This window comes from Pinus tabuliformis, chromosome 4_1 (genome assembly GCF_031772625.1).
Source record: "Pinus tabuliformis cultivar Carrire ecotype Pingquan chromosome 4_1, CPIR1, whole genome shotgun sequence".
Classification (NCBI taxonomy): Eukaryota; Viridiplantae; Streptophyta; class Pinopsida; order Pinales; family Pinaceae; genus Pinus; species Pinus tabuliformis.
Genome location: NC_142303.1, coordinates 568,968,321 through 569,112,499, shown reverse-complemented (window position 1 = coordinate 569,112,499; position 144,179 = coordinate 568,968,321). Strand labels below are relative to the sequence as shown.

At 36.8% G+C, this 144,179-nt stretch overlaps 3 pseudogenes; 1 reads left to right on the top strand and 2 right to left on the bottom strand.

The window, feature by feature from the left end:
• Positions 1–81,470: 81,470 nt before the first annotated feature.
• LOC149177167 (ATP-dependent 6-phosphofructokinase 2 pseudogene) lies at positions 81,471–128,484 on the top strand (annotated as a pseudogene).
• A 2,111-nt stretch (positions 128,485–130,595) lies between these two features.
• On the bottom strand, positions 130,596–131,875 carry LOC149177166 (ATP-dependent 6-phosphofructokinase 2 pseudogene; annotated as a pseudogene).
• An 8,691-nt stretch (positions 131,876–140,566) lies between these two features.
• On the bottom strand, positions 140,567–141,443 carry LOC149177165 (organic cation/carnitine transporter 4 pseudogene; annotated as a pseudogene).
• Positions 141,444–144,179: the final 2,736 nt, after the last annotated feature.

Sequence of the window (144,179 nt, the reverse complement as noted above, 5' to 3'; positions counted from 1 at the left end):
TAATTGGAACACACCCTTTCCTTGGCAACATTGGCCATCTCAACCCCAAAAACAATCTTGGCAACAAGGTTGGGAAGGAATTTGTGGGAGCCATCCACAATATCCTTAGTATTTTCCTCAATATCCTCCATACCAAACTCCATGTTATCCTTACCATTCACCTCCACCACAACCACAACCCCATCCACATCCATCTCAAATATACACTCCCACTCAACTACCTGTACCACCATTTCCAAACCCACACATTGAAGTAGCTCAACCCACTTACAATGCTGAGCTACAACACTTCCAAACATTTCCTCTTGAGCTCAATGGTATTCACCATAACTCAGGAAGAGTATTGCAAAAAAAGGGATTCTCTTGATATTATTGAAGGACCACATCCAGAAGAAGAATATTCAAATGAGAATATGTTATGAAACCAACTCAAGAAAAGATAGAAAAGATAGATCAATGCCTTAGAATTCAGCCTCTTCGAGGGGGCAACCTCCTTTACATTACATAAATGAACAATTCTTGGATGATACAAATGACAAAACCTCCTTTCTATATATAGGAGTCTAAGGAGTCACAATATAATCCAGCCGACCTAACAATAATAATATAAAGCCACAAAAATAACAATAGAGGGATTCTATGGGGCACAGAAATAATGATATGGGGGTAATAAGGGCACAACAATATAAATAAGGGGTATAACTACAATAGTAATGGGGTAATCACTAGTATTATAGGGACCCAACATGCCCCTCTCCTTCAAAAAAGTGTTTTCCTCAACGCTTGAGTAGTTCTGGATACTTCTGCATAAAATTCTCATCCTCCCATGTGGAATCTTCAGCGGATAAGTTCTTCCACTTGATAAGATACTCTGAAATTGATCGATTTCGTAGCTGTCGAGTTCTTGTTTCTGTGACTGCTTCCGGTTCCAATATAATTTTTCCTTCCTCGTCAAGTTCTGGCAATATTGTTTGAATTGGGAGCTTGTCACCTATAACCTTCTTTAAACATGAAACATGGAAAACTGGGTGCAATCGAGAAGCTGCAGGAAGCTCCAATTTGTATGCCATAGTACCAATCTTTTGCAACACCTTGTATGGACCATAATACTTTGGTGATAATTTATTATCCTTCTTAGCTTGCTTTAGGGACATTTGCTTATATGGTTGTAGCCGTAGGAATACCCAATCACCTACATCAAAACTTCTTTCACTGCGATGTTGATCTGCTTGTTGTTTCATTCTATTTTGTGCCAACACGAGGTTATCCTTTAAGAGTTGGAGGACTTGTTGTTGATGTTCGATGTGATGTTCCACTGCCTGAACCTTAGAATTTTCTCTTAAATATGATGTGATGGATGGTGGTTGATACCCATAAAGTGCCATAAATGGGGTCATTTTTGTTGCTGTATGGAAGGAAGTGTTATACCACCATTCAGCCAGAGGCAACCATTTGACCCATTGTGTCTGTTTATCAGATACAAAGCAACGAAGATATCCTTCCAAACATTTGTTTACTATCTCAGTTTTCCCATCAGATTGAGGATGATAAGATGAGCTATGAGCTAACTGAGTACCAAGACAAGAAAATAATTCTGTCCAAAAATTTCCAGTGAAAATGGGATCTCTGTCACTTACAATAATCTTTGGGTTTCCATGTAGCTTTTGAACTGTTTCCATAAATGCAGTAGAAACTGTACTGGCTTTAAATGGATGTGATAATGCACAAAAGTGTGCATACTTGGTAAGTCTGTCAACTACCACCATGATGACACTCTTTCCCTCAGACTTGGGTAAACCTGTGATAAAATCCATTGAAACCTCCTCCCAACGTTGGCTTGGAATGGATAAAGGTTGTAATAGACCTGGTGTCTTAATTGTTTCAACTTTATTTTGTTGGCAAACCAAACATTCCGCCACAAACTTTTGAATATCTGATTTAAGGCCATCCCAAAAAAATTCCTTCTTAACCCTGTGGTAAGTTTTTAAAAATCCTGAGTGCCCTCCTAAGGGAGAAGTGTGCAATTCCATAAGAATCTTTTGTTTTAGCTGGGAATTCTTACAGAGGTATAAGCGATCTTTGTACCATAACGAATCATTTTGCCAGCTAAATGTATCAGAAGTACTGGAATCTTGTTGTAGCTTTCGAATAAGTGCCCACACTTCTTCGTCATTCTTCCATTCCTCCCTTGCTTCGTTTATCCAATCTGGTTGGATAATAGAAATGGCACACAACAATGCTTCCACATCCTCATCCTTTCTTGAGAGTGCATCTGCCACCACATTTTGCTTCCCTTTTTTGTAGATGATTTCAAAGTCATAACCCAACATCTTTGTGACCCACTTTTGTTGCTCTTCAGAGGATAATCTTTGTTCTAAAAAGTATTTAAGGCTATCATGATCCGTTTTTACCTTGAAGTGTCTTCCCATTAGGTAGGGTCGCCATTTCTTAAGTGCATGGAGTATTGCCAACATTTCCTTCTCATAAATAGCTTTGCTTAAAAACTTTCCCTTGATTGGACGACTTTCAAAAGCAATGGGTCTTTCATCTTGCATTAGAACAACACCAATTCCATTTCCTGAAGCATCACATTCCACAATAAAGGTTTTTGTGAAGTCCGGTGTAGCTAAGACCGGTGCTTGGCACATTGCCTCTTTAAGATGTTCAAAGGCCTTTGTTGCTTCCGGAGTCCATGAAAATGAATCTTTCTTCAATAATGTTGTTAGAGGTGCTGCTATTCTCCCATAATTCTTAACAAACTTGCGATAATACCCTGTCAACCCAAGAAATCCTCGCAGATGCTTTATGGATGTGGGGATTTTCCATTCCTTAATGGCTTTAATTTTGCTAGGGTCTACCTTAACTCCTTCATGAGATACAATATGACCCAAATATTCCACCTCCTGGACTCCAAAGAAACATTTGGATCTTTTTGCATATAATTGTTTCTCCTCCAATAGTTGTAGCACCCTGTCAACATGTTCAACATGATCCTTCCAAGACTTGCTGTAGATTAGTATATCATCAAAAAATACTAACACAAATTTTCTAAGGAATGGTTTGAAAATTGAATTCATCAAACCTTGAAATGTTGAAGGTGCATTGGTAAGGCCAAAAGGCATGACCAAAAATTCATAATGACCCTCATGAGTTCTAAATGCCGTTTTCAGAATGTCTTCAATCTTCATTCTGATTTGATGATATCCCGAACGAAGATCCAACTTGGTGAAGTAAATTGATCCATGCAATTCATCCAGTAATTCATCAATAACAGGAATGGGGAACTTATCTTTAATAGTGAGCTTGTTGAGCTCCCTATAATCTGGACACATGCGCCATGATCCATCCTTCTTGTGCACCAATACTACTGGAGCTGAGAAAGAACTTTGACTTGGTTGAATTATACCAGCCTCTAGCATTTCTGCAACCATACGTTCAATTTCACTTTTTTGGACATAGGGATATCTGTATGGCCTGATGTTTGGAGGAACACTTCCTGGAATCAGATGAATAGCATGATCATGATCACGCATAGGTGGGAGACCTTTGGGAGTCTCAAATACCTTGGAATGATTGTCCAGGACTTTTTGGAGATCTGGAGAAATAGATGATTCCAATGTGGAAACATCTAGCGAGCATAATTGTGCAATTACACCTCTTTGCTCCTTTTTTAGAAGCTTTGTCATACCATTAGAGCTGATTATCTTTCCTGGTTTCCCTGCAATACCCCTTAATTCAACTTCCTTTCCTTCCGTAGAAAATTTTATGAAAAGTTCTTGAAAATTAAAAGCTATTGTACCCAAGGATTGTAGCCATTGGACTCCTAGTACAACATCAGCACCTCCCATTGGAATGGAAAGCATTGGGCTAGTCAATACATATTCTCCCATGGATAGCTTGATATTATGGCACTTTCCAGAGCAATTTATTGTTCCTCCATTTGCAATCATCACTTGACACTCTGGTGCTGGATATAGGAAGCAATTCAATTCTTTTGCTACCCTACAATGAATAAAATTGTGGGTGCTTCCTGAATCAATCAACACTATTACCTTTTTCTTCTTGATTTGTCCTTCTATCTTGATGGTTTGAGGAGTGGTAATTCCCACCAATGCATTACAAGATATGGTCAGATTTATTTGTTCTTCATCTAGGCTTTGTTCCTGGAGTATATCTTCTTCTTTTGACCTTTCTTGCTCCTTTTCTTCTTCCTCTTCACAATCTATGTAGAATAATTTCTTCTCAGCACACTTATGACCTTTAGTGTATTTGCTATCACAACTGTAACAAAGCCCTTTTGCTCTTTTTTCTTCCAATTGTTGTGGTGTCAACCTTATAGGTTGTGGAAGACTAGGGGCAACAACACTTCAGTCTTTATAGTTGTGAGTGGTATGCTTCCTGGTTGCCATAATTTTGCTTTCCATTTTTCTTGCTAACCTGAATGCCTTCTCTAATGAATCAGGTTCCCAAAGGCGAACATCATGTTGGATATTATCCTTTAAAGACCCTATGAACACATCAATCCTATGCTCCTCTGGAATATCTTTTACCCTTATGTTCAATTTTTGGAACTCCTCAATGTGCTCCATTACTGAACCCTTTTGTTTGAGACTTATCAATTGGCTAAAAAAAGTGTTGCTTTTTGTATCTTCATAATGTGCTATCAATTCTTCCGTAAAAATTGCCCAAGTGATAAATTGTTTACGAGAGCAAAGCCATTGATACCATACAAACTGATTTGGTTCCAAATATACAGTTGCCATACGTACCTTTTGTGCGTTTTGCACATTATTGAGATCGAAGAATTGCTCCATCTGTAATATCCATGTAGCGGGATCCTTGCCATCAAACTTCCTCATATCGATTTTTGGAATATGGTGATTCTTCAATCCAACATTAGCGTCTATGGAATCATGATTAACATTTCTTTTGTTCTCATCATGAGTTTCCTTTACTACCTTTTCACCATTAGTGACCCTTTCTTGTAGCAACTTCTTCAATTCTTCCATGTCTGTCTTCAAATCTATCTTCAAATCATCCATCTTAGCTTCCATGCCCTTTATCTTAGATTGCACGCCACTTATCTTAGATTCCATGCCACTTATCTTAGCTTCTGTTAGCTTTTGTGAGCGTGACACTTGTTGCACTTGTTCTTGTAATTTTGATATATCATGTAGCATTTCTTCCTCTTCTTCATGATTCATGCTAGAGCTTTCAGGTTCCTTACTAGGTGTTTGCATTTTCTTTCCTCGGGGCATCAGTTACCGATAATAATGCTTTACTATGCTCTTTGAATTCCGTTCAACCAAGCTTACACAAAAATTTAAAAAAAAACTACACACCTTTTTTCACTTTATAGAAGCCTGATATTGAATCTGATGTATCTCTATAATTTCAGATCATCCAGTTCTGAAATTGATATTTGTAGTAGCCTTCTGTGTCCTCTTTCCAATGCCACAAGTCTGAGCCAAATTGGATTCTCCAAGGAAGAGTTATGTGAAATCTCCCACAGTGACTTTCTTTTAGGCTGGTTCAGTAGAGCGAACTTGTACGACGTGCCACGAGTCACTGTTTCAACCTTTGAATCTGAAACACACACACAAGAAACTACAGTCCGTCTTCTTTCTGTACCTTCTTACGAAATTTCAATCCGATCCCCAGAGAGAAAGTTATGACGATTTTCCCCCGGTCACCTGTTTTGAATGTAATTCAGGAGTCTGCAAAAAGACCAACTTCCTCAGATCATATCTCCGCAAATATCGCAAAAATATCTGAAATTCGGACCCACAGTTCAGCGCGATTTCTTCTCAAATGGGTTTTTTTTGTGACTTTTGAAACGTCACAGAAAAAAAGTTATAGCGAAAATGCCACGATGACCTGTTTGAAGCAGCGAAACCCTAGAATCCAAAGCTCTGATACCAAATGTTATGAAACCAACTCAAGAAAAGATAGATCAATGCCTTAGAATTCAGCCTCTTTGAGGGGGAAACCTCCTTTACATTACATAAATGAACAATTTTTGGATGATACAAATGACAAAACCTCCTTTCTATATATAGGAGTCTAAGGAGTCACAATATAATCCAGCCGACCTAACAATAATAATATAAAGCCACAAAAATAACAATAGAGGGATTCTATGGGGCACAAAAATAACAATATGGCGGTAATAGGGGCACAACAATATAAATAAGGGGTATAACTACAATAGTAATGGGGTAATCACTAGTATTATAGGGACCCAACAGAATACGAAAGAATCATGGGTTGCACTTGATGAAGAACAGACAACAAAATCAGAGATTGAGAAAGCTCCCTCACTGTTACTATCAATTCCTCCATGTATTCAAGAGAATAATCAACAAAAGGAGGAAAATTTGAACGTCATGGTAGAAGAAGACATGAAGAATGATACAGATTACCAAGTGGACTAGAAGCATCACAACTATATTGAAATATGGTTCCAGATAGTCACTAAGTTGCGACAATACTTTTTTCTTCAATTGTGCTTGATAACATCAAAGTCAAGACATTTGATCTTTGAAATCCAAGTACATGTCAAAGCATACATTTCAAATCTACATATCAGTTTTTTTGTCATCTTGATGTGCACATGGCTCCATTGGAAGTATTTTTATATTTGAAAATGATTTTGTTTTTCAAGTAGGGTAGGGTAGAAAAAAAAATGAAAAATAAGAGAAAAAAAAAAATCTCAGGTGAAAACCTCCTTTGAGGCACCTCAGATTGGCTTATTAATTGAAAGCCTCCATGAGGCGGTCAATGGGTTGGAATAAAATGAAAAAGGAGAAAAAAGAAAAGATCCTAGGTGAAAACCTCCTTTGAGGTGCCTAGGCAGACCTACTAGTTGAAAACCTCCTTGAGGCGGATAGTAGGCCTAAAAGAAAAAAAATAAAAAAATCTTTCCTTCATGTATCTCTTTGATGAATGCATGTACTCTCCAACATTTGCAAGCAACAAGAACAAGTTGGTACCAAAAGAAAAATTGGTCAAGCCTCGTCAAAAGAAGTCAAATTTTGACTTTCTCCTCCTTTTCTCAAGTACTCCAACAAGGCCAAGGCCATGCCAATCCATCACCCTCATCTATTCTGACCATCCACCCAGCATTATCGAGCTTCTACCATTTAGTTTGCTTGTTGTCATAAAAAACTACAAGACGCTATGTTTTACTACAGGATACAAAAATACATAGAGCAGAAATTTGTTTTTGCCATAACTTGAAAACCATGCATCCATTTTCCAAGTTGTTTCAGGGGGAGATGCATATGGATGATGGTGACATGATCAAGCAATTTCAACAAATTCTAGTGCACAGTTTTTGAGAAATCGACCTCCATCACCTACAACCATTTTTGTATTTTCTCGATATCTGTGCATCCATTTAAAAAATTGTTTCATGGGGAGATGCATATGGATGATGGTAGCATTCCCAAGCAAGTTCTACAAATTCCAATTCATGATTTCCAAGAAATCGGCCTCCATCACCTTAAGCCATTTTTAGTTTTTCTCAAGATTTCTGCATCCAGTGACAAAAAAAAATTATGGGGAGGTTCATAATGATGGTGACAACATGATCAGAAAGATTCAAGTCAATCCATTCTACCGTTTGGGAGATATGAATAAAACAAGTCATTGTCCTAAAAACCTACAGGATTCCCTAAGATCCTACAAGATACAAAACAACACCTACAGGATTGGCAGTGAGCAGTTTTAAAAGGGAAAAACAGAGGTTGGCTTCATCAAGCAATGTTAAGGAGGTAGGCTCTACATTTCCCCACATTTTTCCAAGTGAAAGGAACATAAAAACCCTTTTAGTTTGTTGAAAGTGATTGCAGCATAAGGGAATTGTATACACATAATTTTTAAATTTGGTATTAGACATATACAAATATTCACCCATCAAAGAAAAATGACAGGGGGAACCCATCAACACAGTGAGGAATCATCATCACCCTCTTGTACTGGAGATATTCACAAGGCACAATTGGATGGGTTTCTTTGAAAAATTGAGGGGATATGATGATGAAGTAGCCAGATATTTGCAGTCAGCTTCAACATCGAGATCTAGAGGTCAAAGAAGCTCCTCTAAAGCTTAGAAACAACATCAAGATCATCAACATCACCATCCAACACCTGCACATCAACATCAACTCAGCAACAACATGCATGTCTCTCCAACAACCATCAGGTAGGTACAGGTATGCAATATTCTTGACCTCTTCTCTTGAGCATATTATAGTTGGAAATTTGTTGTCAATGCATGAGAGATGAGGTTTATAAGCTAAATATGGGTCAACAGTCTTAGTCGCCTTCAACTAGTTAATTGTAAATCACTCCTTCACTCATACAATGTTGAAAAGTCAAATATGAAGGGTGATGATTTCAAGGAATGTGGACAACAGTTAAAAGAAGAAAATTTTGCGAAGACCAAGTCACCACAACACTCCAAGCCCTCCATCTACTTTATATTCATTATCCATTCATCATTCATCCATTCCATTTCATTCTTGAAAAAAAGACAAACAGAGCATCCTCTCCATTTTCACAAACCTACACTACTCCATTTGAGCCCTAGCATCATCATCCAATCCCTCTTCATCATTTCTCATCACTCCCATACTGTTAGAAGACCATGAAAGAGGAGGAATGACTACTACAGGAAGGCAGAATGTTGCTACAAGAAGGAAGAAATGAACAAATTATGCTAAACCCCAAGATGGTAGAGCTTAAGAGAGACCTAACGAAAAAAGAGAACTCCAAGGTCATTAGGCAGTCATCTAGGCCACAAGAGAGAAGAAGAAGGCAACAAAAGGAAATGAGGCATTCACCATCAAAACAAAACATAAACAGTAGTGATGAAAATAATTTTTCCAAGACATATCCAATCTCTTTCTAGCTTTTGTCCATGGCCTAAAAATGGGAAAAAGGCATGGGAGTCAAGTTGAGGGCCTGCACTAACCTCAGACTATCATTTATGCTCAAAACTGGTATCCTATAGTTTTAATAGGGTTTCCTAGTTTTGACAGGAATTACTACAGGATGTCCTATTTCTCATCTAAAGGCATTTTGAAGATTTTTTAGGTGTCCAAATGGTGGAACAAGGTAGAAGAAGGTTAATAAGGATGTAGAAGACCTTGCCAAACTGAAAAAAATAATCAAGAACCATCTTGAATAAGGGGAAGAAGACAAACTAATGGTCTCAAGAAATAAGGATGTTTCTTTATACAAATATGTTTTTTGGCTTTTCCTTGCAGAACTTACAGCCAAGATTCTTAATTCACAAGAGAGAGGCCATGAGGGCCATGAATGAGGCACAATGAGGTCACTAAGTTGCTTAGAGGATGAGCAACACTTTCAGCAGGGAGGTATGATGGGCCTCTAAATTAGACATAAATTAAGGCCCATGCCTCTAAATTAAAACAGAAATTAAGGCCTATGACCATCCTTCAACACATTAAACCTCTCTTTTTGCATTAGATAATTTATTTTTAACTTTAATATATTCATTAGGAAGGTTTATGAATAATTTCATATTTGTGCCTAATATTATTTATTTTTGTGGAATATTATGAGAATATTGGGCAGATTATGAAGAGTTGGAGGAGGCGATAATTTAGGGACTTATTCCATACTATTGGAGGATCAATAATAAATAATAAATCAACAAGATATTATGGAATTATGGCACAGATTCTGGAACTCCAATAATTGTGAAAATCTAGGAATGTGTTCCACTAATCAAAGGATTTTGGTGGGAAAATTTCCTCCATTCATGGGGAATTATTCCTAATCATTTTGTGTAAGTACCAAGTCGAATTTGCCTCTAGGGAATGATTGAGAAAATCTAGGAATGTGTTCCCTACCATTTAATGCAGATTCCTAGTATTGGGGACCAGATCCACTAATCAAGGGATTTTGGTGGGGAAAGCTTCCTCCATTCATGGGGAATGACTCCTAATCATTTTTTATAATTACCAAGTCGAATTTTCCTCTAGAGAGGGATTTTCATTAGTGTTATTGTGGAGAGAGCTTGTATTTTTGCTGCTCCATTGTATTTTCTTGCAGGGATGTAATTCTATTGATGAAAATAATGAAAATTTGTGTCATGTTCAGCATCTAAATCTTGTTCTCCTCCATATGTCTCTGAGTTTCCTTGGGCTTGGCCATCCCAAGAGCCTCAGATCACTTTTGTATCATTTTCTTTCCTTCTTTTCACTTCTTATTCACATGCATCTCTTGTTTTTATTTCTTTCTACTTATGCATTTAGTATTAATGATTTCTTGTTGTAGGATTGAATAAATGGTTAATGTAAGCTCTTTTGCAAGATCACAAGCATTATTTCATCCTTGGAAAAGCTTTGGAAGTTCATAGTAATCATTGAGCTGCTTGGATTAGTCTTCTTATTCCCAAATTTAGATTGTTGGACCTCATTTTTAACAAAGAACAATAAATTTCTGCTATTTTTTAGAGCATGCTAACAAGCTTCAATCGAGTTGTTTCCACTTGCTTTAGATCACAAGAACATTCTAGTTCATAACAAAAATTACCCCATTGTATTTTCACTTGATTAGGTTAGGCATTTTTTATATTTACTAGCTCACTAGTTCTCAAATTTTTAGATTTTCAACTAGTAATGTTTTTCTATTTTTTTGCATGAGTTAACAAAGGTATTTTTGAGTGATTCCACTTGGAATGGGGACCTAAGACATCCTAGTTCATAAAAAAAATTTCCCATCCAATTTGGATTTGATTTTCTTGGTCATTCGATGAATTATAGTAAATATGTACATCTTGTATTAAATCACTGTAGCATCATGTATGAAAAACTATTTTGATTCCGAATTGAGAAAAATCATCATTGAAGCTGGGATTAGGACTCTACTTGACTTCCATGCCATCAAGACCATTTTTACGCTCTTTCTCCACAGTTAGGTCAACATTTTGCTAGTTTTCAAGAGTAGGATTTGATTTCCATTTTTCCTTCTTCAGTCTTACAGTAGATCTCATTAACGATTTCATCTTATTCTGCAAATTTTCCTCATGCATGAAGTAGACAACTAGCTCATTAAAACTATGTTTTTATAGCTTATTGTAAATCTTCTTGTTTACATGATTTTTGGGCAAATATTAGTGTTTGATGCAGTGCATGTGTTTCAGAAGAAAAGAGATATCGCATAGTCAACAACCTCCTCCCAACTTCATCCTTCCATGGTCATTGCATGTTTTCATTAAGACTCTCACCAATTTCATCTTTTTTCAAGGAAACTTCTCCAAGCACGTTGAGTAAATCCAACCATCTCCCAACCTTGGTTTTGAGTTTTGTGTGATCCTAGGCACTTCCTCACTCCATTTCCCCCACCAACCACCTTCCCTGATCCCTTCATCACCTTCAGCACCCATCGTTTTTCTATCGGCTATATCCTGTAGATTTTTAGGGAATCCTGTAGGTTTTTAGGACATCCTGTAGGTTTTTCTATAGTAGCCTATTTTGAGGCCGAATTGAGGGAAAAGCCTCTAGGAAGCTAGGCAAGGTCACCTAAGGGTCTCCCAAACCTTCCAACTATCCACCAGCATTCCTAAGCCACCTGCCAAATCACCAAAAGAGATTAGCTTTCACATTTTTCCATAAAAAAGGACAAAAGGAAAAATAGATTTATTTTATTCATTTACATACATAACAGTAGAAGGTTTGATTGTTTGAATCTACATGCTTAGGACAATAGGATTGGATACATGTTAACTTAGCACTCTTTTGAAGCAAAGCCTCTCAGCAGTTAGTTAGAACATTGTGTGTTTTAGAATTTGATTTCAATCTCTTTCCTTGTACTTTCTTTCTTGCAATAGGTTAAGGTTCCATTTTGAACATTTCATTCTCTGCAATTAGTTTAGGATTTGTCTTCAGTACATGCACTCCACTACATCATGACAGCGAAGGAATGACTCATTGTATGCCACACATATAGTGTCAATACCTCTTAAGTTTGTACGAACCCCGGGTTGATAATTAAAGTCAGTAGCCTTAGGAGTTGCAGAATTCTTGTTGCAATATTGAGGCTCATCATCTAGGTTTAGCTCTATTGGTGTGATTTGTACTACAATGTTTCTTTGACAAATCGATACAATTGGATCTTCTGCTGGCTTTTGTTCTTGATCTACCTATCCATGATCTGATTAGTTGTGGCTTGTTCCATGTAGTCTGGGTTTAGCTCTATTGGTGTGATTCATTCTACAATGTTTGATGTGTCCAGTAATGGTTGGGAGTATGGTCGCAACCGGTTCATATTGAATACTAGGTGCAAAGCAAGGAATAGTGGAACGCTGAGATTGAAAGAATTGTCCCCTATAGCCTTGGTGATGGTTTACAATCCATATTGGAGCGAGTGAAGCTTGCGTTGGGGCCCAATGAGGCACACCTTCTAGAAATGTAACCAAACTTTGTCGCCCACCTAGAGCTTGTGTGGCACTCGATGTTGATCATGACTTTGCTTGTACTCAGCTTTGGCTCTGTCCAATATGTCATGGAATTGTTGGTGGATGGGTTGAATGAGCTCAATGAAGTTGTTAGCTCAGTCAACTTCGGACTGAACATGAGTTGAATTTTCTTGAGTAGCTACAAATGATATGGCCACATCAATGGGACATAGTGGCTAGAATCCCCACCCCACTTGAAAGGGGTTGTGGCCAGTTGAGCTATGGAGAGCTCTGTTGTAGCTATACAGGACTACCTTCAAATCAAAGGACATAGGTGATCAAGTTGATCTTACTGAAATATTTGGACCCCTTGAGCTGGTCCAAAAGGTCATCGATTAATGGGATTGGATACCTATTCCGAACAGTGATCTTATTTAGCATCTGATAGTGAATATAAAGTATCCATGTGTCGTCTTTCTTCTGTAATAACAAGATCAGGCCCCCAAAGGGTGATGAACTTCGCCTGATGTGCCTTTTCTGCAATCCTCTCGAATTTTCCTCTTAATTTCATTGTTCTCTAGAATAGAGCATTGGTAGATCGGTCCATTGGGTAGTGACGCGCCCAGGTTCAGATCAATGAAGTGATTGACGTAATAGTTTAGGGGTACCCCTGTGGGTGAGGTGAATATATCCCTTTACTCTTCCATGACCTTGTCCATCTGTTTTTACCATGCGAAGGAGCCCTGTCTAAAGGTTGTGGATGTGGCGATAGTCTTCTTTTTTCCCTGACGAAAAATCATAAGACAAATTTGCCACCATGGGAAATGATCTTACTGCATTTCTTCACAAAGATCAAAGCGATGCTGGTAGACCGTGCCACTCCCGGTATCCTACATAACCTATTATCTAAAGAAATAATGAAAGTGTGAGGCATACAGTCATACAAAACATGATGCTTCCACAAGTATGTTTGGACTAATAATACATCACAAACTTTAAGAGGAGAAACATCAAATAGTACCTCATTTATGAAGGGATTGATGATGTAGGAAAGGTGACACTGTTGACTTATGCGGTGATCTCGCGCTTGGTGAAGCCACTCGATGGTGTATGGTTGCAGGTGTGGTGTGGTCGTTGGGCCCAACCGCTTCACGACCTCTACTGAAATGAGGTTCTTTTGGCTTCCTCTGTCGACAATGAACTGCAACAAAGAGCCCTTCACCGAAATTTGTTTGTGGAAGAGCCACTCCCCATCCTCTGGATCTTCGGGCTCAATGTTCTCAATGTTGGTGGTAGCAATGGCAGCACAGAGCTATGCATCAATAATCTGCTTCCGTTTGTCATTCCCCTTGTCAGTTTCTAACTCATTCAGAACATGCATCTGATTTGGAAGCCTTTAGCATGGTCACCAATAATTGTTTAGCTTGACACTCACTTGTGTTGTGAGTGGGGCTCTTGTGGAACCCACACCATTTCCCTGTGTCCTTTGTCTTCGTGGTGTTTTTCTTTGCTTGTGCTTGGAGGGTTCTCCTAAGTCACCCCGCCTTGGCTTTGTCCTCTATTTTACGGTTTGGGGGCACCTTTCCCTTACTTCAGATTTGGAGATCCAAAGTCTTGCTTCTTTTGTTTAAATTTCTCCTCGATCTTGACAGTGTACCGATAGGCGACATAAAGCAAGTATATGTCTAGGAAATCCATCTCATCCTGGATGTACTTGTGTAGATAATTGCGATACTTGAGTACCAAATTCCACTCAGAATCCTTGATACCCAACTTTGTGCGAAGGCTATGAAAAATATTTGTGAAGTCTTACACATCTTGGTCCCTTCCCTACCACAGTGTGGTTCACTTTATGTATTTATCTTCATAGCCCCTGAAAGGGTAATATTGTTCCATGATGGCATCTAGGAAATAATTCCAAGTGGGTGAGACTGAAAATAGTGAGGATTCCCTCTCATCCTTTTGTGTACAGTAGATTTCCCACGAGCCCTTGACATGGAGGGTGGATATGAGGAGTGAAAAAGTAAGATTTTCCTGATTGGAAAAGTCATGAACCAAAAAATATCCTTCCAATAGATTTAACCATCTATCTACAATGTCTACATCTATCTTGACTTCAAATATGGGAATGTCAAAGTTAACTTGTACCTTAAAATGAGTGGCACCTCCAGAGTGGCTGTTGGATGAAGATGTGTTTCGTAATGGGTAGTCGCTGAAGGATCTGGGCAAAGTTATTTATCATTTCTTTCCTCTGTCACTCGAGGGCTTCCTCGAGAAATATTTTGAAAGGATATCCTTCTCCCTTATCTTTATTTTCTTCCACCATGGGAGGCCATAGGGGTTTGCAATATTGGTCTTGCAAAGGGTCAACCCCTTTGAGCCCTAACTATTTATACCCTGACCTCGTTGGGGACATGCAAAGAAAAATAGAGAAAGATAAGATCGCTCTGATAACATTGATCCGAAATTATACAGGAACGCAAGAAAATACAAATATAAACATAAACATAAACATAGAGATGTTGTAGAAATAAAACTTCATTTCATTAATATCAAAAAACTAATATATGCTTACATACATAATGGAAATAAACTAGCTTGGGCGATGGTAGCTTATCTCTAGAAGAGACACGGAAACGACATGGCTCTGATCTATGTTACAATGAGGCTCAGTGGCCTTTTAATCATTGAGAAACAATAAAAAACCATAAACATCCAAAGACCTAACCCTAGGAGACAAAGTGCCAAAAGCATGTGGGCCTCGTTTGGGTAAGTTGGAACATCAATTTCTTGGGGTCGTAACTTTGGAATACGATCTATGTTTAGTTATAATAACACCTTCTTTTGAATATCTTGAAGAGGAGGGTGCAAGAAAACTAATAAACTTGGTTTTCACTTTTCGAGTCTCTCTGCTTCATCTAAAAACGTCTTTTAGTCCCTCAAAAAGGCTCGGGAAGTTTATGACCCAAAAAAATGCCAGAAATTGTAAGTTGATCTACAATTATGGAAATGGAAAAGAAACAACAATGGGGGTCCAAGTGGAATATGTGAGCGGCCACCAATATCCACCTAGGTTAGTCCTCCTCCCTTAGGAATCAATGGTCCCCATTCTCTTGAGTGCCTCCATGAGATGGGGAAGCTTGTGCTAAACTTGTTCCCTGGTGAGCCACTTGCCTTGGTGTATAGTTGGCCAACTTTGACAACCTGATACAAATGGATCTTCTTCTACCGAGTTTTCTTGATCTATGTGTCCACGATCCAATTAGTTGTGGCCTATTCCATGATGTGTGGGTTTAACTCTGTTTGTGTGAGTTATTATGCAATGTCTCATGGTCCAGTAATGGTGGAAAGCATGGTTGTAGCCTATCCACATTGAATACTGGGTGTAGACCAAGGAATGGTGGAATGCTGAGCTTGAAGGAATTCCCCCCTGCAACCTTGGTGATGGTGTACAACCCATATCAGAGCGGGCAAAGCTTATGGTGGGGACTAGCGAGGCACTACTTCTAGAAATGTAACCAACCTTTGTCACCCACCTAGAACTTGTGTGGCACTCGATGCCTATCATGACGTTGCTTGTACTTAGCATTAGCTTTGTCCAATATGTCATGGACCTGCTAGTGGATGTGTTGAATTCACTCAATGAAGTTGTTAGCCCGATAAGCTTCTGTAACACCCCCTTCCCATGTCTACCCAAATTAACCATGCCAATGGAGATAAACATGAGAAGAGAGGCTACTATGATCAGATTCGACATCCTATGTGACCTTAAGGAAGTGGAATCGACAAAACTAGACCTTACAAACCTCCCTCATGTGCTTTAGGACACCTAGGAGCTAACCCACCACTCCAGGTGCCCAACCACTGAATTAATCTAGCATTTCAATGATTTAGAACCATATTCACTCCCATCTAAAGACATGCATATGACTGCAAACCTATAGTCACTCCCACAATTCATGCAAGGGAGAGGATGCAGTCTCTCTAAGCCACTTCTATGCCAGAGACTGTGCGATTTAAGCCACGTTTTCAAGGATAGTCTCCAAATAAATTCCTAGAACTTGATGAGACTTTCCAAGGCAATAAATTACATGAAGGCAAAGCCTCTAACACAAAACTTGATCAAGGTCTTGACCTAACCAAGCCTAACCATGAAAAACATTTTGTCAAACATTTAGTAAATATGCAACCTACAGGTCTAGGATACAAGACAGAGCATAAATGATTGAAGCCACTTATGAAACATAACCAGAAGGATCCCTCCATCTCCATTGGGATACAACATCATCAATAGGTATTTCAACTATCCATTTAATAGTTACAAGTAGATACATGAAATAACCATGACATAAACCAATCATCTAACCATGCTGATAACCAACATTAGACCATGTAAATATCATATTTTTGATAACCATTAGATCCACATATAAATCAGTGCAAAAGTAAGAGAACTTATCTCTTATTAATCATAGGCAAATCTGAGTAGGTTCAGGACTTCCATGTACTAGCTGACCATAGACATGGATGAACCAAATCTCTCTTTCATCTAGTCACCCCTGCGCCATATTTGAAGCATGAATGTGGGATCTCATGGAACAATCAATCCAAGAACAACCATGGGAATTGATAGGTTAAACCACCTCCACCCCCATCAAACCGTGATCACACCAAAATTGGTGCTCCAATCACAACTGAACTGAACTTGGACTGCCATCTAGAATCCATCACTATCCTTGAGGAATTTTCCGTCTCCTTGTTTATCAAGCTTTACCGCAATCTAAACCCGGATCACTAGGCCCTAAACCGAGACTTCTCCCTTAGGCTTTGCCATGTATCCTGCCAAAACTGGTTAAGGGATTCCTAGGCCTTTGGGAATGAACATTGAGACCACCTCCACCCCAGATTCCGAAATCCATCTAGCAATTCCAAACCTCAAAGCTGAGATCAACATCCCAACACACCATGACATCCGAAAAAAGGCAAGGCTAGGTTGAAAACCATTATCATAACCCAATAGAACCATGTCACTGACAACAAGATAACCATACACCAACATGTAAATCCATGCATGTCCAAACCAGCTAGGAAATCACACATGCAAAATTTTACCTACGAGTATTCCTGCTGAAGTTGCTTGATCCTACTTTCCTTTCTTTGATCCTTGTTTTCTTTTCTTTTCCTTGATCCTTGCTTACTTTTCCTTTCCTTTGCTTGTTTTTCCTTTCCTTGCTCCAAACTAGAGTGCTCCAAGAAAACTGTAAGTGACCAAGAGTGAGAGAGAGAGAGAGAATAATGAGAGAGCTCCAAACTTTCATTGACCAAGAGCTTGCCAATTAATTCTCATAAGACTTTTTATGAATGAGGCCTTTAATTTCTTCATTTTCCATTATTTTCCTTCATTTTCCTCCTCACATGCAACATGTGACCTTTCACCTTACTTTTTCTCATAATTTCCTTTATTTTTCATAAATAAATGTGCCAAAAATGCCTTTTTGCCTTAGCCTCTTCCAATTTTCCTTTTTTTACTTAATTACATGTAAATTTCACCAAGGCTGTTATAGAACCCTCCCCCTTGTGGGAACATTGTCTTCAGTGTTAAACCACACCAAGACCTCCACAAAACTACTGAAAAGCAAACATATTGCCCATGGATCTTTATAACTTAGCTCGTTGAGGTATTTACAATGGATGACCTGCCCAAAAGTAGAACATCATGAAAACATGACCAGATAACAACCATACCGCATAGTGGATCTTTATAACACAACTCATTACAGTATTTACAATAAGCACATATACACATATGCACACTTGGTAAACCAACAAATAAAGGATATGATGTACATATCAATCAACAAGGGATTCCATAGAATCACCCCTGCACCTTCAAATTAATACTAGGATTCACCTCTTTCCCGGGAAGTCAAAAATCCACTACCATAGTCAAAGTTGCATATAATGTCCAGCGATACAATCCCGCACTACTTGTCCTCTCACTAAACAATTATCAGCTCATTGTTCCAAGGCGCATGCCCAATGTGCATATGATTCCATCTGGCAATGCTAATGACCAAACCAATATATTTGTGATGTTCCCTTCTCTGCTACACAGTTCGTCGGGAAATACAGTCACCCCCTTCTGTGCAGTCACTCACCTTCCAAGTTCCCCAAAATCCCCTAATTTGGGTTATCCGTCCCTTTGCAAGCCTTCCTCGCATTGGAACATACAAAACCAAGGCATATACCTACCTCAAAACCATCATACCAGTCATAGCATGCTCATGGAAATAAATGGACACTATTGGGTACCAGTGTCCGACAATGGCCCTGCTCCTGAAGTGTTTTACCAGTATACTGCTACATGTTCCAATTTATTTTCCTGCTGCTACTAATTCTTGTAGTCGATTTCAACCATCCAATCGACCATATTCATGCATTTTTTTCCAAGAACATAATTTCCATTAGATTCAAATAAATTGAAATAAACTCAAATCATACCTCATTGGTAACTCGTCAATAAGGCACACTTGAAATTATGTTCACTTCCTATCACAACAAGTCAAACTAACTGTTTCATCAAAACATCATGTATAAACATATCACATTTGGTTAGCTCAAAACACAACCATCATAGATCAACATCATCAATCACAAGTAACCATTAGAAACCAGAATCATAGATCACAGATAATCATCATATACCATAGTCATAAGTCACATGCATAATAAAAATGAAATAAAATGTTGATACTTATCCTTTCATCAATCTTATCTTCTACCTTTGTTTTTATTCCGTACGCACTCTGGATCAATTTCCACACCATACAAACACTGAGTGCCTTCTCCTCAACCATGTGCACATACACAGTGTGCATCACACACATACACCTAAAGACATCATACAACACCATGAAATACATGCATTTGCACCATTACCATATGTGCCACATGTACATAGTACCACCTGTACACTGCAACCACCTGCACAATGTGTTTACAAAATCACATGTACACGACACCACCTACACATTTTGTACACAACGCCACATGTACACTACACCACTATACAATGTGTACACAATACCAAATGTACACAACATCACATGCACGACATGTTCACGACAACACATGTACATAGCATTACATGTACACAACACCACATGCACACAACACCACATGTACAACATGCACATGACATCGCATGCTCACAACACCACTTGTACAATGATGCACATAACACCATATGTACATAGCACCATATGTACAACATGCATAGAGCACCATATGTACATAACACTGCATATCCAACATGTACATATCATCATCTATATACAACACTGAATATCCAACATGTGCACAACACCATATGCACACAACACTGCATATCCATAATGTACATAGTACCATATATACCTAACACTGCATATGCAATATTTATACAACATTATCTGTACCATCATGTACATAACATTGCATAGACAACATGTACACACGCTATGTATACACAAAACCGTATGCACACAACATCATAGATGCAACTTGTACAACATATACAACATATGCACAACAATAGTACCTCACATACAAAAGGATAGTGTCTCTACCAAGAAACCTTTCTCTCAATGTCTTATCTATGCTTCTCCCAACATGTTGCAAAGCACGCTGCTTTTATTTCGTTGATGTATCCTTCCAAATTACCTATCATAAACATATGCATAATACAAGTATACAATATAAATTCATATCCACATGATACTGACCTCTTATATATGTCATGACTACTCTTCCCACTTGATTCCTCATAGCTCGGAACTTCTTCATGCCCTTTGCCTGCATAAGTAATCATTCTGCCACAAGAACGATTCTTGATGATATGTCAGACATTGACATAGATACATGGATACATGCATACATATACGTAAACATTAGCATAAACAATCATGATCATGTCAGACAACGATATGCATACATACATATATATATACACATAAATGCTAGTGTTAATAATCACGATCCATGACGACCTTGTCAAACATGCCATACATACACACGTACATGTATACATATATAAACATCAGCATAATCATGATAATAACACAATTACCAGATATCAAGGTCAAGGTTTATGATAACTTCCTTTATTCATGTACAACATTGAGAACAATCGTTCCCAACAAGCCAAGGCATCTGACACCTCATATCCATTTAATTTACCTTTTCTAGTTACCTTTCACATGTTTGTACTACTGCCATCCATTTACTACTATGAACAATGTAAAATTTGAAATGGGAACTCTGACCTAAAAACCCAAAAAAACATGAAAAACAATGCTAAAAACGAAAAGTGTGTATACTGGAATGATGGTTTTTTTTAGGGGCAATTTTCAACATGTTTTAAAAATGGCAGTGAAAACCAATTTTTTGTGCAAAAATTGTGCAAAACACACCCTAAAAACAAAAAGTGTTGATACTGGAACGATGGTTTTTTTTAGGGTCAATTTTCAACATTTTTAAAAAATGGCAGTAAAACTGAGTTTTTATGTGCAAAAAATAGTTATTTTTGAGGAAAAAAATACACTAATGTTTTTGGTAGAACAACATTTTTGTTTCCTAAGTATAATTTCAATATGTTTTAGTAATGATGATAAAGATAAAATAATGGGATTCAAAACACATTAAAATTAATTAGTTTTCATCCATGTTGTTAAACATATAATAACATGACACTGAAGATCGCTAAAATTCTAATTGTTTTCAACCATAACATTAAAGATACAAAAAAGTTTGGAAAATTTTCAACCATAAAATTAAAAAAAAACCATGACATTATGAACAAATTACATGACTAAATTAATCAAAATATCATTATTTGTAGATGGAATGAAACATACATTATATCTCTAAGTTATTGTTGCATTGTAGATATTCTAAACAATAAAAAGCATCATAATTAAAACATATAATCCAACAAACATAGAAATGGCTCATAACATCTACTTTAACACCATATGGAAATCAAAAATTTTATTTCAAGATACGATGCAAAGATCGGTTATATAAATTGACTTAGACCATTATTCAAAATCACTCATATTTTCTTGTACACCATCAGAATTCTCATCTTTAGATGAATGACTGGATGCAGATGAAGATGTTCCATATTCTTCTCTTTCATCAACTAGTGCCCCATCTGAGTCCACATGCATGCCCACCATTTCAGGTTTCAAAATTCTTTTGGATCTACGACTAGTTTTAGTAGACTCTCATCTTAACATTTTTCCTTCTGGTAACAACCTTTTCAGAATCTCTATCGTCTTGAAGCAAAAAGTCCCTCTCTTTGTTAAATTGAAGTCATAAACAAGTATGTGAACATCCTCCAATTTTAAGAGGTTTGTGCGGTGATGATTTATACTTGCACCCTTTCTTCTTCTCTTTCCGCCAATTTTTTTATCAACTACCATCTCTGGATTATACACACCATTGAATGGGTGTGTATTTGTGGCATACCAATGTACTTCAACACTTGTAACATCTTCATTTTTTGTAATGAGCTTTATAACCTTAGCAACCTAGAATGGATAACCATTGCTATCTCCATCTACTAGCACTGCGATCATGAAACCCTCTTTAATATCCTATACTGAACCCCTATAAAGGTGTTCCATGGCTTCACGTTGTGCACAAGATCTTTTGGAATCAATATAAATCTCTCTTTCCTCTACCCGTGAATAATTAATAATACCTTGAGATTGTTGTTGTTCAACAATATTTCTTTCCTCATGGTCATTTGAAACATTTTGTGGCCAAATAAATGGATTTTTTAAAGGTATATCTTCCTTTGTTGTTCTTGAAATGATATCACTTTGATTATTGAAAAAGGACTCCCACCAAACTGAATGAGCAATATCAAATTACTCATATGTACATCTAATACATTTTTTTAATTTCTTCTAGGAAATCAAAATAATTTATATCTCTATTCTTTCTGCGTGCATTTTGAACTTCAACAACTTACTGTAATAACAATACATTTGAAGCAAATATTGGATGATCTGGAATGAACTTCAAAAAATTCCAAACCTGATGATGATGCCCATTCTGCAGTAGTTGAATACTTCTTTCCCCATATTAGTGTTTTCCCATCAATTTTTTTGATATGAAAATTTATGTTGGAAGATAATGTCATTAAGTTGTTCAATGCATTTCTCCTCACCATGCGATCCTAGAATAAACCTTCGCATGTCAACATTTCTTCCAACACATCAAAAGTAGGCTCTCGCATGTATGATTTCTTAATACAATCAATTAATGATGGCAAGCTCCCAACTTCCTTCCTCCTCAATGTGATTGAAAAATGACTGAACATCTGATCAATATGGTCATGAGTGTGCCCAACATGAAGGAAACCAACCTTTACCTTCTGAAAAATTCTCAATTCAACAAGCATGTTTAGATATCCAAAAACAATCTGATTTTTGTTTTCACGGCAAGTGTTGTCCAATTGTAGATATAAAACTTCAAGAAGATTACTAGACCAATGAGAAAGCACATCATGAATTATGGTTATTGTCAGATTTGCACAATTATGAATATTTGGAGTTGTGAAGTATACCCTTGGCAACATTTTCCCATTGAAGACCATACAACCAACCAAGTGATACTGAATAAAATTTTCCTCCTGTAAATTTTTGGGTGTGCGAAAAAAATGTGGTAAAAGTGTTTTCTTCTGGTTCATACCATCATTTATCAGGCCCAAATATTTATTCGGATTATCATAACACTTTTTTCAATGCTTGTATAGCTTTTCCCTTTCACTTGTTTATTGTTCGAAATGCTCATGAAGTGCTTTGACAATGGAATCTACACAACATAAAAGAAAGGCATTAAGAAATATGTTTTCATAGTTGATGACTATGCAATTTTAAAAGTTAAAGTTATGAATGCTTACCTCTTTCTGACCCTTCACATTTATCCCTTTTTTATTTAAGAGAAGCACATGTACTGCAAATCCCCATCCTTGTCTTCTTAGGAATACAGACATTGTTGAATTCTTTCTTCCATACCTTTACAAAATATTGATATGTAATAAATCAACCATATATACCTTCTACATATTCTTTGTATAAGTTGTAGATTTCTCGTCTTGAGAAATTATCTGGAATATGTATTGTCTCTCTATTTGGCATACACTCTCCATGCTTTGAAAATAAATCTTTCATCCATGACATTGAAGTATTTGATAATGGCCCAAACTGTTGTTTATGACATACTTCTGAATAAAATGTGGGATCCTTTTCCAAATTTTCTTGAATACTTGACACACGAAAATTACCCATTGAATGAAACATTTTGAAAAACTTTCTACAAATAAAGAAAGACCCAATATGATAATCATAACATGACAGTGTATATTTCATGCACCCCACTAAATATGAATTTTGCATGCTTTTATTCATTGACAAATATATTTTCCTTTTCTCTAATGCAAACTTGAAATCCATATGTTTCAAGCAATCTTTTTGACAACATTCACTTGAAATGAGAGTGTTGATAGAACTTCTTCTTGTTAGATATTCTGCTCTACCCCTTGTATAACTAGAACATCTTGGATTGATACGAAAAGGTCTACTCCTACTCCCCGATACACTTTCCTGGCAACATCTCCATCATTGGATCATCATTTGTATAAGCATTTTCATCATCATTATGAGGAATCTTATCCTCAATATGATCATCTGTGCTTTTGAAATACTGACTTGGAGGATATTCTTCATCTTTCTCTTCAATGCTACTCTTTACTTAATGAAAATTCTTCATCACGCCCTTCGTCACTACTGCTGTCATAGTTCTTAGGATTAGGACTAAGTGATTCATCCTGTCCTTCGTTACTACTGCTCTCATAGTCCTTAGGATTAGAACTAAGTGGAAACCGTGACTCTTTATTTATTTGAAAATATTCATCATGCTCTTCATCACTACTACTCTCATAGTCCATACGATTAGGACTAAGTGGACACCGTGACACTCTATTCATTTGAAATGATTCATCATGTTCTTCATGACTACTGCTCTCATAGTCCATAGGATTAGGACCAAGTGGAAACTGTGACACTCTATTCATTTGAAATTCTTCATCATATTCTTCATCACTGTTGCTCTCATAGTCCATAGGATTAGGTCTAAGTGAACACTATGACTCTCTATTCATTTGAAATTCTTTATCATGCTCTTCATCATTGTTGTTGTCATAGTCCATAGGATTAGGACTGAGTGGACACCGTAACACTCCATTCTTTTGAAATTCTTCATCACGGCTACTCTCATAGTTCATAGGATTAGGACTAAGTGGACACTGTGACACTCCATTCTTTTGGAATTCTTTATCATGCTCTTCATCACTGCTGCTCTCATAGTCCATAGGTTTAGGACTAAGTGGACACCGTGACACTCTATTCATTTGAAATTCTTCATCATGCTCTTCATCACTGCTGCTCTCATAGTCCATAAGATTAGGACTAAGTGGAAACTGCAACTCTTTATTTATTTGAAAATGTTCATCATGTTCTTCGTCACTGCTGCTCTCATAGTCCATAGGATTAGGACTAAGTGGAAACTGTGACTCTTTATTTATTTGAAATTCTTCATCTTGTCTTTCATCATTGTTGCTCTTATAGTCATTAGGATTATGACTAAGTGGAAGATTTGACTCTCTATTCATAGTGGAAGAATTTTTGTTATATTCCTCAATATGAATAGAGTTGTTACGTGACAAAGATGTTGATGCGTCACAAAGAGAAACTTCACTATTAGAAGAATCCATGCCTTTCAAACATAAGAGGTTGAATGATACAAAGGCACTCTCTCCTAATGATAATATATAGCTTAAAGAATGAAATTTTCCCTCCAAAGTTTCCCTCCAAAGATTTTGTTTTATGTATTTCCCTCCATAATTTTCTTCTACAATTTATTAAAAAAATTTAACTAAAATTTTCTTATGAAATAAATCTTTTAAATTAAATATTTAAATTAAAATTGTAAACTAAATATTTTACCTAAATTAATTTTTTACTTAAACTATATAATATTTACTAGACAATTGAATGCTTTTTTAATTTTTATTATATTTTCTAAAACAAATTAATCCCACATTAACCGTGTCGTAAAACAATTCTGTAATGTTCTCTATATCATAGTTTACTATATCGCCATAACAAGAATTATATGTTAAAGTCTTTATAAAAAAAATTAATCCCACATTCACAGTGCGGTGAAACAATTGTGTAATATTCGTTTTATCATAGTTCCCTATATCACCATAATAAAGTTTTTATATAAACAAAGTAGTCCCACATTAACTTTGCAGTAAAACAATTCCGTAATTTCCGCTATAACATAAATTTCATTATCACTATTCCTCACATCACATCAAGGTTTTTCGAGGTTCGTTAAAAGACTTGGAGTGAATTTGTGGAGCAGATACATTGTTATCAACAACATATTCAACAGAATATTATCGCATTTGAAAGGTTAGTTTCTCTTTTGTCGTGTGCAAGTTTTAAAATTCAATAGGTTTAATGATTTTTTTTTTTAGAAATTAAAATTTAAATGATTCAGATTTATCCATTACGTCTGCAATGGGTGTGGTGGGCCCAGTCATGCTCCCAGGCGGCCCAACAGGCCCGTGGGGAAAGGCAGGGGGCTGGACGCCCAGCCCCTTGCCCCACCTTGGCGGCCCAATGGCCGACCAGGGTGGCAGGTCGTTGGGCCGCCAGGGTGGGGCGAGGGGCCGGCCGTTGGGTCGCTAGGGTGGGGCAGGGGGCTAGCTACGTGACCCCTCTCCACCCTAGTGTCTCAACGACCGGCCCAGGTGGCGGGTTGTTGTGCCACCGAGGTGGGGTGAGGGGTCGGGCAGCCAACCCCATGCCCCACCCTAACGGCCCAACGATCGGCCCGAGTGGTGGGCAGTTAGGCTGCTAGGGTGGGGTGTGTGGCTGGGCGCCGTCCCAGGTGGTGGGCCAATTTTTCGGGGTGGGGCAACAAGGCGCTGTATTTTTTTTTAATTTTTTTTTAAATTGTTATGTTTTACAAAATTAATTATTTATCGTTTTGTTTGTTAATTTAAGCTATTCTTTTTTTGTAATTTATTGATTTATATATGTCTATTTTTTTTGTAGGAAAATGGCATCAAAGAAGATGTCTGTGAATCTTTCTAGAACAGTGACTACTAAAATTAAAGGTGGATCCTCAAAAAGCATTGTTGAATGAACCAAACCTGAGTTGATAGCTACAAATATTTCAAGTGCTTCAAATGATAAGAAGATGATTTCATACTAGAAGTAATCAAAAGAAGTGAGACTTCCAGAAAATGTATGGTATGTGAAAGAAACATAAGGAAAATATGTGCAGATATATCTATATGTTGATATCGCTAACGATAGTGGAATTTATGAGGTGTTGGGAAATGTCATAGACATGTGTTTGGTATCGAACACTAAAGTAGTTTATATACTTACAAAACCACCCAAGTCACATGACATGATTAAATATCATTTATTATATTCATTGTATGACACGAGAGAGGTATTTACAAAGTTGTGTAAACAAATCGTAAATGAGATTGCCCAAGATATCGTAAGTATTGTTATTTTTTTGTATGTTTTGTGCTATTTTAACTATCTCATTATATTTTTATAACTTAGTTTTTATTGACATATGATATTTTGTTTAACAGAATTTTTTTGAAAGTCTTTCAATTGTGTTGGTAGGCATTCATTTCATAGAGCAAGATGTTATGAATGTGTTGACAAGGCGAATTTTCGCTATGCCAACAAAGGAAACTAACCCGATTGCAGACCCCAATGAGATCTACTTTCATTTGGAATGGCTATTTCCGACAGGTTTTAAAGGATCTCGTAAATTGTTATATGTGTTGAAAGATTGTTTCATGGAGGAAGACTTCAATTAAATCAACAAAAGAAACAGCTAACCTATATGTATCAAATCCTATCTACGCTAATTCTAACTACTTATGCTAGTCCTAACTATTCTAATCTATCCTGTAGGAGCATAACAAAAGGAAGTTAAACATCATATATATAAATTCCAAGTCCTAATGAATCAATTACTGGTTCATAGATGAATAAGGTTGTATTAAATCTTAATTGCAATCTAATTGCTTATACAGCAATACACATTCCTTTCCATACAAATAGAACTTGCAACTGATGTTTAACAAGGTCTCGAATCAGCAATCGCTCATGAATTAACCATGGTAACAAATCATATTTGAATAACCAAGACCAGTCACGAACTGTTTTTTATCAATATGCACAAAACAAATCACATTTATATCTATGCCAGCAACAACATCTTGATTCTAAACACATGAAAGTAGAGGAAAATGAATCTGAAAAAGGCTCTTTCTCAACCAAATAGTCTTATTTATTCACAATAAATCAAAAGTTGTTCTGCCTAAAAAAAAGTCTCATAGTTGATGAGACAATCCAACATGATATGTATGACGTCAATTGAAAAATCTGAGAGAAACAGGGATAGGGTATTCCAATTTACCCCATGAAAAACAAAATGCAAAGGCCCATAGAGGAACAAGCAAAGGGAAAATGATGATGCTCTGTAGAAAATTGGTTGGAATCCATAGCTAGGAGTTAAAGATTATAGAGCTGCAATGATCAGTTTTGGAGAAATAGAAAATTGATATAAAGTAGTGTTTGGTGCTAGAATCTATGTGATTTATGGTGGTCGTCTCCTCATGCCTATTGATCCCAAAATGGGAACTAAATTTGTTCTAATTAATTATTGTTCTTGAAATATCTCAAGGGAACATGAGAGATACAATTTTGTTAGCTTTTGACATACTCTTCTGGAGTGTTGTCTTTGATATTTTGTCTTTTGTTGAATTTTTAATATTTCAGATTTGCGAAAATTGTAATTTTTGTGCTTAATGATTTGGGCTCGCAATAACTAAATGGAATCTAAATGGCATTTGTGAAAAAGGTGTTTTCTTCTATCAAATTTATTGTTCTTTTCTTTACACTGCCTCATATCATTTAATTATCCACTGTTATATGTATTTACTTCTATTTCCAAAGAAAATGTTGGCACCAAATGTATCTCAATTTACCTCAAATTTTGTTCGTTTATGCCACACTAACGCAAAAAGATGCCATTTCAAGATAGTTTTACATTTATGTCTTTTGAGCAGGAATGGTTAAAGGATGCACATCACCCATCACAATAACTAATATATTGAAGATGCAATTTTAAAATATTTATTTGTAATAATTTCACTTTCTAGTAGAAAGTTTAAAACATATAAATCATTTATCATAATAATTATTTTGTATTAATTTGATTATACGTAATAATTTAAGTTATAAGTTATTTGACATGATAATATGGAACATGGAGTGGGTATGTGATCTGCTACCAAGGGAATCTTGAAACCGACAGACAGGTAGATGTATGTTGCTTTGTCGATGTTGACTAGGCTAGAGACCTTGATCAATGGAGGTCAACCAACGGGTATGTTTTCAAACTGTTTGGTGAAGCTATAAGTTGGATGAGTAAGAGACAAGCGGTTACAGCCTTGTCAACTATAAAATCTGAATATATGGTAGCCACTCATTCAAGCAAGGAAGTGGTAGGGCAGAAGCTTTCATGTTCAAAGATTAACCATCATTTGACATGATAATATGGAACATGGAGTGGGCCTGGAGTACCTAAAATTGCTTCTACTTTCCTAAGAGCTTGTCTTCCTCAGATATAAGGAAACAAGTTAGATGCAAGAGCATCTAAATTAGGGTAACATGTTTACTAAGGGAGTTGGATTCCTAAGTTAGGATTTAATTATTTAATGTATTTTCCTATAGTTTTAGGAGAGAATGAGAATTATTGTAAATAGAAGAAGGTTCAAGGGTATTTTGGAAGAGTTGAAAGATTTGAGGGTTATTTAGTTCTCATCTAGAGATAAGGGATTAGGTGAGAGTTTTTATGGATCATGAGAGATATTGTGGGAGTTTGTTTGGAATGTAGAGCCTACTTTGGGTTCAAATCCACTTGTATAAATCTAAGTGAGCCCATGACACATGTAAAAGAAGGAGAGTTAGGAAAGAAAGGCTGATTATTAGGCCAATAATTCTCTTGTAAATATCTTACTTCTTTAATGAATTATTTTTGAATATTTATTTAATGAATTATTTTTGAATATTTGTATGCATTCGTTATGTGTGTGGATTTTATTTTTATGTGGGTTTTTATGTGTGTAAAGATCACTGCAAGTGATCGTTGTTTTGTTTGCTGCATATATGGCATCTCAAAATTGAGACCATGCATTGCTAGTGAGAGAAAAGTGTGAAGATCAAACTATTTGTTGTATTATTTGTTATTTGTGCAATCTAAAATGACGCAGAATCACTATCAGAAAAGTGGAGGAGCTATCATCTCTTTATTATTGGAGAATTCGATCTACTCAGAGGTTGTAGTCATTGCCTTTGGATTTAGACACATGGTTATTGACGCTTGGTGTGAGACATCAACGCAGAGAAGCAACGCAAAGGGTGTGGGATGAAGTTTTAAGGGTGAGGTTTCCAGTGTGCTTAATTGGAGATGGGCCTTCTCAATTGGAACCATAGCTTATTGTCCCAATGGGGATGAAAAACTATGATGGAGAAAACGACGGGTTAGAAATATTACAGTGTCTTTTCCAACAATGAGTTGAGCAGGCATAGCACACCCACTTATTACTTCACACCATAGTTATCAAATTTGAATTTAAATTCTGATTCAAATTTGATATGATACGATAAAAATTCGTACGAGAAATTTTCAATTCGGTATAGGTAAAAAAAATACCATAGTATACATCTTAAATATATATATATATATATATATATATATATATATATATATATATATATATATATATATATATATATATATATTTCTTTTCCTATAATCACAATGTTTTTTACTCATTTTCTTTTTATTCATTTTAAAATTTAAATATTTTGTAATAATTTTTGTCAAAATAGACAATTTTAAAACTGAAATTCACTAAGCAAAATCATAACAACACTTGTCTACTAATCTCTCTCAAAACTGCATCTCTCCCTAGACTTTTGTAATTAATATACATTTAAAAAATAAATATTCAAAATTGAAAACTAAATCTCACCTTAGTTTCAAATGTTATATAAAATCTTTTTTAATTAGTACATATTTAAAAACTAAATATTCAAAACTTATTTTTATTCCCACCGAGCCAAGTTTTCCAATGATGGTCTAAAATCCAAAATCCTAGTAGAAAAAAATATTCCTTGCCACATGATAGGCTTCTTTGTGCTCAGATTGGCGGGAGGATGATACTAAGATGTAAAAACTAGCAACTCAAAAAATATTGTAAGATAAAGAATAAATAAGTTAATTACAATATAATTTTTTTGAGTTGAATTGCAAGCTGCAACCATCGAAATTTAACAAAACATTACTTAAATCATGATCAGGCTATATACCTGCTCGCAAATAGTAAAATATCATCTTCCTTCTTATCTCTTGCGAATATATGTAGGACTCTACATTTTAAGGACGTCGCTTTGAAATCTTGAGCATTTTTGTAGGGCAGAAGCCTCTTCTTTGACTGATGCAAGGGGTTCTCACTTATTTTCGGCTAGGGTTTTGCGTTTTGGAGTTTCATCTTGATACATAAAATTCCAAGGGAGACACAGGCTTATTATCATTGTTTTGCTTGGTCGCAGGAGTTTTAAGGTTGATTTCTATTGCAAACCTTTATGCACTATAACCTTTCGTGTTTTTGTAGAGATTTAAATTTGAAATTTGAAGGGTTGTCTCATTTGGATTTTCGGCGTATTGGTGACCGTAGCATTGTGCATATTTGTGACTGTAATATTCAAACATTGAGCACAATGGATAGAGCAGCAGAGAAGACAAGACAGTGGACAATGCGACAGTTGTCAAGAAGTCTGATCAACATACTTTGAAGGGTTAAGCATGAAACAGAGTAAACAAAAACAATGAGTGACCAGTGTTGCTCAAAGGCGCAAACCAAAAAAGGAAGAGGATGCATGCTAAGTGTTTGATGCATCAATTGTATAACAACTGAAGTTACAATCTTTTTTGTGCAATATTTTTACAGGACTTCTGATGGACTTATACATGGACGTCAACCAATTCCTTGAAATCTTGTCAAAGTCTCCAGCTTCGCCTGCTAAAAAAACCATGGAGTCGAATTTTTCATTTTGGACAACCCAAGTAAAACAAATTTTGCAAGAACCTCCTTTGATAAGATTATCATTCCTATTTGGGCATGCAACATGTGAGAAATTGATTTGCAACATTTAGGGTTTGGACTCACCACATGGAGGGAATCTGTCTCATGGATTCATGACAAAAAAAAACGAGTATTTGCTACATCAATTTACTTTGAATCAATGCCATACCATCTAGATGAGTCCACGGGTGAGCTCAAATTGCTAGTCTAATAATAATTAGGAGGGAAACAGTTCCATGATTGAAAAATATTGAACCAGTATTTTGGGGAAGTGTTCAAACTGTTAATGGTTGTGTTTGTTTTCTTGGGTTATAGGATTCATTGAATATGAGATTCTTGAGAATACTGCCGCCTTTTTTAGGCCCAAACTTATCATTGCTGGTGCTAGTGCATATCCCCGAGACATTGATTACCCTCGCATGAGGCAGGTATTAAAGCTGGGTATTTCTACAGATCTTATAATGGCAGTCCTTTCAAAAATTTCTATTTCCAGTAACATTTATTCTAGAAGATTTTATTAATATGTTCCTTTAGTATGTAATGTTGGATTTTTTATGATTTTTAGTACTAAAAAGCTTTTGGTTTGGGAATATTGTCAATACAATTGGGGCATACTTAATGATGGACACGACTATACCTGAACAACTTGTTACAACAAAAAAATGGGAGAATTCTATCTCCAATACTCATATTTGTTCATCTCCATCTAAAGATAGGTAGGATGAGTAAAAAACATTTCATAAAATCCATGCTCTAACATAGCTACTTGGCAACTATTTTACAAACTAATTATATAACAAGATACATAGATAGATCATTCCTAATTTTTCAATAGGCCTCAAAGGAAGTACCAAAACTCAACAAGCAAGGATTGTAATCCCAATTCTTTGTTCCATTTAAATTCTTGTTCTCACATTTCTTTCCCAGATTTCCTCCCTCTCACGACTAGCATAGAGCTTAATGTTTGTTTAGTTACACTTGCATAAGTGAGAGTTCTAATGTATACCTCTGTTACCCCTAGGCTGAGGGAACATCTTCCCTCACTATCTCTATTCATTATTCCTCCCATGGATTATTAATTTGTTGTTTCACCATTTTTCCCTTGTATTTCTTCTCAATTTTTCCATTTTCACCTTTTTTTTTTTTTTGCACTTATCTTCTTCACGTCAATTTTCTAAGGACTTATTGTGGCTCATTTCCCACTCCTCACTCATATATTTATATTCCAATACATGAGAAATATATTTATATTCCATATGAGTAATATACATATTTCAATCCTCGAGGGATTTCTTAGAAAACAAGGCTCATAGTCGTTACAAGAAATACTCATTATGAGTCCAACACATTGTCACATGTAGGATTTCTCCCTACCACCTGCGCTAAACCTAATTTACTTTCCATGAGAATATTTATATTCCATATAAGGAATATACTTATAAGGAATATACTTGTTTTGGTTCTTGATGGATTGATTAGCAAGGCTTCAAGCCATTACAAGAAATACTCATTATGAACTTTTTTAGCCCTTTACAAAGCCTTTATTATTCAGTGAAATATTCGCCAAGATCTTACAAGATTTTATAATCCAATGAAAGATTCGCCATGATTTTACAAGATAACATAATTTGGTGAGAGATTCACCAAAAAAATTATATATACATATTATATTATTGATAAAATCGCCTTCCATTTTTCCTATGTATCATGGGGATTCGCCCATTTATTATATATATAAATTTAGGGGGGTTCTTAAAATTTTCCTTGCACTCGAGCAACCAAACAGTCGGGACAAACATGTGATGAGAAAGGTCACTATAATGGATTCAATTTTCTTGGTGACCTTAAGGAAATGGAATCGACGTAACACATAAAGAAAAACCCATCCACATGAACAACAACACCCCAAGGAGACATGTCAGCCACTCGGACATCCTACCCTTGGGTCCCACTAGTGTTTTAAGCTTTTTAACTCAAATTTTCTCTCATTCTATAGGCAAGAAAACTACCAAAAACCCAAAGTATCTCTCATAGGCCTACGTTCGAGAAACTGTGGACTTTTCACAGTAGACCCGTGCCAGTGACCTCGAGTTTTGTGCCACTTTTCTAGACCAGAATCCCAACCTCTGCCCACAACTTGCTACAACCTTCATAATCCATCAAAGACATGATAGAAAATTTGATAAATCAAAATTAACCTCGGGACTAGGACTGAGAATCCCCAATAGAGAATGACATTCTGTCAAACACTTGGCATCAATGCAACCTACAGGTCTAGGATATAAGAAAAAGCATAAATGATTGAAAGAACTTATGAAACATAACTAGAAGAATCACCTCCTTCTCCATTGAACTATTATATCATCAATTAGGTCTTGCATCCATCCATTTAACAATTACAAGTACATACATGAAATAACCTTGACATGAATCAGTCATTTAACCAAGCTTATAACCAACATAAAACCATATAAATATTAGAGATATCACAACCATTAAATCCACATATAAACAAGTGAAAGAGTAATAGAAATTAGATTTTATTAATCATAGGCAAATCTGACTAGGTTCGCGACTTCCACGTACCACTCAACCATAGACATTGCTAAAAAAATCTCTCTTTCAGCCAATCACCCATGTGCCATATTCCAAGCATGAATGTGGGATCTCATAGAACAACCAAGGGAATCCAGAGGTTAAACCACCTCCATCCTCACCAAACCGTGATCACACCAAAACCAGTGCTCCGATCACAACTGAACCGAAATTGGAATGCCATTCAGAATCTATCACTATCCTTGAGGAATTTTCTATCTCCTTGTCTCTCAAGCTTTACCACAATCCAACCCCATATCACTAGGCCCTAAACCGAGACCAGTCTCTCGGGATTTACCACAATCCAAACTCGGATCACTAGGCCCTAAACCGAGACTTCTCCCTTAGGCTTTACCGTGTATCCTGCCAAAATTTGTCAAGGCATTCTTAGGCCTTTGGGAATGAAACTTGAGACCACCTTCGCCCAGATTCTAAAATCCATCTGGCAAACCAAAGCTCAAAACCAAGATAAACATCCCAACATACCATGGCATCCGTAAAAGGGCAAGAGTAGGCTGAAAATCATTGTCATAACCCGAAAAACCATGCCATCGACATCGAGAGACCCATACACCAACATGCAAAGCCATGCATGTCCAAACCAGCTAGGAAATCACACATGCAAAAGGTTACCTACAAGTAGTCATGCTAAAGCTACTTGATCCCGCTTTCCTTTCCTTTATCATTTCTTTCCTTCCTTTCCTTTGCTTGCTTTTCCTTCCTTGATCCAAAGCTAGAGTGCTCCAAGAAAACTCTAAGTGATCAAGAGTGAGAGAGAATAATGAGAGAGCTCCAAACTTGAACTAGAAGAAGGTTGCCAATTGATCCTCATAAGCCTTTTTATTAATGAGGCCTCTGTTTTCTTCATTTTCCAACATTTTCCTTCATTTTCCTCATCACATGCAGCCTGTGACCTTTCACCTCCTTTTTCTCCTATTTTCCTTTATTTTTATAAATAAATGTGTCAAAAATGCATTTATCATTTTAATAACTTTGCCAATTTTCCTTAGCCAAAACACACATCCAATGATGCCCACTAAGATATCTTTGCCCAACATTCAACTTGGAATACGTGTCCCTTAACTGTGGTCTTATTTTTCCTTTATTAATATTTATTACATGGAATTTTCACCAGGGTTGTTACAATATTCTAAGGGTATAATATTATTGATAGGTTTTATAATATTAATCTTAGGGTTTAATATAAATCCCCTGTGTTTATAATCCTTTGGGTTATATTATAAATTCCTTGGGTTTATAATATTAATAATCACTTACGTTTATATATTAATCCCAAGGGTTTAATCCATTTAGTTTATAATAATAATCCATTGGGTTTATTAATCTTAGGGTTTATATGCATATGGTTTAATATCATTGTTAGGGTTCAATGTTATTCCTTTGAGTTGACATTTCCTTGGGTTTTAGTTATTAATGTCTTGGGTTTATTAATCCCTTAGTTTTATAATATTAATCCTGGGGATTATAATATTAATGTTAGGGTTTAATGTTTATCTTAGTGTTTATAATATTTATCTTAGGGTTTATATCCATGAATTTATAATATTAATCCCTTCGGCCCATGACAAAGATTTTCTCAATATGGAAATCAATCATGGTCAACATTGGTTAAACATGGTCGGCCATGGTCAGTTATGGTCTACCATGGTCCAACGCCACATTTTGACAAAGATTGTCTCAATATGAATATCAACCATCGTTTATAACATTAATACTAAGGTTTAATATAAATCCCTTTGGTTTAGAATCATGGTCAACCATGGTCAACCATTATCCAACATCACATGGTGACAAATATTTTCTCAATATGAAAATCAACCATGGTAGGGTCATGGTCCACCATGGTCCAACGTCACTTTGCAACAAAGATTGTCTCAATATAAAAATCAATGACGGTCAACCATGTTTGTTTTAGGATTTACAATATTTATCTTAAGGTTTATATACCTTCGTCTTACAATATTAATCCCTTGGGTTTAATACTATTCCTCTGAAATTTTAGTATCAAACCCTTGGGTTCATTAGTGCCTTGGGTTTATAATATCAATCTGTTGGGTTTATTAATGTGTGGGTTCATATTCCTAGAGAATAATATTAATGGCAAGGTTTATAATATTAATCCTAGGTTTAATATAAATCCATTAGGTTTATAATAGAAATTCTTTGGGTTTATAATATAATAATCGCTTACATTTATAATATTAATCCCAAGGGTTTATAATATTAATCTCTTGAGTTCTCTATATTAATCCCTTGCGTCTATAAAATTAATCCCACTGGGATTATAAACCCAAGAGAATAATATTAAACCCTAGGAATATGAACCCTTAAATTAATAAGCCAAAGGGATTGATCTTATAACCCAAGGGAATAATATTAAACCCCGGGAATGCTTATGCTTGGGTTTGTAATATTATTAATCTCTTAGGTTTTTTATATTAATCTCAAGGGTTTTTAATATTAATGTGTTGTGTTTATTGATTTTTTAGGTTTGTAATATTAATACTAATTCCTTTGGTTTATTATTATTCCCTTGGATTTTAAATATTTATTCCTTGGGTTTATTAATTCATTGGTTTATTGATCTTTTGGGTTTATAGTATTAATCCCATTGGTTTCTTAATCCCTTAGGTTTATGATATTAATACTCCCTTGGGTTTATGATTTCTTGATTTTATGATCTTGGAGTTTTTTTATATTAATCTTAGATTTGATATATTAATATATTAATTTAGCATATTGAATTTATAATATAGTATATATTAAATTGACTGCTACCACATATAACAACTACATTTATTAAATGTGGTTGTGCTAGTTAAATAGGATAGGATAGCCATTAAGGAGTAGTGATGGTATTTTAATTTTTATATAATGAATTTTATCCAATTAAATTTCTTAATAAGGGTGTTAATTAATTTCGTCAGAGTTTATGGGGTAAATATTAGTGGGTTATAACATTGTGGATTTTTTAATTACAAATTTTTAAAGTACTAAATTGTAATATAATGTTTTGAATTATAAAATAAGAAGGTGGTTTGATCATATTAACAAATAATTAGTAATTAAATTTAATAGATGTTATTATTAACTGTTACAAAATAACCTGATAAATAAGTAATAATGATTAAGGATATAAATGTATATTTTAAGAATTTTTTTATATACATTTAATAATTTGACCACATTCTACACATAAATTTGGTTGGTAATGTAGAATCTATATTGTTCACTCTAATGTGGAATTTGTGTGAAATTCAATTTATATTGAGCATCATATAATTTATGGTATAGTTGAATTTATAAATGAATACATGAATTCTCATAATATGTTATTATGATATAAAACTATGCACTATACATTTTCTTCTAAGATATAATTTTATTTGCAACATAGCCTCAATTTTTAAGAAATTTTTGAGATTTTTAAAATTATAGCTTTTTATTTTAATTTATAGATATATATATATATATTATATAGGTATTGGAAAGATATATACTCAAGAATTTTACAAATTTTTTCCATATAACTTCTACTCCGTCAGAGTAAAACAGTAAGGCTAGAATCTGGAATAGCGAGCCCAAGAGGGAGAAATTTGGGTGTTTGGGAAACTGTTGGGTGTTTGGGAAACTGGAATAGCGAGCCCGAGAGGGAGGAATTTGGGTGTTTGTTGTTACATATAGTTAAAGGAAAGTTGATGTTTAGTAGAGGGACCATAATAGATCCTCTAATGGAGGCGCAGTAGTTTAGTAGGATCACTGGATGAGGCACATGTTTGAATGTATTGTCTTCAATTAGGAAGGCACAGTTACCCATCCAAGGGATGGCATGCATGAATGTCTATTTTGTGAATGGTGCAGTTTTCTAAGTGTGTTGGGTGCATGAGTTCATGTGTTCAGTCTACCCTACTAGGTCTTGTATTTGAAATGGTGTTATCCACATGTGATGGTGATATCCACTAGGTTCATTAGGGTTAGGGTTAGGGTTAGGGATATCCGATGAAGCCAGATTCAATGGTTCAAGTCCTATAAAAGCTAGATTGACGAATTCCAAAGAAATGATTGGACACACATCTCACTCAAAAACAACGACTCAAAATCCCTATGGAACCTTGTGATATGTTGTTATGGATAGTGCTTACCTGTGACTTTATACCTCTACAACTTCAGCCGAGTTCTGTAGGGGGGAATTATAATTTCCCCTAGTGCTAATTCCCCCTACTACTTGACCTCATGGAAGATCTACTCAAATAGTGGAGCACGAGGCTTGAGGTTGGGTGAGGTGCTTTTTATGCACACATGTGAACCCTTAAAAATGTCATTCCTAGGCTAGGGTGGAACACTATATCTAGAATAGGTTTCTTGCTAGTTTTACACACTTACCTCATGTTGTTCTCAGCCTGAGCTGCCATTCTAATTCAAACAAGAATCTCCCACATATATTTCATTGCATGTATATCCTAATATTGGAAGGTTAACACTCCTCACAACCACCCAATCTAGCCCCAATTTACAATTTCCTTTTTGGAATATATATCCTGGCACTTCCTCTCATTCTGAGGATGGTATCCAGGGTAAAGCCAAATTATTTGGGGCATGGGGCAATCAACAATACATTCATTAAGAGGTCAACATGTCACTTGTGAGAATTGGTCCTGGGTGTGGAGGGATAACATTCCCCCTCAATTTCTTGGGCTAGACCCAATTGACTAAAATGCTTTTTGCAAAATATATCCTGAGAAAACCCAGGGAACTTTGCCTCATTCTGAGGATGGCACTCGGGCTTAAGCAAATTCCTTAGGGCCAAAGGCCATATCAACATGTCATTGGTGGGAATAGAACCATTGTAGGGAGGATAACAATAATTCCACCTAACCAGTGGAGCTAGACCCAATTGACATCAGATGTGTTTGCAGTTAGACAAAGGTGTAGGAATTTTTGAAATGAGTTTTTTGGTGTTTTTGGATGCATCACTGCTTGTAGTGCTCAGGAGCATGAGTATTTCAAAGATCTAGGTTTTGTACCCTGACCTGTATATTAGCTGTGGGGATAAAAATATTATTGGCCTGTTGTAGCGTAGCCTGCATCATCTCACCAGTGAGTTTCTCTTTGGATACTGGTAAAATAGATGGAAACCTGTATAAGTAACATGATCAAGTATACCATGTTTAAAAAAAAAAATATTTTGCCACATTTGCTAAGGATTTGCACCATTGGTGTAGCTAGATTGTGGTGGTTCTAGTTCTTCAAGACTATTGAACAAAACTTTATTTGGAAATTAAGTTGTTTACAGTTGTCAAATATGACTGATCATTTAAAATTCTTTGCCATCTGTTGTTACTGATAGGGTATTTTATAATATTGTGCAATATGGTTTTCTATGCCTTATAGTGCGAGTATTTACTTGTTATGTTGATGTGTAGAGGATATGATATTCAAGTGGTTTTTGTGCTGGTTTTTATGATAACATCTCAATGGTGATGGAACCCTTGCTTTGAATCATGCAAGGTTCCAATGGTGAACTGTGAAAAAGAATGCTTATTTTGGATTCTAACCACGAAAATTTTCTCAAAAGTCTAGCCCATAGAAAAGGGTGAAATGTTGTATATAAATGATGTTTGTTTCTGAGCAAGAAGTCTTGTTAAAATTTGCAATATGATATATACTAGTGACTCTATTTTTGAAGCACGTTTTTTTTGTTGTGAGGCATAGTTTTTTTCCAATTATATTTCAAAATTTAAACCTACTTGTTCTTGATGGTTTTACAAAGGCTTTTAGTGACATTGTATCCTTGTTGAATTAATGTTAGGGGTGCCTTGTTGAGAATAAGGGTATATTCTATGATATTGATGTCTTTTCTTCAATGGATTTCATGCACCATATGTTTGCATTGATGATGAAGTAACTCTGTGATTATCTTGATCTACATGGATAGCTCATTGTTGGTGTTGTTTGCTCATGGGTAGCACTGCATTTTTGAGCTCTTTGGATTAATGATGGAGATGATCCCTGCTTGTTGCTTCATGTGATCATGTGCTTCTTTAGAAGAGGTTGGCTAAGTAGTTGATCATTGTTTTGCCACCATAGATGTAGCATTCTCTTGTTTGTGTAAGAAATTATGACTGAATTTAGGTTCTTACATTGTTTCATTGGTGATTGACATGTCTTCTTGCTAAAGTTGTTTTGGTTATGATCAAGTTTTGTAAAGTTTTAACAGCGTTGACCCTCTTAGTTTCTTTGTGGTTAGGTGCATGTTCCAGGTCTTGAGCCAACGGGAATTGATCTTCTCTCGGTGAGGACAAACATTATCTTTTTTCTTTGGAATATGATCAAGGGATGTTTGGTAACAATTTTTCTTAATACTGACAACTTTGTTGTTTGTTTCTTTATTTTTATGCCACCATGTTCCCTCCCAGAAAATTCTGTGCCTGGAGCCCAATAGACGCATCACTGCTTGTAGTGCTTAGGAGCATGAGTATTTCAAAGATCTAGGTTTTGTACCCTGACCCACATATTTGCTGTGGGGATAAAAAGGTTATTGGCCTGTTGTAGCGTAGCCTACATCATTTCACTAGTGAGTTTCTCTTTGGAGACTGGTAAAATAGATGGAAACTTGTATAAGTAACATGATCAAGTATACCATGTTTAAAAACAAATTATTTTGCCACTTTTGCTAAGGATTTTCACCATTGGTGTAGCTGGATTATAGTGGTTCTAGTTCTTCAAGACTATTGAACAAAACTTTATTTGGAAATTAAGTTGTTTATAATTGTCAAATATGACTGATCATTTGAAATTCTTTGCCATCTGTTGTTAGTAAACATCAATGTAACAAAGAATAGATCCAAGCAAAAACAAGAGAGCACTTACTTTTGAAATCATTCCATCTGCCCACATCACTTCAATATCCCCATTTTTGAGACCTATAATATTCCCAATTGAGGATAAATCTGATTCTTCGGTATCCATACCTACTTTAGCCTTACACCTTCTTGAAGACCCTTGCTAGAAAATTTGCTCTGTAATTTTGGTCTCATTTACACATTTTGGCTTCAGTTCAATTTCTTTATCATCACCAGATTGATCCTCAAAGGCTAGACCAGCCTTAGCTTTTTGTTTTTTCTCAAAGATCTCTGATCTGAAGATAACTCTATTCTAATACAATACTCAGGTTTTGGCTCCATTTCACAATATTTCTCAATGTTTGAATCATTTTCTGTTTTCATACAATTCTCAAGTGGTGAGATGTTTTGACACACCTTATCATCAACTGATGATTCAACAACACCAGACACTTCTAGTAGCTCTGCAACAGATGGCAGTCGAATAACAATGTCCCCAATACAATAATTGTAATCTGGGTGCTCAATTAGCTCATAGACACTTACCACTTCTTCTTTTTCAAACTCTCTAGGGTCTTTCAACTGCAACATAGGTTTTAGCCACCTCACCATAACTGTGCGCTCTTTTGAATTGACACTTTTCACAACTTCTAAATGCTTTGACTCTAGATCTTCTACATCCTCCTCTGAGCCCTATATGTATATCCTGCTATATGTCGCATCAGCATTGAAAAGGTTCTGAACGATGAATGTGATGTGCAGCCATGGACACAGGGGAAAACATTGAGAGAGCTCTGCGCTAACATTGTTCTTGAACACATTCTGAAAAGGTACACTTTATTTATGCTTCTATTTACAGTCACAATAAATGTTGCAGCATATTTCACTAAAAACTACTACACACTTTAGTTAAAGGTAGCATTTCAAGCCTCAACCGCTGCAATTAGTCCATTGTTGTCTCCCATTTATATTAAAAAAATTACTAGAAACAAAGGCGGCGACATAGGATGCTAGAGTGTGAGGTATTGTATTGTTACAGATTTCTTGGATTGGATTATTTTCATTGAAGACCTCATACCCACAACAATTGTTCTTAAGAGTGATTGAAGAAAGGCGTGTATGTTAATTGACACCACAGGGAGGAAATTTTAAATTGTATAAAAAATTTGACGGTGCCGACTAGTACATTAAAGAACATCTTCTGCAAATTATTCTAGACATGTATCTCAGCCTCGTTATGGTAGGATATAAGGATTTCTCATATAGAAGAAATTTCTAGTAGTCTTGGAAGTGAAGTTCAATATGCTACTAGTAACAGAGAAGGCTAGATAAACTAGAGGTTTATTGGTGACCTGGATTGGCTTGACATGTGTAGGCTTTACATATAGACAAAATAAGAAGAAGTTAGTTGTATTTGAAGTAAATTTCATTATACTTCCAATAACAAAGAGGTTTGAGTAAACTGGATTATTACTAGTGACATGGACTAGATTGATGTGGATGCCCTCAATTGTAGGCCTAATGGTTACACTAGCTTTTCGTCCACAATCCCTTGCTACTCTTCGACATGAACTTGCTTCCCTTCAATGTAAAACATATCCCTATGTTCTACCATGTTTTTTACCAATCCGTAAATCACTTGTAGCTCTTCTCTCCAACTCTGAAAGTGCACAATGAATCTAGAACACTCCATTCCTGGACATTGCCTAATTTCTGCTTAGTCTTTTTTGGTTCAATAAATATGTCTTATCTTATATAGAAAATATGTACAGAATGCAGAAATAAAATACGTAAAATATGTACAAAAACTAAGAAAGAAATCGAGGCATATTTCTCGGTGCTAATAACATGCTGACAAGATTAGATACCCAAAAAAGTTCATTGGTGGGCTGCTAAATTATGTCACTCTAGATTCTAAACAGTTGGTTCTGTCCACCCCTATGGTATCTTGGAAGTTTCTTAGAATTATTATTTCCCCCCTTTGAAGCTAAGGTGTAAGTGTATTTTTCACACCTCGTTTTCCTTGGGTAAATTAACTAAAATCATAAATGAATCATGCCCAAATATTTTGGAATCTAAATTCAAATGAGTGCATTTCCCATTCAAATTGATTAGACCTGGGCATAAATAGTTGATGAGACAATCCAACATGATATGTATGAGGTCAATTGAAAAATATGAGAGAAACAGGGATAGGGTATTCCAATTTACCCCATGAAAAACAAAATGCAGAGGCCTATATAGGAACAAGCAAAGGGAAAACGATGATGCTCTGTAGAAAATTGGTTGGAATCCATAGCTAGCAGTTAAGATAATAGAGCTGCAATGATCAGTTTTGGAGAAATAGAAAAATGATATAAAGTAGTATTTGGTGCTAGCCTCTATGTGATTTATGGTGGTCGTCTCCTCATGCCTATTGATCCCAAAATGGGAACTAAATTTGTTCTAATTAATTATTGTTCTTGAAATATCTCAAGGGAACATGAGAGATACAATTTTGTTAGCTTTTGACATACTCTTCTGGAGTGTTGTCTTTTGTTGAATTTTTAATAATTCAGATTTAAGAAAATTGTAATTTTTGTGCTTAATGATTTGGGCTCGCAATAACTAAATGGCATCTAAATGGAATTTGGGAAAAAGGTGTTTTATGCTATCAAATTTATTGTTCTTTTCTTTATACTGCCTCATATCATTTAATTATCCACTTTTATATGTATTTACTTGTATTTCCAAAGAAAATATTGGCACCAAATGTATCTCAATTTACCTCAAATTTTGTTCCTTTATGCCACACTAATGCAGAAAGATTTCATTTCAAGATAGTTTTACATTTATGTCTTTTGAGCAGGATTGGTTAAAGGATGCACATCACCCATCACAATAACTAATATATCGAAGATGCAATTTTAAAATTTTTATTTGTAATAATTTTTATTTTTAGTAGAAAGTTTAAAACATATAAATCATTTATCATAATAATTATTTTGTATTAATTTGATTATACGTAATAATTTAAATTATAAGTTATTTAACATGATAATATGGAACATGGAGTTGGTATGCGATCTGCTACCAAGGGAATCTTGAAACCAACAGACAGGTTGATGTATGTTGCTTTGTCGATGTTGACTAAGCTGGAGACCTTGATCAATGGAGGTAAACCAACGGGTATGCTTTCAAACTGTTTGGTGAAGCTATAAGTTGGATGAGTAAGAGACAAGCGGTTACAGCCTTGTCAATTATAAAATCTGAATATATGGTAGCCACTCATTCAAGCAAGGAAGTGGTAGGGCAGAAGCTTTCACGCTCAAAGATTAACCATCATTTGACATGATAATATGGAACATGGAGTGGGCCTGGAGTACCTAAAATTGCTTCTACTTTCCTAAGAGCTTGTCTTCTTCAGATATAAGGAAACAAGTTAGATGCAGGAGCATCTAACTTAGGGTAACATGTTTACTAAGGGAGTTGGATTCCTAAGTTAGGATTTAATTATTTAATGTATTTTCCTATAGTTTTACAAGAGAATGAGAATTATTGTAAATAGAAGAAGGTTCAAGAGTATTTTGGAAGAGTTGAAAGATTTGAGGGTTAGTTAGTTCTCATCTAGAGATAAGGGATTAGGTGAGAGTCTTTATGGATCATGAGAGATATTGTGGGAGTTTGTTTGGGATGTAGAGCCTTCTTTGGGTTCAAATCCACTTGTATAAATCTAAGTGAGCCCATGACACATGTAAAAGAAGGAGAGTTAGGAAAGAAAGGATAATTATTAGGCCAATAATTCTCTTGTAAATATCTTATTTCTTTAATGAATTATTTTTGAATATTTGTATGCATTTGTTATGTGTGTGGATTTTAGTTTTATGTGGGTTTTTATTTGCAATAGTTTACACCATCATTTTGGTATCAAAGCTAGGTTGAGATTAATTTCTTGTAAACTGTGTGATGGATTGTCTTGTGCTTTTGGACTCATTGTTGAGTGAATTTTTCGCCTATTGCTGCAAAGAGGGTAGCATTGTTGGAGCAAGGTTCTATGTGTAAAGATCACTGCGAGCGATCATTGTTTTGTTTGCTGCAGATATGGCATCTCAAAATTGAGACCGTGCAATGATAGTGAGAGAAAAGTGTGAAGATCAAACGATTTGTTGTATTATTTTTTATTTGTACAATCTAAAATGACATGGAATCACTATCAGAAAAGTGGAGGAGCTATCATCTCTTTATTATTGGAGAATTCGATCTACTCAGAGGTTGTAGTCGTTGCCTTTGGAGTTAGACACATGGTTATTAATGCCTGGTGTGAGACATCTGCACAGAGAAGCAATGCAAAGGGTGTGGGATGAAGTTTTAAGGGTGAGGTTTCCAGTGTGCTTAATTGGAGATGGGCCTTCTCAATTGGAACCATAGCTTGTTGTCCCAATGGGGATGAAAGACTGTGATGGAGACAACGACGGGTTAGAAATATTACAGTGTCTTTTCTAACAATGAGTTGAGCAGGCATAACACACCCACTTATTACTTCACACCATAGTTATCAAATTTGAATTTAAATTTTGATTCGAATTTGATATGATACAATAAAAATTCGTACGAGAAATTTTCAATTCGGTATCGGTAAAAAAAATACCATAGTATACATCTTATATATATATATATATATATATATATATATATATATATATATATATATATATATATATATATATATATATATCTTTTCCTATAATCACAATGTTTTTTGCTCATTTTCTTTTTATTCATTTTAAAATTTAAATATTTTGTAATAACGTTTGTCAAAATAGACAATTTTAAAAATGAAATTCACTAAGAAAAATCATAACAACACTTATCTACTAATCTTTCTCAAAATTACATCTCTCCCTAGACTTTTGTAATTAATATACATTTAAAAAATAAATATTCAAAATTGAAAACTAAATCTCACCTTAGTTTCAAATGTTATATAAAATCTTTTTTAATTAGTACATATTTAAAAACTAAATATTCAAAACTTATTTTTATTCCCATCAAGCCAAGTTTTCCAATGATGGTCTAAAATCCAAAACCCTAGTAGAAAAAAATATTCCTTGCCACATGATAGGCTTCTTTGGGCTCAGATTGCCGGGAGGATGATACTAAGATGTAAAAACTAGCAATTCAAAAAATATTGTAAGATAAAGAATAAATAAGTTAATTACACTATAATTTTTTTGAGTTGAATTGCAAGCTGCAACCCTCGAAATTTAACAAAACATTACTTAAATCATGATCAGGCTATTTACCTACTCGCAAATAGTAAAATATCATCTTCCTTCTTATCTCTTGCAAATAGATGTAGGGCTCTACATTTTAAGGACGTCGCTTTGAAATCTTGAGCATTCTTGCAGGGCAAAAACCTCTTCTTTGACTGATGCGAGAGCTTCTCACTTATTTTCGGCTAGGGCTTTGGTTTTGGGGTTTCATCTTGATACATAAAATTCCAAGGGAGATGTGGGCTTATTATCATTTTTTTTCTTGGTCGCAGGAGTTTTAAGGTTGATTTCTATTGCAAACCTTTATTTTCTATAATCTTTCATGTTTTTGTAGAGATTTAAATTCGAAATTTGAAGGGTTTTATCATTTGGATTTTTGGCATATTGGTGACTGTAGCATTGTGCGTATTGGTGACTGTAGTATTCAAACATTGAGCACAGTGGATAGAGAAGCAGAGAAGACAAGACAGTGGACAGTGCGACAGTTGTCAAGAAGTTCGATCAACATACTTTGAAGGTTTAAGCATCAAACAAAGTAAACAACAACAATGAGTGACCAGTGCTGCTCAAAGGCGCAAACCAAAAAAGGAAGAGGATGCACGCTAAGTGTTTGATGCATCAATTGTATAACAACTGAAGTTACAATCCTGTTTGTACAGTATTTTTACAGGACTTCTGATGGACTTATACATGGACGTTAAACAATTCCTTGAAATCTTGTCAGAGTCTCCAACTTTGCCTGAAGTAACAGTGATTAAAGGTTAAGGGGTACAACTTGAAACTGGGGTCCATGAAAAAACCATGGAGATGAATTTTTCATTTTGGACAACCCAAGTAAAACAAAATTTGCAAGAACCTCCTTTGATAAGATTATCATTCTTATTTGGGCATGTAACATGTGAAAAATTGCTTTGCAACATTCAGGGTTTGGGCTCACCACATGGAGGGCATCTGTCTCATGGATTCATGATAGCAAAAAGAAAGTATTTTCTACATCAATTTACTTTAAATCAATGCCATACCGTCTATATGAGTCCACGGGTGAGCTCGCATTGCCAGTCTAATAATAATGAGGAGGGAAACAGTTCCATGATTGAAAAATATTGAACCAGTATTTTGGGGAAGTGTTCAAACTGTTAATGGTTGTGTTTGTTTTCTTGGGTTATAGGATTCATTAACCATGAGATGCTTGAGAATACTGCCGCCCTTTTTAGGCCCAAACGTATCATTGCTGGTGCTAGTGCATATCCCCGAGACATTGATTACCCTCGCATGAGGCAGGTATTGAAGCTGGGTATTTCTACAAATCTTATAATGGCATTCCTTTCAAAAATTTCTCTTTCCAGTAACGTTTATTCTAGTAGATTTTATTAATATGTTCTTTTAGTATGTAATGTTGGATTTTTTATGCTTTTTAGTATTAAAAAGTTTTTGGTTTGGGAATATTGTCGATACAGTTGGGGCATACTTAATGATGGACATGGCTATACCTATATAATTTGTTACAACAAAAAAATGGGAGAATTCTATCTCCAATACTCATATTTGTTCATTTCCATCTAAAGATGGGTAGGATGAGTAAAAAACATTTCACAAAATCCATGCTCTAACATAGCTACTTGGCAACTATTTTACAAACTAATTATATAACAAGATACATAGACAGATCATTCCTAATTTTTAAATAGGCCTCAAAGGAAATACCCAAACTCAACGAGCAAGGATTGTAATCCCAATGCTTTGTTCCATTTAAGTTCTTGTTCTCACATTTCTTTCCCAGATTTCCTCCCTCTCATGATTGGCATAGAGCTTAATGTTTGTTTACCTGCACTTGCATAAGTGAGAGTTCTAATGTCTACCTTTGTTACCCCTAGGCTTAGGGAACATCTTCCCTCACTATCGCTAATCATTGCTCCTCCCATGGATTATTAATTTGTTGTTTCACCATTTTTCCCTTGTATTTCTTCTCAATTTTTCCATTTTCACCTTTTTTATTTTTTGCACTTATCTTCTTCATGTCAATTTTCTAAGGACTTATTGTGGCTCATTTCCCACTCCTCACTCATATATTTATATTCCAATACATGAGAAATATATTTATATTCCATATGAGTAATATACATATTTCAGTCCTCGAGGGATTGCTTAGAAAACAAGGCTCATAGTCATTACAAGAAATACTCATTATGAACTTTGTTAGCCCTTTACAAAGCCTTTATTATTCAGTGAAATATTCACCAAGATCTTACAAGATTTTATAATCCAATGAAAGCTTCACCGTGATTTTACAAGATAATATAATTTGGTGAGAGATTCGCCAAAAAAATTATATATACATATTATATTATTGATAAAATCGCCTTCTATTTTTCCTATGTATCATGGGGATTCGCACATTTATTATATATATATAAATTTAGGGAGATTCTTAAAATTTTCCTTGCGCCCCAGCAACCAAACAGTCGGGACAAACATATGATGAAAAAGGTCACTATAATGGATTCAATTTTCTTGGTAACGTTAAGGGAATGGAATTGATAGAACACATAAAAAAAACCCATCCACATGAACAACAACACCCCAAGGAGACATGTCAGCCACTCGGACATCCTACCCTTGGGTCCCACTGGTGTTTTAAGCTTTTTAACTCAAATTCGCTCACATTCTATAGGCAAGATAGCGACCAAAAACCCAAAGTCTCTCTCATAGGCCTACGTTTGAGAAACTGTGGACTTTTCACAGCAGACCTGTGCTAGCGACCCCGAGTTTTGTGCCACTTTTCTAGACCAGAATCCCGAACTCTGCCCACAACTTGGTACAACCTTCATAATCCATCAAAGACATGATAGAAAAGTTGATAAATAAAAATTAACCTCAAGACTAGGACTGAGAATCCCCAATAGGGAATGACATTCTGTCAAACACTTGGCATCAATGCAACCTACAGGTCTAGGATACAAGACAAAGCATAAATGACTGAAATAACTTATGAAACATAACCAGAAGAATCACCTCCTTCTCCATTGAACTATTATATCATCAATTAGGTCTTGCATCCATCGATTTAACAATTACAAGTAAATGCATGAAATAACCTTGACATGAATCAGTCATTTAACCATGCTTATAACCAACATAAAACCATATAAATATTAGAGATATGACAACCATTAAATCCACATATAAACGAGTGAAAGAGTAATAGAAATTATATTTTATTAATCATAGGCAAATCTAACCAGGGTCGATACTTCCACATACCACCCAACCATAGACATTGCTAAAAAAAATCTTTCTTTCAGCCAATCACCCATGTGCCATACTCCAAGCATGAATGTGGGATCTCATAGAACAACCAATCTAAGAAGAACCAAGGAAATCCAGAGGTTAAACCACCTCCATCCTTACCAAACCGTGATCACACCAAAACCGGTGCTCTAATCATAACCGAACCAAACTTGGAATGCCATTCATAATCTATCACTATCCTTGAGGAATTTTCCATCTCCTTGTCTCTCAAGCTTTACCGCAATCCAACCCCATATCACCAGGCCCTAAACTGAGACCTGTCTCTCAGGATTTACTGCAATCCAAATCCGAATCACTAGGCCCTAAACCGAGACTTCTCCCTTAGGCTTTACCGTGTATCCCGCCAAAATCAATCAAGGCATTCTTAGGCCTTTGGGAATGAAACTTGAGACCACCTCCCCCCAGATTCTGAAATCCATTTGGCAAACCAAAGCTCAAAACCGAGATAACCATCCCAATATACCATGGCATCCATAAAAAGGCAAGGGTAGGTTGAAAATCATTGTCATAACCCCAAAAACCATACCATCAACATCAAGAGAAATACACCAACATGCAAAGCCATGCCTATCCAAACCAGCTAGGAAATCACACATGCAAAAGGTCACCTGCAAGTATTCCTGCTGAAGCTACTTGATCCCGCTTTCCTTTCCTTGATCATTTCCTTCCTTCCTTTCCTTTGCTTGCTTTTCTTTCCTTGATCCAAAGCTAGAGTGCTCCAAGAAAACTCTAAGTGATCAAGAGTGAGAGAGAATAATGAGAGAGCTCCAAACTTGAACTAGAAGAAGGTTACCAATTGATCCTCAAAAGCCTTTTTATTAATGATACCTCTATTTTCTTCATTTTCCAATATTTTCCTTCATTTTCCTCCTCACATGTAGCCTGTGACCTTTCACCTCCTTTTTCTCCTAATTTCCTTTATTTTTATAAATAAATGTGTCAAAAATGCATTTATTCTTTTAATGCCTTTGCTTTAGCCTTTGCCAATTTTCCTTAGCCAAAACACACATCCAATGATGCCCACTAAGATATCTTTGCCCAACATTCAACTTGGAATACGTGTCCCTTAACTGTGGTCTTATTTTTCCTTTATTAACATTTATTACATGGAATTTTCACCAGGGTTGTTACAATATTCTAAGAGTATAATATTATTGATAGGTTTTATAATATTAATCTTAGGGTTTAATATAAATCCCCTGTGTTTATAATCCTTTGGGTTATATTATAAATTCCTTGGGTTTATAATATTAATAATCACTTACGTTTATAATATTAATCCCAAGGGTTTAATCCATTTAGTTTATAATAATAATCCCTTGGGTTTATTAATCTTAGGGTTTATATGCATATGGTTTAATATTATTGTTTGGGTTCAATGTTATTCCTTTGAGTTTACAGTTCCTTGGGTTTTAGTTATTAATGTCTTGGGTTTATTAATCCCTTAGTTTTATAATATTAATCCTGGGGTTTATAATATTAATGTTAGGGTTTAATGTTTATCTTAGTGTTTATAATATTTATCTTAGGGTTTATATCCATGAATTTATAATATTAATCCCTTCAGCCCGTGACAAAGATTTTCTCAATATGGAAATCAATCATGGTCAACATTGGTTAAACATGGTTGGCCAGGGTCAATTATGGTCTACCAAGGTCCAACGCCACATTGTGACAAAGATTATCTCAATATGGTATCAACCATCATTTATAACATTAATACTAAGGTTTAATATAAATCCCTTTGGTTTAGAATCATGTTCAACCATGGTCAAACATTATCCAACATCACATTGTGACAAATATTTTCTCAATATGAAAATCAACCATGGTAGGGTCATGGTCAACCATGGTCCAATGTCACTTTGTGGCAAAGATTGTCTCAATATAAAAATCAATGACGGTCAACCATGTTTGTTTTAGGATAATTTACAATATTTATCTTAGGGTTTATATACCTTCGTCTTACAATATTAATCCCTTGGATTTAATACTATTCCTTTGAAATTTTAGTATCAAACCCTTGGGTTTATTAGTGCCTTGGGTTTATAATATCAATCTGTTGGGTTTACTAATGTGTGGATTCATATTCCTAGAGAATAATATTTTTTTATTTTTTTTTTGTAGTTAAGACTAACCTAAGTACCCACGGGGGATTTGAACCAGTGACCTATCGCAAGGAGTGCCTTAACAGCGCACCCATTCACCGTCAATCCAAAGCCCCGTGGGCTCCTAGAGAATAATATTAATGGCAGCGTTTATAATATTAATCCTAGGTTTAATATAAATCCATTAGGTTTATAATAGAAATTCTTTGGGTTTATAATATAATAATTGCTTACATTTATAATATTAATCCCAAGGGTTTATAATATTAATCTCGAGTTCTCTATATTAATCCCTTGTGTCTATAATATTAATCTCATTGGGATTATAAACCCAAGAGAATAATATTAAACCCTAGGAATATGAACCCTTAAATTAATAAGCCAAAGGGATTGTTCTTGTAACCCAAGGGAATAATATTAAACCCCGGGAATGCTTATGCTTGGCTTTGTAATATTATTAATCTCTTAGGTTTTTTATATTAATCTCAAGGGTTTTTAATATTAATGTGTTGTGTTTATTGACTTTTTAGGTTTGTAATATTAATACTAATTCCTTTGGTTTATTATTATTCCCTTGGATTTTAAATATCTATTCCTTGGGTTTATTAATTCATTGGTTTATTGATCTTTTGGGTTTATAATATTAATCCCATTGGTTTCTTAATTCCTTAGGTTTATAATATTAATAATCCCTTGGGTTTATGATTCCTTGATTTTATAATCTTAGAGTTTTTTATATTAATCTTAGATTTGATATATTAATATATTAATTTAGCATATTGAATCTATAATATAGTATATATTAAATTCACTGCTACCACATATATCAACTACATTTATTAAATGTGGTTGTGTTAGTTAAATAGCATAGGATAGCCATTAAGGAGTAGTGATGGTATTTTAATTTTTATATAATGAATTTTATCAAATTAAATTTCTTAATAAGGGTGTTAATTAATTCCGTCAGAGTTTATGGGGTAAATATTAAAGTACTAAATTGTAATATAATATTCTGAATTATAAAATAAAAAGGTGGTTTGATCATATTAACAAATAATTAGTAATTAAATTTAATAGATGTTATTGTTGACTGTTACAAAATAGTCTGATAAATAAGTAATAATGATTAAGGATATAAATGTATATTTTAAGAATTTTTTTATATACATTTAACATATGACCACATTCTACACATAAACTAATTTGGTTGGTAATGTAGAATCTATATTGTTAACTCTAATGTGAAATTTGTATGAAATTCAGTTTATATTGAGCATTATATAATTTATAGTATAGTTATATATAAATGAATACATAAATTTTCATAATATGTTATTATGATGTAAAACTATGCACTTTCTTTCAGGATATAATTTTATTTGCAACATAGCCTCAATTTTTAAGAAATTTTTGAGATTTTTAAAATTATAACTTTTTATTTTAATTTTAATATATATATATATATATGTATTGGAAAGATATATACTCAAGAATTTTACAAATTTTTTCCATATAACTTCTACTCTGTCAGAGAGTAAAACAGTAAGGCTAGAATCTGGAATAGCGAGCCCGTGAGGGAGGAATTTGGGTGTTTGTTGTTACATATAGTTAAATGCCTACATTCACGTCAACTCGCATGCCTAAGAATGCGAGTTGAGTGTGGACAATAGAGTTTACTAGTTGAATGTCTCGACATTAATGGAGTTAAAATGGTCGGTCCGAATAGAAACGAAACCCGTGCAATCAGCGTGGAAACATTTGTATCGAGGAGTTACTCATCGAAGCGAGGTACATAGGAACCATTTGTTAATTATGATATAATTAAATGTATGAGAAATAATTGTTTTAATAATATTATACATACGTTAAATCTTCTAAGCGGATGAATGGTTGAAGTCCTACCTTATCAGAAGCTAATAATGGGTCCCTGACCCTCCACGCCTTCATGAGTCATCCTTATTTTTGAGATTTGATGGGTGTGTCGTACGAGGAACGGATCTCTGTTTTTAGATTTGGCGCGTGTCTTGTACGATGATTACAAGAAAGGTTGTTTTGTAGATGTATTTTCCTAAATGTCGCAGATAACGACTAGTCTGCCATTTGATTAGTTTTTAACTTTTAGTAGTTTAAAATTTAAATTAAAGTTGATTTGATTAAGGAAAGCTTAATATGGATGTGATGTGCATATTTTGCTCAACGCAACAGGGGTTACATGAATTTGGGGCAGTGCCTATTTCCAACCCTATAGCATTATAAATACATCTTTAAGAGACATTAAGGACAATGTTGGGAAACGGGTTCTGACATCGGCTTTGGTTGTCAGCCCGTGTGCATCATTTCTCCGGCTAACAAATTCCGATTCCGCGTTCGTCAACCATGGCTTATGTCGATGCCACATGATCCACCATACACATGATTATGTCGATACCACATGATCCACCATACGCATGATAGATCCGTCGTAATTGCGTTGACAGTACGCCATGCGTTTGGAGGTTATGGCATGGAGCATACATGAGGTCATGCACGGGTGAATAAAATTCAAATTTGAAATCGCATGCCACGCGTTTGGAGGTTATGGCATACATGAAGTTGTGCGCAGGCGAATAAAATTCAAATTTGAAATCGCTATGAAAAACCAACATATATATCAGCAACCTGTTGTAATCCGTTCTGTAATTTACAGTTTCAGTATCCCGTCCGAAATACTTTCACTTTTAGAGATTTTTGAATTGCAATGGCGATCCCCATGCCGCTGTTGCTTCTGTAAGTTTTGGGGAATGGAGATGATTACATGCCAGAGCCAGCGCTGGATAACAGAGAGCAAAAAGCGGTCTACAAGGTTATGGAAGCCATCAATTCTGATATCGACTGGAGAGGCTTGTTTCCTGATAATCTCTGCACTGGTGGACCGCACGGCATTGTCTGCGATTTGGACGCCCATCACAGTAAGCGGCACATCGTGGAATTGAACCTGGGTTGGGTATTCTACAACGCAAACAATCCCCCTGTGGGAGAAATGCATCATTTAGCCCTTACCTGCTTTCGATACTGCGCCTGCGCAAGCTCTTCTTCTACAGGTGCTTTATTCCCGCCTTCGTCTGGGTTCAATGCATTCGTTGCTCACTGAGCTCTGGCGTGATTGGTCTGAAAGATTCCTTTTGTTCTCTCAGGCCAGCCAAATTCTATAGTGGCACCTATTTGGACTCTTTCAGGTTGTTTTATAATATTTTGTGACAATATTTTCTCCCATTTTATCATGAGTTGAATATCTGGTCTTATTTCTACAGAAATGTTTCACTTTTGGATTTTTATGACTTCCTTTCTATAGCTTTCGTGGATAATGCACATTTTGTAAAGGAGACTTCGGATGAAATTTCTGCTGATAACAAGTAAAAGCCGATGATCGAGCTATATGTATTAGTATCTTTTTAATATAACTAGTAGTTTTTTTCTTCTTAAAAAAATCATTTGTTAATTGGGTTTAGATTATCAAAACATCATTTTAAACACAATATACCAACGTTTTTTGAGTGGGTAAAAAAAACAAAACTAGTCCATTATTATTTTTGGGACTTGTTTTAAGTGAAGTGGTGGATTATTGACTGAAATCTCCATCGCAGAATCCTTCGTCCCCACCCTTTCAATATTTTCATAATACCAATATCATGAGAGAAATAGTTGAACTCGACAGGTTCGTTGGGTTGGATTTAAGGACTCGTGGTCACTATAGACGCATCCAACTAGCGTTGAATTTGAGGATCCAAACCAGTCTAAGTATAAACATCAAAATTGAAGAGGTGGAGAAACGACTAGCGGAAGACCATTCTTCCCGAAAAAGAAGGTGCCACCAGTATAAGAAAACCACTCCACAAAGCAACAAATTAGTGAGATATAGTCATTCACAGGGATCAACACACTTCAGGACTAGGACATGTCCCTCTGTTATGGAAGTTCCAAGTTGTAGTCTCGTTTGGAAAGTCAAGATCAACGAAGGACAGAAAGTCAAATGCCAACTAAGTTAATGTGGGAAAGGAGCGGATAAACTAAAATAGTATTCCAGAAGAAAGGGGCACTGAATTAAAAGCATTTTTGGCCCGAGGAGCCAACTTACTTTTGTATCCTCTATAATCCAGAAGCAACCAACTTTAAAAAAATGGATATAAGGTGATATAAGTATTGATTATTTGGATTCACACAAGTTTAAAAATATAATACAAATAGAAGATAAAGGAAGTGGGTTGGATTATAGAGTTAAAAAATTTATAGAATGGATATGAGGTGATAGCATTAATTTGTTTAGATGGTAAAGTTTAAATGTTTTATGTTTTTGTTTTAATGGGATGATGTGATTTTTTTTGGAGTAGGATTATCATTTTATTAGAAAAATGTGAAAAACACAATCAAAGGATATGAAATGTGAAAAACAAAATCAAAGGATAATAAAATGTATAGTAACAAAAATATAATGATTATTATGAAAACCATAAATTTAAAAATCAAGTTGGCATAGATTTATTATTTTTGACCAAAAGATATCTTACAATACCATGAGATACCTAAATCTTGGGCTAATAAAATACCAAAAATAAATTTACTAATCACTCTATTAAAATGAATAAAATACTAATAAATTTATTAATTACTATATCAAAATGACTTTATGAGTGAAGTGTAGTCTAGCACATATTTGTTATTTAAAATGTATAAATGAATTTAAAACTTTGAAAATCTTTTTCTAAAATATTTGATTTGAATAGATTTAACAACTCAAATTTAGTATTTCAAAAATATTTCACTATATTTTAAACAAAATTTATGAAAAACCATATTTAAAAAACAAAAACATAAAATATTTAAATTATATTTCTTTTAAACTATAAAAATCAATGATATAAATATCAAAATCATAATACACCATCTAAATTTAAAATAACAATCTAATGACAAAGAGCAAGAAATAAAAAAATTCAAATTACACAATAAATTTTAGAAACAAAAATTCTATAAAGTATTTTAATTGAAATATTCATTGTTTATGTTCACGAGGTCTTGGATAGACTGTCGAGGTGATATATTGGGCATGTTGATGATGTAGTCCTGCCACGCTTACAATTTTATTTATTTATTTATTGTTTATGAATAATAAACATGTAATTCATTGAATCTCTTTCTATGTTACTATTTTACTGAGTTCTTTTGATGAAGTGGAACCTTATACAGTCAAATTATGTTTTAGAACATTTTGCATGTATTAGTGATAAAAAAATGAGAGAGAGCGAGAGAGATTGCACACACAACACCAAACACACTTGATAATTTTATTGATCACCCCAGGTACAAATATATAAGACATAAATTACTGACTTTGACACATCTAAATCATGATTACAAGGCATACATTGGAAACAACAACTTTGAGACTGACTCCTCGTAACTCCTAATGACAACTATACATGACATGGAAACATTACTTCCAACACCTTCCCTGAATTCTTACATGGTAAATATTAAAATCACATATTACAACAAAAAATATAATATATGTCTGAATAGTCTTCATTAGCACTCACATCCACTATGGAATCTTGCAAACACCACTCTTTCACTACCACATCTTCGAGTTGTCTCTTAATCTCCATTTAAAATGTAACTTCCTCTGACCATATTTGATGAACTTTGCAAGATCAACAATATGACAACTTGGCTCGTGGAGGCTTTCGCGATAAGTGTTGTTAAGTAATGAATCATCCTATGGACCAACCACCATATGTCACATATTTCGCTTTCGGCTATCTGTCAGTTGCTAGGATGGAGGTATGGATATTGAATGTGTTCAAAATTTGATCAAACAACTTGACCTTACTAACACACAAGAATTGATGTTTCGGATACTGGGGCTTCCAATTTAAGAACCACCAACCCTTTTTATAACCAGAATTGAAAGAAACAGGAAACCATTTGATAAAGACATTTCACAACTACAAAATCAATAATCATCAAACTATCAATTTTCATTTAGACATAGACAAGTCACCATATCCCTCCTTAGCACAGGTCAAAAGTCATCCATCTAGTTCAATATTTATCTTGGAGTTTTTTCTCTTCACAAAGTAGCATTTGTTAGAGTGGTCAATTCCAACAAACTTACAATCACATATTGTGTTGACTCAATATGTTTAAAATGCAAAACTCCAACGTTTTAAAAAAATATTTTTGACCAGTTCAAACATTGAGATGAGCAGTTGTAAAACATCTACACATCCGTGGGACTGCGTGGACTTAGGCATATTGGACCAAGCAGGTAGGCGTGTAGTAGCAGTGGGGTGTGCACCTTATCATGAATTACTAAACTCTATTTCTGCAATTGTCTCCACCATGGTATATATAATATATATGGTCATCTCACTGATAGTTGAACAACGATTTTTTAATGTGGAATGAATACCTAAAAGAATTGTAAAGAATCCTAAAAAACTTGATGCCCAAGAAACATACCTCTAGCCATTGATGCTTCTGAACAAAAGAATCAAAATACACAAAGAATTAGATGTCCAGACTCCAAAGTTTGTAAATCAGCGGTAAAATCTTGAATATGACCGTAAGCTTCTTCTCTTTTCTGATCATTATTTCACACACAGTCACTTTGGAACTTTTTTCTCAGTGTCTACAGCATCTCGAGAATCCTTGAGGCAGACTATCCGTTACGCTTCCGCTACGGTCCCTCAATCACTCAAATAAACCACTCAACACTCAAATGACCCATTGAACAATTAGATCAGAATGAACAATAAGGGAGGGTGCGCTGTTTCTATAGGAGCACGAAAATAACCAGAGGCACCGAGGTGAAATGAGATGCACAAGAAAAAACAAGTGACCCAAAATCTCTCATCCGTGTGGCACTTTCAAACTCTGCTCACTCTAACTTGATGGGGTAAAGCTGAAGGGGATTGAGTTAGTGAGCTTGGGGACCAAACATAAGTATTTATAGCCAAGCTTCCATCAAGCTTTTGTTGACTATGTGTCAAGTGTTCCACAGATCATGGTAGAGAACTGCAAAGGGAGTAATGGACCACTCCAGGAGCTCCCAACAAGAAATTAATTTAACTGTAGTTGATTTCCGTAATTTAAGGAAATAACTGCATTTGGTTTCCAGAAATTATTGCAGTTGGTTTCCATAAATCGGCAACCGTTGGGAGAGGGAGCTTAAAATTCCTCCACTTGGTCCATACTTCCAATCTTAATGTCTCATCTTACAACCCATTGATAATCTGTATTATGTAATAGATACATGAATCATGGTGATAAGTCCTCTAATGACGAGTATTATCTTCCATGTATTACTATGTATTTATTTCTATTAAAATTTATGTGGCAACAATTTCTTAATGAATAAACCTTATGTTTATTCTTGGTCCTACACAGATGAATTTTCTCAAATCAAATTAAGGTGCAAATAAATATGAGAAAAACATCAGAATGATTAAGAATTTCATTAAAATAACATTGTCCATACAATTAGAAACTACATAATGGAACCAAGTCCCATATTCATTACATGATCCTTGAATTTAAACGGTGGCATGCCCTTAGTCAAAGGATCATCGATCATCAACTCAGTGCTAACATGCTCAATGACCACTTTATTTTCTTTAACACGTTCCCTTATAGCTAAATACTTAAAGTCGATGTGTTTATTTTGACTCCCACTTTTGTTGTTTTTAGCCATAAAAACAGCAGCTGAATTATCGCAATACATTCTCAATGGATTGCAGATAGAATCCATAATTCTAAGCCCAGAAATGAAACTCTTAAGCCATACACCATGTAAAGTAGCCTCAAAACAGGAGACGAACTCGACTTCCATAGTGGAAGTGGCAATCAAGGTTTGCTTGCCACTCCTCCATGATACAGCTCCATTGCCCATCATAAAAATGTATCCTGATGTTGATTTGCGTGAATCAACACATCCCGCAAAGTCAGAATTTATGTAGCCAATTACTTCCAAATTGTCCGTCCGTCTATACATACGCATGTAGTTTTTGGTTCCTTGAAGGTACCTCATTACTTTCTTTGCAGCTCTCCAATGGTCTAAACCTGGATCACTCTGATATCATCCCAACATTCCCACAAAAAACACAATGTCAGGTCTTGTGCAGACCTAAGCATACATTAGGCTTCCGACAGCAGAAGCATATGGAATGTTCTTCATTTGTTCCCTTTCAAAAAATTTCTTCGAGCATTGGTTCAAATTGAACCTATCACGCTTCACAATGGGAGCTACACTTGGTGAACAATCCTTCATCCAAAATCTCTCTAAAATTTTATTAATATAGGTTTCCTGTGACAGACCGAAGATGCCTCGAAACCTATCTCTATGGATCTTAATGCCAATGACATAAGATGCCTCACCCATATCCTTCATATTGAAATTTTTAGAGAGGAATTGTTTCACCTCATGCATGAAACCCTTATCATTGGTTGCTAGAAAAATGTCATCCACATATAAAACAAGAAAACAAATTTTACTCCCACTAACTTTCAGGTATATACATTGATCCATAATATTTTCTACAAAACTGAAAGAAGAAATTACATTATGGAATTTCAAATACTATTGGCGGGATGCTTGTTTTAAACCGTATAAGGATTTCTTGAGCTTGCAAACCAATTGCTCACCATATCTAGAGGGGAATCCTTCAGGTTGTTTCATGTAAACCTCCTCCTCTAGATCTCCATTGAGAAATGTCATTTTCACATCCATTTGTTGCAACTCCAAGTCAAAATGGGCTACTAATGCCATAATAACGTGCAAGGAATCTTTCTTAGATACAGGAGAGAAAGTCTCTGTGTAATCGATTCCTTCTTTCTGAGTGAATCCCTTAGCAACAAGTCTTGCCTTGTATCTCTCAACGTTGCCAATGAGTCTTTCTTAGTCTTAAAGACCCATTTACATCCAATGGCTTTTGCACCATTAGGAAACTCAACAAGATCCCAGACTTCATTACTCTTTATAGAATTCATCTCTTCCTTCATGGCATCGTACCATAATTCTGATTCTTTGCAACTCATGGCTTGTGAAAAGGACTCGGGGTCATTTTCAGCTCCAATGTTGTAGTCAGATTCTTGTAGACACACGACATAATCATCAGGAATTGTTGATCTCTTTGGTCTAGTAGATCTTCTTAATTTTGTGCCATCATCTTCCTGAGAAGTATGTGGTTCAACTTGTTGTTCAAAAGTTCTTGGCAACTCTTGAACTACCTGATCTACTGGAATGTCGTCAGCAGCTTGTGGAACTTCAACAATTGGTTGTTCAACACCAGTTTGTACTTGAGGGGTGCTATGAACCATAACCAATCTATTACTTGAGGTGGAAGGTTGAGATTCTGAATGATCCTTCTCAGAAACTATGTACCTAGTTTGATCGCTCCCACTGATCAAGTCATTTTCAAGAAACATTGCATTTCTTGATTCCACAATCCTAGTGCTGTGAGATGGATATAAAATTTGTAACCTTTAGACCTTTCAGCATATCCAATGAAATACCCATTAATGGTCCTTGGCTCCAGCTTCTTCTCTTGTGGATTATATATTCTCACTTCAGACGAGCATCCGCAAATGCGCATATGTCGCAAACTCGGTTTCCAACCTTTCCATAATTCAAATGGCGTTTTAGGAACAACCTTGGTTGGAACTCAATTTAATATATACACTGTCGTCTTAAGTGCTTCAGTCCACAAGGATTTAGGAAGATTGGAGCTACTAAGCATACTCCACACCATGTCCAATAATGTTCGGTTTCTTCTTTTTACTACACCATTCTGGTCGGGTGAACCAGGCATGGTGTATTGGGCAACAATCCCATGCTCTTGAAGAAATTTTGCAAATGGCCCAGGTGCTTGTCCATCTTTTGTGTATCTACCATAATATTCTCCACCTCTATCTGATCTCATGATCTTAATTTGCTTGCTGCATTGTTTCTCTACTTCAGCCTCAAAAATCTTAAAGGAATCTAATGCTTTGTTCATTTTATGAAGCATGTAGAGATACATATATTGTGAGTAATCATCTATAAAAGAGATGAAGTATCTCTGACCATGTGAGTCCATGTCTGGACTACATATATCAGTATGTATGATCTCTAATATGTACGAACTCCTATTGGCACCTTTCTTTGACTTGTTGGTCTCCTTTCCCTTTATGCAATCCACACAAGTCTCAAAATCAGTAAAATCCAGAGTATTAAGTACCCCTTCATTTACCAATCTTTTAATTCTTTCTATGGAGATATGCCCTAGTCTCCGGTGCCATAATTTAGAGGAATCTTCATTAATAACACATCTTTTAGTGTCAGTGTGAACATGCATTGAATCATAAGTGACATTGTTTTGTAAATTAATGCAGTAAAGACCATTAGACAAAATACCATTCCCAACAAGCCCCCATATCTTCCGTATATGCACATCGTTTATGTATCTGCATCGTATATGCGCAAATTGCATATACAGAAATTGCGCATATACGGAAATTGTGCATATACAGAAGATATGCGCATATCTTCCATATATGCACAATTTCTGTATATGCGCAATTTCTGTATATGGAATTTGCGCATATACGATGCAGATAGCGCATATCTTTCGTATATGCACAATTTCTGTATATGCGCAATTACACGAATGAAGATATGTACAAATTCCGGATATAGAAATTGCGCATATACGAAAATTGTGCATATACGAAAGATATGCGCATAGCCTCTGTATATGCACAATTTCCGTATATGCGCAATTTATATATATGGAATTTGCTCATATACGATGCAGGTACATAAACGACATGCATATATGCAAGATATTCACATATAGGAAAGTTAGGGATATACGAAAGATATGCGCATATCCTCTGTATATGCACAATTTCCGTATATGCGCATATCTTCCGTATATGCGAAATTTCTGTATATGGAATTTCGGATACACAATGCAGATACATGAACAAAAATATGTACAAATTCCATATACAGAAATTTCGCATATACGGAAATTGTGCATATACAGAAGATATGTGCATATCTTCCCTATATCCCTAGCTTTCCTTGTATGTGCATATCTTCCGTGTATGCACGTCGTTAATGTATCTGCATCGTATATGCGCAAATTCCATATACAGAAATTGCGCATTTATGGAAATTGTGAATATACGGAAGATATGTGCATATCTTCCGTATATGCACAATTTCCGTATATGCGCAATTTCTGTATATGGAATTTGCGCATATACGATGCAGATACATAAACGACGTGCATATACGGAAGATATGCACATACAAGAAAGTTAGGGATATACGGAAGATATGCGCATATCTTCCGTATATGCACAATTTTCGTATATGCGAAATTTTTGTATATGGAATTTGTGCATATACGATGTAGATACATGAACGAAGATATGTGCAAATTCCATATACATAAATTGCGCATATATGGAAATTGTGCATATACGGAAGATATGCGCATATACAAAAATTGCGCATATACGGAAGATATGCGCATATTTTCTGTATATCCCTAACTTTCCTGTATGTGCATATCTTCCGTATATCCACGTCGTTTATGTATCTACATCGTATATGCGCAAATTCCATATACAGAAATTGTCCATATACGGAAATTGTGCATATACGGAAGATATGTGCATATTCCATTTTACTGGTTATCGTTAGCAAAGATTCCCATCGCTATCCTTACATCCATTAGATAGTTAATGTTTAGATTTCTGTGGACCGGGAAAAATAGCAAAGAAGTTTTCATTTGGCAAGTTGGACCTCTTTATCAATCTCAAAAATTCTTGGAGGTTGGGGGTTCAAAAATTTGAACTAGTTTGCAAAAGTCTTAGCGCTGAAAAATATGTGGAGAGGCCTATTTGGTGAAGTTCTTTGAAGTTTGGTTTTAAAAGAAAAATATTTAAATAGGCAGTGAATGGTTGATTGGCTCAGAAAACAGGTAGGGAAATCTATTAAAAGAGGCTTTATTGTTGGGAAATCTCTCATGGATTCCTATCCCACTCTCTTCAACTCGTTAGCATGGAATGTAGGGGATGGAAAACAAATTGTTCTTAGAAAATATCCCTTCATAGGGGGAGCTGGTGTCTACAAACTATCCCCCAATTTGATTCAAATCTTACACTCCAAAGGGCTTTTCTACCTATCAAATATTAAAAGAGTGCATCCTCACCAGACCTCCTCAAGTTATTGGATGACCTAAATAGAGCTTGGATTGATGGGTCCTTTAGCTTTGGAATGGAGCTCTTTCATAAATGTGATGAATCTTAATGGAGTGAGACTTAGTAATACAAAAGAAAAAGTTGGTCTAGAGCTTGGATGCCAAATTTGGCAAGGTAAATAGTCGGCTTGCTTATGAAGAAATATCACACACAAAGGTCATTACAATCTTTAGATGGTGGAACAATCTCATATGGAAGTGGCACATTCCCAACAATTTAAGGTGTTTCACTTGGTTGATCCTCCATAATAAAATGTTAACTTGGGATAGCTTTAAAAAATCAGGCTTCATGGGGCAAAATGGTTGATGCCTCTACAAATATAACAAACAGTCTATAAATAATATTTTTGTGAAATGTATTTCTGGTTAAGAAATATGGACTATTGTTCTTTGAGTCATGAACATTAGAGAAAATATGATTGAAAACACCTTTTCATATATGCTCCATTTATGAGTGAAGAAATATCAATATATCCGAGCACTCCCTATCTTTGTGGCATGGGGCATCTAGTTGCTTAGAAACAGAGTTATTGTTGGAAATACTGAGAGGGGGGTGAATCAGTATTTCTTTTTCTCACTATTGTTTTACTAGTTAAAACATATATGTTCAGAACACAAAATGAACAGCAGGAATAAATGCTTTTATTAATATAACTGTGCAGAAAAATAAATACAATAAATAGATTGTCACAATTGGTTGCCAAGCTCCAACTTGGACTTTGGTGAGGCTCCAACCTCCTGAGCTCCAACTCTATTTTGCCAAGACACCAATCTTGGACTTAGGAGCACCAACTCCCAAGGACTTCAATCCTGTTCAATTCTGAGGCTCCAACCTCTTTGGTATACACTGGTGTGCTGCTGCGCTCTTTTCAGCTTCCACTGCTTTTGCTGCCCCCTTTTCTTCTGCTGCTTTCACTATCTCATGCTCAGGTTATACCGTTCACGAACAACACCTACAGTTCTCTGTTTTTGCTACTTTTATATGCTCCATGCCCCTGTCCATTCGTTTCCTCTTACATGCTGGCTCTTTGGCTTCCTCTTCACTTGATCGCTTGACACTTCGGCTTCCATTCCTTTGCTTCTTCTGTCTATACAAGTGTTCCAAAATCTGAGTAGAAAAACCCAAACTCCCCTTTCTTAAATAAAACTCGGCCCTTGACCTGTGGTTAATACCTTACAGGCTTTATCGGAGGCGTTTAATCACCCATCGGAAGCCACCACCCGAGCATTTTAATCAACCATCACCGAGCGCTTTAATCAACCATCGCACAGGTTTTAATATATACCTTAATCCCGCGGCCATATATCATATAATACACGGAAAACATTATAAACCCCCGCTCTAATTCAAATGCCGGACTTCAATTATTATGCACCCGCCTTTACAATTATCGGCGGGTCCAGATTTCGGCGGTCGCAATAACTCTTAAGCCCAGACCTCCGACGAGGTGCAGACTCGATATGGCTTTAGACTCCCTTTAATATTGTTTCGGGTCCGATGAACATCGGCGTTCGCTGTAAACAATAGACCCATTCCTCCGATGTAACGCGGACCCAATGCCTCCTTACATTTCTTCCTAAACTGAATTCGGATCCGTCATATCGGTGGATTCCTTATCGGCAAGTCTTGATGGGTTGCGGACCCGATCTCCTTTAGGCTGCTCCAAATATAATTTCGACGATCGCTACCTCCGCTGCTCCGATGCGATACAAGAGTTCTGCGGACCCGATATGATTTTACACTTCACTTGATAATAGTTTCGGCTTTGGATTTCGCTGATGCGATAAGGATTCTCTGCTCCGCGGACCCGATATGCTTTCTATTTTGCTTGATAAGAGTTTCGGCTCCGGATTTCGGAGCTTGCACCTTGAACAGTTCCGACATTCTGGATGCGATATATTATAGACTATTTTTAATAAGTCCATCGGGTCCATGCCTCTATCGCAATCGGCAGATTATAGCGCCATCCCTTATGACTTGCGATCACTGCGGATGCGATATGATATTAAGCCACAGTCTATATTCCCGTCGGGTCCACAACCGTATATCGCAATCGGGGGTTTTGGGAGTGACAGCCCTTTGAGACCAGCAACATAGCGGATGCGATATTACATTTAGCGAGTTTATAATGGAGCCGCGGGTCCATGTTATTATATCGCCTCTCTCTCTCTCTGTCTCTCTCTCTCTCTCTCTCTCTCTCTCTCTCTCTCTCTCTCTCTCTATATATATATATATATATATATATATATATATATACTCCTCAGTACTCTCGATAGTTCTTCCTTTGGCATTGTTGTTTGTAATATGTGCCCGCCGATAGTGTTAAGGCATATATATATATATGGGTTTTCTCCTCCGATGGCCCTATTTTCTTGTAATATATATATGGCTCCTCTTGGCTCCTCTTGCTCCATCTTCTCCTCTCGGTCCATTTTCTCCATTTGCTCCATATATATTGCTCCTCTTGGCTCCTCTTGCTCCATCTGCTCCTCTTGGTCCACTCTGTTTGCTCCTGTAGCTCCTCCGATGGCTCCTCTTGCTCTGACACTCCTTCGATATGGCTCCTCTTTCTCTGTCTCCTCCTCTTGAATATTGCCATATTGACATCAATGACAATCTGTGTCCAACAATCTCCCCCTTTGTTATTGATGGCAATATTCTTCTGCTTTCTCCCCCTTTGACATCAATGGCAAAGGAATGCATACGAACTCCCCCTGTCGAACTGCTCCCCCTGTCCTGCTGCATCTTTATGAATGAACTTGAGTGATGATAAAGAAATAACCCCCATCTTTTGTCGCAGATGTTCGAATGCTTCCCGAGGAAGAGGTTTTGTGAAAATATCATTTATCTGCTCCTTAGTACTGATATATTCCAGAGCGATGTTTTGTTCAGCTACTTGCTCACGGAGGAAATGATACTTGATTGGTATGTGTTTGGTTCTTGAGTGCATCACTGGATTTTTGCTGAGACTGATAGCACTAGTGTTGTCACAATAGACGATAATCGGTTGATTTGTACACATGTCGAGATCTTTTAGCGCTTCCTTCATCCAAAGTATCTGAGAGCAACAGTTTGCTGCAGCAATATATTGGGCTTCGGTTGTGGATAATGATATGGATGACTGTTTTTTGCTGAGCCAGGATACCAAACAGTCTCCTAGGAAGAATGCATTCCCACTAGTACTTTTCCGATCATCTATGTTTCCAGCCCAATCAGCATCGGTGTATGCAGTTACAGTCAATGTTGAACTCTTTGGGTACCAAAGACCAAAATCGGAAGTTCCCTTCAAATATCTGAGAATTCTTTTTACAGCTAATAAATGAGATTGTTTGGGAGCCGATTGAAATCTTCCCACCATTCCTACTGCTTGCATTATGTCTGGTCGTGTGGCTGTTAAGTATAGAAGGGCTCCAATCATTGACCTGTAATGAGTTGCATCTACTAGAGGAGAGTCATCATCTTTGCTCAATTTGCAGTTTGTGGTCATGGGAGTGCTCATGGGTGCACAGTCCTCCATTCCATATTTTTTGAGCATGTCTTTTAGATATTTGGCTTGAGATATACACAATCCTGCTCTGGTTTGAGATACTTGAAGTCCAAGGAAGTGGGACAGTTCACCTATCATTGACATCTCAAATTCGTTTGCCATGCTTTGAGAAAATTCATGGCTCATTTCATCATTATTACTAGCAAAAATCAGATCATCGACATAAACAAGAGCAACTAGTAACTTACCTTGATCTATCTTTATGTATAGATTGCTTCCAGCCACTCCCTTTTTGAAGCCTTGTTGTTGGAGATAGTTATCCAGTCTTGCATACCAAGCTCTAGGAGCTTGTTTCAACCCATACAAAGCCTTTTTCAACTTACAGACTAGGTCCTTTCCTGCTGTCAGATCAAAACCTTCTGGCTGCTCCATGTAGACTTCCTCCTTGAGTTCGCCATTTAGAAATGTTGATTTCACGTCCATTTGATAGATCTTGAATCCTTTCGAGCAAGCAAATGCTAAGAACATCCTGATAGCTTCCATACGGGCCACTGGTGCAAATGTCTCTTCAAAGTCAACTCCTTCAATTTGTGAATAGCCTTTGCAGACAAGTCTTGCCTTGTTTCTAATAACATGACCTTCCTCATTCATTTTATTTTTGAACACCCATTTGGTTCCTATTATGTTTTTGTCCTTTGGACGAGGTACCAGCTCCCATGTCTTGTTCTTCTCAATTTGGGACATTTCTTCTTCCATTGCTTTTACCCAATGAGGATCCTTACTTGCTTCTATGAATGTTTCTGGTTCTATCATAGATAGGAGGGCAATGGCTTTTCTCTTGGGTGAGATTGTTATCCTTCTTCTGGTCTGCACACCTTCATCTTTATCGCCAATGATCTATTCTTCTCGATGATATCTTTCTACATACTTCATCTTTGAAGGGGTATGAGGTGGTTCTCTTTCATCTTCTTCTTCTTCATCATCTATCTCTTCTTCTTTAGATTCTTCTTCTTCAATGAGAAAGTCATCTTCTTGTTCTTCAATTTCCTTTTTTGGAAGATCTTCATCAACCTTTACATCGATGCTTTCCACTATTTTCTTCAGTCGAAAATTGTAGCACTTGTAAGCCTTGCTCCGTGGAGAATATCCAAGAAATATCCCCTCATCAACCCGAGAATCAAATTTTTCAGGTGAACCATCATTTATTTTTATGAAGCACTTGCTTCCAAATATTTTGAAATACTTCACTGAAGCAGGTCTCCCTTTCCATAGCTCATAAGGAGTTTTGTCACAATTTGGTCTCAATTGAGTCTGATTCAATGTATAGACAGTTGTCCCTACTGCTTCCCTCCAGAATTTAGGTTGTAGGTTTGCTGCTAACAGCATGGTTCTTGCCATTTCTTGGACAGTTCGGTTTCGTCTTTCAACTACCCCATTTTGCTGAGGTGTTCCCGCAACCGAGTATTCCCTTCTAATTCCATGAATATTGCAGAACTCTCTGAACTCGTTTGATGTGAATTCTCCTCCTTGGTCTATTCTGAGACACTTAATTTTTGAATCTTTTTCATTTTCTACAAGGGCTTTTAGATTCTTAAAACACTCAAAAGTTTCAGATTTATACTTTATGAAATATATCCACATCATTCTAGTATAATCATCAACAAATAATACAAAGTACCTTTCTCCTTGGAGTGCTTGATTTCTAGTCGGCCCACACACATCAGCATGTATGATCTCCAAGGGCTTTGATGTATAGTGTTCCTTTGTCTTGTGGCTGGTTCTGGTCTGTTTTCCATGTTGACATGGACCACACACTGCTTGATTTGGTTTGGACAACCTTGGGATGTCTTGTACAACTTTGATCTTGCTGATATTGACCAGATTTTCGAAGCTGGTATGTCCAAGTCTCTTGTGCCACAACCAACTCTCATCTGCCTGACTCAAGTAGCATTTGTTTTCCTGAATCTTGTTCAGAACGTAAATGTTGTCTGGTGTTCTCACTCCTTTTGCCACAAGTTTCCCTGAGGCAGAGTTCCTTATTTCACAGTCTTTGGTGCTGAAAACAACCTTATGTCCTTGATCACAAATTTGGCTGACACTCAGAAGGTTGTGTTTGAGTCCATCAACCAGCAGAGCATCTTGAGCTTTTCCTTTTCCATTGATCAGAGTAATTGTTCCTCTTCCTGCAATTTTGCCAGTTCCGCTTTCAAAGGACACATTCCCTTCCTTTTTGCTCAGTGAGATAAATTTCCTTCTGTCTCCTGTCATGTGTCTGGAGCACCCACTATCCACAAACCACTGGTTTCCATTATTTTGCGCAAATAGAGCCAGGCCGCATTTGTCCATTGTAGAGATCTTTCTGCTCGTCTTTCTTCCTTTGAGTGGGCAGTTTTGTTCATAGTGTCCATTATTGTAGCAAAAAGAGCAAGTCAGATCAAATTTAGTCAAGGGATCGAATGAATTGAAGGATTTGATTTGTCCCTGTCTTTTGGGAGCATATGAGTTGATTACTCGGTCCTTTTGCGTTGTCTTCTCACTTCTGCGAGCCATACAGTGTCTAGCTTGGTGACCGAAGTTTTTACAGTGTCCAAGAAATATGGTTTTGAAGTAACCATGGTTTAATTCGCTTTCCTTTCTGAGAATTACTCCTCCCTCGTCCTTTGGATTTTTGATGGGCCCTTGGTGGGGTACAGATTTGTATTTGCTGTAGTGTCCATGATTCGACTCCACATTCTTCTTTGGAGTAACTCTTTCTTTATTCTTGGAATCTGGGATGCACTTTTGATAAGATACTTTTTCATCTTTTGGGTTGCAGGAAAGTGCATCGGCATAGCTTTTCGCACTATTCTTAGTGCTTGAGGATTCTCCCTTGAAACCTATTCCAGACTTATCATGTTGAGGTTTTTTATTTTTCAGAATAGTATCAAGTATTTGAGAGCTTTTACAACCCTTTTTAATTTGCTCCAACTCCTTTCTCAGAGATACTACTTCGGCCTCACGTTCTTCACAAGTCTCTTCTTTTTCCTTAAGCTTTGTTTCCAAGAGATCTTCTCTCCTTATTTCCTCGTTTTCCACTTTGAGAGAGATAATTTTGTTCCGCAGGTTCTCGTTCTCTTCAATGGCACTTATTAACAGTTCATCCACATTTCCTTTTGGCCCCGAGTCATCATCATCTGTGAGTGCCATGAATAATGCTTCTTGGCTTTCATCATGATCGCTTTCCTCATCTGATTTCTTTTTGATGACCATAAACTCATCCTCATCAGACTCACCTTGCTTGGAGAGAAGGTTTTTCTTATTGAACCCTTTCTTTTTGTATGTCATTATTTTAGAATTTCTTTCATCATCACTGTTTTGTTTATGAGGACATTTTGCTGCATAATGACCTATTTTACCACATTTAAAATAGATAAGAGGATACTTGCCTTTAAGCTTAGATCCTCTCTTCAGCTTTCGTACATATTGAGCCAATTCGGATTCCACATCTAACTCATCACTACAGTCATTCCTTTCTTTCCCTTTCTTTGACTTTGAGGCCTTGAATGCTGCATCTTTGGAGCTAGGTCCACCTTTCCTCATTTCATAGGCAGTGAGAATTCCATGGATTTCATCCATTTTGAGGGTGTCAAGATCCTTTGATTCTTCTATAGCACTTATTTTGGAGTCAAATCTGTCTGGAAGGGACCTTAATACCTTTTGTACAATAGTACTTTCTTCAACCTTTTCATCCAATCCTTTCAGGGAATTTACCACTTCAGCTACTCGGAGGAGGTATGCTGCAATATCTTCTTCCTCTTCCATCTTCAAACTTTCAAATTGTCTTCTGTGAGTTTGAAGCTTTGCCTTTTTTACTTTTGAGTCTCCATCGTACAAGCTAACTAGATTCTCCCACATTTCTTTGGCAGAGTTACAATGCATGATTTTTGTAAACTCGGAATCAGTGATTCCACTGGTGATAGAGTTCATGGCTTTTGCATTTGCAATGTAGGCTTTCCTCTCGTCTTGGTCTATTGGAAGAGTGGAAGTCGCTCGGTATTCAGTTTGACAAAAATGCCAGACTTTAGGTCCAAGGGACATTAAATAGTAAGTCATTCTTTTCTTCCAAAACCCAAAGTTAGTGCCATCAAACAGAGGAGGTTTTCCTGATGCTTCATGATTTCTCATCATGGTTGCTGATCCTTCTTCAAGCTGTTAGGCTATAATGAAGAAGCTGGCTCTGATACCAATTGTTGGAAATACTGAGAGGGGGTGAATCATTATTTCTTTTTCTCAATATTGTTTTACTAGTTAAAACATATATGTTCAGAACACAAAATGAACAGCAGGAATAAATGCTTTTATTAATATAACTGTGCAGAAAAATAAATACAATAAATAGATTGTCACGATTGGTTGCAAAGCTCCAACTTGGACTTTGGTGAGGCTCCAACCTCCTGAACTCCAACTCTATTTTGCCAAGACACCAATCTTGGACTTAGGAGCACCAACTCCCAAGGACTTCAATCCTGTTCAATTCTGAGGCTCCAACCTCTTTGGTATACACTAGTGTGCTGCTGCGCTCTTTTCAGCTTCCACTGCTTCTGCTGCCCCCTTTTCTTCTGCTGCTTTCACTACTCATGCTCAGGTTATACCATTCACGAACAACACCTACAGTTCTCTGTTTTTGCTGCTTTTATATGCTCCATACCCCTGTCCATTCGTTTCCTCTTACATGCTGGCTCTTTGGATTCCTCCTCACTTGATCGCTTGACACTTCGGCTTCCATTCCTTTGCTTCTTCTGTCTATACAAGTGTTCCAAAATCTGAGTAGAAAAACCCAAACTCCCATTTCTTAAATAAAACTCGGCCCTTGACCTGTGGTTAATACCTTACAGGCTTTATCGGAGGCGTTTAATCACCCATTGGAAGCCACCACCCGAGCGTTTTAATCAACCATCACCGAGCGCTTTAATCAGCCATCGCACAGGTTTTAATATATACCTTAACCCTGCAGCCATATATCATATAATACACGGAAAACATTATAAACCCCCGCTTTAATTCAAACGTCGGACTTCAATTATTATGCACCCGCCTTTACAATTATCGACGGGTCTGGATTTCGGTCGTCGCAATAACTCTTAAGCCCAGACCTCCGACGAGGTGCGGAACCGATATGGCTTTAGACTCCCTTTAATATTGTTTCGAGTCCGATGAACATCGGCGTTCGCTGTAAATAATAGACCCATTCCTCCGATGTAACGCGGACCCGATGCCTCCTTACATTTCTTCCTAAACTGAATTCGGATCCGTCATATCTGCGGATTCCTTATCGGCGAGTCTTGATGGGTTGCGGACCCGATCTCCTTTAGGCTGCTCCAAATATAATTTCGGCTCCGGATGATTTCGGCGATCGCTACCTCCGCTGCTCCGATGCAATACAAGAGTTCTGCAGACCTGATATGATTTTACACTTCACTTGATAATAGTTTCGGCTCCGGATTTCGCTGATGCGATAAGGATTCTCTGCTCCATGGACCCAATATGCTTTCTATTTTACTTGATAAGAGTTTCGGCTCCGGATTTCGGAGCTTGCACCTTGAACAGTTTTGACGTTCTAGATGCGATATATTATAGACTGTTTTTAATAAGTCCATCGGGTCCATGCCTCTATCGCAATTGGCAGATTATAGTGCCATCCCTTATGACTTGCGATCACTGCGGATGCGATATGATATTAAGCCACAGTCTATATTCCCGTCAGGTCCACAACCGTATATCGCAATCGGGGGTTTCGGGAGTGACAGCCCTTTGAGACCAACGACATAGCGGATGCGATATTACATTTAGCCAGTTTATAATGGAGCCGCGGGTCCGTGTTATTATATCGCCTCTCTCTCTCTCTCTCTATATATATATATATATATATATATATATATATGTATATGTATATACTCCTTAGTACTCCCGATAGTTCTTCCTTTGGCATTGTTGTTTGTAATATGTGCCCGCCGATAGTGTTAAGGCATATATATATATGGGTTTTCTCCTCCGATGACCCTATTTGCTTATAATATATATATGGCTCCTCTGGGCTCCTCTTGCTCCATCTGCTCCTCTCGGTCCATTTTCTCCATTTGCTCCATATATATTGCTCCTCTTGGCTCCTCTTGCTCCATCTGCTCCTCTTGGTCCACTCTGTTTGCTCTTGTAGCTCCTCCGATGGCTCCTCTTGCTCTGACACTCTTTCGATATGGCTCATCTTGCTCTCTCTCCTCCTCTTGAATATTGCCATATTGACATCAATGACAATCTGTGTCCAATAGTTATCTTCAGAAATAGAAGTGTTACCCATCATTCCTCAAGCCTAAAAGATCATATCTCTTTACAAGGATTATTTTCCTCTCCAAAGTCCAAATCCCAGAGACTTGCTCCTCTCCCAAATATCCCTCATGCTCATCCTGTATGCTTCTTTGATAAAGCTACTCAATATAATTCATGTGGGGGTGGAGGACTGATGAAGCTGTTAGAAACAAAATCTATTTGCTTCAAAATTGGAATCGGATCCAAGATGAATACCAAAGGCGAACTGATTGTAGTTTGGGCCCTGCTATCCTCTAAACTCAAAAACATTAAAACCATTAAATTTTTTGGGGATTCTAAATGTGTCATTCACTGGCTAACAAGTCAGGGACAACTGGATGCCAAGTGTAAAGAGTTTAAGGCGAGGGAGGGTAGGGAAACATCCTCTCCACCACACCATAGTAAATACGCTTGCATTTGCGTGTGCGAACATTTTTGGCCCTCCGATTTGCATTTGTTTCAAGGTGATGACACCGTTCTTTCTTTAGCTATATCCCGTTGATGCACGTCATTTATGTATCTGCATCGTATATGCGCAAATTTCATATACGGAAATTGTGCATATACGGAAGATATGCGCATATACAGAAATTGCGCATATACAGAAGATATGCGCATATCTTCCGTATATTCCTAACTTTCCCGTATATGGAAGATATGCGCATATACGGAAATTGCGCATATACGGAAGATATGCGCATATCTTCCGTATATCCCTAACTTTCCTATATGTGCATATCTTCCATATATGCACGTCGTTCATGTATCTGCATCGTATATGCGCAAATTCCATATACAGAAATTGCGCATATACGGAAATTGTGCATATACGGAAGATATGCGCATATATTCCGTATATGCACAATTTCCGTATATGGAATTTGCGCATATACGATGCAGATACATGAACGACGTGCATATACGGAATATATTTACATATATGAAAGTTAGGGATATACGGAAGATATGCGCATATATTTCGTATATGCGAAATTTCCGAATATGGAATTTACGCATATACAATGTAGATACATGAACGAAAATATGTACAAAGTCTATATACAGAAATTGCGCATATACGGAAATTGTACATATACGGAAGATATGTGCATATACGGAAATTGCTCATATACGAAACATATGCGCATATCTTCCGTGTATCCCTAACTTTCCTGTATGTGCATATCTTCCGTATATGCACGTCGTTCATGTATCTGCATCGTATATGCACAAATTCCATATACATAAATTGCGCATACACGGAAATTGTGCATATACGGAAGATATGCGCATATGCACAATTGTGCATATACGGAATATATGCGCATATCTTCCGTATATGCACAATTTCCGTATATGCGCAATTTATGTATATGGAATTTGCGCATATACGATGCAGATACATGAACGACGTGCATATACGGAAGATATGCACATACAGGAAAGTTAGGGATATACGGAAGATATGCGCATATTTTTCGTATATGCGCAATTTCCGTATATGCATAATTTCCGTATATGCGCAATTTTTGTATATGGAATTTGCGCATATACGATACAGATACATGAATGAAGATATGTACAAATTCCATATACAAAAATTTCGCATATACAGAAATTGTGCATATATGGAAGATATGCGCATATACGGAAATTGCGCATATACGGAAGATATGCGCATATATTCCGTATATCCCTAACTTTCCTGTATGTGCATATCTTCCGTATATGCACATCGTTTATGTATCTGCATCGTATATCCACAAATTCCATATACAGAAATTGCACATATACGGAAATTGTGTATTTACGGAAGATATGCGCATATCTTCTGTATATGCCCAATTTCCGTATATGCGCAAGTTCTGTATATGGAATTTGCACATAAAGATATAGATACATGAACGAAGATATGTACAAATTCCATATACAGAAATTACACATGTACGGAAATTGTGCATATACAGAAGATATGAGCATATCTTCCGTATATCCCTAACTTTCCTATATGTACATATCTTCCATATATGCACGTCATTTATGTATTTGCATCGTATATGCGCAAATTCCATATACAGAAATTGCGGATATACGGAAATTGTGCATATATAGAAGATATGCGCATATCTTCCGTATATACACAATTTCCGTATATCCGCAATTTCTGTATATGGAATTTGCGCATATACGATGCAGATACATAAATGACGTGCATATATGGAAGATATGTACATATAAGAAAGTTAAGGATATACAGAATATATGCGCATATCTTCCGTATATACGCATATCTTCCGTATATGCACAATTTCCATATATGCGCAATTTCTGTATATGGAATTTGCACATATACGATGGAAATACATAAACGATGTGCATATACGGAAGATATGCATATATAGGAAAGTTAGAGACATACGGAATATCTTCCGTATATGCGCAATTTCCATATATGTGCATATCTTCCGTATATGCACAATTTCCGTATATGCGAAATTTCTGTGTATGGAATTTGCACATATACGATGTAGATACATGAACGAAGATATGTACAAATTCCATACACAGAAATTTCGCATATATCTTCCGTATACGGAAATTGTGCATATATGGAATATATGCGCATATACGGAAATTGAGCATATACGGAAGATATGTACAGATTCCAAACACAGAAATTTCGTATATATGGAAATTGTGTATATACGAAAGATATGCGCATATCTTCCGTATATCTCTAACTTTCCTATAGTGCATATTTTCCGTATATGCACGTCGTTTATGTATCTCCATCGTATATGCGCAAATTTCATATACGGAAATTGTGCATATACGGAAGATATGCGCATATACGGAAATTGCGTATATACGAAGATATGTGAAAATATTTCGTATATCCTTAACTTTCTTATATGTACATATCTTCCATATATGCATGTCGTTTATGTATCTGTATCGTTTATGCGCAAATTCCATATACGGAAATTGTGCATATATGGAAGATATGCGCATATCTTCCGTATATGCACAATTTCCGTATATCTGTAATTTTTGTATATGGAATTTGCGCATATACGACGCAGATACATAAACGACGTACATATTTGGAAGATATGTACAAATAGGAAAGTTAGGGATATACTGAAGATATGCACATATCTTCCGTATATGCAAAATTTCCATATATCCGCAATTTCTGTATATGGAATTTGCGCATATACGATGCAGATACATAAACGATGTGCATATACGGAATATATGTACATATAGGAAAGTTAGGGATATACGGAAGATATGCGCATATCTTCCGTATATGTGCAATTTCCGTATATGCGCATATCTTCCGTATATGCGCATATCTTCCGTACATGTGCAATTTCTGTATATAAAATTTATACATATCTTCATTTATGTATCTACATCGTATATGCGTAAATTCCATATACAAAACTTGCGCATATACGGAAATTGGGCATACACAGAAGATATGCGCATATCTTCCGTAAATACACAATTTCCATATATGCACAATTTCTGTATATGGAATTTGCGGATATACGATGCAGATACATAAACGATGTGCATATACGGAAGATATGCACATACAAGAAAGTTAGGGATATACGGAAGATATGCGCATATCTTCCGTATATGTGCATATCTTCCATATATGCACAATTTTCGTATATGCGAAATTTCTGTATATGGAATTTGTACATATATTCATTCATGTATCTGCATAGTATATGCGCAAATTCCATATACAAAAATCGCGCATATACGGAAATTATGCATATACGGAAAATATGTGCATATCTTCCGTATATCCCTAACTTTCCTGTATGTGCATATATTCCGTATATGCACGTCATTCATGTATTTGCATCGTACATGTGCAAATTCCATATACATAAATTGCGCATACATGAAAATTGTGCATATACGGAAGATATGCGCATATATTCCGTATATGCATAATTTCCGTATATGCGCAATTTATGTATATGGAATTTGCGCATATACGATGCAGATACATGAACGACATGCATATATGGAAGATATGCACATACCAGAAAGTTAGGGATATACGAAAGATATGCGCATATCTTTCGTATATGCGCAATTTCTGTATATGCGCATATCTTACGTATATGTATAATTTTCGTATATGCGCAATTTCTGTATATAGACTTTGTACATATTTTCGTTCATGTATCTACATCGTATATGCGTAAATTCCATATACGGAAATTTCGCATATACGGAAGATATGCACATATACGACAATTGCGCATATCTTTCGTATATTCCTAACTTTCTTATATGTGCATATATTCCGTTTATGGACGTCGTTCATGTATCTGCATCATATATGCGCAAATTCCATATACAGAAATTGTGCATATACGGAAATTGTGCATATACGGAATATATGCGCATATCTTCCGTATATGCACAATTTCCGTATATTCGCAATTTTTGTATATGGAATTTGGGCATATACGATGCAGATATATGAACGACGTGCATATACGAAAGAAATGCACATATAGGAAAATTAGGGATATACGGAAGATATGCGCATATCTTCCGTATATGCGCAAATCTTACGTATACGGGAAAGTTAGGGATATATGGAAGATATGCGCATATTTTCTGTATATGCGCAATTTCTGTATATGCGCATATCTTCCGTATATGCACAATTTTTGTATATGCGCAATTTCTGTATATGGAATTTGCGCATATACGATGCAGATACATAAATGACGTGCATCAACGAGATATAGCTAAAAGAAGAACGGTGTCATCACCTCGGAACAAATGCAGACCGGAGGGCCAAAAATGTTCGCACACGCAAATGCAAGCGTATTTACTATGGTGTGGTGGAGAGGATGTTTCCCTACCCTCCCTCGCCTTAAACTCTTTACACTTGACATCCAGTTGTCCCTGACTTGTTAGCTAGTGAATGACACATTTAGAATCCCAAAAAAAATTAATGGTTTTAATGTTTTTGAGTTTAGAGGATAGCAGGGCCCAAACTACAATCAGTTCGCATATACAGAAGATATGCGCATATATGGAAATTGTGCATATACGGAAGATATGCGCATATACGAAAATTATGCATATACGAAGATATGTGTATATCTTTCGTATATCCCTAACTTTCCTATTTGTGCATATCTTGCATATATGCATGTCGTTTATATACCTGCATCGTATATGAGCAAATTCCATATATATAAATTGCGCATGTATGAAAATTGTGTATATACAGAGGATATGCACATATCTTTCGTATATGCACAATTTTCGTATATGCGCAATTTCTGTATATGGAATTTGTACATATCTTCGTTCGTGTAATTGCACATATACAGAAATTGTGCATATACGAAAGATATGCGCTATCTACATCGTATATGCGCAAATTCCATATACATAAATTGCGCATATACAGAAATTGTGCATATATGGAAGATATGCGCATATCTTCTGTATATGCACAATTTTCATATATGCGTAATTTCTGTATATGCAATTTCTGCATATACGATGCAGATACATAAACGATGTGCATATACGGAAGATATGGGGGCTTGTTGGGAATGGTATTTTGTCTAATGGTCTTTACTGCATTAATTTACAAAACAATATCACTTATGATTCAATGCATGTTCACACTGACACTAAAAGATGTGTTATTAATGAAGATTCCTCTAAATTATGGCACCGGAGACTAGGACATATCTCCATAGAAAGAATTAAAATATTGGTAAATGAAGGGGTACTTAATACTCTGGATTTTACTGATTTTGAGACTTGTGTGGATTACATAAAGGGAAAGCAGACCAAAAAGTCAAAGAAAGGTGCCAATAGGAGTTCGGACATATTAGAGATCATACATACTGATATATGTAGTCCAGACATGGACTCACATGGTCAAAGATACTTCATCTCTTTTATAGATGATTACTCACAATATATGTATCTCTACATGCTTCATAAAAAGAACGAAGCATTAGATTCCTTTAAGATTTTTAAGGCTGAAGTAGAGAAACAATGCAGCAAGAAAATTAAGATCGTGAGATCAGATAGAGGTGGAGAATATTATGGTAGATACACAGAAGATGGACAAGCACCTGGGCCATTTGCAAAAAAATTTCAAGAGCGTGGGATTGTTGCCCAATACACCATGCCTAGGTCACCCGACCAGCATGGTGTAGCAAAAAGAAGAAATAAACATTATTGGACATGGTGTGGAGTATGCTTAGTAGCTACAATCTTCCTAAATCCTTGTGGACTGAAGCACTTAAGACGACAGTGTATATATTAAACCGAGTTCCAACCAAGGTTGTTCCTAAAACGCCATTTGAATTATGGAAAGGTTGGAAACCGAGTTTGCGACATATGCGCATTTGCGGATGCTCGTCTGAAGTGAGAATATATAATCCACAAGAGAAGAAGCTGGAGCCAAGGAACATGATCCGGCTATTTACCTGCTCGCAAATAGTAAAATATCATCTTCCTTCTTATCTCTTGCAAATAGATGTAGGGCTCTACATTTTAAGGACGTCGCTTTGAAATCTTGAGCATTCTTGTAGGGCAAAAACCTCTTCTTTGACTGATACGAGGGGTTCTCACTTATTTTCGGCTAGGGCTTTGGTTTTAGGGTTTCATCTTGATACATAAAATTCCAAGGGAGATGTGGGCTTATTATCATTTTTTTTCTTGGTCACAAGAGTTTTAAGGTTGATTTCTATTGCAAACATTTATTTGCTATAATCTTTCGTGTTTTTGTAGAGATTTAAATTCGAAATTTTAAGGGTTTTCTCATTTGGATTTTTGGCATATTGGTGACTGTAGCATTGTGCGTATTGGTGACTGTAGTATTCAAACATTGAGCACAGTGGATAGAGAAGCAGAGAAGACAAGACAGTGGACAGTGCGACAGTTGTCAAGAAGTTCAATCAACATACTTTGAAGGGTTAAGCATCAAACAGAGTAAACAACAACAATGAGTGACCAGTGCTGCTCAAAGGCGCAAACCAAAAAAGGAAGAGGATGCACGCTAAGTGTTTGATGCATCAATTATATAACAACTGAAGTTACAATCCTGTTTGTGCAGTATTTTTACAGGACTTCTGATGGACTTATACATGGACGTTAACCAGTTCCTTGAAATCTTGTCAAAGTTTCCAACTTTTCTTGAAGTAACAGTGATTAAAGGTTAAGGGGTATAGCTTGAAACTGGGGTCCATGAAAAAACCATGGAGTCGAATTTTTCATTTTGGACAACCCAAGTAAAAGAAAATTTGCAAGAACCTCCTTTGATAAGATTATCATTCCTATTTGGGCATGTAACATGTGAAAAATTGCTTTGCAACATTCAGGGTTTGGACTCACCACATGGAGGGCATCTGTCTCATGGATTCATGATAGAAAAAAAAAAAGTATTTTCTACATCAATTTACTTTAAATCAATGCCATACCGTCTGGATGAGTCCACGAGTGAGCTTGCATTGCCAGTCTAATAATAATGAGGAGGGAAACAGTTCCATGATTGAAAAATATTGAACCAGTATTTTGGGGAAGTGTTCAAACTGTTAATGGTTGTGTTTGTTTTCTTGGGTTATAGGATTCATTGACCATGAGATGCTTGAGAATACTGCCACCCTTTTTAGGCCTAAACTTATCATTGCTGGTGCTAGTGCATATCCCCGAGACATTGATTACCCTCGCATGAGGCAGGTATTGAAGCTGGGTATTTCTACAGATCTTATAATGGCAGTCCTTTCAAAAATTTCTCTTTCCAGTAACGTTTATTCTAGTAGATTTTATTAATATGTTCTTTTAGTATGTAATGTTGGATTTTTTATGCTTTTTAGTATTAAAAAGTTTTTGGTTTGGGAATATTGTCGATACAGTTGGGGCATACTTAATGATGGACATGGCTATACCTATACAATTTGTTACAACAAAAAAATGGGAGAATTCTATCTCCAATACTCATATTTGTTCATCTCCATCTAAAGATAGGTAGGATGAGTAAAAAACATTTCAAAAAATCCATGCTCTAACATAGCTACTTGGCAACTATTTTACAAACTAATTATATAACAAGATACATAGACAGATCATTCCTAATTTTTCAATAGGCCTCAAAAGAAGTACCCAAACTTAACGAGCAAGGATTGTAATCCCAATTCTTTGTTCCATTTAAATTCTTGTTCTCACATTTCTTTCCCAGATTTCCTCCCTCTCATGATTGGCATAGAGCTTAATGTTTGTTTACCTGCACTTGCATAAGTGAGAGTTCTAATGTCTACCTTTGTTACCCCTAGGCTGAGGGAACATCTTCCCTCACTATCTCTAATCATTGTTCCTCCCATGGATTATTAATTTGTTGTTTCACCATTTTTCCCTTGTATTTCTTCTCAATTTTTCCATTTTCACCTTTTTTATTTTTTGCACTTATCTTCTTCATGTCAATTTTCTAAGGACTTATTGTGGCTCATTTCCCACTCCTCACTCATATATTTATATTCCAATACATGAGAAATATATTTATATTCCATATGAGTAATATACATATTTCAGTCCTCGAGGGATTGCTTAGAAAACAAGGCTCATAGTCATTACAAGAAATACTCATTATGAGTCCAACACATTGTCACATGTAGGAATTCTCCCTACCACCTGTGCTAAGCCTAATTGACTTTCCATGAGAATATTTATATTACATATAAGGAATATACTTATAAGGAATATACTTGTTTTGGTTCTTGATGGATTGATTGGCAAGGCTTCAAGCCATTACAAGAAATACTCATTATGAACTTTGTTAGCCCTTTACAAAGCCTTTATTATTCAGTGAAATATTCACCAAGATCTTACAAGATTTTATAATCCAATGAAAGCTTCACCATGATTTTACAAGATAATATAATTTGGTGAGAGATTCGCTAAAAAAATTATATATACATATTATATTATTGATAAAATCGCCTTCTATTTTTCCTATGTATCATGGGGATTCGCACATTTATTATATATATAGATTTAGGGGGATTCTTAAAATTTTCCTTGCACCCCAGCAACCAAACAGTCGGGAAAAACATATGATGAGAAAGGTCACTATAATGGATTCAATTTTCTTGGTAACCTTAAGGGAATGGAATTGATAGAACACATAAAAAAAAACCATCCACATGAACAACAACACCCCAAGGAGACATGTCAGCCACTCGGACATCCTACCCTTGGGTCCCACTGGTGTTTTAAGCTTTTTAACTCAAATTCGCTCACATTCTATAGGCAAGACAACGACCAAAAACCCAAAGTCTCTCTCATAGGCCTACGTTTGAGAAACTGTGGACTTTTCAGAGCAGACCTGTGCTAGCGACCCCGAGTTTTGTGCCACTTTTCTAGACCAGAATCCCGAACTCTGCCCACAACTTGGTACAAACTTCATAATCCATCAAAGACATGATAGAAAAGTTGATAAATCAAAATTAACCTCAGGACTAGGATTGAGAATCCCCAATAGGGAATGACATTCTGTCAAACACTTGGCATCAATGCAACCTACAGGTCTAGGATACAAGACAAAGCATAAATGACTGAAATAACTTATGAAACATAACCAGAAGAATCACCTCCTTCTCCATTGAACTATTATATCATCAATTAGGTCTTGCATCCATCCATTTAACAATTACAAGTAAATGCATGAAATAACCTTGACATGAATCAGTCATTTAACCATGCTTATAACCAACATAAAACCATATAAATATTAGATATATGACAACCATTAAATCCACATATAAACGAGTGAAATAGTAATAGAAATTATATTTTATTAATCATAAGCAAATCTGACCAGGTTCGAGACTTCCACATACCACCCAACCATAGACATTGCTAAAAAAAATCTCTCTTTCAGCCAATCACCCATGTGCCATATTCCAAGCATGAATGTGGGATCTCATAGAACAACCAATCTAAGAAGAACCAAGGAAATCCAGAGGTTAAACCACCTCCATCCTCACCAAAACGTGATCACACCAAAACCGGGGCTCTGATCACAACCGAACCAAACTTGGAATGCCATTCAAAATCTATCACTATCCTTGAGGAATTTTCCATCTCCTTGTCTCTCAAGCTTTACCGCAATCCAACCCCATATCACCAGGCCCTAAACTGAGACCAGTCTCTCAGGATTTACCGCAATCCAAATCCGGATCACTAGGCCCTAAACCGAGACTTCTCCCTTAGGCTTTACCATGTATCCCGCCAAAATCAGTCAAGGCATTCTTAGGCCTTTGGGAATGAAACTTGAGACCACCTCCCCCCAAATTCTGAAATCCATTTGGCAAACCAAAGCTCAAAACCGAGATAAACATCCCAACATACCATGGCATCCGTAAAAAGGCAAAGGTAGGTTGAAAATCATTGTCATAACCCCAAAAACCATACCATCAACATCGAGAGAAATACACCAACATGCAAAGCCATGCCTATCCAATCCAGCTAGGAAATCACACATGCAAAAGGTCACCTGCAAGTATTCCTGCTGAAGCTACTTGATCCCGCTTTCCTTTCCTTGATCATTTCCTTCCTTCCTTTGCTTGCTTTTCCTTCCTTGATCCAAAGCTAGAGTGCTCCAAGAAAACTCTAAGTGATCAAGAGTGAGAGAGAATAATGAGAGAGCTCCAAACTTGAACTGGAAGAAGGTTACCAATTGATCCTCAGAAGCCTTTTTATTAATGAGGCCTCTATTTTCTTCATTTTCCAATATTTTCCTTCATTTTCCTCCTCACATGTAGCCTGTGACCTTTCACCTCCTTTTTCTCCTAATTTCCTTTATTTTTATAAATAAATGTGTCAAAAATGCATTTATTATTTTAATTCCTTTGCTAATTTTCCTTAGCCAAAACACACATCCAATGATGCCCACTAAGATATCTTTGCCCAACATTCAACTTGGAATACATGTCCCTTAACTGTGGTCTTATTTTTCCTTTATTAACATTTATTACATGGAATTTTCACCAGGATTGTTACAATATTCTAAGGGTATAATATTATTGATAGGTTTTATAATATTAATCTTAGGTTTTAATATAAATCCCCTGTGTTTATAATCCTTTGGGTTATATTATAAATTCCTTGGGTTTATAGTATTAATAATCACTTACGTTTATAATATTAATCCTGGGGTTTATAATATTAATGTTAGGGTTTAATCTTTATCTTAGTGTTTATAATATTTATCTTAGGGTTTATATCCATGAATTTATAATATTAATCCCTTCAGCCCGTGACAAAGATTTTCTCAATATGGAAATCAATCATGGTCAACATTGGTTAAACATGGTCGGCCAGGGTCAATTATGGTCTACCAAGGTCCAACGCCACATTGTGACAAAGATTGTCTCAATATGATATCAACCATCATTTATAACATTAATACTAAGGTTTAATATAAATCCCTTCGGTGTAGAATCATGTTCAACCATGGTCAACCATTATCCAACATCACATTGTGACAAATATTTTCTCAATATGAAAATCAACCATGGTAGGGTCATGGTCAACCATGGTCTAACGTCACTTTGTGACAAAGATTGTTTCAATATAAAAATCAATGACGGTCAACCATGTTTGTTTTAGGATTTACAATATTTATCTTAGGGTTTATATACCTTCGTCTTACAATATTAATCCCTTGGGTTTAATACTATTCCTTTGAAATTATAGTATCAAACCCTTGGGTTTATTAGTGCCTTGGGTTTATAATATCAATCCGTTGGGTTTATTAATGTGTGGGTTCATATTCCTAGAGAATAATATTAATGGGAGGGTTTATAATATTAATCCTAGGTTTAATATAAATCCATTAGGTTTATAATAGAAATTATTTGGGTTTATAATATAATAATCGCTTACATTTATAATATTAATCCCATGGGTTTATAATATTAATCTCTTGAGTTCTCTATATTAATCCCTTGTGTCTATAATATTAATCCCATTGGGATTATAAACCCAAGAGAATAATATTAAACCCTAGGAATATGAACCCTTAAATTAATAAGCCAAAGGGATTGATCTTGTAACCCAAAGGAATAATATTAAACCCTGGGAATGCTTATGCCTGGGTTTGTAATATTATTAATCTCTTAGGTTTTTTATATTAATCTCAAGGGTTTTTAATATTAATGTGTTGTGTTTATTGATTTTTTAGGTTTGTAATATTAATACTAATTCCTTTGGTTTATTATTATTCCCTTGGATTTTAAATATTTATTCCTTGGGTTTATTAATTCATTGGTTTATTGATCTTTTGGGTTTATAGTATTAATCCCATTGGTTTCTTAATCCCTTAGGTTTATGATATTAATAATCCCTTGGGTTTGATTCCTTGATTTTATGATCTTGGAGTTATTTTATATTAATCTTAGATTTGATATATTAATATATTAATTTAGCATATTGAATTTATAATATAGTATATATTAAATTGACTGCTACCACATATATCAACTACATTTATTAAATGTGGTTGTGCTAATTAAATGGGATAGTATAGCCATTAAGGAGTAGTGATGGTATTTTAATTTTTATATAATGAATTTTATCAAATTAAATTTCTTAATAAGGGTGTTAATTAATTCCGTCAGAGTTTATGAGGTAAATATTAGTGGGTTATAACATTGTGGATTTTTTAATTACAAATTTTTAAAGTACTAAATTGTAATATAATGTTTTGAATTATAAAATAAGAAGGTGGTTTGATCATATTAACAAATAATTAGTAATTAAATTTAATAGATGTTATTGTTAACTGTTACAAAATAACCTGATAAATAAATAATAATGATTAAGGATATAAATGTATATTTTAAGAATTTTTTTATACACATTTAATAATTTGACAACATTCTACACATAAATTTGGTTGGTAATGTAGAATCTATATTGTTCACTCTAATGTGGAATTTGTATGAAATTCAGTTTATATTGAGCATCATATAATTTATGGTATAGTTGAATATATAAATGAATACATAAATTCTCATAATATGTTATTATGACGTAAAACTATGCACTATACATTTTCCTCCATGATATAATTTTATTTGCAACATAGCCTCAATTTTTAAGAAATTTTTGAGATTTTTAAAATTATAGCTTTTAATTTTAATTTATATATATATGGGAAAGATATATACTCAAGAATTTTACAATTTTTTTCCCTGTAACTTCTACTCCGTCAGAGAGTAAAACAGTAAGGCTAGAATCTGGAATAGCGAGCCCGAGAGGGAGGAATTTGGGTGTTTGTTGTTACATATAGTTAAATGCCTACATTCACATCACGCATAAGAATGCGAGCTGAGTGTCGACAATAGAGTTTACTAGGTGAATGTCTCGACATTAATGGAGTTAAAATGGTCGGTCAGAATAAAAACGAAACCCGTGCAATCAGCGTGGAAACATTTGTATCGAGGAGTTACTCATCGAAGCGAGGTACATAGGAACCATTTGTTAATTGTGATATAATTAAATGTATGAGAAATCATTTTTTTAAATATTAAATATATATATATATAATTTAAATCTTCGAAGCTAATGCATGGTTTAAGTCCTAGCTTATCAGAAGCTAATAATGGGTCCCTGACGGTCCACGCATTCATGAGTCAGCAACGCGTCTTTATTTTTGAGATTTGATGGGTGTGTCGTACGAGGAACGGATCTCTGTTTTTAGATTTGGCGCGTGTCTTGTACGATGATTACAAGAAAGGTTGTTTTGTAGATGTATTTTCCTAAATGTCGCAGATAACGACTAGTAGTTTAAAATTTAACTTAAAGTTGATTTGATTAAGGAAAGCTTAATATGGATGTGATGTGCAGATTTTGCTCAACCCAACAGGTGTTACATGAATTTGGTGCATTGTATTTGCTCAGGCGCCATATCTACTATTATCCTGTCTGCAAGAATCACAATTTCCAATTCTATTTTTTCTTTGAAGATCCAACAAAACCCAAATAATATGATTATTGGCAGTGATCACATTTCTCAATATTTATAGGATAACAGACCGTTAAAAGCTGTATGCTATTCATTAACACCCATTATAACGAAACACCAATATACCTTATCTTCGATATATTTATGTTTACAAAGTAACATACTGAAACATCAATGAATTTTAACTTTTAAAAAGCTAGGCTTCGCTGCAAGGCATACAGTATAATTTATTTGGTGGGCCCTTTTGACTGTGCGTTGCCTGATTTGATACATCCAGCGAAGCTGTATAATGCAAATTTGATTCCGTGGTGGGATTTTAACAGTGCCTAATTTACATATTAATATGTCAGGAATTAGTCTAAGAAATTTGAAGGGAACAATCTCAGAGGAGAGCACTGAAATGCCAAATTCCGATTTGATTTTCACAAAATGAAAATGTATGTATACAGCTTTTTAATGGAAAACTCGGTGGCGCTTAGAAATATCTAAAGCCAACCCAAAAAAAATATCCAAAACGCACTTTTAAAACGCTACTCTCATAATAAAATGAGAGGTCCCTACGAGACTCCGGCTCTGAGAATTATGTAAAACAGAGGATTGGGCTTGAAGCTGTTAACAAATTATCAGCTCTTTTTTTCTTCTTTGGCAGGACCCACGCTTACTAACTCTGCTCTGAACCCTATTTTCCTCAGCTTTGTTGCGAGCCACACAGGATCTGCTTCTCCAACCACACTTATCTTTCCCTCTTTCATGTCCACATAAATGGAGACCACTGAAACAGAACATGGGGGTCGAAGTGGAAGAGGCGGGTGGAAACCAATATCCACCTAGATTAGTCTTCCCCCCTTAGGAAGAAATGGTCCCCATTACATTGAGTGCCTCCATGAGATGGGGAAGCTTCTATTGAACTTAGTCCATGGTGAACCACTTAACTTGGTATAGGAGTTGGCTAGCTTTGACAACTTGATACAATTGGATCTTCTATTGCCGAGTGTTCTTAATCTGCATGTCCATGATCTGATCGGTTCTAGCCTATTCCATGCAGTATGGGTTAAACTTTGTTGGTGTGAGTTGTTCTACAATGTATGATGTGTCAAGTAATGGTGGAAAGTATGGTCATAGCCAGTCCACATTGAATACTGGGTGCATACCAATGAACAATGGAATGCTGAGCTCGAATTCATTGTCCCCTGCAGTGTTGGTGATGGTGTACAACCCATATCAGAATGGGCGAAGCTTGTGGTGGGGCCTAGCAAGGCGCTCCTTCTGCAAATGTAACAAAAATTTGTTGCCCACTGGAACTTGTGTGGCACTCGATGTTGATCATGACACTGCTTGTACTTAGCATCATCCTTTTCCAATATGTCATGGACCTGCTAGTGGATGTGTTGAGTCCGCTCAATGATGTTGTTAGCCCAATTAGCTTTAGACAGGACATGAGTCGAATCTGCTTGAGTAGTTGCAAATGGTATGGCCACATCAATGGGACATAATGATTGCAATCCCAACCCCACCTGAAAGGGGTTATGGCCAGTTGTGCTATGGAGAGCTCTGTTGCAGCTTTGTTGGAAATAGGGTAGGATTTCATCCCATTTGTGTGGATGCTTTGAGTTGTACATGCACAAAATGTGCACGATCATCCGGTTGATAACCTTTATTTGACCATCAGCTTGGGGGTGGAAGGTCGTGGATTTAGAGAGCTTGGTATCCAACATCGACCAAAGGCTTGACCAAAATGTACTCATGAACCTATTATCCAGAACTAAGATAATGGACTGTGGGATCCCAAAATGTGCCCACACTCATTCAAAGAAGAGATTGGCAGTGGATTCTGTTGTGATACTCTTCTTGCAAGCTATCATAATGGTCATCTTAGAGAAACTGTTGATGACCACAAACAAACAGTCATTTCCATGCTTAGTAGAAGGAAGGTGCAACATGTAATCCATGGAGAAGGATTCCCATGGTCGACTAGGAGTAGGAAGATGAGTATATAGGCCTTGCTTCTTGATTGTTGGTTTGGTAATGAGGCAGGAAGTGCAAGATCTGATTTAAATCCTAACATCTTGTCGCTAGTTCAACCAATAAAAATACTTCTACAATGCTGCCACTATTTTCTCTATGTTGAAATATCCAACAACCCAATTTTAGTGCAGCTGCCAAATCATCTTGGCACGTTCTCTTGTAGGAACACAGAGGTGTCCCAGGTGGCATAAGGGTGTGCCCTGAAGGTGAAAATATAGAACATGATTGCCTTCCAGGAGAATCTGGTATGTTTTGTCGAATTTTAGATTGCTCTTGTAAAGATGCGACCACCTTGAAGTCTTGTGCCCACAAGAGTCGAGCACAGTAGTTAGCACCATAACTAGTGGTCGGCTAAGAGAGTCTGCAATATTATTGGTGTTTACCTTCTTGTACGTGATGTTCAAAAGGAAATGTTGCAGATATTTGGACCATTTCTAATGGCGATCGTTCTGCAACTTCCCTTGTGTCTATATGAACTGCAGGGGTCAGTGGTTTGTGTGGATGATAGTTTCCTTCCCTATAATTTAATGCTTTCATTTTCGGTAGGCCTATAAAATAGAATTCATATCTATGTCATAAGTGGGATACTTTCGGACTATATATGAAAGTGTCTCACTGTGATATGCCACTGGATGCCCCTTTTGGGTAAGAACTGCACCAATAGCATAGTTAGAGGAATTTATCTGAATTTACAATGGTTTTTGTAGGTCTGATAATGTGCAAATTGGTGCAAAGCAAAGGAAATGCCTCAACTCAATAAATGCCTTATGTTTGGATTCATACCAAAAGAACTTCACTTTCGCTCCACCCTTGGTGACTTGACTCAAAGGCCAAGTGATATGAGAGAATCCCAACATGAACCTACGATAGAAATTGGTAAGACCTAGAAAGCTATAGAGCTCCGTTAGAGTGGTTAGGGCTAGCTAATCTCAAATAACTCTTATCTTCGTTGGGTCCACATGCACACCCCACTCATTGATGATGTGCCCTAGATATTGAATTTGGGTCATACCAAAAGTGCATTTCTCCAAATTAGCACATAATTTATGTTGTCGCAAGGTTTGGAGGACTTGGCAGATATGGTGTATGTGATCTTCCCAACTCTGACTAAATATTAGGATTTCGTCCAAGTAGTCTACCAAGAATGAGTTGGTAAAGGGCCACAAGATTTTTTCCATCAGACGCATAAAGGTTGCGGGGGCATTCGTCAACCCAAAAGGCATGACCAACCATTCAAAAAATCCCTCCTTGGATTTGAAGGCAATCTTCCACACATTGTAGGGTTCAATTGGTACCTGGTGATAAACAAACGTCAAGACGATCTTGCTGAAATATTTGGCCCCCTTGAGCTGGTCTAGAAGGTCATCGATCTGTGGGATTGGATACCTATTCCAGACAGTGATCTTATTCAACACCCGATAGTCAATACATAGTCTAGAGGTGTCATATTTCTTCTGTACCATCATGATGGGCCTCCCACAGGGTGATGAACTTGGATTGATGTGCCCTTTCTTCAATAACTCTCGACTCTACCTCTTAATTTCATCGTTCTCTAGAATAGAGCATTGGTAGATCGGTCTGTTGGGTAGAAACACGCCCGAGGTTAGATCGATGGAGTGCTTGACGTGACAGTGTAGGGGTACCCTTGTGGATGAGGTGAAAATGTCCCTATACTCTTCCACAACCTTGTCCATTTGTTGCTTCAGTGTGTAGGATCCTTGTCCGGAGGCTATGGATTTGGCCACAGTCTTATTCTTGCTCTGATGGAGAATCATAAGGAAGACAAATTTCCCGATCTAGGAAATGATCTTACTACATTTCTTCACAAATTTCAAATAGATGGTAGTAGGTAGTGCTAGTATCTAGTATATAAATTATTACCCAAATAAATAATGACATTGCGAGACCTAGGCTCACACACAATACAATGTTTCAATGAGTATGGTTGGCCTAATAGTACACCACAAACTTCAAGAGGAGCAACATCACATAGTACCTCATATGTGAAGGGCTTGATGTTGTAGGGAAGACGAAACTATTGGCTGACATGGAGAACTCGCCCTTTGTGAAGCCAACCAATGGTGTACAATTGTGGTTGTGGTGTGGTGGATAGGCCTAAACAATTCATGACCTCTGCTGAAATGGAGTTCTTTTGGCTTTCACTATCAACAATACACTTCAGTGGAGATCCCTTCATCTACATCTGTGAGTGGAAGATTCGCTCCCCCTCCTCTAGATCTTCGGGCTTAATCTTCTGGATCTTGGTGGTGGTAACGGTGGCACTAGGTTCCACATTAATAATTTCCTTCCCTTTGTCATTCCCCTTATAGGTTCTTGACTCAGAGTCAGAACATGCATCTGATTTGGAAGCCTTCGGCTTGCCCGCCAGTGATTTCTTGGCTAACACTCACTTGTGTTTTGAGTGGGGCTCTTATGGAACTCACACCATTTTCTTGTGTCCTTCTTTGTCTTCATAGTGTTGTTCTTTTCTTGCAGCTTAGACAGGTTGTCCTAGGTCATAATGCCTTGCCTTTTTCCTCTGTTCTGCAGTTTGGGGGTGCATTTCCCCTGCTTCGAATTCATAGATCCAAAGTTTTGCTTCTTCTGTTTAAATTTCTGCTCGACCTTGACAATGTATCGATAGGCAATTCCAAGTGAGAAGATGTCCAAGAAATCCATCACATCCTAGATTTACTTTTGTAGACAACAAAGATACTTGAGTACCAAATGTTGCTTAGAATCCTTGATACCCAGATTCGTGCGAAGGGTATGAAAAATCTTTGTGAACTCTAACATATCTTAGTCCCTTCCATGTCGCAGTGTAGTCCACTTTGTGTATTTATCTTCATAGCTCCCAATAGGGAAATATTGTTCCTTGATGGCATCACATCCTAGATTTACTTTTGTAGACAACAAAGATACTTGAGTACCAAATGTTGCTTAGAATCCTTGATACCCAGATTCGTGCGAAGGGTATGAAAAATCTTTGTGAACTCTAACATATCTTAGTCCCTTCCATGTCGCAGTGTAGTCCACTTTGTGTATTTATCTTCATAGCTCCCAATAGGGAAATATTGTTCCTTGATGGCATCTCAGAAATAATTCCAAGTGGGTGCAGCTAAAAAAATGATGATTCCCTCTCATCCTTTTCTTCATAATAGGTTTACCACCAGTTCTTGACATGGGGGGCGAATTTGAGGAGTCCAAAAGTAAGCTTTTCCCAATTAGAAAAGTCATGAATTGAAAAATATCCTTCCAATAGATTTAACCATCTATCTATGGCATTTGCATCTATCTGGCCTTCAAATATGGGAATGTTAAATTTAACTTGTACCTTAAAAGGAGTAGTGCCTCTAGAGTGGCCGCTAGATGAAGATGTGTTGCTTGTGGGTACCTGGTGAAAGATTTGGGAAAGTTATCCATCACCGCATTCCTTTATGATCGCTCGAGGGCTTCCACGAGCAATATTTTGAAAGGATCTCCTACTTCCTCGTCTTTCGTTTCTTCCACCATGGGAGGTCATCGGGGTTTGCAAGGTTGGTCTTGCAAAGGGTCAACTAGTTCGAGCCCTAACTCCTTATACCCTGACCTCGTTGGGGACATGAAAAGAAAAATAGAGAAAGGGAAAACCGCTCTGATACCACTGATCCAGACTTATGAAGGAATGCAACATAATACAAATATAAACATAAACACAGAGATGCAATAGAAATAAAACTTCATTTCATTAATATCAAAGAACTGAAAGATACTTACATAGAGAATAGAAATAAACTAGCTCGGTTGATGGTAGCTTATCTCTAAGAGGAGATGTGGTGGCTACATGCCTCTGAACAGTGTTACAATTAGGATCGATGGAATTTTTATCATTGAGAAGCAATGGGAAACTATAAACATCCAAAAACCTAACCCTAGGAGACGAGGCACCAAAAGTTTATGGGCTCTATTGGGGTAAGTTAGAATGTCAAATTCCTTGGGTTGTAACTTTGGCATATGATCTCCGTTTGGCTATAATAATACCTCGTTTTGAATATCTCAAAGATGAGGCCAAAATTAATCCAATGAACTTGGTTGGAACTTTTTTTGTCTCTCCATTTTCCCTAAAAACATCTTTTAGTCCCTTAAAACGACTCCAGAAGTTTAGGACCTGAAATACTGCCAAAAATAGTAATTTGTGTTACAATTAAGGAAAATGAAAAGAAACAATGATGGGGGTCCAAGAGGAATAGGTCGGTGACCACCAATATCCACCTGAATTAGTCCTCCCCCCTTAGGAAGCAATGGCCCCCATTGCGTTGAGTGCCTCCATGGGATGGGGAATTTTTTGGTGAACTTGGTTTGTGGTGAGCCACTTGCTTTGGTGCAGGAGTTGGCCAGCTTTAACAACCCGATGCAATTGGATCTTCTATTGGTGAGTTTTCTTGATCTATGTTTCCATGATTCGATCAATTGTGGTTTATTCTGTGCAGTTAAGGTTTAGCTCTATTGGTGTGAGATGTTCTGCAATGTATGATGTGTCTAGTAATGGTGGAAAGTATGGTTGCAGTGGGTCCACATTGAATACTAGGTGTAGACAAAGGAATGGTGAAATATTGAGCTCAAAATCATTGCCCCCTACAACATTGGTGATGGTGTACGACCCATATCAGAGAAGGAAAATCTTGCAGTGGGGCTCAACAAGGTGCTCGTTCTGCAAATGTAACCAAACTTTGTCACCCACCTGGAACTCGCGTGCCACTCTATGTTGATCATAACACTGCTTGTACTTAGCATTGGATATATCCAATATGTCATGGACCTATTGGTGAATGTGTTGAATGTGCTCAATGGAGGTATTTTCCCGATCAACTTAAGACTAGACATGAGTTGAATCTTCTTGAGTAGCTTCAAACGGTATGGACACATCAATTGGGCATAATGAATGGAATCCCAATCCCACCTGAAAGGCGTTGTGGCCGGTTGAGCTATGGAAAGCACTCTTGTAGATGTGTTGGACATAGGGTATGATTTCAACCCATGTGTGTGGATGCATCGAGTTATACATGCACAAAATGTGCATGATCATCTTGTTGAAAACCTTAGTTTTACCATCAATTTGGGGGTGGAAGGTCATGGACTTAGTGAGCTTGGTATCCAACATCGACTAGAGGCTTAACAAAAATGTACTCAGGAACCTACATCCCAATCTGAGATAATGGACTATGGAATCCCAAAATGTACCTACACTTGTTCAAAGAAGAGCTTAGTAGTGGCTTCTATTGTGATACTCTTCTTGCAGTCCACTGGAATGGCCATCTTAGAGAATCTGTCGATGACCACAAACACGTAGTCATTTCCATACTTAGTAGAAGGAAGGCCCAGCATGTAATTCATGCAGATAGATTCCCAAGGCTGATTAGGAGTAGGAAGAGGAGTATATAGGCCTTGCTTATTAATTGTTGGTTTAAAAATGGCGTAGGTAGTGTAGGATATGATGTACCTCCCAAAATCTTGTAGAAGGTTCAAGCACTAAAAATACTTCTGCAACACTGCCACTATTTTTGTTGGCATTGTGGCACTGATTTAGAGCTATGGCACAGGTGTTGTCCTTGATGGCAATCCACTTTGGTGACAGATCTCAGTACAGGCTCTCAGAATGAAGGAAAAAGATATACATGCAGGTTCACCTAGACGAAGGCGCGTATACACGCGGGTTAGATGTTACAAAGGTGTGTATGCGTATGCATGCACTTTCACGCAAGGAAAAGCACGTATATGTTGGAGAACTTACTTTTGGTCCGTGGTATTTAGTCCTTGGTATTTGAACCTATGGTTTTGGACCATGGTATCTCGTCAGAAGTGTTGATCCCAAGTATTGGGTCCATGGTATTGTTTTATTATGGTTTTGGACAAAGGCCTAAGGCTATAAAAGAGGAAGGAGATCATTTGGCAAAGGATCATCTGAATTAATTGAATATCTGATAAAGTGCTAGATCTGGAATATTGGTGATTGGGGTTATGGTGCAGATCTGGATCTGAATGAAGGAGGAACCTTAGCGCAAAGAGAAGGATAAGCTCTATTGATGGGTCATAATCTTAAGGCTTGAATAATAGTATCTTTGTATGATTTTGATATGTTATATGTGGCACATGCTTGATCTATAAATCTGATAATCTGAGTTAATTAGTGTCTGAATATTTGAAAGAGTGAATTATCCTTTATAGATCTGTACACAGGTTCAGTGAAGCGAAGGCACGTATACACGCTGGTTTAGTGAATAAAAACAACGTATACACAGGTTGGTCCAAACACAGAGGCGTATGCACGCAGGTTTCAGGTTATTGAAGTAGCGTACATCTCTTGAGTTGGGTTCTACCTACTTCTGGTTATTGTTGCAGTGTTCTGGGTTCAGAATTTGGTGTGTGGTTACTGTTATTGTGTTTTGGGTACAACTGTCAGAGAAGTGTCTACTTGATTCAGTTCTAATTGGTGAAAAGGAGATTGTTTGATGCAGAAATTCTTGATGATTTACTTTTTATGGATCGAGTCTGAAAATTTATGAAACGTGGTCCCTAGAAGAAAGAGAAGGTTGTAGCCTTCTATAGGTCAGCACCTACGTACTAGTATCTTGGCTAGTGCAAGAGCTAAGGGGGTTGTAGCTACCTTCCAGGAGAAGTTGGAGAACGAGAGAGGGTTGTAGCTCTCAGTAGGTTGCAACTTGCATACTGGTAAGGGACTACACCAGTACAAAATCATTGTAAAAAGAAGTTTCGAATTAAAAGGAAGATAGAGACGAATTGTAGCAGGTGGTTTTCACCCACATTGGGTTTCCACCTTATATCTTGTGTTCTTGTGTGTGATTGTCTTCTGCTTTGTTTTACTATTTCTGGTTACTGTTTATTTGATTCTGATACACAGATTACTAATCAACATCTGTAAGATAAAGTTAATTATAAGTTTGCATGGTATACATGGGTTTCCTTCTACGTAGTTGCGTATATATGCGGTTTTCATTAACTGAAGTAGCATATTGTTATAGACATTTTTGTGCCTTACAGCATTGAGCATGAAATGTCCATAATCTAAGGGATCCAAAGTCCCTAAACATGTTGTTCCTACCCCTAGAGGAACAAGGCTAACAAACCACAGCAATTCACAGAAGTTCTCCACCAGAAACTACTCAAAACAAGTCAATTCAGGATCATGTCAATGGCTCCACTGGCTGTCTGCGCTGAATGTCAATGGCTCCACTGGCTACCTGCACTGAATGTCAAAGCCAACACTGGCTACCTACGCTGAGCGAGATTGGACATGTGGCAAGTTCATTCCTCAAGGTGTCAAAACCCAGGAAGCTTCCAAAATGACACTTGCCTCAGGGAATTCGACTGGTGATGAGTAAGAGGTTCCAAATCTCCAAGTGGAAGCAAGAACCTCCAAGTGGAATCAAGAACTGACAGAGGGAGAGGACACTAGTCAGATCTCAAGCTGACTCATCCTCTCTCCAAACATCTATATATGGATCTCTCCTCCATGAGATCTAGAGGCTGGAATTTTGTTATTGCAAAGAATTGCTGTTGGTTTGAGACTGGAATCATTGGGTGCTTAATGCTTTGAACGGAGGTGAAGATAGGAATTCCATTCTGCTGGGAAGGAGATGCTGGATTGGAGCCCTCTGGGTTGTATCTCTTCCTAAACCTTGTTATTCATCAATAAAGCTATCTTGGTTTCTCCTATATACTGATGTATTCTTGATGTATGATTGCATTAGTATGTTTAGTTTACTTCTAATCCTGAACTAGTTATGATTATGAATCTATGTCTTTGTGTAGTGTTCTTCTCTTGTAATCTTGCAGAGACCTGTTGAAGCTGGGCGAGCGAGAAGGCAAGTAGCTGGGAACACCCAAAGAGAAGAGAGGCCGGATCGAGGGACAAACGGAAGACACCGGTTAGTCCATCTATCTCTCTTCATTCTTAATTCATAAAGGAAGAATACTAGAATAGCTGTCTCTGTTTGTTGCTAAGGCACTGTCACACCTTAGGTGGATAGGATCGTCCTGCATAGGCATTTTTCCCCACAACACATATATGATCTGGATTTGAGAAAGGGAATATTTGACTTGATAATACTGATTCACCCCCCCCCCCCCCTCTCAGTGTTATTTCCAACAATTGGTATCAGAGTAGGTCCTTCTGAAGAATCTTGATCGCTTGAAGGAAGATCCATCATCATGAGCAACTATGAGAGAGAAGCATCTATCAGGCCACCAATTTTTGATGGGACCAACTTCATCTATTGGAAGGTAAGAGTCATAGCCTATCTTCAATCTCTTGGTACAGAAGTCTGGGATATCATAGATACAGGGTACACTTTTCCATCCACAACTCCTACAGATTCGGCTGGTAAGAAGCAATATGAAACAAATGCAAAGGCTGTCAATACTATATTAGGATGTCTATCTCAATCAGAATTCGTCAAGGTTATGCAGTATAAATCCGCAAAATAAATATGGGATAAGATTGTTCTGAGCTATGAAGGAGATGAACAGGTAAAACGAGAAAAACTTCAAACCCTCAAAATTCAGTATGAAAATCTCAGAATGCACAATGATGAAAGTGTGGCTAACTATTTCTTTCATGTGGATGAAATTGTTAATTGTATGAAAATTTTGGGTGAAGAAATAAAAGAGGCTATTGTGGTTGAAAAAGTTCTAAGATCTTTGTCCCCTAAGTTTGAATCAAAAGTTTCTGCAATAAAAGAAAAGGAGAATCTACGGAACCTTACCATGTCACAGCTACACGGAATTCTAACTGCTTACGAAATGAGGAAAGGAGGACCATCAGACAGGAGAGAAGTTGCATTCAAGGCATCAGGCAAAGGAGATTACTATGAGTCAGGACATATGTCAGAAGAAGAGGAAGAATCAAATTTTGTCAAGAACCTTCAACGGGGTGCTGGCAGATTCAAAGGTAAGTTACCTTTCAAATGCTTTGCTTGTGGAAGAGTCGGTCACTATGCTACCAAGTGTCCTCATAAAGATAAGCTTGACAAAGGTAAGGAACCTGTTATATGGAACAAGAAACAGAATGTAAATAAGAAAAGCTATTACACTCATGAAGATAGTGATGGACTTTCAAATAGTGATGAAGAAGGCTATAATTATAAACTTTTAATGGCTTTTGAAGATGATGATTTTGTGGATGCTATAAATGAAGAAGGTCTTTATGAAGAGATTTCTAGACTCAAAATTTGTTTAGAAGAGAAGAATGTGATCATAGATACTCTACAATTCCAACTTGCTGAAAAGGAAAAACATCATGAAAAGTTAGAATGTGAAATTGTGGGACTGAGAAAAGAGATTGAGAAAACAAAAGCTCTTAATCTTAGATTTGTTAAAGGATCTGACACTTTAGATGATATTATCAAAGTGCAGCGCTCTCCACTAATCAAGACAGGTCTGGGATATAATGAAGAAACAACTCAAGCGCAGAAACCATCTACCTCCAAGAGTTATCTTGATGCTGCAAGGAGAAGTGAACAAGGACCCAACGGAAATCACCAGGTAAATCAGGGACAATTTACCTCAAGAATGAACAAAGACTACCAGGTAAATCGGGGGCAATCTACTTTAAGGACAAACAGAAGCTACAACCAACCATAGGTAAAACCTTCTCAATTTGCCTCAAGAATGGATGTCAATAGGAACTACAATCATTTGGCTAGTAGATTTGATAATCATAGAAGTTTTTTCAATGGCCAATGTTTTTCTTGTCATAACTTTGGTCACAAAGCATCTCAATGTGTTGCCTATAAGACAATCATGACTAGAGAAGCTCATAAACAGAGGAGGATGACTGGGATCATGAAAAGGACCTACAACAACTTCTCTGCTCTTGAAAATGAAACAGAATGTTCTATTTGTAACAATTTCGGTCATGAAGATTCTGAATGCAGGAGCAGGTTTCGGCAAACAACTCAGAAGGAGCAAGCCTCAAATGCCAAATCATGGAAAATAAAAGAACCACAACCAGAAAGATGTGGTATAGCCTTATATGCGGAAGGGCAGGAAAATCAATGGTACATCGACAGTGGATGTTCGAAACATATGACAGGTGATAAAGAAAAACTTCAATCATATAGTGCCTTAGAGAAGGAGAAGAAGGTCTCTTTTGGAAATGACACCCCTGCTCTCATAAAAGGTAAAGGTTCTGTTCAGTTGAAAGAAAGGGTCAAAGCTGGAAATGTCATGTATGTTGATGGCTTAAAGCATAATCTATTAAGTGTCAGTCAGATGTGTGATCAAGGAACTGAGGTAATATTTCGATCAAATGGATGTAGTGTTCGTGATCTTGATACAGGAAAAACAGTGATCAAAGGCGTAAGAACTCCAAATAATTTATACATATTCAAAGAAGGACAACATCAATGCTATCTAAGAAAGAATGATGAACACTGGCTATGGCACAAAATATTGGGGCATCTTAGTTTCTCAAAGATAAGGAAAGCATGCAAATTCCAGGCAGTTCGTGGTCTTCCAGACAATACAATATGCAAATCATGTCAGTTTTGTAAGCAAACCAGAACTAACTTCCCTGAGAAGGAAGGATCAGCCAGCAGGCCGCTTGAACTTGTCCATACTGATGTATGTGGTCCTTCTAGGAAAAGGTCACCTCGAGGAGAAGAATACTTTATATTATTCATTGATGACTATTCCAGGATGTGTTGGATAGGACTTATGAAACACAAAGATGAAGCCTTTGAAAAGTTCAAATCATTCAAAGCCTTGGTTGAGAACGAATCAGATCACAGAATAAAATGCCTCAGATCTGATCGAGGAGGAGAATTTACCTTGAATGAATTTTTTGATTTTTGTGAAGAACATGGAATAAGAAGGGAATTCTCTACAGCTAGGACTCCTCAGCAAAATGGAGTAGTAGAAAGGATGAACATAACGGTTCAACAAATGGCTTGTGCTATGCTTGATGAGTCTGGAACTCCCACAACCTTCTGGGGTGAAGCCACATTTGCTGCAGTTGTTATTCTCAACAAAACAAATGTCCGGGTGAACAACACTCAAACTCCACATGAGCTCTGGTATGGTGAGACTCCTTCGGTAAAATATTTCAAAATTTTTGGAAGCAAATGCTATATCAAAAATATTGATGAGAATCTTGGCAAGTTTGAACCTAGAGCAGATGAAGGCATTCTCCTTGGTTACTCTCCTCACAGCAAAGCTTACAAATGTTACAATAAAAGGCTTGGAAAAATTGTTGAAAGTATTGATGTAGTAATTGATGAAGAAGAAAACACTCCTAGGCAGGTAAGATCTGAAGATTTCGAAGATGATGAGGACTATCCTTCAACATCAAATCAGACTTACGATGAAGAAGAAGCTCAAGAGGCACCCAAAAGAATAGATAAGGATAGAAGATAAGACTCCATCCAGGTATGTTCAGAAGAATAATCCAGAATCTCAAATTTTGGGGCAGAAAGAGGCAGGTATAGAAACAAGAAGAACAATTGCATAAGCCTCAAGCTATTTGGTTGTGCTCTCCTCCACTGAACCACAAAATGTAAAAGAGGCATGCAAATATGGATGCTGGGTCAAGGCAATGGATGAAGAACTTGAGCAGATCGAAAAGAATAACACTTGGGAGTTGGTTCCTAGACCAAAAGATAAGAATGTCATAGGGACAAAATGGATCTTCAAAAACAAGTTGAATGAAAATGGGGAAGTGATTAGAAACAAGGCCAGACTTGTTTGTAAAGGGTATGCTCAACAAGAAGAATAGACTTTGAAGAAACTTTTGCTTCCGTTGCTAGACTTGAGGCCATCAGAATGTTCCTTGCTCTCTCTAGCTTTCAGAAGTTCAAAGTATTTCAAATGGACGTGAAATCAGCCTTTCTAAATGGAGACCTAGAAGAAGCAGTGTACATTGAGCAACCAGATGGTTTCATTCTTGGGAATGATCCAAATATTGTATGCAGACTAAAAAAGGCTCTCTATGGTCTTAAACAGGCTCCAAGGGCTTGGTACTACCGTTTGGACAAATACCTTCATCAACAAGGTTTTTCAAAAGGATCAGCAGATAGCAATATTTATATAAAAATTGAAAATGACAAATTGCTAATGCTTGTTGTGTATGTAGATGATATTATCTTTGGCAGCAATGAAGAAGCTATGAGTCAAAACTTTGCCTTGGTGATGCAGAAAGAATTCAAAATGTCATTACTTGGAGAGCTGACATATTTTCTTGGTCTACAAATCCAACAAAATGAAGGCGGTATCTTTTTGTCTCAAACCAAGTATCTCAAACAGATCTTGAAGAAATATGGCATGGAAGATTCGAAACCAGTATGTACCCCTATGGTTACAGGATGCAACCTCAGTGTAAATGATGAATCACCAGTAGTGCATCAACCAACCTATAGATCCATGATTGGAAGTCTGCTTTATTTGACAGGTACCCGACCAGACATCATGCATGCAGTGGGAATGGTTGGAATATTTCAGGCAAATCCAAAGGAAACTCATCTTCAGGCAATGAAGAGAATCTTCAAGTATCTTCAAGGAACTCAAAACTATGGCTTATGGTATCCGAGAGATACAGATCTCACTCTTCATGCTTATACAGATGCAGATTGGGCTGGAAGCATGGATGAGAGAAAGAGCACAAGTGGTGGTGCATTCTTTATGGGTTCCAGATTAGTATCTTGGTTTAGCAAGAAACAAAGTTTGATTGCTCTATCTACAGTTGAAGCGGAATATGTGGCTGCTGCATCTTGTTGCACTCAACTCCTTTGGATGATGCAAACCTTGCAAGATTTTCAAATTACTTGTACACCACCTATCTCCATCTTATGTGATAATACAAGTGCAATCAGCATTTCAAAGAACCCAGTTATGAATTCAAAGACCAAGCACATACCTATCAAATATCATTTCCTCTGGGAACAAGTGCTTGAACAAAAGGTCAAGTTGGAATATGTTCCCTCTAAGGAACAAGTTGCTGATATGCTCACCAAACCATTACCCAGGGAGACATTTGAATACCTCAGACAGAAGCTGGGAGTATTTGATGCTTCAACCTGCTGTTGAAACTTGTCTATTTCAGAGAAAAGTGGTTGTACGTGAGTTGGCTGAAGAGGATCCACGTACATACGCTGGTTTATACAGATACAGTCGTGTATATGGAGGTTTGATGGATATCAGTAGGGACAGGCTCTGGTTGAAGATAGTCTGATATGGGTCTGACAGAGACCATCTAGCACACGTTCAGGGGGAGCAGATAAACTTCTAATGATGCATTGTTGGAATTATCTTAGAAGCTTTTGGTTCAAGTTCATAGTTGTTGTTGGTTACAGGTGGAACAAATGCAGAAGGAGAACAGAAGGAAAACATGGTTGCTGATCTGAATGGTGATTGACAGATGCTGCTGATATCAGTTATTGGTGACTTTCATAAGTCTTTCTCTTGATATTTCGTCTCTATGTCATGTATCTCTTTTATGGTGTCAAAGTCATGTAACAGCCTATTTTGGTTTCCCCACAATGCCTGGGATGAAGATGTAATGTACTTGGTTGTCATATGTAAATTTCTGATGTATCCCCACTTGGTTGGGTGATGGATGTATGTATTGAGTCTTTTTGTGATAGGAAGGTCTTTTATGATGTATAAGTCATGGTTCTTCTTGAAGAATATATTTTTGCAGATCTTGCCTATAGTCAGGGGGAGCATGGTCAGCACAGCAGGGCAGAGATTTCAGCATGTACTCAGGGGGAGCACAACACTTTTCCCTTGATGACAAAGGGGGAGAATGACTTTGAGGACCTTGGGGTTGCCATCAAGTCCAAAGGGGGAGATTGTTGGCATTGTGGCACTGATTTGGAGCTATGGCACAGGTGTTGTCCTTGATGGCAACTCACTTTGGTGACAGATGTCAGTACAGGCTCTCAAAATGAAGGAAAAAGATATACACGCAGGTTCACCTAGACGAAGGTGCGTATACACGCGGGTTAGACGTTACAAAGGTGCATATGCGTATACACGCACTTTCACACAAGGAAAAGCACGTATATGTTGGAGAACTTAATTTTGGTCCGTGGTATTTAGTCCTTGGTATCTAAACCTATGGTTTTGGACCATGGTATCTCGTCAGAAGTGTTGATCCCAAGTATTGGGTCCATAGTATTGTTTTATTATGGTTTTGGACCGTGGTATTGTGAAAGGCCTAAGACTATAAAAGAGGAAGGAGATCATTTGGCAAAGGATCATCTGAATTAATTGAATATCTGATAAAGTGCTAGATCTAGAATATTGGTGATTGGGGTTATGGTGCAGATCTGGATCTGAATGAAGGAGGAACCTTAGTGCAAAGAGAAGGATAAGTTCTATTGATGGGTCATAATCTTAAGGCTTGAATAATAGTATCTTTGTATGATTTTGATGTGTTATATGTGGCGCATGCTTGATCTATAAATCTGATAATCTGGGTTAATTAGTGTCTGAATATTTGAAAGAGTGAATTATCCTTTATAGATATGTACGCAGGTTCAGTGAAGCGAAGGCGCGTATACACACTGGTTAAGTGAATAAAAACACCGTATACATAGGTTGGTCCAAACACATAGGCATATGCACGCAAGTTTCAGGTTATTGAAGTAGCGTACATCTCTTGAGTTGGGTTCTACCTGCTTCTGGTTATTGTTGCAGTGTTCTGGGTTCAGAATTTGGTGTGTGGTTACTGTTATTGTGTTTTGGGTACAGCTATCAGAGAAGTATCTACTTGATTCAGTTCTAATTGGTGAAAAGGAGATTGTTTGATGCATAAATTCTTGATGATTGATTTTTTATGGATCCAGTCTGAAAATTTATGAAACGTGGTCCTTGGAAGAAAGAGAAGGTTGTAGCCTTCTATAGGTCAGCACCTACGTACTAGTATCTTGGCTAGTGCAAGAGCTAAGGGGGTTGTAGCTCCCTTCCAGGAGAAGCTGGAGAATGAGAGAGGGTTGTAGCTCTCAATAGGTTGCAGCCTGCGTACTGGTAAAGGACTGCGCCAACACAGAATCATTGTAAAAAGAAGTTTCTAATTAAAAGGAAGATAGAGACAAATTGTAGCAGGTGGTTTTCACCCACATTGGGTTTCCACCTTATATATTGTGTTCTTGTGTGTGATTGTCTTCTGCTATGTTTTACTCTTTCTAGTTACTGTTTATTTGATTCTGATACACAGATTAATAATCAACATCTGTAAGATAAAGTTAATTATAAGTTTGCATGGTATACACGGGTTTCCTTCTACATAGTTGCGTATATACGCGTATTTCATTAACTGAAGTAGCATATATGATCTGGATTTGAGAAAGGGAATATTTGACTTGATAATACTGATTCACACCCCCCTCTCAATATTATTTGTTGGCATTATGATTCAAGTGTTGTCCTTGATGGCAACTCACTCAGAGGTTGGTACAGGTGCTCAGAGGTTGGTACAGGTGATGGCAACTTAATCAGAGGACAGATCTTAGTACAGCATGCCAAGAAAGTTCATACACGCAGGTTCGTTAAGCCCAAGTCGCGTATACAAGCAGGTTCACTATATACCAAGTCGCGTATACGCAGGTTCACTATATACCAAGTCGCGTGTACATGCAGGTTGGCTTCAGTAAAAGAGCGTGTATGTGGAAAACTTATCTTTGGTCCGTGGCGGTTATTCCTTGGAAGTTGTGCCTATGGTTTTGGACCATGGTGTCTCGACGGACGTGTTGATCCCTAGTTCTGAAGTTGATGGTATTGTGTTACTATGGTTTTGGACCGTGGTATTGTGAAGGGCCTAAAGCTATATAAGGAGAAAGATCATTAGGCTAAAGTGTGTGTGTGAATGGTGAAGATCTGAGGTAGTGTGAGATCCAAGTGCTGGTTATGGGTTGGTGATCTGAACCAAGGTTTCACTCATGTGGAGGATGATGAATGATGGAACGAGATCTCAAGGCTTGGAATGATTATCTTCTTATGGTTTGACTGTGGATAGACTAGATCTATTGACGCATGTTTATTGTTATGATCTGGGTATGTTTTGATGTCTGATATAGCTGCGGAGTTTTAAGTTTGAATTTACAGATCTGTACGCGGGTTGTCTTTTGTAAAAGAGCATATACACGCAGGTTGGGGTTGTCGAAGTAGCGTATACAATGTGAAGTATGAAGATGGAGTTGGATCTGGTTGTTGTTATGTTGTCTGTGTTCTTGACAGGGTTTCAGTGATTCAGTATTGCGTGATTCAGAGATTGATGATACAGGTTGTTCTACAATGGTGATTGTTTCATGGATCCAGTATGAAAATGTATGAAACGTGGTCCCGAGAAGATTGTAGGCCAGCACCTACGTACTGGTAAATATATCAGCCAGTACAAGAGCCAGGGGGTTGTAGCTCCCTTCCAGGAGCAGCTGGAAAACGAGTGAAGGTTGTAGCCTTCTGTAGGGTTGGCACCTACGTACTAGTAAATGGATCGGCTAGTACAAGAGCTATGAGGGTTGTAGCCCTCTGCAGGTTGTATCCTGCGTACTGGTAAAGGACTGCACCAGTACATTGTAAAAGAAGTTTCTTATTAAAGAAGAAAGAGACGAATTGCAGCAGGTGGTTTTCACCCACATTGGGTTTCCACCTTATATCATGGTGTTCATGTGTGTGGCTCTTGTGTGATGTTCTGTTCTGTTATACTGCACCTGTTTACTGTTAATATGCTTAATAATGTTCTGATGCATTTACTGAAGATTAAGCTAACTGAATCATAAGATCTCTGTATATACGCTAGTTGCTTTAGACACAGTAGCGTGTACACGCGGGTTCACTTAATTGAAGTAGCGTATATGTTTCTGAGTATGAAATTGGAAAGGTTTTATTGATCTAATAATACTGATTCACCCCCCCCCTCTCAGTATTATTTCCAACATTATTTCCAACAATTTTCTCTCCTCCAAAATGTCCAGCGACCCAACTATAGTGTGCCTTCTAGATCATCTTGGCATGCTCGCTTGTAGGAACACAGACTTGTCCCAGGTGGCATAAGAGTGCACCCTTGAGGTGAAAATCTGGAACTTGCTTGCCTTCTAAGAGAATCTGGTATGTGTTGTTGAATTCTAAATCGCTCTTGTAAATATGTGACCACCCCAAAGTCTCATGTCCATAAGAGTCGAGCGCGGTGGTCAGCGCCATAATCGGTGGTCGATTAAGACAGTCTAAAACATTATTGGTGCTTCCATTCTTGTACTTGATGTTCAAATGGAACTGTTGCAAATATTTATACCATTTCTAATGGCAATTGTTCTGCAAATTCCCTTGTGTCTGTATGAATTACAAGGGTAGGTGGTCTATGTGGATGACCATTTCCTTCCTCGGAATGTAATTCTTTCATTGTCGGAAGGCCTTCATAATAGAATACATCTCTTTATAATAAGTGTGATACTTCAAACTGTATCTGAAAGTGTCTCACTATGAAATGCCACCAAATTCCGTTGTTGGGTAAGAACTGCACCAATAACATAGTCGAAGACATCTATCTGAATTTACAATGGTTGTTGTAGGTCTGGTACCGTGAGAATTGGTGCAGAGAAGAGGAAATGCCTAAACTCAATAAATGCCTTATGTTGGGATTCAGAACAAAAGAAATTCTCTTTCGCTCTGCCCTTAGTGACTGACTTGACTCAAAGGTCAAGTGATGAGAGAATCCCAACACAAACCTACAATAAAAATTGGCAAGACCCAGAAAGTTGCAGAGATCTGTTAGAGTGGTTAGGGCTGGCCAACCTCAAATATTTTGTATCTTGGCTAGCTCCACATGCACACCCCACTTATTAATGATGTACCCCAAATTTTGAACCTGGGACATACCAAAAGTGTTTTTCTCCATATTGGCACACAATTTGTGTTGTTTTAAGGTTTGGAGGACTAGTCAGATATGGTGTATGTGCTCTCCCAACTCCAACTGAAGATCAGGATGTCATCTAGGTACACTATCACGAACGAGTTGTCAAAGGGTTGCAAGATGTCATCCATCACTTGTATGAAGGTTTCGGGGGCATTCATCAACCCGAAAGGCATGACCAACCATTCAAAAAGACCCTCCTTGGATTTGAAGCTAGTATTCCACACATCAGAGGGTTCAATTGGTACCTGGTGATAACCAGACTCCAAGTCGATCTTGCTAAAATGTTTGCCCCCCTTGAGATTGTCTAGAAGGTCATCGATCCATGGGATTGGATAGCTGTTTCAGACAATAATCTTATTCAATGCCCAATAGTCAATACAGAGTCTCCAGGTGTCATCTTTCTTCTGTACCAACACGGTAGGGCTCCCATAGGGTGATAAAGTTGGACTGATGTGCCCTTTCTACAACAACTCCTTAATCTACCTCTTAATTTCATAGTTATCCATAATAGAGCGTCGGTAGATCGGTCTGTTGGGTAGAGACACACCCAGGGTCAGATCAATGGAGTGCTTGACCTGACAGTGTAGGGGTATATCTATGGGTGAGGTGAAGATGTACCTTTTCTCTTCCATGACCTTATCCATCTACTATTACCGTGTGTAGGAGCCTTGTTTGGAGGTTGTGGATGTGGCCATAGCCTTCTTCTTTCCTTCTGAGCGAATCATAAGGACGACAAATTATGTAGGAGCCCTATTTGGAGGCTGTGGATGTGGCCATAGCCTTCTTCTTTCCTTGTGAGAGAATCATAAGGAAGACAAATTTCCCAGTCTGGGAAATGATCTTACTGCATTTCTTCATAAATATCAAAGAGATGGCGATAGGCAATGCTACCTCTTGTATCCTTTATAACTTATTACGCAAATAAATAATGACAATGCGAGGCCTAAACTCATATACAACATGACACTTACATAAGTATGGTTGGCCTAATAATACATCACAAACTTCTAGAGGAGAAACATCACATAGTACTTCATCTATGAAGGGATTGATGTTGTAGGGAAGGTGACACTATTGGTTGATGTGGAGATCTTTCCCTTGGTGAAGCCACCTGATGGTGTATGACTGCGATTCCCAACTACTTCATGACCACTTCTAAAATGGGGCTCTTTTGGCTTTTGATGTTTATAATGAACTGCAGAGGAGAGCCCTTCACCCACATTTGTGAGTGGAAGAGTCACTCCCCTCCTTTGGTACTTTGGGCTCAATCTTCTAGATATTGGTGGTGGCAACGGTGACACTGGGCACCATATAAATAATTTTCTTCCCTTTTTCATTCCCCTTGTTGGTTTCTGAATTAGATTCAGAACATGTGTCTATTTCAAAAGCCTTTAGCTCGACCACCAATGATTACTTGGCTTGAGACTCACTTGTGTTGTCAATGGGGCTCTTATGGAACTCACACCATTTCCCCTATGTCCTTCTTTGTATTTTAGGTGTTGTTCTTTTCTTACGACCTCAGTGGGTTGTCCTGGGTTACCTCGTCTTGGTTTTGTCCTTAGTTCTATGGTTTGGGGGAACCTTTTCCTTGCTTTGAATTCACATATCCAAAGACTTTCTTCTTCCGTTTAAATTTATTCTCTATCTTGAGAGTGTATTGATAGGCGACACTGAGCAAGGAGATGTCTAGGACCTCCATCTCATTCTGGATGTACTTGTGTAGAAAACCAGGATAATTGAGTTTATCAAATGCTTCTCAAAATCCTTGATACCCAACTTCGTGCAAAGGGTATGAAAAATATTTGTGAACTCCAACACATCTTGGTCCCTTCCCTGTCGCAATGTGATCCACTTTATGTCTTTATGTTCATAGCTCTCAGAAGGGTAATATTGTTTGTTGATGTCATTTTGGAAAGAATTCCAAATGGGTATGACTGAAAATAGTTAGGATTCCCTCTCGTTCTTTTGTTCATGGTAGGTTTCCCACCAGTCATTAACATGGTGAGTGACTTTGAGGAGTGTAAATGTAATATTTTCCTGATTGAAAAAGTCATGAACCGAAAAATATCCTTCCAATAGATTTAACCATCTATCTTGGCATTTGCATCTATCTGGCCTTCAAATATGGGAATTTCAAAGTTAACTTGTACCTTAGAAGTATTTGCGCCTCCAGAGTGGTTTTTGGATCAAGATGTGTTGCCTATGGGTAGTCATCGAAGTATCTGCTCAAAGTTATCCATCATCACGTTCCTTTGTTGCTTGAGGGATTCCTCGAGCAATATTTTGAAAGGATCTCCTGCTCCTTCATCTTTATTTTCTTATATCATGGGAGACCATCAGGGTTTGCGAGGCTGGCCTTGAAAATTTTCAAGCAGTTCAAGCCCTAACTCCTTATACCCTAACCTCATTGGGGACATGCAAAGAAAAATAGAGAAAGAGTATACTGCTCTGATAGCACTGATCAGAACATATGCACGAACACAACAAAATACATATATAAACATAAAAACAAAGATGAAACAGAAATAAAACATCATTTCATTAATATCAAAGAACTGAAATGCGCTTACATACAAAATGGAAATAAACTAGCTCAGGCGATGGTAGCTTATCTCTGAGAAGAGATGTGGTGGCTACATGCATCTATGTTGTATTACAATGAGGCTCAATGTTATTTTTATCATTGAGAAACAATGAGAAATCATAAACATCCAAAAACCTAACCCTAGGAGACGAAGTGCCAAAATCTGGTGGGCCCCATTGGGGTAAGTTGGAACACCAAGTTCACAGGGTCGCAACTTTGGCATACAATCTTTGTTTTGCTATCATAATACCTCATTTCAAAGATCTCAATGAGGAGGCTGAAAAACAACTAAAGGAATCAATTTTACACCTTTATAGTCTCATTGTTTTCTCTAAAAACGTCTTTTAGTCCCTCAAAATGTCTCTGGAAGTTTAGGACCTGAAAAACTGCCAAAAATAGCAAGTTGTGCTACAATTAAGGTAACCGAAAAGAAACAACGGTAGGGGACGAAGTGAACTATGTGGGTGGCCATCAATATCGACTTGGATCATTCCTCCCCCCTTAGGAAGTAATGGTCCCCATTGTGTTCAATATCTCCATGAGATGGGGAAGCTTCTGTTGAACTTGGTTCCTGGTGAGCCACTTTCCTTTGTGCAAGATTTGGCCAAATTTAACAACCTGATACAATTAGATCTTCTATTATCGAGTGTTCTTGATTTGACTGTCCATGATACGATCAATTGTAGCATGTTCCATGAAATCTGGTGATGGGCCTCTAAATTTGACATAAATTAAGGCCTATGCCTCTAAATTAAAACATAAATTAAGGCCTATGACCATCCTTCAGCACATTAAACCTCTCTTTTTGAATTAGATAGTTTATTTTTAACTTTAATATATTCATTAGGAAGGTCTATGAATAATTGCATATTTGTGCCTAATATTATTTATTTTTATGGAATATTATGAGAATATTAGGCATATTATGAAGAGTTGGAGGGGGAAATAATTTAGGGGCTTGTTCCCTACTACTGGAGGATGAATAATAAATAATAAATCAACAAGATATTATGGAATTATGGCACAAATTGTGGAATTCCAATGATTGAGAAAATATAGGATTGTGTTCCACTAATCAAGGGACCAGATCCACCAATCAAGGGATTTTGGTTGGGAAAGCTTCCTCCATTCATGGGGAATTATTACTAATCATTTTGTATAAGTACCAATTCGAATTTTCCTCTAGGGAATGATTGAGAAAATCTAGGAATGTGTTCCCTGCCATTTAATGCAAATTCCCAGTATTGGGGACTAGATCCACTAATCAAGGGATTTTGGTGGGGAAAGATTCCTCCATTCATGGGGAATGATTCCTAATCATTTTGTATAAGTACCAAGTAGAATCTCTAGAGAGGGATTTTCATTAGTGTTATTGTGGAGAGAGCTTGTATTATTGATGCTCCATTGTATTTTCTTCCAGGGATGTAATTCTATTGATGAAAATAATGAAGATTGGTGTCATGTCCAAGCTCTAAATCTTGTTCTTGTAGGTTTTAACCCTGTATAGAAATTATCGGCATACGAATTCTAAAACATAGAAAATAAACAATGCGAGAGCATAACCCATAAAACACATATACACAGAGATTTTCCCGTAGTTCCCAAAACCAGGACTAGGAGCTTGATTTTTCATTATTTTCCTTTCAATGTGACAATACATATTTATACATGCCGAAGCATCCAATACTATGGACTGAAAACCAATGCGTCCAAAACCATGGACTGAAAACCATCGCGTCTAAAACCATGTGCGAAAACCATGCACAAAACCATAGGTAGGTTCGCTCAACCTAATATAGGGTCTAAAAAAAATTCCCCTGGGCATTGCCCCAAACCCCATAGAGGGGGGCTATCCACCCCCGTCAAACCCCCTAGATAGGGGGGGCTGTCGCCCACCCTATGACCCCCACGCTGCGAAATCGGGGCAATGAAGGGGGGGCTCTGGCCCCCCTCTAACCCCCTAGTTAACTACATGGGCTAGTTGTGGAAAGAATATAACATAACCCAACATTTTCCCACTTATTGTTTTCTTTGCACAGGGAACCACAGGAAAGCTTAGTCATTTATCTAGCCCTGTAATGCCCATTATTTCTCTACGCCAAGAGAACTTCTCAAAGCTCACAAATTTTGTCTTCTATCATATCCCTCACAAAGTGACACTGAACATCAATGTGCTTTATATTTGAATGGTAAGCAGTGTTCTTTGCCAAGAAAATTACAGTTTCGTTGTCACAGTATATCCTTATAGCTCCCTGTACTAACCCCACACTTGAACACAATCTCTACAAGCAAACTGCTTCCTTGCTTACATGAGTGACTGCCATGTATTCTGCCTCTATAGTTGATAGTACCACTATAGATTGTTTCTTACTCATCCAACTGACTACACCTCCAAATAGGTTAAACACATACCCACTTGTAGATCTTCTCTGATCCAGATCTCCAGCCCAGTCTGCATCAACAAAGTCACGAATATCCAACACTCTGTCCAATCTTGGTCTTCCTTGGTAGCACAAACCATAATCACTAGTGCCACACAAATACCTGAAAACCCACTTCATTGTTGTCCAGTGCTCCTTCCTTGGTTTAGACATAAACCTGCTCAATACTCCCACTACATGTGCAATGTCTGGTCTAGTATATACCATTGCATACATCAGGCTACCGACTACACTTGCATATGGAACATGGGACATGTCCTCTTCCTCTTCTTGTGTCTTGGGACACTGTTCAGCAGATAACTTTACACCTACAGGAATAGGAACCTTCACCGGTTTACTATCCTGCATATTAAACCTCAGTCTGCAATATTGTGTCGACATACTTCCTCTGGTTTAACCATAGCTTCCTCTTTGCCCAATCTCTTTTAATTTCCATGACCAAAATATAGTTTGCAACACCAAGATATTTCATGTCGAATTTGGAGGGAAATTGGCTCTTCAAATCCTGGATAATTTCTTTGTCATTTCCAACCAGCAACATATCATCCACCTACAAGACCAGATAAATAACACGGTCACCAATTAATTTAAAATACACACAGTGATCTGCTTTACTTCTGGTGAAGCCAAGTCTGTGTATAAATGTATCAAATTTCTGATGCCACGGCCTTGGTGATTGTTTTAACCCACATAGTGACTTCTTTAACTTGCATACCAAGTTAAAGAAGTTAGAGGAAGGTTCAATGGGTCCAGACCCACAATTCATAGAAATTTTCCTAGGCATAAATTCCATGGTAGAAGAAACGTATAGGGACTTTAGAAAGCACAAGGATGAAGATTCATTAGGTTCTAAACAAGACAAAGAAGAAGATGAGTCTCACTTCCATGACTGCTCAAAAGGAGAAGGGAAAGAGGAAAGCTTTCTCACACCTCCTAATAACCTTGTGCATAACAAAAAAACATCTTTGATCAAGCTAGATGTTAAATTTGATTTGCCTATATATGATGGAGAGAAAAATGTAGAAAAGTTGGACAATTGGATTAGACAAATTAATGTTTATTGCAGAGTACAGAACATTGACTCAGACAAGAGCAAGATTCAGCTGGCAAGCCTACGCTTAGGAGGCACTACCTTGGTTTGGTGGGAAGGAAGAACCCAAGCTGATATGAAAAGGCATGGTAAGACTATCTCCGTCTGGAGTGAATTTGTTTCTGCAATCAAAAAGCAGTTCTATCCATTGGCCTACATGCAACAAGCTATGATGAGTTGGTAAACTCTTCGGTAATTGAAAGGACAAAGTGTGCAAGGGTACACTCAAGAATTTAGAAAGAGGGCATTGATTCTAGGAATCTCATTAGACTCATTAGAGACTCTTTTGAAGTACATTGGTGGTCTACACAGCTACATGAGGCATACCATCCTCATGTTTAATCCCACTAGTATAGATGAGGTATCTGTACAAGCTACTCATCTAGAAGATATAGAAAAGAATGGAAATCCAGAACTTGGGGGACCATCCCAACCCACTGCAAGCAAGAGCAAGGAGAAAAGAAAGCAGAAGTGGAAAGCAAGGAAGGCTAACACTGCACAGAAAAGAAAAGCTTCATGCACTCACTGTTAAAAGGATGGGCATGATGATGAGCATTGTTGGATTCTACATCCAGAGCTGAGTCCTAAGAAGTACGAGGGCAAGAAGAAGAAGACTGTTGCAGTGATTCAAAGAGATTTGGGGTCAGACTCAGGAGATGAAACAACCATTGCAGCCACAGGTATAAAAGGTAAGAATTCTGAAGCATCTACTAGTAATTCTGCTCAATCTATTATTGATGAAGAGAATGAGAGAAAAAGACATGAGCTTTTCCATATTCGAGTTGTTTCCAAATATCAAAATATTGATACTTTGTTTGATAGTGGCTCACAAGTAAATTTAATTTCTGAAGCAATCATAAAGAAATTGGGATTAGCAACTACACCTCACAAGAAACCATACCCATTAGGATGGTTGAATGATAAAGCACAACTACAAGTGACTAGACAGTGCAAACTCAAGTTTTCTTTTGGGTCAACATTTGTAGATGAGGTTGAGTTAGACATAATTTCTTTGGATATATGTGGAATTGTTTTAGGAAGTCCTTACTTGTATGATAGAAAAGCTATTTTCTATAGAGCTGAGAACAAGTATCTACTTGTTAAAGATGGAATCGAATACTTTTTAAGAGCTCACAAGCTCAAGAATAATTATAATCTCTTAAACTCAGGGCAGATGAAAAGAATGATAAAGTCATGCAAACAATTCTTACTGATGGTTGTAAAGGAAAAGAAACCTGATAAAACCAATGTATTTGAGGGCTGCAATGCTAAACAACAAGCTGATATAGAAAAGGTTGTTTCAGAGTATGATGTCTTGTTTCAAGAACCTAAAGATCTGCCACCCAAAAAGGAAATAGTACATGATATTGTTTTGTAGCAAGATGCTCCATTGCTTAACATTGGAATGTACAGGTTGTTTGCTTTAGAGAACACTGAAATCAAGAAGCAGGTGCAGGAGTTGCTCGAGAAGGGGTTCATCAGGCCTAGCACATCACCATGTGGGTCACCAATTGTTTTGGTGAGAAAGAAAGATGGTTTGTGGAGAATGTGCATTGACTATCGAGCATTGAATAAGATAACAATAAAAAATTATTATCCCCTTCCTCACATAGATTATCTTTTAGATCAATTGAAGGAAGTTGTTTATTTCACCAAGCTAGAATTGCACAGTGGATACCATCAGGTCAGAGTTGCAAAACAATATGCATGGAAGACTTCTTTCAAAACAAAGCAGGGATTGTATTAATGGATGGTTATGCCTTTTGGCTTAACTAATGCTCTTGCTACTTTCATGAGATTAATGAATGATGTACTCAGACCTTTTCTTGATGATTTTTTTATTATGTATCTAGATGGCATTCTTATTTTTAGTAAAACGTGGGAAGAACACTTAAAGCATGTTAAGCAGACACTAGATGTTTTGAAAAGAGAAAAATTTTATGTTAAACTCTCAAAATGTGAATTCGGCAAAACATCTCTAAATTATTTGGGTCATATAGTAGGGGGTGGTGAATTCAAAATAGATCCCTCTAAAGTGGCAGTCACTGTAAACTGGCCAAAACCCAAGTCTACTACAGAGGTGAGATGCTTCTTAGCAGCAGCACAATATTGGAGGAAGTTCATTTCTAACTTTTCCTCAATTGCAGCTCCTTTACATGCTTTAACAAGATTGAACAAGGTGTTTTAGTGGGGAGGAAAACATCAAGAAACCTTCGACACCTTCAAAGAAAATATTAGTACAGCACCTGTACTAGCACTGCATGATCTGCAAAGACTATTTGAGATCCAAACAGATGCCAGTGACTATGCCATGGGAGCAGTGTTGACACAGCATGGTAAACCCATATGTTATCATTCTGAGACTTTTAATCCTACAGTAGTTAACTATCCTACATATGATAAATAATTGTATGCATTAGCTCAAAGTGTGAAAAAGTGGAAACATTACTTAATGGGCAAGGAGACAGTAATACATACTAATCATCAACCACTTCAATATCTACACTCCCAAACTAAGTTGCAGCAATCAAGATATTACAGATGGATGGGTTTTCTACAACAGTTTCATTTAGTCATCAAATATAAAAAGGGCATACATAATAAAGTTGCAGACATGTTATCTAGACCCATTATAAATGCATCTACTATACTTAATCATAATTATGTGCTACATGAAAGCTACATTGAACAATATGCTCAAGATATAGACTTTAGAGATGTATATGCAACTTTGAGTCAAGGCAAAAGAGTAGAAGAATTGGATTATCATGTAAAGGACCGACTCTTATATCATTGTGGGAAACTCTACATTCCAAAAACTGAGAGAGTAAATATAATTAGAGAAGCGCACACTTCTCTGATATTACGTCTCTTTGGGGTAAGTAAAACAGTTATACAGCTGCAAAGATTTTGTTATTAGCCAAAAATGAATGAAACAGTTTCTAGATATGTAAGAGGGTGTACTATGTGTGCTAAAAGCAAGCCCAACAATAGAAAACTAGGCTTGTACACTCCATTACCAGTTCCTTCTCACCCTTGGGAAAGTGTTTCCATGGATTTTGTTGGAGGACTGCCTAAATCTAGGAAAGGTCATGATTATCTATATGTTGTTGTGGATAGGTTGAGCAAAATGTGTATTTTAATACCTTGTAATAAATAGATTACAGCTGAACAAACTGCAAAACTGTTCTTTGAAAATGTATGGGTTCATTTTGGATTACCCACTTCCATCGTATCTGATCAAGACACCTGATTTGTGGGGAAGTTTTGGTCAAGTCTGTGGGAACTGATGGACACCAAACTGAAGAAAAGCACAACTTTTCATCCACAAGCTGATGGCGAGACAGAAGTAGTTAACAGGATAGTGATCTAGTTACTGAGAGGATATTGTAGCAAACATCCTAAGCTTTGGGATGAACACTTGTGTTATGTGCAGCATGCTTACAATAGAGCAAAACATTCCTCTACATAGAGATCTCCTTTTGAGACCTGTTTTGGTTTCACACCAAGGTCTCCTTTGGATTTTGTCTTTGGTAAAGATACCATAGTTGATGGACGCAGTGATGTGGACAAGGCAATTAGGTTCATTGAACAGATCCAGGAGATCCACTAAGCAGTACAGGAACAACTGGAAAATATCCAAGCCAAATACAAGGCTAGGCATGACAAGCATCAGATGGAGCATAGTTTCCAAGTTGGTGACCAGGTCTGGCTGTATATCAGCAAGGATAGGATGCAAGGTGAAGGTAAAAAGCTAAAGCCTATCGGGTATGGACCCTTCAAAATACTTGATAAGATTGGTGAAAATGCTTTTCGCCTTGATCTACCAGCTCACATCCACATCTACTCAGTCGTAAATGCAGTCTTCTTGAGATTGTTTGAACCTTCAATGATTGAGGATCCTGAAGAGCAGAGTCAATTACCTTCTATTGATGACCTGCTACCTGAATATATTAATGAATTACAGGAAGACACAGTGCTGGATAGGAAGGTGAGGACAACGCGCAGAGGAGATGTTTTGGTACCTCAGAATTGGGCTCAAAGGTTCAAAGCCAAGCAGTGCAAAGTGGATTGAGACTGGACAAGTGAGACAGTAGTACCCCCACTTAGTTGATGCTTGAAAAACCAACTTTTGGTGGTCCAAAAGCTTTTTCAGTGGGAAGGCTATTATCTGAATTGGATCCATGAAATTATCAGAGAACCGTGACTGTATCAGATAGGGAAAAACTTCAAAGAATTAAGAGTAGTGATCACCTCTAAATAGTGGCAGTTTACAGCTAGCATGGAATGACGAGGACCTTGGTCAAAGCGCGCTGACCGAGGCCCATGGAGACTGAGTAGGAGGCGAAACTAGCCCCTGGGAAGCCCAGATCAAGAAAAGGAAGCATGCTAACACTAGGAAAAACCCCTCGAGAAGGAGAGGCCTCGAGCGCTCAATTGCATGGGAGCCGGGAAAACTGTGGGGAAAAGGCTAAAGGCTAGGGCGGGACCCGCGCTCCAAAAACCGGCGGTATTTATTGGGGGCACCCTTCGGAGGTAAGCATATTTGGCGGAAACAGAGTGATTACTCTCAGCGCCTGACGCGTGGCAAGCAAAGGAGAGAGAAAACCACTGCTCATTGTGCGCTAACGGTCGAGCAAGTCAACCGCGCGACATGAGCGAATGGCATCGGATCTGGGGGCTCCAGATCTAACGGTTGAGATCGCGCTCGATGGGAAAACCGAAATTGACAGGGGATTAGGCCATGATCTATAATAATTTGAGGTTCGATTTGACCGCCAAGGTGGTAGATGACTCATTCCACGATGTAACTGAAAAACCGAACCAACGAAGCAATCTGGTGCAATTGGCAGGAGGACAAGTGGCCACTCCTTGTGAGCCTGATGATGACGTCAAGACAAGGAACTCCAAGCGAAGTTGTAGCAGGCGATCCAACGGAGTTGGAAGGGGAATAGAACAGCCATGAGATCGAATGGATTTAAAGCCATGAGAAAACAAGCAGAAGACGCAGAGAGGAAGAACAGAGAAAAGAAGGAAACAAAAGACAGAGAGAGAAAAAGCGAAGAAGACAGTGAAGCAAAAAGTAGAAAGAAGACAGAGGGCCGAGCTGACCAAAGGCAGCATCGAGCACCAGAGAGCTTGAGAGATTCAAGCCATCCCTGAGAGGATCTATCAGGACTGAGCACCACATTGGGCTCCTTCCATTAAAGACCAGAGGGGTCAAAGAGCTAGTAAGGAACAAAGTCTGTGCACTCTAGTGGCTTGGGGAATCCAAGAACCACCCTGCCAAGAAAATTCTATTTCAGGAGACTCATACTGAGCTCCTTCATTGTAATTCTCTGCTTTAAGACACAATAAAAGAAGGCCACCACTAAGAGCTAGACCAGAGATGTAGCCTTGGAGGATAGGGTGAACTCCTTATTAATTTCTTATGTTCTTGTATTTGCTTACTGTGTTTCTCTGTTGTTTTCCATTTTCCAGTGTCTGTGTATTTTTCAATCTGATCAATCCATTGCCTAAAATAACATAGACATACACCAACACGAGTTTGTAATACCTTTATTTAATAATTCTTTAGCTGAGATCACTCATAGGGTGATTCTTAGATCATTTTCCCTCTTGTGAACTATCAGAATGTAAATTTTCGGTAACTTGAAAGCTCTGTTCAGATCCTCTAATTTGGCTACGAATCTCAGTGTAGGCTGCAGATGGTGAGCTTGCTTACTGAGGGATTACAGTAGGGATTTTTCCAGATATAGTTCGATGTCCTACGGATGCCTGAGATTCTACTTTTCATGTCATTTCGTCTATAAAATTTGATCTTCCATGGTTAGCCGATCCCTTGGGTTTTGTGGATTTGGGTGGGGGGTTCTGATCTTTTTCTACTATTTTATTCTTAGTCATTCATAAAAACCCCTACTCCTATTTAACCTCTATGCATTTTCTGAAAACCAGGTTGTTGATAAAGCACTTTACTTGCTGGTTACAGAGGTTCTTACCTCCCCTTTTTAATACCCAATTCTTTTACAACAAGAAAAATAAAAATAAATCACTTTGAACACTCTCCCTGCCAACGATGCCAAAATGTTGGTGCACTAAGATGACTATTAAAAGCAACCTTAATACCTACATTAATTATCAAACTAGGGTAAGTCTGTTTATTTCAGAGTGTTCAACATTGCCTATGCAAGTGAATTGAAAGGATAATTTAGATCGTTGCAATAATTAATATCTAATTCTCGAAGTTGAATCCAAAACAAATATGAAGGCAAACCTTAAAAAATTTTCAAATCTATTTTAATCTATTGTACAAAGAACTAAATCTGAATGCAAGTATGCTAAATGAATCACTCTTAGTAGATTTACTAACTAGTATTAACAATAATTCATTTAGTAAGAAGGAAAGCTATAGCAAATAAACAACAAACAACTTTTCAAGATTTTAACTAAAAGCAATCAATTGTGAACTCAAGATCTCTGAGAACACTACTTCAGAAGGAACAACAATCAAATACTTAAACTTAATCTGATAAGTTCATCGAAGATTAACACACAGATGTAAACATAGCAAGATCTAGAATCTAATTTGAATGGTAACGGTAAATCATAACAATCAATACTCATAACAATCAGAATAATTCTAGTTTCATGAAATAATAGGAATAAACAATTGCAAGAGTAAAAAGAAATAAGTTTGGCACAAACAAAGAAATCTCCTATCGACTGGGCCCAGAGTCTCCAAAATTCATTGCCGAAAGACACTCAAAATACGATTACAAGTAAAACACGGTCTTTCTCATTAAATTCAATAATAAATATACAACATCATCGTAGTGAGAATACTCTATGTCAAAATGAAAGTTACAATCTCCCAATTCTTAGCTAGCTTGTTCTATTTTGCCTGTCAGCTTTATATAACCTATGAGAGATAAACAGATAGGAGCAAATCCTCAGGATTAGGAGATCTTGAGGATTTTGCAACTGACAATCAGATTTTATTACAAAATAAAATTGATTCCCCTGATCGTTTGCTAGCCTTCATGAGCGAAACATTGTCCTTTTTCTTTCCTTGGTCGCTATTGTTCCATCATTTGGAAAAAAATCATTCAATTCATATTCCTGCATATAAAAATAGCAAAAGTTAGTTTTCATGCCCAAAATTACACAATTCGTTAATGATTGCTTTTATTCAGCTTCTACACTCGTTTCTTCTAAATTATTTTCTAAAGTGAAGAGAAACAAAGAAAGATGAATGATTAATTAAGTTAATACGAGGATAAAACATACCTTTTCCATGGCCCAACAAAAGGTCACATGTTGCATGTGAGGAGGAAAATGAAGGAAAATAATGGAAAATGAAGAAAATAGAGGCTTCATTCAAAAAAGGGTTATGAGGATCAGTGGGTAAGCTTATGCCAATTTAGTTTTGGAGCTCTCTCTATTCTCTCTCTTTCATCCTCTTGGACATTTAGAGTTTCCTTGGAACACTCTTGGAGGGTGTGGCATCAAGCTTGAGTAAACATCAACTCAAAGTTGTTAGTTGGGAAAGATTCGACTAACAAAGCTTCTAGACTTTAATTTTTTTTTTTACTTACGTTGAGTAATGTGCGCAGGCCATAGTGTAAGACAAAGCACACTTTTTCACTGACTTTAATGACAAAGTTTGTGTATGTGCAGAAACTGGTTAGGGAACTGCGTAGGGAATAGAATATAGGTTTTTGGCCTTGTAATCTAGAAATTTCATTCTCTTTTGGATTGTTTAGGCTCTAGCCTTGCGGGGGAATGATTTGGAACACTTTGATGGATAGCAAAAGATCCAGATTGGTGGTCATTTGCCTAATGTGAGAAAATGACATGCCATAACCACCTTCTGATGCTTCCATAAAATGTGTCTTCATAGGGGTGATCTTCAATGACTTTTCTTCAACCCAACTATGATACCATGTTAATTCTTCTTAGAGCTATATTGTTCCTTGCTTTGATAAATGCATTTCAACATTTGCATGTTAAATTCACCCCATAAGATCATGTCATTATTCATATTTATAACATTATTCAACAACATATGCAATTATATAGAAAGAATGTCATCATCATCAATGTAGCAGAACATAAAGGAGCAATAGAAGAAAAACATTCACACATAGAGACACTATGATTGGTCGAAGACCAGGGCAAAACCCATTATGGGGAGAGTACAATGCTTCATATCTTTCATCATAAACCTATACAGCAAAATCAACTAGAAAATATCGATGATATGAATCCAATAATGCTAGTAATCCAAAAACCTATTTCAAGAAACTATAATCAATTGTCATTGTCCATAGTCAACTGTCGAACTCTGCGGTCAATGAGCGAAAACTTCGATCAACTGAAAATTGAACTGTTAGGTCCCAGTCACAGGGAAGATGTGTCGTGCATGCGACCAAAATGCTCTAGTCAAAATTTCTCCATGACATGCCTGCGATTGCAGTCGAAATTTTTCCATGACATGCCTACAACTAAGACCTAAAACCCTAAAAACATAAATGTGAGCTTAAGATCCTGCAATTTCAGATCCGTGCCAACCAATCTTTGTAAACTTTCCTCAGACCCGTGCAGATAAACTAAAGAGGAGAATAGAAGAATACTACACGATCATGTCCAAAATAGGTTGAGGTTACTTGTATTTATATCCGTCTAAGGCTGTCTAATTTACTTTAGCCCCGACCTGATCAAATATGCACATGTGGGCATTAATTCAAAAATACACTTTCCCTTGTCTAAATTGAGTGCTTCAATAATCAAAATTAGTCCTCTTGGAAAGAGGAATCTCATCACATGGTTGTAATTTATCACTAAGTTTTCAATTTAACACTATTGAGTTTTTTTTTCTAGCCTATGCTAAATCCTTGGAGTGAAGTGGGATTGCTTGAGGGATCACATTGTAGAGAATGAGATCCCATTCCTTGGGTTGTGCCAGTTGCTGGGAAATGAGTTGGTATATTGGAATTGTTATAGGAATAAGAAATATGGGTATTGTGATATTGAGTGGACAACGGTGAATCATGGGAACTAGAGTAATACACCCCAATTATTAAAACTCAAAATTTATCAATATAACTAAATTTAAGAAAAATAATGAAAATATATAGAACTTGATACATAAATCTTTTTCTATGGTGTCATTGTTCTATTTAATTCATAATCCTTTAATATATCCTAAGGAGATGGGGTTTTTAAAATTCCTCTTCTTTTTATCAACTTGAAGTTATTTTCTAATATTACAATCATTTTTTACTCATCGAGAGCTTTCTAATGATATAAATCCCTTCCAAATCTGAGCTTTGTACACAAATTTATGACTCTAAGAAGTTTCATTATCTTATGCCATGTTACCAACTATACCACTAACATGTGGATGACACATGACATCCCTATTCCCACATGTCACCATCGTATTACATCATGTCATTTGATATGTGGCTAACACATGGTAGTCCTATGCTCACATGTTGCCACCGCATTGTGCCACCTTTGCAAGCAAGGCACATTGGTGGCAGTTTCAAATATGGATCTCATTTTTTATTATTATCCATTTCTATTTCTCCCACATTCTAAGATTATCAATTTTATTGGATTGATATAGATCTATTAAAATATTCTTAGTCAATCTAATTAAAATTTTCGATATCAATACCTAGAAATTTCAAAAGTTCTCCTTAATGAAATCTAACTTTTTTGGATTTTTCAATCTTGAAAATTTGCTAATCTATGCCACCTCTATGGTGACTACCACCTGGAGATCCCCCTAATCACCATTTTTCTTCCTCTTCATGTTAGAACCATGCTACTTTAGCATAAGAAAACCTCCAATCACCCATAATTTCTCACTTGACGGATTCTAGTATCCAAATTTTGGCAGTTGATAGATCCTAGGTTTTAGGATTTTACATTTGATAGTGTTTGGATCATCCAAACTTTTTGAGTCTCCACCCCCTTTACCCCTTCCAAGTAGAGGCCCATGGTCATAGTCCCCACTTGTCCATATGACTAGGGGTTAAGGACAAAATTTTCAATCGCCAACTTCCCAAAATAAAAATAAAAATCGCTAAGCATTAAATCCTATTTCAAAGGACTAAAAATGATTCCAGCAAGGGAAAGACTTGCCTAGAAGACTCTAGAAGGTTCAGAAATTTACAATAGCCTCTAAATGCATCCAAAAGACCATCGAAAATCAAACTACTTCTCAAATAACATTTATCAAATTGTAGGGAAGGAAGACATAAATTGTTGGAAACTACTAAGAATGAAAAGGCTTAGTTCATATATGAATCATCTTACCCAAAAGATAAGAAAACTATAAGATGATACTAATATATTGATTCTTATTTCTTCAATTTTATATAGAATACAAAGAAAAAATTATAGAGTTATACAACGAGCATTCCTTCTCTCAACATATAACAAAATTTAAGAGTTAAATAATTGAAATTATCACCCAACAATTTCCTATTTATTTACCGAGAGCATACATAAAGTTTATAACAAAAATATTATATCAAATTAATATTGGTAGAAATACAAAGTTATCTAAATATGAAGAGAAAATTACCTAAAACCAATATAATGAACAATTTCCACCCAATTGTAGGTAGTTTTACCATGAAACTCTACCCTCTCACCCAGTTATAAAAACATTAGGTTGAATGATGCATGAGCATTTACCCCTAGTCAACATTTTTAATTAGACCCAAGGAGGGTGATGTAATTTTCCAAAGGGAAGAAATTCCCTCCATTGTAATTTGTATAAAACAAAGATTTTAATATAAATACGAGTGCCATGTTTCTAAAAAGAATATGGGTTGTTAGTTTGTCAAGTGAGTTGGTGTTTTGGTGAATATGCTTTTGTAAAAATAACAAGTGTTAAGAAGCGTTAAGATGATGTGTTAGAAAGTTTTAGAAGTTGAGACAAATGTCCAATTTACCTTTGTTTTGTTAAGATATTTCCTAGGTAATAAAAAATTATATATCTATATAAAATTAGGGAGGAAATAGCTGAGAAAAAGAGAGGCAATTTGAGGAGGAGCCTGAGAGCCTTGGACAATAAAGACTTGAATATTATTATTATGTAAATATATCTTAAGAAATATAAAAACACGAGTTTGTTCAATTTTGCTTCCTAAGTATGGATGACGCACCATGTAAAGTGGGTAGGTGTCTTTGTATATTTGGTCTAATCCGTGTTTTTGATTTCACGTATGACCCGTTAGTTTACTCCGCGTCATAGTTACCAAACTGCGCGGAAAAAATTGAAGATTCAGGTATTCGATTCGATACGGTTTAATACGAGAGTTCGAAATTCCATATGGATTAATCCAAAGATTCACAATAAATTATTAATTCTTCATGGCCTGTGTTTGAGGATTAAATAACGTTTCTTATTATTAGATAGCATAATGATGATGGTATTCTAATTTTTATATAATGAATTTTATCAGAGTAAATATTTTAATAAGAGTGCTAATTAATTCCGTTAAGTTTATGGGTTATAATATTGTGGATTTTTTAATTAGAAATTTAAACAAGTATTCAATTATAGAAGTTTATTTTATTGTCTATTATGATACGTAACTCATTTTGTCTATCATCAAAATTGAATTGAAATTTTTCTATATCTTTTAAAATAAAAATTATAAAAAATCTAAAAATTAAAAAAAATTAAATAATTATACAAAATATTTAAATAATGTCCTCTCATAAAAAAATTTACACATTAAAAAATTGGATCCCTCTCGACTCATGTTAGATCTGTATTTAAGATGGATATACATTGGTGTAATATATTTTGTATTGTATTATAAATAAAAGGTGGTTTGATCCTATTAACAAATAATTAGATGTTATTGTTAAATTTACAAAATAGTTTCATAAATAAGTAATAACTATTAAAAATATAAAAGTATATTTTGAGAAAATGTTTATATATATTTAATATATAACTATATTCTAAACATAAATATTGTTGGTAATCTGGAATATATATTATTTACTATAATGTGAAATTTGTAAAAAGTTTAGTTTATATTGAACTTCATATAATTTATGGTATAGTTGGATATATAAATAAAGGAGTAGTCTAACTAGGCAGAGGAATTGCCCAGTTTCCGGGGCCACCCGGAAAAACTTCTGGCTCCAGCAAGCGGGAATTCCTTTAACCACACTCCACCACTTTTCGCCAACTCTGCATTCCTCTTTCACCCTTCCACCCTTCTGCATTAACTTTGATTGGTATCTGTCTGACAGATCCTCCCGTCTGGACGATTTGGGGTCATGTCGCACCGTGACTCTTTGCATTTGGTTGCTGAAATTCAAACTAAGGCCTCAACCACGCACAGAGCCCCCATCGCGCGCCTTCAGAACTTGCAACTAGACAGAGCCTAAACCACTCACAGATACACCAGATTCTGCATTTTTCACCACTCACAGATACACCAGATTCTGCATTTTTCACCACTCATAGATACACCAGATTCTACATTTTTCCTACACAAGTTACGTCGCTAAACCAGATTATTAAAAAATATCTGTAAAGGCCTCAAGGATGATCTATTACAAAGGTTTTGCCACTTATCACAGTTTACATTTCGCAGAAACAATATTTTAGCAGAATTTGGAAACACAGATCTCAAAGATAGGTTTTCACTAATTTTATATTGTTGGATTTATGCGAACCAGAATGACCACAAGGAATCATGCTTGTTATGGCTAGCTGGGGATGAATTGTGATATTCATGTAATAGGCCTTTAGTTTCTCTGATTAGGCCAGTAGAGTAATAAGCCGTGGTTCGTTTCCTGCCCTTAGTCGTGCAACCTGAGATCGATTCTCGTTGATTTTATTACTTAAATGGTACATTGTTATTTTCATCACCATGTACGAATGCTATAGGTGTTTCAATTGTTACAGTCTGTGATTGATTCAATAGTTTTCAGCGTTATCATTGTCTTCAAACTTTCTATAAATCCTCTGTTTCTGTGTTGGTTACATTCTTTCCTGATTATTGCAATGCAGAATTTTGAAAGGCAGTCATCAACAGCTGGCTTCATCATCAATTATCATGGCTAGAAGAGGATTCAAACTACTCCCCACTTGAGAGAATACTTACAGGATGTACCCACTTTTAGAAATCCTCTTATGCATAACCAATATTTTCTTCCCGTTGAAGGTTTTTTTGTGACTGAGAATGATATGGTTATGGAGGACATTCTTGTGGATATACAGATAATATCAAGGGAGACACAAGTGCTTGATCACAGAGCAGGGCCTAGGTTTGAGGTGTTCCTTAGCCCTGATGATGTCCATCCCGCCATTGTTACTTGTGGGAGGTTATCACTTGGTGTTAACACTGTCATCAAAGAGCTTGTAATTGGTCTCTGGTTTCAGTATGGCATAAGGGATATCAAAGGGATTAGGTCAAGGTATCGTGGGTTTTATTCATCAGAGCCTGTGGTTTTGAATCCAAAATTAGTAGACAATTGGCACAAGATAGGGGGGACAATGTTGGATACCTTAAAGGGGGGCTTTGATTTGCAGAAGATAGTGGATGGCATTAAAGCCAATGCTTTTAATCAAGTTTATATCATTGGTGGGGATGGGACCATGAGGGGTGTAGTGAAGGTATTTGATGAAGTTAAGAGGAGGGGCCTTAAGGTTTCAATTGTTGGGATCCCAATTAAGTGGATAATGATGTGGGTATTATTGATGTGTCCTTTGGATTTCATACAACAGGGGATACAACCCAGAGTGCCATCAATGTTGCCCATGTTGAGGCAGAGAGTGCCCCTAATGGAGTAGGGCTGGTTAAGCTGATGGGTAGGTATACTGGACATATTTCATTGCATTCAACTTTGGGAAGTAGGGATGTGGACTGTTGCCTTATACCTGAGAACCCATTTTATCTGGAGGGAGAAGGGGGGTTATTTGAGTTTCTAGATCATACTCTGGAAGAGAATGGACACTTTGTGCTCGTTGCTGCAGAGGGGGCTGGACAAGAATTGATTCCCAAGAGGCTTGAGGACAAGGAGAAGAGGGATGAATATGGAAATCCTTCATTTTTCGATGTTGGGCCATGGCTCAGGGATGAGCTGAAGCGTTGGTGGAAGAAGCATCACCCCAATGAGACCCTTACAGTGAAATATATTGACCCAACTTATATGATCAGAGCTGTGATGGCTAATGCTGCTGATAATATCTCTTGTACTTTGCTTGATAATTCTGCCATCCATGGAGCCATGGCAGGCTATATTGGTTTTGCTGCAGGGCGGATAAATGGGATCTATGCTTATATTCCATTGGATCGAATCACTGCTGGTTAGAACTTTATGGATGTCAATGATCATAAATGGGCTTGGATGATGTCTGTAACGAATTAGCCAAACTTTTCGTCTCTTGCAAAATCTATAGCGATATAGATGGGAGAAATGATCTTCAGCATAGTGTGGGAGGTCGGATGCATGACATTTTGTTTAAGGCTATATTTATAGTTCATAGTGATAGCTATTTTAGTGCTTTCTATGTCCAATCTGAATAAAAATGGCACGGGTGGAGGACATTAACCCCCCTGGCAGGTTATCTTTCATTATTTATAAACCAAGTTGTGTTTTATGTTCGTGGGAAGCTAGAGATTTCTGTCTATCCCATATTTATATACGTGGTTATCATCTGTGATGAAGGATTTTAAAATTTGTATTTTTTCTATTCTCATTATTGTGTATTTGCATTCTTTGATCATATTGTCATGTTATGATCATCTATGTGTTTAAAGTGTTAGCCGGACATTCCAACCATTATTCGAGATAGAAAGTTTTGATGATATTTTTCATTTTCTTATTATGTAATCATGTTTTTTATTTTTCATGTTTAATATATATATATATATATATATATTATACAAACAGTTCTAAATATTTTGGGTGGTTGACTATGCGAGTTTTAAAACTTTTGTGGTAAGTGAAAAAAATATGTTGTTTTATTGATATTTTAGAATATTGATGTAGTATCATTGTTTATGTTTATGAAATTTTGTATGTTAAGTGAATTTTGGTGGTTGATTTTGAATTGTTTTTTGCTAATGTATACAATGGTAGGATAGGTTATGTAGGTGACATGTAAGAGATAGTGAACATATTTATAATTCAATTCTCAAATATGTCATATTTCTTTTGCATAGAGTCGAACAATACATTCAATGTTTTAATCATCTCAATTTTTTAATTTATTTTTACAATCATTTCTTTCAAGGTGTTTTGACCAAAAGAGGTGCAAGATCTTGTATACGTTTGTTCTTCACATCCAACATAATGCACACCATGCAAGCCACAACACATTATTCTCCATAATTGGAATCCCAACATTCTTGAAAAGTTGTGATTATATGAGAAAATAAGTTATCTATTTTGGACCACAAACATGAAACAATTCCAATGCATGATCTTCCGAGGTGAGTACAAACTTTCCCATCATGATATCCTCATGTGTTACATTGAGATTAGAAATAACCTCAATAAAAGATATAAGGTAGATCCACATGCAAGGGCTGCCAAACTCCTCAAAGCATAAGCCAAAGACCTTGGAGAATGTGCATATGTGGAGTGCTTCTCAAGAAAACATATCAACCCTCCAATTATACCAATTTAAATTGCAAGGTAAGTGCCACATGAAAGAGTGCTAAAGGGTGTAGAAATTCAAATAATAATACTTAAAACTTGGAACACCTAAGTTGAAGAGTGTTCCCTTCCAACATATGCATGAACCAAGTATAGGCCAACAAATATATCACTTGAATGATCAATTAAATGAAGTAACCAATTATAATACTTAAGGAACACTCTTAGTTGATGAGTTTCACTTCTAGTGATAAGAAAACCCCACCAAAGCACAAAAAATTCCACATGTGCAAAATGTGAGCTCCCAAATAAGCCAATATTAATCAAAATGCCAACATCTTAGCTCCAAGACCCAATTCTCCAATGAGAACCTTCTTGGACAAGGTCTTTGACTTTGAACAATCCAGATACAATATGAAGGATAAAAACTAGCTCCATTTGGGGACAGGCACTCTACTTGGGAGTGTATGAGAACCTGAGATCTATGATGCACTTGCTAAAGAATGTTACAGAAAGATAGGGAAAATGTGGCAAGATAAGCTAAGACTCTCACCTCAAAACCCCACATTACAAAGCTCATAATGTTCTCTTTAAATTATACAATCTTACAAAAATTGTATTTACAAATAAAGCATAAGCCTAAATATCAAAGGGAACATGGAAAAAAATATTTACTTATATTGCATTGTTCATGGTATTGAGCGTATTCTTCATATCCTACTCTAAACTAGTAAACAATAAAATGCTAGGTGAAACCATATTAGAGTAGTTATATTATAAAGCACTAAAATAGCTAGTACTCTGAACTATAAATATAGCCTTTAACAAAATGGCATGCATCCGACCTCCTGCACTATGTTGAAGATCATTTCTCCCATCTATATCTTTCTAGACTTTTCAAGAGAGGAAAAGTCTGGAAGATTCATTACAGACATCATCTCAGCCCATTTATGATCATTGACATCCACAAAGTTCTGAGCAGCAACGATTCGATCCAATGGAATATAAGCATAGATCCCATTTATCCGCCCTTCAGCAAAACCAGTATAGCCTGCCATGGCTCCATGGATGGCAGAATTAGCAAGCAGAGTACAAGAGATATTATCAACAGCATTAGCCGGCACAACTCTGATCATATAAGTTGGGTCAATATATTTCAATGTAAGGGTCTCATTGGGGTGATGCTTCTTCCACCAACGCTTCAGCTCATCCCTGAGCCATGGCCCAACATCGAAAAATGAAGGATTTCCATATTCATCCCTCTTCTCCTTGTCCTCAGGCCTCCTGGGAATCAATTCTTGTCCAGCCCCCTCTGCAATAACAAGCACAAAGTGTCCATTCTCTTCCAGAGTATGATCTAGAAACTCAAATAACCCCCCTTCTCCCTCCAGATAAAATGGGTTCTCAGGTATAAGGCAACAATCCACATCCCTGCTTCCCAAAGTTGAATGCAATGCAATATGTCCAGTATACCTACCCATCAACTTAACCAGCCCTACTCCATTAGGGGCACTCTTTGCCTCAACATGGGCAGCATTGATGGCACTCTGGGTTGTATCCCTTGCTGTATGAAATCCAAAGGACACATAAATAATACCCACATCATTATCCACTTAATTGGGGATCCCAACAATTGAAACCTTTAAGGCCCCTCCTCTTAACTTCATCAAATACCTTCACTACACCCCTCATGGTCCCATCCCACCAATGATATAAACTTGATTAAAAGCATTGGCTTTAATGCCATCCACTATCTTCTGCAAATCAAAGCCCCCCTTTGAGGTCTCCAGCATTTCCCCCCCCGTCTTGTGCCAATTGTCTACTAATTTTGGATTCAAAACCATAGGCTCTCTGATGAATAAAACCTACGATACCCCGACCTAATCCCTTTGATATCCCTTATGCCATATTGAAACCAGAGACCAATTACAAGCTCTTTGATGACAGTGTTAACACCAGGTGATAACCTCCCACAAGTAACAATGGCAGGATGGACATCATCAGGGCTAAGGAACACCTCAAACCTAGGCCCTGCTCTGTGATCAAGCACTTGTGTCTCCCTTGATATTATCTGTATATCCACAAGAATGTCCTCCATAACCATATCATTCTCAGTCACAAGAAAACCTTCAACGGGAAGAAAATACTGGTTATGCATAAGAGGATTTCTAAAAGTGGGTACATCCTGTAAGTATTCTCTCAAGTGGGGAGTACTTTGAATCCTCTTCTAGCCATGATAATTGATGACAAAGCCAACTGTTGATGACTGCCTTTCAAAATGTTGCATTGCAATAATCAAGAAAGAATGTAACCAACACAGAAACAGAGGATTTATAGAAAGTTCGAAGACAATGATAACGTTAAAAACTATTGAATCAATCACAGACTGTAACAATTGAAACACCTATAGCATTCATACACGGTGATAACAATAACAATGTACCATTTAAGCAATAAAATCAATGAGAATCGATTTCAGGTTGCACGACTAATGGCAGGAAACGAACCATGGCTTATTACTTTACTAGCCTAGGCCTATTACATGAATATTACAATTCATCCTAGGCCAGCCATAACAGGCATGATTCCTCATGGTCATTCTAGTTCGCATAAATCCAACAATATAAAATTAACGAAAACCTATCTTTGAGATCTGCGTTTCCAAATTTTCCTAAAATATTATTTCTGCGAAATGTAAACTGTGCCAAGTGGCAAAACCTTTGCAATAAATCGTCCTTGAGGCCTTTACAGATATTCCTTAATAATCTAGTTTAGCGACGTGACTTGTGCAAGAAAAATGCAGAATCTGGTGTATTTGTGAGTGGTGAAAAATGCAGAATCTGGTGTATCTGTGAGTGGTTTAGGCTTTGTCTGGTTGCAAGTTCTTAAGGCGTGTGATGGGGGCTTCGCGCGCAGTTGAGGCCTCAGTTTGAATTTTAGCAACTAGATGCAGACTCCCGTAGTGCGACGTGACCCCAAATCGTCGAGACGAGAGGATCTGTCAGACAGATAACGGTGGGAGCTAATGCAGAAGGGTGGAAGGGTGGTCGAGGAATGTGAAGTTGGTGAAAAGTGGTGGAGGGTGGCGAAGGGAATTGCCGATTGGTGGAGCCGGAAGTTTTTCCAGGCGGCCCCGGAAACCGGGCAATTCCTCCACCTAGTTAGACTACTCCATAAATAAATAAATACATAAATTCCAACCTATAATTTTATTTACAACATATATCATTTGGCACAATTTTTCAGATTTTCAAAATTATAAAATTTTATTTTAAATTTTTTAAATAGTAGAAAAAATAATATATTCTAGTATTAGAAAAATGTACACTCACTGATTAAAAAAAATATTTGAAGGTCTCGAGTCTCGACAATAGAAACGAAGCCACTCCAATCATAGTGGAAACATTTGTATCGAGGTTACTCATCGAAACGAGGTACATTGAACGATTTGTTAATTATGATATAATTAAATGTATGAGAAATAATTGTTTTAATAATATTATATATATGTTAAATCTTCTAAGCGAATGAATGATTGAAGTCCTACCTTATCAGAAGCTAATAATGGGTCACTGACCCTCCACGCATTCATGAGTCGGGAACGCATCTTTATTTCTGAGATTTGATGGGTGTGTCGTAAGATGATTACAAGAAAGGATGTTTTGTTGATGTGTTTTCTTAAATGTGGCAGATAACGATTGCCATATTTTAAAAATGTTAGAATGGTTTTCGACTTTTACAGTTTTAAATCAAAGTTGATTGGATTAGGAAGGCTTAATATGGATGTGATGTGCAGATTTGGCTCAACCCAACAAGTGTTATATGAATTTCGTGCATGGTATTTGCTCAGGCACACAACCCAAATAATATGATTATTGGCAGTGATCATATTTCTCGATATTTATATCACAACAGTTCGTCAAAAGCTGTATGCTATTCATTCATGCCCATTATAACGAAAGACGAATATTTATGTTTACCAAGTAACATACTAAAACATCAATGAATAAAAAAAGCTACGCTTCGCTGCAAGGCATACAATATAATTTATTTGGTGGGCCCTTTTGACTCTGCGTTGCCTGATTTGATACATCCAGCGAAGCTGTATAATGCAAATTTGATTAGGTGGTGGGATTTTAACCGTGCCTAATTTACATATTAATATGTCAGGAATTAGTCTAAGAAATTTGAAGGGAACAATCTCAGAGGATAGATCACTGAATGCCAAACTCCGATTTGATTTTCACAAAATGAAAATATATGTATACACCTTTTTAAAGGAAATCTCGGTGGCGCTTAGAAATACCTAAAGCCAACCCAAAAAAAGTATCCTAAACGCACCTTTAAAAGGCTATTCTCATAATAAAATGAGAGATCCCTACCAGACTCCGGCTATGAGAATTATATAAAACATAGGATTGGGCTTGAAGCTGTTAACAAATTATCAGCTCTTTTTGTCTTCCTTCTTTTCTTCTTTGGCGGGACCCACGCTTACTAATTCTGCTCTGAACCCTATTTTCCTCAGCTTTGTTGCGAGCCACACAGGATCAGCTTCTCCAACCACAGTTATCTTTCCCTCTTTCATGTCCACAGAAATGGAGACCACTGAAACAGAGCATGGGCAACATTAGTTAGCGTAAATCATATACCAAAATATATTGTAAATGGTAATAAAATATTGTGGCGGAAGCAGGTAATGCAGATTCGTGCCTCCGGTTTCTGCAACGGCCTTCATGGCTCTTCTCTTGCTTCTCTCATCTTCCATGGTCGATTTCAACAGTATTTTCTGCAAATCCAAATTATGGCTAAAACCATGAATTTGATATAAAATATTTCAAATCATTAACCCAAACACGAATCTGCAAAAGTCTGATTAATTGATATAAATATACCTTCATTTCGATAGCCGATTGGAGAATACCAACCTGCCTCTAGTATAATCCTACCAGATAAAATTAAACTATCGCACCTTCCATGAGGATACAGTGGCTTCTTCAATGAGCGAAATAAATAAGTGGCTCAACATTACTGGTGGTTCAAGTTCCTGGAAATTGTAGTGCAAGTTGGAAGTCAGTGTTCCAGAAGGATCGGGGAAGCAGCAGCAGCGTGTTGTCGATTGTAGTGGACATCGAGGACCTAGGTGTCTCACTCAAATTTAAAGATTCTTGCACAATGCACAATTGAGTCGAGTGTACTTGGACAGATTGAGAGCACAATACGGGCGAAATGTATTGGAATGGACATTATCTTTTGGTAGCGGGATCCAAAATTATTTTGGATCATGACGTTACTCCTCAATGATTATGGTGAAGTATATTGGGATTTACATTTTTATCTAAATCAAATTATTTTAATAAATGTAGAATGAAAAGTATCGACATAAATATTAAATAATATACATGTTAAAAATATAAATATACGAAAAAACTTATTGTCGGAGACTATTAAGAAAAGATTAATTGAAACTCTATAAAAATAAAATTTTATTAATTATTTTTAAATTAAAACACATTTCTCCTTTTCCAAAAAAGGTAAACCTTCGTGTATTAATCTCACAATTTTACCACATCCTTTGCGTCTTTTTGTAGCTGAGGGTATTTTAAGAAGGAGTGTTTGAATAGTGTTTTTATAATGAAAATGGATTCAGTACCATCAAAAACGTTCAAGACACCTAAAATTTTGAAATTTAACAACTATAAGTTAGATTTACAAAAAGCATTGCCAGATTTTCTCTAAATATAACCGGAATTTCCATAACTTTCCCAACAACTCCTCTGTCTTATTAAACTAAGCGTTTTAAGAATTAAGAGGTTATTCTGAGAACACAATGGGTACAACGCACAAAGTTTCTCGTCATATAGATGACGTCGTTAAAATCCAGAAGATGCTAAAATAATGGGCTGTATTTTAACGAGGTGATTTAAAAAAAATTATTGTTGATTATATGACGTCGCTAAAATCCATTAGCTGTTAAAATAATGGGCTGTATTTTAACGTGGTGATTTAAAAAAAAATTATAGTTGATTTTAAAAAAATAATGTTAAATAATTTTTTTGATATATATTTTTTTTAATATTAAGCTTATTCTATAAATTTAATTAAAATAATATATTATGATAATTTTAATTTAGGAGTAAAATATATGGTGATGGGTGGATTGTTAAGGCATTCTGTGATGTGAAAGTCATAGTTGGTAATTTCGTGGACAAAAATTTAGTCATGTTAATGGGTGGTGTGGCCCTAGTGCGATTTTGACCATTTAAACTTTGTGGGCAAAACTCAAGTGTGACCTAGGTAAGATTAATAAATAATTATAACAACTTAAATAACCCTGAATATCAGTTTTTCAAATTAAAAAATAAACATACAATCATCTCAAAAATCACCCAACTTAATAAACTATATATAATATCAGTGTAATAAAAAATTCCAAGGTAATTAAACTAGCATTTGCACCTTATGTTGCAAAGGAAACGCCGTAAGGCATAGAGTGGTAAGGCATAGAGTGGGGAAGAATAACGACATGTGAATGGGCATTGTTGAAAGCAAGGGTGGACGATAATGTGTATTCTGAAAATGGATATTTTGTTATGGTCAACCTAATGCATTCATTAATTAGATGACAACAAAAAAGTTTCGAGCCCAGGTTGAACCAACACAAATATTTTCTACAAGACTGAAATTGCCTAAATGATTCCTCAATTAATGGAAATAACCATTTCCCTCCTCTAATACCTAAAATACATTGTAGGAGACCGATTTTTCAAGTAACTTAATATAACTAGCAATTTCCCCAAAAAGTGCAAAGAGAGGTCGATTACAAACAAGTTTTTTTATGTATAAAGTGTTGAGAATGGAGGATCTCGGATTAGACTTTAGTTGGACTCCGTTGGTTTGGGAGATGTATCATGTGTTACCATTTGTGCATATTATGGGCATAAAGTTGGTTATGATGATGGAGATTATTTTCTACCAGTTGTGGGTTGGCAACAACTTTTGTGAATTCCTTGGGTAAGATTCGATCTTCTGGATAACGGAAATTCCAGTGTCCATTTAGTCTATACTAGAGTACAATGATTGTTGGCAAAGCTAAAGAAACTGCCATCAATGTATAGAGCCAATGTAACTCGTAGTCATCATTTTTATCCATACAGGGCTATGATTATAGGTACCAACCATTTGATCAGGCAGGGGGTGTATTTGCTAAATAGGGATCATGTTATCCTCGTGGAGTTATTGGTTGCACTTAGAAAATATAAAGTAGGATTGAGCATCGACTATCTGGCTGGATGGAATTTTTGATAAGCGCTGGCCAATTTTATCTATTGTGTAATCATTTCCCTGATTTAAAGGCTGCTCTGAGTTACTAATAGAGACGGTTCTAAAAGATAAGGCTTCGAGAACCTTACTTTAGTTGGTGGAGGCTTAGTACATTTTCTTCTGAAGCTTTGGCCTCAAACTCGAAAGCTACTTGTAAAGCATTCTCCAAAGCATTTATATTAAGCAGGTCCATTTTTCTTTGGATATTTTGGTTGAGAGTCCTCTGAGAAGTGAGTCGAGGAACTTCCAATTCGTCACCATGGACTTGAAGCCATCAAAAATATTGTTTGATGCCTTTGACTAGGTACTTGCCTTACATGAATCCATTGCTTCATGATTTCCTCTGCTTTCCCCTTCAGGTATAACCTATCTTGCATTTCTTGCTTGAAGCATATCAAAGTTTGTGTAGGAGGTGAATTTGAGTTGACTAAGTCTCGTACAAGAGCCCACCGCCATGTTAAGGGTTGGTCGCTCCATACTGACTTCTTTTAGCATCAACTTCTGTGCATCATTCAGTTGTTATATTTGAAAGAAGGCTTCTCGTACAAGAGCCCACCACCATGTCATGGGCTGGTCACTCCATACGGACTTCTATTAGCATCAACTTCTGTGCATCATCCAATTGTTACATTTGAAAGAAGACTTCTAGGCTTTGTAATGAAGCATCCATCACTTATATTTTAGGATTAAAAGCTTGATATATAGTTCATATATCAGTGATGTTATTGTCCCATAATACCATAAGACTGAAAGATTCATATCTGGTTGGAATTTCGATGATAATGACGACCTCACATTCTGCTAGACTCCACATTTTCTGAAAGGCCGGGAACATATTTTTCATTTTAGATGCAATTGTCGGTTGTCAAATATGTCTTATACATTATTTTTATTGGACTTCATGCCTGTAGAGATATTTACTCTTGGCTACTTCCCCAGCCATGATAGAGAAAAGGAGCCCAAACACTTGTGAAGCTTCTTCCTCTGCATAGGTGGTGTGTCAAAATGGGTTCTCTTTTTGGCAGACATTTGAGTAACGGTCTTCCGCCAATATAAGATTCTGGTATGCAAGTATAATTTCAACATAGAATTGCCTACATGAACTTAGACCTGAACATTGCCTGAGAATAGAGACTTCAAAGCTAGTTCTTCAAGCGCATGTAATATAGATTCATTTAGAAAAAGGATGCGTGAAGACAATTGTAATGTTGAAGACAGACTTTGATCACCATATTGAGGAACTAACATTGTGCCCGAGCCCTACTGGCTTGAGAGTTTTGACAGGGTTTGTGTTCGACTAATATAGTCAACGAAGGTGAGTATTGAATAGGTTCTGATTGGACCACAAAACCATGATGAGTCTCAATGATTCCTCAGCAAGGCATCAACCAAAACAAAGCAGGAATTACACAAGCCTTTCGGGATGCTCTCTAAAGAAGCATGAAACTTCTCATTGTGTTCAACAACATTTCTATTGAAGGTCAAGTTGGCTCATGTAAAGCAAGGGAAGTTTTGCATCTTACACAACTTCACATTGTCAAAGACAGCCGTATTCTCTTGTTCAATGTAAGAAGAGAGAACACTTACAATGCAATATATTCATAAAAACATACTAAGAAATGATAGTTATCAAGATAGAATCTGAATTCAAATGTGGATACCGTACAATACAGAAAACAATTGGCCCACAAAACTACAGTTCAAAAAATTTAGGAGTATACATATTATTAAAGCAAAAACATGCACTTCTTCAAATTTATTGAAAAAAATAGGCATGTGGATAGTCCAGACTAATTTTATCAAAAATTTTAATGATTGGATAACATAAACCCCTACAAAAATGCTCAAAGGTCCGTTGAGCCTTCTGATGCAATCCCTTCAAGAAATGTATTTCCTTATGATACACTATAAACTGTACGAAACCCAACAAAAACTAGAGTAGCAGGTCTTCTCTAAAGAACATTAGATTTATTATTGAGATTATTACAAGTTTGATTTAAAAAAGTTGATAGCCATCACACTATTTTCTTGTGCTTGGTGGGCGTATGTATTTGTTTGCGTGTGTTGTGATTCTACTTTTGATAATGCAAATGATGTAACCTATTCTAGGTGTTCTAGAAGTAAGAAGGATATGCACAGACATTAGGTACACCCTTTCAAGTTGAAAAATAAAAATAAATAAGCACATATCAAACAGAGAATATATGACTAAATACCTAGTGGAAGCTACTTATTTAGTATGTTGGCTCGGTTGGCATGCTTCATTTGAATGTAACTTTGTTTATGAAGGTCTAAGCAGGCCTTTAAGGTGCAGGCAACAGTGTCCCAACTACAAATGCAGTCTCCTCGAGACTTCACACATGAACAAAATAGACAAACCTCTCTAGGCATCAGCAGCAGCATAGTCTTCTGAAATCTCCCATGGCTAGCTCCTAAAACGTCGTTAAAGCATGCACTGAATCATTGTAAACGCTCACTGTATCTTAAAAAAATATTATTACTTGTAAAATTTGTCATTGAAAACAGAATTTTTGTGCGACAGGATAAACAAATTAGTGCAGCACGGACAATCAAGTGAGGATCCGCAGGTTGTTAAAAGGCGAGCCCGTTCGAAAATGCACCTCCCCTTTGAACTTTCTCATTAAATAATTTTAGGTCGAGGGGACCCATGTGAAGGCTTCATAGCAGCACGGATTAAGAGCATATGGATGTTGGTTATATGGATCTTTCAATTTTTGTAACATGTCAAAGGCTGTACTTGAATGGAGTGCTGTTCATTTTTTATGAAATGAAATAAAGTGCGAGGTTGAACTGCAGGGAAAATGGACACCATTTTTTCCAATAGAATTAATTTAGATAAATTTTAAATATAAATCTAACATGAGTTTAGAGGGATTTAATTTATTTAACAAATATTATTTTAATGTTTTGTGTGGTTATTTTCTTTATTTTTGTTTTTGTAAAGTTTTATTTTTTATTTTATTTTGGTGGATATGAGCAAAATTTCAACTTTGATGATGGAGGGACACCCTTACACATCATACTCGATCGGTTTAATGAGACAAGTAAGAAACTTGCAAACTAATGACACTAAGTAAGTTAAAAGACAGGAGAATGGAAAAAAGGGATGCATGGAAGGTGTTGAGTATGAAATGATATAGCCACTCTATTTTAATTTATTTAGGCTTATTATTCTTAATGAGGTTGGACAAGTCCCTATATGGTTACACTTCACTAGAAGGAGGATATAACCACAAAAATTAAATAATGCAACAAATATAACTTCCAAGCATCATGATTCATTTCCAACTTCAACCCACAATCTTTACATCCCAATATACTAAATGAAAAATATTCTTATGAATAAATGACTAATGTACCTCATGCGTGTTGAGTCTCCATCATTGGATGAGTACACTTATTTCAAAAAATGACCTGAGCATATGAGAAAGATGCATCACAAGAGTTGTGTATGTGGATAATGTCAATTATTATTTCTATAATGTGAATCATGGAGGGATGATGATTATTATCTCATGATGCCCATGGCTTCTTTCAGCCTGCCCTTCACCAGGTACCACCGCGGGGACTCCCAAACGAATGGCAGAACGAAGATGCAATACACGGCCGAGGGAATCGAAGCCACGACGTACAGATATCTCCAGTTGCCGGAAAAGTAGGACAGAGCTGGCAGCACTGCTATGCCGAGAGAAAAGAAGTAGAAAGTCGACATGCCAACCGGTGCTCTCTTGGACGGTCCGACGGCTTCCGTCGCCAAGACGAACGACGACAACCCCAGGCCACCATTGCTAATTCCCGTCAATAGACGGAGAATTAAATAAACCCAGAAATTCGGCGACATTGCCGTCAAGAAACCAAAAATGGCATTGCAGATGTAGACCAACTTCAGGACACCCTCACGCCCCAGCAAAGAATCCAATAGATGCCCAGATATCCCTGCACCTGTATCAAAAAATAAATCAGAAACTGAAAGAAAATCTTAATGGCGATCAGCCGTCAGATATAAAAGCGCACAGGGGCTGAAAATATCAATTACCGAGCAAACACCCGACAAAGAACGCAGACTGCAGAAACCCAACTTTGTATTTCTGGCCGCAGACGAGATCCCATCCGCAAACCGTCGAAACCCCGGGGCCTCCGTCCCAGTCCCATGAGGCCCGGTCCATGGAGCATATAGATCCCGTCGGGCTGCAAGATTCGAACCTTGGCTTCACGGAAAGGAAATCCTCTGGGGTTTTCCCTCCATTGCAATGCCAATGGGGTTCATAGTCGGCGAAAATCATGACCATCGTAGGAAAGGCCTCCAGTGTTCGTGCGAGGCTCGACAGCAAGAAATGCTTAATCTGCCACCGCCCGAACAATAACTCAGAAGACACAGAGGCCATTGGGTTGGGAGACAAAAGGACAGTGTGAGGATCAACGACCAAACTTCCTTCAATCGTCTAACACCACAAATCTACAGTCAACAATAAGACACGGCATCGGCTGGGGCAATTCATTTCAAAGGGAAACGCCTTACGGCGTAATGAATTGAATTTTGTATCCCAAACTCGGTCAACAATAAGACACGGCATCGGCTGGGGCAATTCATTTCAAAAGGAAACGCCTTACGGCGTAATGAATTGAATTTTGTATCCCAAACTGTTTTCGAAATTATATCCATATGGATTAACTGTTAATAGTTTTTGTGAAGATCTATGATAAACACTTCACTGTTTTTGTGGAGATCTATGATAAAGATCTATGATAAACACTTCACTGTTTTTGTGGAGATCTATGATAAAGATCTATGATAAACACTTCACTGTTTTTGTGGAGATCTATGATAAACACTTGCATTAGTGGATCACTTTGAAGAATACCTGCAACCAGGGCAAAGCCATGTCCAAATGACTTGGTCAGCTAGCCAAATAATGCTAGAACATAAATTATAAACTAATGAATATATTCTCTATTCTCAGGAATCCTCTGCTTTTTATATTCGGATCATATAGATAATGAGATCAACATTTATGAATCAGAATAAGTGATTAATAAACCAACACAAATCCACAATACAACGAAAGTCACCTTCCTGATCTTAAAATGACCTTGCATTCTGCCACCAACCAGCATTTTCTATTAATTAATTTAAGAAGAGTTCTCTCTTGTTTATTTAAACTGCATGACTCCATTAGGCCTGCACAAAATTTAATTTGAATATTATTAAATGCAGTCCTGCTAATGGTGATGGAGTAGTTGATGGCCACCATTTCCAAATCTTATATTAAGTCGTAGAGATGGAAATCGTGCTATATATATATATATATATATATATATATATATATATATATAGTTAGTCACATTAGCAATTATAATTCAATGGTGCTGGCTTGGGCATTGATTTTGAGAATATCATCATTCAAATTCAAAATTCAAGTAAGCAACCTGCCTACTCTTTCCGAATCAAAAAGGGAAGTTATTGGTTTTTTCTCATTTCAAGGATAATCTGTGTGTTATGAACTCACAAAGAGTTTATTATAGATAATAGAATTTTTCGTCCAATTTCTGTGTTGCAGGGTTTTTTTCTTTTCTTTTCTTAGTGCTGTTCCCTGCAATTGGAAGTTATATTGAGTGGTAGAGTCATCGTAACTGCTATGTATTAATCATGGATAGGGATCATTATGAATAATATGTACATGTGCATGGGAAATGATAAGCTCTTGCTGCTTGCTCTATTAATGATGAAGGGAAAGCGTGAACTTTCACAGGAAGTCCTCAATTTTTGGAATATTTGATGGCGTCTAAGCTGGCAGTAGAGGATAATTTTGACTTTCTCCATCCATGGCACTGAAATTCTATCTTCGCACAAATTTTCCTAAAGCTAGAATCTCATCAGAAAGCCTTTTCAACCTTAAATTTCCGATAAAACTTTAATGCTTTTAAACTGTTTAGGTGTGCGTATTATATGACTTGGAATTCTGAAACTGAGTCTAACTTGAGAGATTTTGAACCAGAACTCCTTGATGTGTCAGTCCTAATTATTCAAAATCATTGAAATTGGTACATCCAGGAATTTTACGAAGTAAAGATGGAATTGTACCACCAAGTAAGATAAAACAAGATGGATTTCTGCGACGAATTAATAGATCAAAACATCATAATGAGAGTCCATGAACTCATGGGTATCTTAACGTAGATAAAACTGAGTGAATGAGGAAACTTGCAGGCATAAAGTAGAAACCTGAGCTTAGAGAAGCCAAATAGCACAGTAGATTTTGGAATGGAAATAAGCTTTCCTATTTTGGGTATTCTAAGATATCTGTTTTTGTATTTGAAAAATTAGGTGACGTGGCAAATTTATCTCGACACCAGACTTGTGACTGAATTCTGATAATGTTGGTCTGTGATGAACAATTGAAAGGCTATAGTCCTTAATGTGAATAACCTATGCAAAATTATCTTTAACTGCTTCAATATAAATGAGTTCCATGGCCTTACAAGAAGGAAAAGTGTCTGATACCAACTTGACAACTTCTGATAAAAACAGCATACATGATACAGTACAAAAAATCATACAAAATATTAAGAGTTCAAAAAGAGAATTTGTTGGTGGAAGTACTCTGGTAGAGGATCTCGATGCTGAAGGTGCACTCAAATATCATAGAAGGAAAAGCAACCGAAAAAATCCCAAGTACTTTCAAAAAAGAAAACTTGTTGCTGGAAAGAGCAAATCTACATCTTCAAGATCATTCAAAATATACCAGGGATTTACCGATGAAAACCATCCTGCAGCTCTGAATTCCTTCCATGAGTTTACACTGCCTGTAGATGAAGATGATTTTTCATTGATTAGTTCTCCCGCTAATACTTGCAAAGAAGAAAGCTTCGAACTTGTTTTAGATGACAATGGGGCTTATACTATAGACCCTTACATTGGGCCTTATGATCATAAAACTTTAAGGGAGGAAAATCTGCAAAACAACATCGATATACAAAGAAATGTTGAAGAGTTTGGGGGTTGTCAAACAATTTCAAGAAATGGATGCAGACTTCCTTGGTCCTGGTCTGGAAGGCGAAATGGTAGAGGTAAAAAATTGAAGGGCATCAGAGGGAAGAGGTTTTCATGTGGTGTGCTGGTT